The sequence below is a fragment of the Microcaecilia unicolor genome, chromosome 11 (genome assembly GCF_901765095.1).
Source record: "Microcaecilia unicolor chromosome 11, aMicUni1.1, whole genome shotgun sequence".
NCBI lineage: Eukaryota > Metazoa > Chordata > Amphibia > Gymnophiona > Siphonopidae > Microcaecilia > Microcaecilia unicolor.
In genome coordinates, this window is record NC_044041.1 from 16,137,222 (window position 1) to 16,281,400 (window position 144,179).

Genomic DNA, 144,179 nt, shown 5'->3' on the forward strand with positions numbered 1-144,179 from the left:
ATCAGTGGCACCCTGAGCCCAGACACGATGCCCTTGATTCCCAGGAAACAGTCCTGTCCTGCACATGTGCTGGGCACCCAAGTCGCAAACAGTGACGGATGCGTCTAGAATCTTCTTGCATTTTATCTGCATGCCATCCCCTTTGTGCATCGGTTGCTGTTTGCAACTAAGTTCTCCCAGGGCTGCCGTATTTAATGATGCCCTTTGAGTACTGTGCTTTAATCGGGCTAACTGTCTGGATACTGGGCTCGATATCACCACTATCTGGTACCAACTTCCTTATCTGGATATTTAGTGCTGGCCACTCTCTGAATGCAGGATTTATTTAATCACAGCGGCTGGTGTTTACAAAAAACGCTGACTGCCACAGCTCAATATGGACCTGTAAGTTTTTAAAAGCATACTAAGGAACCAAACGAGTATTAATTAGAGCACATCCTTAATTCGTAGAGATGGACTGAAAAGTGTGCTCCAAAGCCTCACACCCAGTCTGCTTGTTTAGCATCTGCTGGAGTTTAGTGGCTCATTCCAGGTTGGTTTCATTATGATAACAAGGTAATAAATAAAAATAACACAGAACAGAAAATAAGATGTTACCTTTTTTATTGGACTAACTTAATGCATCTTTTGATTAGCTTTTGAAGGCAGGTCAGAAAGACATTTGCTCATTTGCTTTTTCATACGGCTGTATGCGGTATCTTCCACCTAAAGTCCCAGACCAAATTAGGGCTGCCTAACGTGGAGCTACAAATCAGGATTTTGCAGCCTAACTTGTTAGGCAGAATTAGAGGGGAAGCAATGGTTGATTGGTGGAGTTGTGTCCAACAGCTGTTTGGTCTTATTGACGGTCTTTTATTTCAGTTTGGGGTCGGTAAGGAAGGAGGTTTTCCTGTCCTTCCCCCCACCCTCCCCACTTTTGTAATTATATATAATGGTTTGAGGGAAGAGGCTTGTTGGTTGGGGATTGTGAGCCCTTCAGATTTCCAGTCAAATAAGAGTTGGATTTGGAATACTGAACACGGATGGCCCGGGTTCTCTGACGTTACCTCTGGAGACCCATAAAAATCATCTAGTAAATTTATGTAGCTTTTGACCTGAACTACTTGGTGTCACCTTAAGTTCGGGACGGCTTAGAATGTTGATGTGAAATTCGTAAAAGACTAGGATGATACTATCTAGTCATGTGTTTAGTTACATATGTTATATTGGACCGGAAAAGGGCAAAATAATTGATTTAATTTGAAAGACATATTTTTATCTTTACTAATTACACTGATTAAACAAAAACTGAAAATCATCAACCCCCCTTCTCCACATATCTGAATTGGCCATGCCTAGTTACAGCTATTCTTCACTTTGAACATATAAGAACATAAGAATACAGGACAACCACTGGATAAGCTGTGGATCCAGGGGCAGAATGTCAAATGGGAGGGTACCAGCCATTCGTTATGGGAAGGGGTGGGGTTTGGAAAGGGGGAGGAGCTTTGGGGAGATTAACCCTGATTTTTCCCATTGATTAGAAACTTCAGAATTCCAAATTTCTGCCTGAACTACTGAAGAAATAATTGAGACAAAGACAGACATTGAGTAGGATTTCAGACTGTAATTTTATTTTACTGTATATGTTTCAATAATTTCTATTGATGAAACAGACCACAATACAAACAGCAGGCGATCCTTGAAGAAACAATATAACATTGTCCACAGTCTTCAACTTTTTACCCCTCCCACTAAACGATGCTATCTGTTAGTTCCAGAAACTACACAAGATTACCAGACACCTCTCTTCCGGATGTGAAACATGAAAAGAAAGAAAAGAAGTCAACTGATAATATACCAATGAGACTCTGATATCTACGATGAGCCCCCTAATAGTGCCTAGGCGAAGAATAACCAAATACTTTTCCCCCTACCCCCCCTCCCCTCTGAAATCTAGCCATCCCCCTACCCTTTACCCTACCTCCCCCCTCCCCTCTAGGAACTGAGGATCCCCTTAAAAGGGGGAGCTAACAACAGTATCACCCTTCGTTAAGAAGCAGACTACGGCCTCGGGGGTGTAAAAGCTGTATATACTGACCCCAGGTGGCAAGGAAGTTTTTCCTTCTCTTTGGCGAAGCCCGAGACTCCTTCGCCTCCAAGGTCGCCTGCAGATGTATCTGATTCCTCCAATGCCAATAAGCCGGAGGTTCCGGTAACGTCCAGCATTGCAAAATACATTTTCGAGCAATCAAACACATTTTGCGAAATAGTAGTGCTTCATTCTTATTTTGGCTCCTAAAGGCACCCGGTAAATCTAACAGTAATTGTTCCACTGTTCCCTCAATCTGTATATCCAACTCGGATTCCCAAAAGCGTCTAATACGACGCCAGAAAACTTTTATTTTGGGACAACTCCAAAACATGTGGGATAAATGACCTGGGGTCCCCCCACATTTCAAACATGATGGCTCCCTCAGCCCCCCCCCCCATGTGGAACAACTGGGAGGGTGGGATATATCCTCTGTATGTAACCCTATAAGCGCATTCCCTTAAACGAGCATCTGTAAGAAGAGTTGGTATGCGTGCAATTGAAATTGAAATATCCCAATGTGCCAGAGTGACCCCAACTCCTGTTCTCACTTGCATTTCAAATCCTTAAAGTCTTTATGGGGTTTCCACAGTCAGTGCCTTATATAATAATGAGACCGAGAACTCCCCCTCCCTCAAGGACTGAAAAAACTCTCTGAGTGCTATCCCCACCCAACAACTCAGTTGCTCTCGGGTTAATGTTGCAATGTAGTGAGAGACCTGCCCGTATGCAAACCTAGTTCCCCAAGAATCTCCCACCCGTCTCAGCAGGTCCCCAACAGAAATGGGATTCCCTCCTTCAGTCAGTAGGTGTTCTAGGCGGGTGATACCTTGGGCGGCCCATTGTACAAAAACTTTATTAGTAAGCCCTGGCTGAAAAGCAGAATTACACTGTAGGGTAAGGAGGTCCGTAAGAGGGGTCTCCTCCTAGGTTCCGCACCAACACTTTCCACAAGGCCCTCAACGGATTCGAAAGTGTACTCTTCCGTAGTTATTTTACTGTACAAAATGTTGAGTGGTGTAGAATGCGTAGAAGTGAATCGATTTTTCACTCTTTCAAAAAATACAAAGACCAGGGGACACTCGATGAAATTACATGGAAATACTTTTAAAACAAACAGCTCTGGATTGGCTGTCGGAGGATGTTGTAATTATTTTTAGTGTATCTGGGTTTAAAAATGGTTTGGGCAAGTTCCTGGAGGAAAAGTCCACAGTCTGTTATTGAGATGGACATAGGGGAAGCCACAGCTTGCCCTGGGATTGGTAGCATGGAATTTTGCAACTATTTGGGGTTCCAGAATCTTGTTACTCTTTAGGATTCTGGAATCTTGCTATTCTTTGAGATTCTACATGGAGTGTTGCTACTATTTGAGGTTCTACATGGAACGTTGCCACTATTTGGGTTTCTGCCAGGTACTTGTGACCTGGACTGGCCACTGCAGGATACTAGGCTAGATGGACCATTGGTCTGCTGCAGTATGGCTATTCTTATTTATTTATTTATTTATTTACGAGGCAATAGATGGTTACGTGACTTGCCCAAGATCACACGGAACAACAGTGGAATTTGAGCCAGGCACCTCTGGATGTCAAGACTGGTGCTCTACCCACTAGGCCACTCCTCCACTCCACTCCTTATGTACACTGTAGAATATAGTACCACATTACAGAATGAAAGAGACAACTGGAGGGGGCAACATACCAGGAAAAATTATATTGAAGCACCCTTCTTGCTTAACACTGACTCTGCCCTCCTGAAATGTAAATCTATCATTTATAGCAAGAGAAAATATTCTTTTGGGTTTATGAAACAGGCTTTTTGTGGAAAAAGCAGCAAAATGTCATCCTGTGATAATCACCGTTAGTGCTGATGTGGCTAGGAAGGCGTTTACCGTGGGCACAATAACAAGTTGATATCAGAGAAAGGTGATACTTGGTTTCTCCAAAAAGTGCCCTGGCAATGGAAAGCTAGTTGACGCTCAGCCCCCACGCAGGCGCAGGTTCATGTAGACGATGCCATTGGGGGCAATGTTGTACTCCCCCAGCTTGTGGCCATCCTCCAGCGGCTTGGATTCATAGCTGAGCCAGAACTGACGCAGTTGGATCCCTTCCTGGCGCTGGACCCGAGCTCTGAACTCAGTAACCTCTTCAGAGGGGTAAATGGTGTAAGTGGATGACCTCCCATTGTCTTTCCTCAGGACGATGTTGATGGGCTCTTCATTTTTCACCATCAGCAGGATGGTGTCTCCGGAAGAGAGGTTGTACTCCGACAGATGGCCAGAGTCTCTCAGTTCTTGGAATGCACCATTCTCATTCTTGATCCCCAGCTTCTGCTGGTAACTGGGCACCCCAGTCTTGTTTGCAATTTGAGACCTTAGTGTTGACATGGACATGGAGGGGCTGCCCACCAGCGTGTGAACCTCCCCCGTCAACAACTTCACATTCAGATTCAGCATCTGTGGGAAAAGGAAGACATGAAAGGGTTAAAATGTGCCCTAAACTTAAAAACAGAAAGACCTTCAGTGAATCATGAGCCCTTTCTGTTCTTCAGAGGAAATGGTCTATTGTGTATACCACCTTTCTGAGGTACAGCCAAAGCAGTTTACATATTATACACAAGTACTTTCTCTATCCTTAGTGGGTTCACAATCTAAAATCTCACGCGTATTCACTGTGGCAATCCCGAAAATCTGACTAGGCCATGGCCCCCGGGGACCATGGTTCCCACCCCTGACTTAGCAGATCCTCATAGGGTTGGGAGAGATGGCACCCCCTTCATTACAGCACAGCTTACCCCTGTCTAATTTGAAATTAGGTTTTATTTGATATATTATCCATAAACGCAACTTGAACTGAGCGGTTTACAGAAAAGGGTTTGCAAGTGATCATCAGTGCCTGTGCGTGATAATGCTAATCCCCTTTTTCCCACCTTTTTGTAGGCTCAATGTGGCTTACATGTTAACCATTCATGGTGTTAGCCGGTTCCGGTCTGAACAAATACAATTTATGAATGAATACAAGGTGATATTATGGTGGGTAAGATACATGTATGGTTGGTAATGTCCATTACGGTCTTTGGTTAAGTTGAGTCATAGGTTGTGTCGGTGTCCAGGTAATTTTATGTAGGGTCGGTGGGGTATGCTCTTCTGAACAGTACTACTGTCTTTAGTGCTTTTTGGAAATAGAGGCCACAAACATTTATACAATGCACTCCTCTATCCCATGCTTCGGAGCCTGTGTCACTTGATAATACTAAACCAAATTTCAAGGGCTGGCCTGATTAGCATATTATCCCAACCACCTTTTCCCTCTAAAGACCTGAGTTGTAATCCAGGCTCGGACCCTCAAGACAAAGAGGAAAACATGAAATCGGGTATAGGTTGAATGCAATGTGCAAACCAGGTTATCCAGTCTGATCTTTCGTTAAGGCTACATTTGTGGAGGTGGGTACAATCAGCCCCTGGAAGGAGGGAGAAGGCTGCTGCTACTGTAGCGACCTCTGCTGGCCAGTGAGGTATTGAGGATGTGCCCTTAAGCCCTTGGGATACTGAAGATCCCCCAACTTTGTACTGCCTTCTGGAGGATGGGCTCGGGGTAGCAGAGATTACTAAAGTAGGGGAGATTGAAATACGATCGCTCTCTCTCCTCTCCACACCCCCCCCCCCCCCCCCCCCCCCCCCCGTCATTTTGCATCAGGATAACCATTGGAGTCCTTTATGGAGGAGTAGCCTAGTGGTTACTGCAGTGGTCTTTGATCCTTGGAAACTGGGTTTGATACCCACTGCAGCTCCTTGTGACTCTGGGCAAGTCACTTAACCCTCCATTGCCCCTGGTACAAAATAAGTACCTGAATATATGTAAACCATTTTGAATGTAATTGCAAAAACCTCAGAAAGGCAGTATATCAAGTCCCTATTTGAGATTCTACATGGAACGTTGCTGTTGCTACTATCTGAGATTCTGGAATGTTGCTACTATTTGAGATACTACATGGCATGTTGCTATTATTTTAGATTCTTTTGAGATTCTAGTGGAATGTTGCTACTATTGAGATTCTGTTGCTACTATTTGAGATTCTGTATGGAATGTTGCTAGTATTGGAGATTCTGTTGGTTCTATTTGAGATTCTACATGGAATGTTAACATTGCTATTCCACTAGCAACATTCCATGTACGTGCAGGACGTCAGACTCACAGAAACAGAAGCCTGCGCGGCCACATTGCTGATCTGCAAGGGCAGGCTTCTACAGAGAATGTTGCTAGTGGAGGAGTAGCCTAGTGGTTAGTGCAATGGACTTTGATCCTGGGGAACTGAGTTCAATTCCCAATGCAGCTCCTTGTGACTCTGGGCAAGTCACTTAACCCTGGTACAAAATAAGTACCTGAATATATATAAACTGCTTTGAATGTAGTTGCAAAATACCACAGAAAGGCGGTATTTCCCTTTCCCTCTGCAAATGAATGAGAAAGAAATGCAGGATATATCATAACCTTTTTGCACAGTCTGTGTCAGTAGCCTGTGATAGTCTTTGTACTGAGGACAGAACTAACGTTTCTTCGGGTAACTCTAATGCACAGGTCTGAAATAAGCGTCTGTCTGTACAATAAACTGACCTGCAAACCGACCCAGGCTGGGATCTGCACTGTTTACCATGTGCTGTATGCAGACACCGCACCATCAGTTCAATAACGCATAAGCAGGTGCTCCAAACTCAATTCCATTTACTTCACAATTTATTATAAGTATAATTAAAAGTCATGTAGCCAGGACATCACCCGATTTTTAAATTAAACATAGAAAAAATCATATACAAATGCCAATTCGTTCTCTCTCTTTCCAAAGAGTCTAATTGTTATTAGTAACTTACCGTCATGACTCTGGACGCAGCTTCTGGACCAAAGGAGCCTGAGTTCTCTCTCTCTCTCTCTCTGTTGCAGTCGCTTTCTTATGTAGGATGCTGCTGGACTGAAGATGTCAGTCTGTTTTCTCTCTCTCTCTCCTCTCGCAGTCTCTCTGTTACATAGGATACACCAGGACTGAAGGACTCTCTCTCTCTCTCAGGATGCGATTTTTCAGAGCTCAGCAGGAGGAGGAGTTACGGGGGACTTTCTGCAGATCTGACAAGTTTCAGTTTCCATTCTCCTCCTCAGCTCCGGGTTTCCATTTCTTCTCTGTGATATCAGGACGTGGCTCTCGTTTGCAAACCGATGGAATGTTAATGACGACAGAAAAAGAAACGAAACAAAACAAAAGGAGAATGAAAATGAAACAGGAAACTCAAAATCCCTTTCATGTCCAAATCGTTTCCTTATACACCGGGAATCAATTTTCCAAGGCTTTTCCGTCTTTTATGTAAAGAAATGGATGGGGCTGCTGAGAATGGTGCGTTTAGATAATATGCCTTAAATTTATAGGGCTGAAGGCAGACCTGCCATTTTGGGTGGGCCCAGAGTTAACCTGGGTGGGCCATTCCCACCTCCACTCCTACCCCTGTATGTACATACAATATAATGGGTTTTTTTTAATGACCCATCTGCCTGTTTCTCTCTGAACCCCCTTTCCCAGTTCTACCTCAGAGCCGATGCCCATCGCAATTCCTATAGTCAACCTGCGATGGCCCTGCAGGCTTCTCTCTACCACGTCCCCACCAAAGAAACAAGAAGTGACATCACTGAGGGCAAGATGCCTGCAGGGCCAGCACAGGATGCCTATAGGAATTGCAGCTGGCAGTAGCTCTAAGGTAGACCAAGGGGGGGGGGGGGGGGGGGGGGTCCAGAGAGAGATGAGCAGATACCAGTCCATGAGTGGAGAAGAGGGAGAGAGCGTAGTGAGACGCTGCCACTGAAGAGTTTTGGGGGCCTTATGGGCTGCTGACTGGGTGGGCCTGAGGCAAGAATGGGTGGGCCTGTGCCTACCCAGGCCCACCCTTAGCTACACCACTGGCCTACAGTCCCAAGGGAGCCTGTTTTAAGAGGGAACCTAGCAGGGGCGGACTGAGAGTGGTCTGGGCCTCCGGGCACTGAGGGTAGTTTGGGCCCCCCACCCAGCCGATGCCCGACACCCCCTACTGCCGCAGACGCTCCCCCGCTGCCCCTGAAGGGCCCTGGTGGTCTAGTGATCTCTGTGGGGGGAGGGGGAAGTATGTTCTTTCCTGTGTGCTTCGCTGCCGCTATTCCCCAGCCCATCAGAGACAGTTTCGGGTTCATCAGGGTTCTAGGTGTTCAGAATGGGTTGATTTAGCATCCGGTGAACCTCAAGACTCAGAGTTATTAGCTATATTGTTCACTATTTATATGAGACCTATTTGTCAGGTCCTTCAATGTCTAGATGTTAAATTTAGGCTTTAAACCAAAGAGCAGATCAGTGAAGGACTGCGTCAGGGGCTAAAGTAATAAAACACACAAAGTGACAAATATGAGAGATAATGTAAAACCAATAATAATAAAATATATATAAAAAGTCTATAAAAACACTAGTATTACATAATGACTGAAAAACCATTAGATGTGGGTATGATTCTTATGCGATTATATATACACATTTATATCAGTGTATGTATTTTTAATATGTTGTTACACTGTTGTTATTATCAATGTTATTTTTCGTACCTATCTTTTATATATGTATAATCTATGCGGGATGCAAAGAACAAATCATAAAGAAACTTCAAACTGTTCAAAACACAGCAGCCAGGCTTATATTTGGAAAAACGAAATTCGAAAGTGCCAAACCCCTATGAGAAAAACTGCACTGTCTCCCAATCAAAGAACGTATTGCGTTCAAAATCTGCACCCTGGTTCATAATAATCATCTACGGAGAAGCCCCGGGATACATGACAGACCTCATAGACCTACCAACCAGAAACACATCAAGATCAACATGAACATACCTAAATGTCCATTACACAAGCTAGTTAAGGAGTTGCACTGGTTACCCATCCAGTGGAGAATCAAGTTTAAAATCTTGGTGCTAATTGTTAAGGCTTTAAGCAATGATGTAACCAGTTTCGCCGGCTAGTTCTTTGAAGCTCTATCAGCCTGCCCGTGCATTGCGTTCTCCAGAAAAACCTTTGCTTGCTATTCCTTTCTTTCATCCTATTAGACTGAGTACCGTTCGACTAGTCTTTTTATATTGACGGTGCAAGGTGGTGGATTTGTTGCCCTTTAATTTAGGAGGTATGACTTTACTTATTTTATTTATTTCTACATTTGTATCCCACATTTTCCCACCTCTTTGCAGGCTCAATGTGGCTTACATTATGCCGCAATGGCGATCGCCATTAATCGGAACGAGAGATACAGAATATTATTACATTTAAGGTACAGAGAATGAAGTAGAAATTAGAAATGAGTAGATATACAATACATTTCAGATATTCAGACTTCACTACTTTAGTTCTGTAAACATTCGAAGGCTTTCCTTTTTGCCCAAGCTTTTACGGTGGTTTAAACTGGGTGTTTAAGCTCCTTAATGTGTTAGTTGCCAGATTTGTTTTAGTCCAGACTCTTTTATTGCATGTGTGTATGTTTGTCTTCTTTTAAAATTATATTATGTATGTTTTGCTGTGGTCCACTGAGAGTTGTAGGATTGTGCAGAATAGACATGTTATAAATAAATAAATCTTCAATAGCGCATAATTTGCAGGTGGGGGGTCTCATGGGTAGAGCCCGGACAGAGCATAATCGGAGTGAACCTTTATGCACGTAACTTATAGACGGCAATAAGTTATGTGCATATCTCCCAAATCTAGGAGCGAGCATTTCCATCAGCTCTATGGTTGGCATGGTTTGCCCCCAGCACTGTGGAATTCCCTACCACAATCAATCAGGTTAGTACCCTCTTTTCCGTAAAGCTCTGAAAACTTACTTTTACCTGACAGCTTTTGAAGAGTAACCTTATGTGAATAGGAAGACCACACAGGCATGAAAAATGTTTTACACTATACAAGGAGACATAAATCATTAGAAATTGCGTATGACTGTTGTAATGATTGTCTATGTTATTATCTTCAGTATGGAACAGGGGCGTAGCCAGACTTCGGCGGGAGGGGGGTCCAGAGCCCGAGGTGAGGGGGCACATTTTAGCCCCCCCCCCGGCGCTGCCGACCTCCCCCGCCATTGCTGACACCCCCCGCCATTGCCAATCCCCCCCCCCGCCGCCGCCACCACCACCAATAACTTTGACTACCCCCCCCCCCGCCGCTGTTGAATATAATGAGGAAAAAAGAAAGTTCCTATGGTCAGTGGAATGCAAGCATTAAGGCACAAGAGATATGAGTCACAAACCTGTGAAAATAATAAGGGAGTCATAGAATCAACCTTGAGCAGCCTGGTGTGAAGCAGAGACAGTCTGTGCTGGGGCAGAAGGAATGCTGCAGACATTTGTAGATAAGAAATGTGAGAACAGGCTTCAAAGAAAAGGGTTGCTGACGTACAGGTATTGGGTGCAGCACGAATGTAAGTGTATTTAAACTGAGGAGAATATATGTATCTTAAGCAAAGCAAAGCAAAGCAAGCATATATCTCTGTATTACTGCTAAAAATATATTTTGTAAGTATACTTTGCTTCCAGTGTGATGTTCTCATGCTGCCTCTGTCCAAGGGAGGACAGTTGAAAAAATAAAAGTTTTTTGATTATTCTTCTTTATAATAGGTGTCAGTTTCTTTGTTTACACACATATAAGGTGTAAATAAACACCGCCGACCCTCTCAACCCCCCCTCCCGCCACCAACCTTCCCCCGCCGCCGCCGTCACCTACCTTTGCTGGTGGGGTTCCTAACCCCCGCCAGCCGAGGTCCTCATCTTCCCATGCAAGGCTTCGTTCTGACTGTTTCTGACGTCCTGCACGTACAACGTGCAGGACATCAGAAACAGTCAGAATGAAGCCTTGCGCGGGAAGACCTCGGCTGGCGGGGGCTGGGGTCCCCCGCCAACAAAGGTAGGCGAGGGCAGCTTGGTGGCGGGTCAAGAGGGTCATCGGCATGGGGGTCCAGGGCCAAATCTACGGGGGCCCAGGCCCCTGTGGCCCCACGTAGCTACGCCACTGGTATGGAAGTTCTGTCTGTGTTGACCTATCATATAATGGGTTTCCTAGCTGAAACTACATTGTATGTTATTGTACTTTTTGACGAGTAAACCGTTCTGGCTGCTATGCAATAAGTGACGGAATAGTAAACAAATAAATGATAAACAATAATTGCTCCTGTCTAAATACACAAGCGCCAATATACCCAGTTACATTAGTATTATATAACATAAGTAGGCTTCTACTTTTCAGTATAGAACAGGCTTCAGATAGTGCTTTCTAGAAGCCTAAATCGAGGTGCTCCTTTAGAGAAGGGCCCTTTTTCCTACCCAGACAATCCATAACAGTAATGTGAAAGAGCATTTTAGAAAGGACGCCCAACTCAGAATATGGACGTCCAAGGCTGTACATCACCTATGGACATGCATTTCTCAGCCTGTTCTAAACTCCATGAGAAACGGACGTCCAAGTGGTGGCTACACACGAAGATCCAGTTTACAACCTGAAGTGTCTAAACTATGAACAGGGCAAAACAAGGAACATGGACATCTTTGTGGCAGCAAAGGCTTTGCACCCAACCATAGTCCAGCAGGCTCTATAGTGTATCTTATAATGTGTGATACCCCTTCAGGACATAAATCTTACGGAGTAAAATGCCATCCTAAGCGATGAAAACAATTGTTATCCATCTGGGAACCATATTTCTTTTCCATGTTTGCTACTGCACGGAGCCAAGTTCTAAACTCTTGTCAAGATGATGTGAGAATACCTTCCTAGTTAGTCTACTGTGGGGCTTGGGGTTGGGGGTTCAATCTTTGAAGACTTGGAGTCATAAAAGTCAAGCCCTGGGTTGTTTTTGTGTTTGTTTATCTTTATGACTGCTTATGGATTCTGGGGGGGGGGGGGGAGCTTCTTTGGGGTTGGGGGGAAGGGGGATTCATGATTGTCTTTAATGCATACTGATACCCTGTTGTATGACTTTGTTACTTTTGCCATTTCTACAGTTCGGAAATTCACTAAACAGATTCTTTAATTAAAAAAACAAACAAACAAACAAAATATATATATATTGCCCATATTTTTCTTGCTCAGTTGATACTGTTTATATGGTGAAAGTGGAACAACTCCTTTTGTTTTCTCTGCTTAGAGGAAAAATGCCCAGAACTGATGCTGTTCCTAAATTTATTTTATTTGAACACATGAGTGGGGTGTATATATTTTATTTATTGTGATTATCACTTCTACAAAGAGATTCACCCAAGGCGGTGTACACAGGTATTTCTAAATATAAACAACTTGGATTTAGTATAGCAATAATCAGATAATCAAATGTAAAGCATAAAATACAATCAATGAGGTAAACTTGGACATAGACAAATTAATCTTAGCAATAGCAATCACACGCAGGGCCGTCCCAAGGGCTGAGCGGGCAGTGTGGCCACCCTGGGTGCAAAAATCACTCCCTGTCTGTTGTCTCCACTGCAGTGGCTGTGACACTGGGGGTGGGGGCAAAGGTACTAGTGGGCATTTCACACAGGGCATGATTCTGGCTCGGGATGCTCCTGATGGCATGATATAATATATGATATGATGATACATGTTAAAACTGCACAGTAGAATATTTGCATAGCAGAAATATGATATATGGCAACAGAATAGAAATGATTCACATAAGAAGTAGCATTCATATAACGCAACTATGATAATCACAATATCAATACAATAAAATAAAGCGTCTTCATAAGCAGCCGGAGGGGGGGGGGGGAGGGGGGACAGTGTAGGTCAGATTAGGGTTGCATTTTGATTTAAAAAGCTTTTAATAACATGATTAAAGAATTAATATATCCCTCCCTCCTGCCCCCAGGTCTAATATCTTTCCCTCTCTCTTCCCTCCCGTCCCTCTATTCCCAGGTCCATTTCCTCTCTCTCTCTCTCCAAAAATCTCTCCTCCTCTCTCCTTCACCCCCTCCCATTGTCTAGTACATCTCTCTCTTCCTCCCGCTCCCCTCCCAATGTCCGGTCCAGCATCTTTCTATTCACGCCCCTTCCCCCACCTAGGGTTCAGCCTTTATTCCCTCTCTCTCAACCCCCACTCCGGGTCTACCTTAAAGCTAGTCCTCTATTGCTCCCGGGTCATGGCAGTGATGCACATATGCTGCCTGTGGCCTGCTCCAAAGCTTTCCCTCTGATCGATCCTGCCCCCTCTGACGTCACTTTGAGTTTCCACATGAGGAGGACGGTTCAGAGAAAAAGCTTCGGAGCAGGCAGCATATGGGCATTGCTGCTGCTGTGGACCAGTGGCATAGCTATGGGGGGGGGCCACAGGGGCCTGGGCCCCACAAATTGACTCCAGGGCCCCTGGTTTGGCTGGTGGGGATCTCCAACCCACACCAGCTAAGGCATTTGTCCCGTGCTGGTGTTACATTGCGTGGCACCCTGTCCTGATTTTCAGCACCGTGCACGCTCATTTTAATGAGCATACACGGTGCTGAAAAACAGGACAGGGCGCCAGGCAATGTGAGACCAGCACGAGACAAACGCTTTATCTGGCGGGGGCTGGGGACCCCTGCCAGCCAAGGTACCTTCCAGGGGTGGTGGGGAGGCAAAAGTGGTGGTGGGAGGGCGGCAGTGGGGTGGTGGGCCAAAATGTCCCCCCATCTTGGGCTGTGGTCCCCCCTCCCGTCAAGGTCTGGCTACGCCCCTGTTGTGGACCAATAGAAGACTACCTTTAAGACAGACATGGACAAGAGTATATAGATAGTGATGTTCCTTAAGAAGACCTTAGAGGCCTCATAGGTGAGTAGAGGGCTAACTTATTCTTATACACTTTGTCCATTTGTCTAAGGGCTTCAAATTCTTAGATAAGAGTTTTAAATTTGGCCCTGTAGGGTACCAGCAGCCATTGCAGTTTTTGCAGAAATGTGCTATGACCACATCACACCCTATCACATATTAATATTTGATAACATCTCTGTCTGTCCTTGTCAATTAAGCTCTACTACGTTGGGAGATTGTTATAAATATTTAAAAAACTTTATTGAAAAAGAATTGTAGGAGTTATCCCTCAAATTCTATAAATGGTGCTGTAAATTGCGCACACAGATTTGGTCGCACGCTCAATTTATGCAGGCCATTTGAGTAACGAGCCAATTAATGGTAATAATCGGACAGTAACGATCAATTATTGGCACCAACTTGAATTTACTCGAGCATCTTGCTAGACGTTATTCTATGAAGATGCGGCATGTCAATTTTTTGGCGTGCAACTGAAAAGGGGGTGTGACCACGGGAGGGGCATAGGCGGGTCAGGGACGTTAAAGATGCGTGCAGTATTACAAAATTTGGGGGCTTCGCATCTAAATTTGGGCACAAGGATTTACATCAGGTTTCACTTGGCAATAAATCCTCACGCCCAAAACCGGGCGTAGAGCCCAGCACTAAGCACTATTTTGTAAATGATGCCCAACTCGGAGCGCCATCTAGAAAATAATGCTTAGCGCTCATTTTTTTCAGTGCCCAAAATTGGGCGCCATGTACTGTCCCATATGTACAGCAAGGGTGAAAAGCTAATGAATCCGGTGCCCTGAAAGACGGGACTATCACCCTTTAGGCTCTATCATTTCTGCCCTTCAATTGTTGTAGTAGGGAGGGAAGAGGAGGTGGGAAAGAAGACGATGAGAGATGAATGGGACTCTCACAGTATCGTACAATAGGATCCTTGGGTTTTTAGCTTGAGAATGGTCCCGGAGAAGATGCCATATTGTGCCAGTGTGTAGTGACTCATCAGTTCCTGGTCTTCGCGAAAGAGGCTCATGGTGTCAATGGAAATACCCATTTCCGACTGGATTCTCTCTTTGACCTGCTGGATTTTAGTGTTGGGTCTAACAAACACACTAAGCAGGACCTGGTCATCTTGAATGATCACAAGCTTAAGAGATGATGGCTGAAAAAGAAAGAGACCACAGGTGAGGGAATCTCCCAGTTGTCCATACTATCAGGGATCCCCTTCCTATAGTGCTTTCTAGGAGCCTAAATATAGGTGCACCTTTAGAGAAAAGTGTCCATTTTCCTTCCCAGACAATCTATAACATAGTAATGTGGAAGAACATTCACAGGCTGACAGCCATGGTAAGGTATCTGGTCAATAGGAACCATTTAAAGCTACCCACTTAAAAATTCCAGAGCATTACTACTACCAAAGTACATTTGTTTCTGTTGAACTGAAATTTGTAATCCTATAGGTCCAACTTAGTCACTGATAAGTAAAGGTTTGTAAGGAACATGGATTTGTGGTCTTAGATTCAGAAAATGTATTGGTCAGAGCTGACAAGGGGGCCAACCCACTCAGTGGGAGATTTATGGCCCACCCTGCCCATAGCTGCATCCCTGACCAGCAGCAAAAGAAGTAACCTCCCCATTCAGCGGCAGCAGGAAACGCCTTTATCAAACCTCATCTGCTGCTGCTGATCCCGTTTTATGAAGGCATTTTCTGTTGTTGCTGGACAGGGAGGTCACTCAGCAGGAGTGGGGGGGGGGGGGGGATGACCCTCAAAAGTGTGAGGCTCTCACTAAAAGCAGGAGACTTGGCAGGTCTGCAAGCTTGAAAATTTGTATTGTCTGCTAAACACATCTCTGAAACACGTTACAGCATTGGATCTGGCTCTGTTATTTTATTTATTGCGCTTGTATCCCACATTTTCCCACCTTTTTACAGGCTCAATGTGGCTTACAATGAACTGTTATGGCATTGCAATACCAGGGTAAAGAATACAATTGGTGTTACGAAGAAGTCAAAGAAGACAAGAGGATCTGGTCAAGCAGTTATAGAGAGATACATTGGAGAGGTGTTGTGTTATAGTTAAGGGTTCTCGTGGTAGGCCTTGTTAAAGAGATAGGTTGTCAGAGATTTGCGGAAGTTAATTAATTCTTTGATCATTTTCAAGTGAATGGGGAGTGCATTCCATAATTGCGTACTCATGTAGGAGAAGCTGGTCGCGTGTGCTAGTTTGTATTTCAATCCTTTACAGCTGGGGAAGTGTAGGTTAAGAAAGGTGCGGGACGATCTTTTAGCATTTCTGGGTGGTAGGTCCACGAGGTCCAGCATGTAAGTCGGGGCATCTCCGTAAATGATTTTATGAACAATCGTGCATATCTTGAACATGATGCGTTCTTTAAGTGGGAGCCAGTGTAGTTTCTTTCTTAAGGGTTTTGCACTTTCATATTTTGTTTTGCCAAATATAAGTCTGGCTGCGGTGTTTTGGGCTGTTTGAAGTTTCTTGATGGTTTGTTCTTTACATCCAGCGTAGAGTGCATTGCAATAGTCCAGGTGACTTAATACCATTGATTGTCCCAGGTTTCGAAAGATGGCCCTTGGGAAGAAAGGTTTTACTCTTTTGAGTTTCCACATGGAGTGGAACATTTTCTTAGTTCAATGGTAACTCCCAGAATTTTCAGACTGTTTGAGATGGGGAGGGAGAAGTTAGGGGTGGTTATGGAGGTGAAGTTATTTGTGTTGTGTTGTGAGGTGAGAATGAGACATTGTGTTTTTTCTGCGTTGAGTTTTAGTTGAAATGCATCCGCCCAGGAGTGCATGATTTGGAAGCTTTGATTGATTTCATTTGTGATTTCCTTTAGGTCTTGTTTGAACGGGATGTAAATCGTGACTTCATCTGCATATATGTATGAATTGAGATTTTGATTATCTAATAGTTTGGCTAGGGGTATCATCATTAGGTTAAAGAGGGTTGGTGAGAGGGGGGGATCCTTGGGGAACTCCGCATTCAGGTATCCATGGGGTTGATGTCTCTGCGTTAGTTGTTACTTGGTATGATCTTGTTGTCAGGAATCCTCTAAACCATTTAAGCACGTTACCTCCAACTCCAAAGTATTCCAGGCTGTGTAATAATATTCCATGGTGGACCATGTCGAAGGCACTGGACATGTCAAATTGGAGGAGAAGTATGTTATTGCCAGTTGCAATTGTTTGTTTAAATTTGTTCATTAAAGTTACTAGTACTGTTTCTGTGCTATAGTTCGATCGAAATCCTGATTGAGATTCGTGTAGAATTGAGTGTTTATTTAGGTGGTTATTGAGTTGTTTTGTCACTACGCCTTCCATAAGTTTGGTTATCAGTGGGATGGATGCTACTGGGTTGGTTAAGTCGTTTGTGCTTTTCTTTGCGTCCTTAGGTAGTGGAGTAAGTAGAATATTTCCTTTATCCTTTGGGAAGAGACCATTTTGTAACATGTAGTTTAGGTGTCTCGTGAGGTCTGTTATCAATTGTTGAGGGGCAGATCTTATAAGATTGCTAGGACAGATGTCTAATTTGCACTGTGACATGGCGTATCTTTTGAGTGATTGAGAGATGTTTTCAATCGATAGTGAGTCAAAGTTGCTCCATGATCGGTCTGCTGGATATTCCCCATGTATTCACTGGCTTCCGATCAGATACCGCATTCAATTCAAGCTTCTCCTTCTTACCTACAAATGCACTCAGTCTGCTGCCCCTCACTATCTTTCTACCCTCATCTCCCCTTACGTTCCCGCCCGTAACCTCCGTTCACAGGATAAATCCCTCCTCTCAGTACCCTTCTCCACCACAGCCAACTCCAGGCTCCGCTCATTCTGCCTCGCCTCACCCTATGCTTGGAACAACCTTCCTGAACCCTTACGCCAAGCCCCCTCCCTGCCCGTCTTCAAGTCTTTGCTTAAAGCCCACCTCTTCAATGCTGCGTTCGGCACCTAACCCTTACCGTTCAGTGAATCCAGACTGCCCCAATTTGACTGCCCCTATCGGACCGACCGTTCACTTGTCTATTAGATTGTAAGCTCTTTGAGCAGGGACTGTCTCTCTTTGTTAAATTGTACAGCGCTGCGTAACCCTGGTAGCGCTCTAGAAATGTTAAGTAGTAGTATTGGGTCTAGGCATTCAAGGTTTACATATTCAATAGTGCTGCTGGGTATCATAGTATGTAGTTTTATAATTTTCTCATTGAAGTAGCTCCAAGGCTCCAGTCCTCCCCCCCAGCTCCCAAGGCCCCCTTCCCTCCCTCCCAGTTCCAAGGCCCCCTGCTCTCCCTCACAACTGTAAGGGGCCCCATTTCCTCACAACTGTAAGGGCCCCCCTGCCCTCCCTCCCAGTTCCAAGGCTCCCTGCCCCCTCCCCCCCCCGTGCCTTCTTCCCAACCAGCTGGAAGGCCCCCTTCAGTCCAGCCCTCCCAGCTCCAAGGCCCCCCTCCTTCTGAGACCTCCCATGTCCCCTCCCCCCCCAAGGTAGCCGCTACCGCCCCCCCACCCCGGAGTCGCCCCGCCCCCCCTTCACCCGGCCCAGGCCCTCTCTTCGTTATTCAACTTACAGCAGTGCCAAAACAGCAGCAAGCAGCAGCTCCCATTGGCCTTCCTTCACTGCCTGTGCCTCGCCCTCGTGTGACGTCACGTCGGCGAGGGCGGGGCACAGGCAGGGAAGGAAGGCCGACGGGAGCTGAAGCTGAGCTGCTTGCTGCTGTTTCAGCGCTGCTGTAAGTTGAATAACGAAGAGAGGGCCCGGGCCGGGTGAAGGGGGGTGGTGGCGACTCTGGGGGTGGGGGGCGGTAGCAGCTACCTTGGGGGGGGAGCGGTAGCGAGGTCAGCGGTTCCCTCCCTCCCCTGCCGCACAGTTTCCCTCTCTGTCCACTTCTTTCCACCTTGGCAGTCTGCAGCAGGCATGTGCTGAAAACTGAACACGTGCAGGTGCCGGTATCATGGAGAGTAGTGTTTTCGTTACCATCAGGGAGAAGTCTTCCGCTACCGGAGCTTGGGATCCCCACCAGCTACTGCTAAATGGGTCTGAGCCCTAGTTGGGCGGGCCCCTGCCTACCCAGGCCCACCTGTGGCTACGCCACTGAGGCGGACGTGAATTTGCATATTTGCTATGGCTACTGATGAGTTTGATGAGCGCTTGCACCATCCCTTCTTGTGCATCACAGGCGGGGGGAGGGGGGCTCCCATAGTGGTAAAAGTTTCTTTGTTACAAATTGCTAGAACACGCCAATCATACACTCAGTGTGAAACCAGATCAAATTGTATGGTGTTACACCTATTGCAACCTATGTATGAAGAATTGTCAAACCATTACCCGTTTATACATTTTATGGATTTGATGCAAGTGACAATTATTGATAACCTGTTGTTTCCGCCCCATAAAGTAAATCTGGTCATCATCTATGATTTTATGGAGACCGGCTGTAAAAATGATGAGACTGAAAAAGCCTTTACCAAACATACACACCATAGAAATTTAAGTATTGTATACATCATCCAAAACATGTCACACCATCACCTTAAAATACAAAATATATGTGGTTGTTTAAGAATCCAAGAGATAAACAGCACATAGCTGTCCTTGCCAGACAAATGTATCTGGGCAAGACACGTTTCTTTCTTGAGGCCTTTGAAAATGTAACCAGAAAACCATACGGCTATCTCAACATGGATTTGAATGTGTTCATAGGAGCCAACTTTTCAAAATGATTGGGGGTGTTGACTTTTTTTTTTTTTTTTTTTTTAACAGGTGGTGCGTTCCCCCCCTCTCCCCCTCCATTCATATCCAGCAATTCTCCTCTCCTCCATTCATATCCAGCAAACCCTTCCAAAACATCATTATTTTGTCCTCTTGTTCCCCATAATTCAATATCAGTTCAGAAACTCCAACTCAGTTCTACAAACTCAACGTGGTTTAATGAAACAAAGACACTAGTCCAACCAGTCATTAGAATCCAACTCAGCCCAGTGCAACTCATCTGCTGCACTACTTGGGGTTTTTGTCTGGCTCACCAAGCTCCACTCAGTCAGTCACAGGATGAAAAGAAAGACATTCCAGCATACCTGGGCCGAGTCCCCTCCTCCATATGCTTCTGGACAGATTGTATGATCTGCTGATCAAACCACTGGGAAAACTCCGATCCCCAGTTGCATCCCTCCAGATCTGGCTACACCCAACGAAGTTAACATGACTCTCACTGACTAGGGTTCTCTCCTATGCCCAGATTCCCTGGGTGCACACACCTCCAGATGACCCTCCATTCACCCAGCGAGCCAGCAGCATAAGTTCCACAGTCTCTCTGCCCCCTATTGTGATCGGACCCTGATCTCGGGCTCCACCATTCTTTTGGAGGGCTGTCTAGTGGTTGGGCTCACTCCTCTCAGGTTTCTACCAACTGTTGCATCCCTCACACCAATTCCCCTTCAGTTTTACTGTTCTCTGGTCTTATTTAATGTGAGATTGACTCTTAGGTCAGACACACTACTCAGTCCCTATGAATATGCATTACGAGGTAAAGGAAGTGAAAATCTATTACAAAGAGATACATCTTTTCTTACCTGTTCTGATGAATATGAAGGCCGTAAACACTCCAAAGACATCAGTGTATGAGAACTGGAAAGCTGCAGACAGGAAAATAAGACCAGAGAACTGTTAAAACTATAAAAGATGGTAATTAAAACAAATTTTCTTAAGCTGAGGAGAGCACATTGGACCCTGAAAGAAAGGTTGCTTGCAAAGAACAAAGAAGAAGCCCCTTAAGGAGACCCATCTTGATGGGTGGAACAAGTCCTGGGAGATGGAAGGGTGAAATGTTCCAGAGAAAGAAAGAGGGCCAGTTTTTTACAGTTCAGAGTCATGCTTGGGAGAGCTATGGGAGCAAATATTTGAAGTGTAGTCCAGAGAGGGCCCTGAATCAAAACTCTGAGAAAACCCGACAACATATATTACTACTACTACTTAGCATTTCTATAGTGCTACTAGACGTACGTACCGCTGTACACTTGAACATGAAGAGACAGTCCCTGCTCGACAGAGCTTACAATCTAATTAGGACAGACAAACAGGACAAATAAGAGATAAGGACAAAGAGTAGCAAGATTCCGGAATCCCAAAGAGCAGCAAGATTCTGTGTGGAATCCCAAAGAGTAGCAAGATTCTGGAATCCCAAAGAGTAGCAAGATTCTGTGCAAAGTCCCAAAGAGTAGCAAGATTCCGGAACCCAAATAATAGAAAGATTCCGGAATCCCAAAGACTACTACTACTTATCATTCCTAAAGTGCTGCTAGACGTCCGCAGTGCTGTACACTTGAACATGAAGAGACAGTCCCTGCTCGACAGAGCTTACAATCTAATTAGGACAAACAGGACAAATAAGAGATAAGGGAATATTAAAGTGAGGATGATAAAATAAGGGTTCTGAACAAGTGAATAAGGGTTAGGAGTTAAAAGCAGCACCAAAAAGGTGGGGCTTTTAGCTTGGATTTGAAGACGGCCAAAGATGGAGCTTGACGTACCGGCTCAGGCAGGGCCGGTCTTAGGCCGAGGTGGCCGCACAGGGCCTCACGCTTAAGGGGGCCCTGCGCGGCACACCTCGTTAGCCTCCTTCGCTCCCGATTCCCAGCGCTATTTAAATTTACCTTACTACCAAGTTACCTCCATTGCAGGCAGCATCAGTGAAAACGCTGACGTCCCACCAGCCTTCTCTTCGCTCATTCGTTCGTTCTCGGAGTCCCGCCCCCAAGGAAATGAAGTCAGAAGAAGGCGGGGCACTGAGAACGAACGAGCAAGGGAAGGCTGGTGGGACGTCAGACAGCGTTTCACTGACACTGCCTGCAACGGAGGTAAAATTTAAATACTTGAAGATCTGAGTGGGAAAGCGTGGGGTACAAATGTAACTTTAAAAAAAGAGAAGAGGGGAACTTGGGGAAGGGAGAGAGAGTTGCTGGCGGTCTGGGAGGAGAGGGAGAGATGCCACACCAAGTGGGTGGGTGGGTGGGGGAGGCAAGATAAGGCATGGCATATTAAAAAGAATGGGTGAAGGCACTGGAGGGATGGGGAGGTTAAATGAGAGAGAATGGGTGAAGACACAGGGGGGCCACATAAGAGAGAGAATGGGTGAAGGCATGGGGTCACATGAGAGAATGGGTAAAGGCACAGAGGGCACATGAGAGAAAATTGGTGAAGGCATGGAGGGGGGCAGGTGGACATGGGAGCGGGAGGGAAGGGGAGAGAGGAGCATCGATGGACATGGATGGGAGGGCAGGGGAGAGAGGAGAATTGCTGGATATGGAATGGAGGGAAGGAAAGACAAAAGGAAGGAGATGCACATGGATGGAGGGGAAGGGAGAATGGTAGACAGGACACTGGAGGATGGTGGACATGGTGAGAGAAAAAATATCAAATGGAAAGAAGACACTGCATAAAACAGAAGACACTGGGACCAAAGCGAATAGAAAAACTAAATCATCAGACAACAAAGGTAGAAAAAAGTATTTTATTCAGAATTTATTAATTGGAATATGTCAGCTTTTGGAAATGTGCATCTGTGATATTTTGCATGTAAGTTGCAATTTTTCTGGTATTGCTGCATGCTGAGTCTGACTTCTTGAGTTAACTTTCCAGTTCAGTATTTTGCCTTCATATTTTTTGATTTCTAGTTCCTTGTGTCATGTGTTTTTCATGTGTGATCAAGGTGCAGTATTCTGCTACTGTGTACTATTTGCAGCCCTTTTTGTTTTGTTTTTTTTTCACGAGGTAGTGTATTGGTGTTTTAGAGCCTGGTGTAATTATAGCGCTGCCTTTCCTTGCATAAGGTTGTAGCTCGTCCTGTCCTTGGAATTAGTGCTGTTATGGTTTGGTAAGGTTATGAGTGTGTTTTTGCACAAGTTTGTGTATAGTGTTTTGCAGTGGAGAGATTGTGTGTCTGCACCTCTGACCCCCCCAGGGTTATGAGAATTGGAACTACTAATTGTAGTGGACTTGAATGAACTGAATAATTTCTGGGGAGCGGGGGTTTCATGATAGCATTGTGCTTATTATTTCAATCAGTTTTTCTGAACAAATTTAGCTTCATTTGTCTTTATTTGAAATTTCATAAATAAAAAATGTTCTAAAAATTTAATAATAGGGTGGAGCGGGGGCGGGGCCCCACCAAATTGGTCTGCACAGGGCCCCGCACTTGCTAAGACCGGCCATGGGCTCAGGAAGTCTATTCCAGGCATATGGTGCAGCAAGATAAAAGGAACAGAGTCTGGAGTTAGCGGTGGAGGAGAAGGGTGCAGTAAGAGATTTACCCAGTGAATGGAGTTCCCAGGGAGGAATGTAGGGAGAGATGAGACTGGAGAGGTACTGAGGAGCTGCAGAGTGAATGCACTTGTAAGTCAATAAGAGGAGTTTGAACTGTATGCGGAAACGGATAGGGAGCCAGTAAGTGACTTGAGGAGAGGGCTAATATATTCCACCAGTGTCGCTATGCTCATAAGTCGTGCATCAGAATTTTGAACAGATTGATGGCTAAGTGGGAGACCTGTGAGAAGCAAGTTGCAATAGTCTAAGCGAGAGGTGATAAGAGCGTGGACGAGGGTTCTGGTAGTGTGCTCAGAAAGGCGAATTTTGGTGATATTATAAAGAAAGAAACGACAGGTTTTAGCAGTCTGCTGAATATGTGCAGAGAAGGAGAGAGAGGAGTCTAAGATGACCCCAATATTACAAGCTGATGAGACAGGGAGGAATAGAGTGTTATCCACAGAAATAGAGAATGGGGAAGAGGACAGGTTGGTTTAGGGAGAAAGATAAGAAGCTCAGTCTTGGTCATGTTTAGTTTCAGATGGCAGTGAGACATCCAGGCAGCTGTGTAAATTTTAAGGGGCTTCGACATTAGCTTCAGAACTTAGTACAAGAAGAGTGCTGGGCAGACTTCTACGGCCTGTGCCCTGAGAAGGCAAGGACAAATCAAACTCTGGTACACATAAATTATCACATACCATGTAAGGTTAGTTTATCTTGTTGGGCAGACAGGTCTTTGACAGGTCTTTACTATGTTACTATGTAGTGTTATCTGGGGCCAGTCTGTGTTCAGCTCTCAGGGGCTGAGTCACCTCTCCCGACTCCTCCTCTCCATCTGAGCTCTCTTGCTTATTGTCCTCTGGGGGCTCTGGAGCCATTAACTTGGGCTTGCACTCACCACACAACCATGGGAGCAGCATGGGTTCTCCCTATGCTTCACAGCAGCCACATACAAACCTCCCCACAGCTTTTCGTCAGCTATGGTCACTTCCAATTTAGCTCCCATCGCGGATCACTAGCCATCTTGCCCATTCAACCCATGTGCTTCTCCTCCACCCTTCCAGAGTATACGAGTGACATCACCCACTCTCCCGTCCAATAACAGTTTGCTCCCAGAGACTGGGCTACGTGCTATTTCGAACACGCTCCCTCCTCCCTGGGAGGCACAGGGATTGCTGCTACACCGACTCAGCGAGATTTTCCTGCCTTTTACCTACTCACAGTTTTGGCGTCCTTTCTGCGTCTGTTAACGCGGGCGGGAATTCTGAATTTTTACTGGGCTGGTTCCAACAGTCTCTCTGGTACTGGTAATCAATTCGTAAATCCCAGGCCTAAGTGACAGACCCTCTGATATTTCTAATCCACAAAGGTAGCTCATTCGCTTGATGCCAGTCTCTGCCACAGTTAAAGTACTTTTCCAGCTCTTTCAAATGCCAGCATGCAACAAGGTATCATTTTTCACACCCTTTCCATTCCAGCGGTGGCTCATAATTTTATATAACACCCTCTGCCTGGGTACTTCTGGGTCTGGGGTCCGAGTGGGCTGGAGCCTCTGCAAAGGGCAAACTCCATCGGACCCTCACTCTCTCTCACTTGGTGCGCAATGCCTCCACCTGGAGAAAGAAGCGCCAGCAAGTGGAACCACCCTCCTCTCCTCCAGGAAACCCAAAGTTAAGGTCCAAATCTCTGTAGGAAACAGAGCCAGCGGTTAGACTTGGCTGTCTGCGGGGAAACAACTGTATACCTGTTAGTCCAAATGACCAGGCGGCAGCGTAAACTCAAACAGTTTATTCTTCAACTTCATCAGGAACATCCAACTGCATGAACTCTTCATCAGTGGAGGAGTGGCCTAGTGGTTAGGGTGGTGGACTTTGGTCCTGAGGAACTGAGTTCAATTCCTACTTCAGGCACAGGCAGCTCCTTGTGACTCTGGGCAAGTCACTTAACCCTCCATTGCCCCATGTAAGCCACTTTGAGCCTGCCACGAGTGGGAAAGCACAGGGTACAAATGTAACAAAAACAACATAGATACTATTGGAGATTCTACATGGAATGTTGCTATTCCACTAGCAACATTCCATGTAGAAGGCTGCGCAGGCTTCTGTTTCTGTGAGTCTGACGTCCTGCACGTACGTGCAGGACGTCAGACTCACAGAAGCAGAAGCCTGCGCGGTGATCTGCAAGGGCCGACTTGTACATGGAATGCTGCTAGTGGAATAGCAACATTCCACGTAGAATCTCAAATAGTAGCAACAGTGGAGGAGTGGCCTAGTGGTTAGGGTGGTGGACTTTGGTCCTGAGCAACTGAGTTTGATTCCCACTTCAGGCACAGGCAGCTCCCTGTGACTCTGGGCAAGTCACTTAACCCTCCATTGCCCCATGTAAGCCGCATTGAGCCTGCCATGAGTGGGAAAGCGCGGGGTACAAATGTAACAAAAACAACATAGATACTATTGGAGATTCTACATGGAATGTTGCTACTATTGGAGATTCTACATGGGATGTTGCTATTCCACTAGCAACATTCCATGTAGAAGGCTGTGCAGGCTTCTGTTTCTGTGAGTCTGACGTCCTGCACGTACGTGCAGGACGTCAGACTCACAGAAGCAGAAGCCTGCGCGGCCACGTTGGTGATCTTCAAGGGCCGACTTCTACATGGAATGTTGCTAGTGGAATAGCAACATTCCATGTAGAATCTCAAATAGTAGCAACAGTGGAGGAGTGGCCTAGTGGTTAGGGTGGTGGACTTTGGTCCTGAGGAACTGATTCCCGGCACAGGCAGCCCCTTGTGACTCTGGGCAAGTCACTTAACCCTCTATTGCCTGCCACATTGAGCCTGCCATGAATGGGAAAGCGCGGGGTACAAATGTAACAAAAATAAAATAAAATAAAATAGATACTATTGGAGATTTTGGAGATTCTACATGGAATGTTGCTATTCCGCTAGCAACATTCCATGTAGAAGGCTGCGCAGGCTTCTGTTTCTGCGAGTCTGACGTCCTGCACGTACGTGCAGGACGTCAGACTCACAGAAGCAGAAGCCTGCGCGGCCACGTTGGTGATCTTCAAGGGCCGACTTCTACATGGAATGTTGCTAGTGGAATAGCAACATTCCATGTAGAATCTCAAATAGTAGCAACAGTGGAGGAGTGGCCTAGTGGTTAGGGTGGTGGACTTTGGTCCTGAGGAACTGATTCCCGGCACAGGCAGCCCCTTGTGACTCTGGGCAAGTCACTTAACCCTCTATTGCCTGCCACATTGAGCCTGCCATGAATGGGAAAGCGCGGGGTACAAATGTAACAAAAATAAAATAAAATAGATACTATTGGAGATTCTACATGGGATGTTGCTATTCCACTAGCAACATTCCATGTAGAAGGCTGTGCAGGCTTCTGTTTCTGTGAGTCTGACGTCCTGCACGTACGTGCAGGACGTCAGACTCACAGAAGCAGATGCCTGCATGGCCACATTGGTGATGTGCAAGGGCCGACTTCAACATGGAATGTTGCTAGTGGAATAGCAACATTCCATGTAGAATCTCAAATAGTAGCAACAGTGGAGGAGTGGCCTAGTGGTCAGGGTGGTGGACTTTGGTCCTGGGGAACTGAGTTCAATTCCCACTTCAGGCACAGGCAGCTCCTTGTGACTCTGGGCAAGTCACTTAACCCTCCATTGCCCCATGTAAGCCGCATTGAGCCTGCCATGAGTGGGAAAGCGCAGGGTACAAACGTAACAAAAATAAAAATAGATAGTGCAGTATTTACATAAACCTTCCTCTGGTATTTCCCCAGCGGAACTCCTGTAGTCTCCTTCTTTAGGGTATCCCTTACAAGGTTCTCTCAAGCAGGGGCTACTTACACTTTGTACAGTCCCACTCTGAGCCTGTCCCCCAAAAGGCAGTGTTCCAAAGACTGCTCTCCCCTCTATATCAGGTTCATACCCCCGTGGCCTGACCTGTTCCCAGGATGATCCTCTCGCTGGCTCACCCTGACTATAGGATGGGCTCTCCAAGATCTGATCCCATGCTCCTGGGCTGGGTCTCCCCACTGCCCACCCAGAGCTCTCCTTCATAATTACTGTTCTAACAGCAACTCTCCTTAAATTTAACCAGTGGATTCACTTATTTGTTTAATGGGGTCCCCCTTCTTCTTGGGTCACTGGGCAGGAACCTGCAGGCAACCCAAGACCCACAGCAGCAAACTCAAAACTAAATCAAAAGAAAAGGCCCAGAAAAAAAAAAAAAAAACTGACCCCCTCCCCCTTTATAGGGCAACTTCACCTCCTCTGCACACTCTCTATCCATTTTATTTCCAAACCAGGGATCTCCCAGTCACACCCCCAATGACTCCTTACAGGGACTTGCTCTTAGTAATCCCAATTTAACAGGTGATTACAGTCCTTTATCAAAATCAGCCCCGACATTGTCACATACCGTAACCAGGAGAGTCTGTGTTGAAAATTTAGAGCAAAAGCCAAACTGGCATTCATCCAAAAGTTGAAATTCCTCCAGAAAATGCTGGAGTTGGTATAACACCAACGTTTCCAGGATTTTCGCTACAAAAAAGAAGAAATGAAATAGGCCTATAGTTCCCTTTCAGGTCTTACTATCGCTAGATAAATCCCATCAGCCAAAGATTTATTGACCATCTGAGTAATAAATGGAGAAAGTTCGTTCCTTAATAATTTAGGAGAATAAACATCCAACAAATTAGAAGAGCTATTCACTGAAGATAACACTTGAAGTTCTGAGTTCCAAATCATTTATAAATATGTTAAATAGCGCTAGTCCCAGTACAGATCCCTACGGCACTCCACTATTCACCCTCCTCCATTGAGTTAAATGGCCATTTAACCCTACCCTCTGTTTTCCGACCAATAACCAATTCCTAATCCACAGAAGGACATTGCCTCCTATCCCATGACTCAATTTTCTCAGGAATCTCTCATGAGGAACTTTGTCAAAAGCTTTCTGAAAATCTAGATACACTACATCAACCAGCTTACCTTTATCCAGATGTTTATTTACGTCTTCAAAGAAATGAAGCAAATTGGTGAGGCAAGACTTCCCTTGACTGAACCCATGCTGACTCTGTCCCATTAAACCATGTTTGTCCATGTGCGCCATAATTTTATTCTTTATAAAAGTTCCCACTATCTTGTCTGGCACGGAAGTCAGCCTTACTGGTCTGTAATTTCCTGGATCACCCCTGGAACCCCTTTTTAAAAAAAATCAGCGTACACTGGCCACCCTCCAACCTTCAGGTACTATCGATAATTTTAATCACAGGTTACAGATTACTAACAGTAGATCAGCAATTTCACATTTGAGTTCTTTCAGTACCCTTGGATGCATGCCATCCAGTCCATGTGATTTACTACTCTTTAGTCTGCCATTGTCGATTTGGCTCAGTATGTCTTCCAAGTTCACAGAGATTTTTCAGTTCCTCCTCATAATCACCCTTGAAAACCATTTTTGGTAGATCTTCCGTAAAGTCCGAAGTAAATAATTCATTCAGTCTCTCTGCTATGGTCTTGTCCTACCCGAGTGCCCCTTTTGCTCCTTTATGATCTAATGGTCCCACAGATTCCCTCGCAGGCTTTCTGCTTCTGATGTACAAGCAATAATTGGTAAAGTAACAGAAATGCATTTTCTTCTGTACTGTGCTAAATACAAAATTAGAAAAGGCGTGCACATTTCCAAAAAAGCAAACATCCGTGAGCAGCATGTCCCCTCTTCTTTCTATTCCCTTTTATCCATAGGCTGCATTTCTCCTTTTTCCTTTCCCCTTTCATTTATCTTATTTATTTATTGCATTTGTATCCCACATTTTCCCACCTTTTTGCAGGCACAATGTGGCTTACAATACATCAGAGAGTAAGCATTTGGTGTTAGAAGGATTTTGGGTTGCATGGTAATGGAATACATGATAGTAATAAAACAGAAGGCATTATTAGCATTTCTGGATATATGTGGGAGTTTCACATGTTTTGGTCTTTGTGGTATATCTTGTCGAAGAGATGGGTCTTTAGTAGTTTACGGAAGTTGGTCAGTTCATAGGTCGCTTTTAGGGATTTTACAGCATGTTCCCCTCAACGATCCTTTTACCAGCCCCCTTCCCTGCACACGCACTCAATCTACCTTTATACAGCCCCCTCCCTGCATCCACAGCCATGATCCATTTTCGTTTCAGCCCCCTCTCTGCACCCACATGACTATCCACCTTCGTTTTCCATGATTAATTTATCCTTGCAGTAGTGGGGCTTCCCTGCCCTACACCACCTGTTTTTTCAGCCCTCTCCCCGCACCCACACTCCATCCACTTTTTTTTTTTTAATGCAGCCCCCTCCCTGCATCCACAGCCATGATCCACCTTTGTTTCATCTCCCCTCCCTGCACGCACCTTGTTTTTTTACAGCCTCTCCTCCCTGTACCCACCTTTGTTTTCCATAATTACTTTATCCCCATGGCAATTGGGATAAAAAGCTACCTTGCCTTGCCCTATACCAAATAAGGCCAATTATAGTCAAGCAACAAAGCCCGTTTTGTGAAAAATGAAATGGGCCCTAGGAAGGCTCTCATCTAAGCGATTTCTCCTCTGCCCTGCCCTCCCCTCCGTGTCCCATGATTCTGCCCTCCCCTCCATGTCCAGCAATTTTCCTCTGCCCTCCCATCCATGTCCACCGATTCTTCTCTGCCCTGCCCTCCCCTCCATGTCCTGCAATTCTCCTCTCCCATCAATGTCCAGCGATTGTCCCCTCCCCTCCTCTCCCCTGCCCTCTTCTCCTTCCTGCCACCCTGCCTTTGAGCCATTCACATTACCTCAGGTCAAAGCGGCAGCAGGCTCGGCTCACGCCACCTTCAGCTTTCTCTTGCCTTCCCTCTCAGTGTCCTGCCCTCCTCTGACATCATTTCATCTTTTTGCGAGGGCGGGACACAGAGGGAAGGGAACGCCGGAGGCGAGCTGATGTCAGCTCATTTGCATGCTGTTACGTACCCAGCCAGCCATCCAGGGAGGCAGAGTGACCAATTATTATATAGAGATTATTGGCTGGTGAGCTCACTTTCATCTAATTACATCCAACTCAATGAGGAACTTTTTTTAATTTGTTTGACTGGTCTTTAGTGATTGGACTTTTCTATCTACTTTTATGCCATTCCTTTTCCCTTTGCAATCTGTAAGTGTTGACTTGGGAAGTTTATAATTTTTTCAAGTTTCTTCTAAGAAGAGTCAGTGACGGAATGACGTAAAAAAGCTTTTCCAAGGCACAAGGTAGTATATAAGTGCTACCTGTAGAGGACAGGAAATGAGTCCTACAACAAGCCATCTGTCGGGGACATTGTGGAACTGAGTTCCGAGGGGCGTCCTAAGGGCCCCATCTGTCAGGAGTGATCTAGGACTGATTTGTGAGGAGGACACTGAACACAACATTTGTTGGGAACATTGTAGGCCTATCTTGTGAGGAATCATCTGAAAGTTCAATTCATAGGGAGATGGCAAGAGACTTACTGCAGGGAATAGCACAACAGTGATATTTAAAGTACTATGTAGTGGTGTTGGCTGTAGGAGACAATGCAAAGTACTGAAATGTGAAGACATTATTCTGTCCTGAGACATACATGTGTATTGGACAGATAGTTTCCTGAAAGTAAGTGTCATATGTACAATATTTGCATGAAATGAGAAAAATCTTCTTGAAATGTGAAACTATTGTAACTTCTGAAAGGCTGTATCTCAAGTAAAAAAAAATGTTAAAATGTGATATTACTGGTGATAGAAAATAAGCACATTAAACTTCATTTCTCACTGTTTCACATCGAGTGAACATGCAACACTTTTGCTTTGAGGTGACAAGATGTCGGACACGAGGAAGTGAAGGATGTCAGGGAGTCTTTTACTAAAGCTTAGCTCTAGTTATCTGCAGCAGGGCCCATATGAGTAAAATGGGCCCTGTTGTAGATAACTCGAGCTAAGCTTTAGCTAAAGACCCCATCAGTTTTGAATTAGTGAACTTGAGAACATTTCATACCGGTACATCCCAAGCTCTCAGTGGATCTCCCCCTCTGTTCTTGCAGCAAGGCTGAGTTAAACAAAAAGCGGCTTCTTTTGCGACCAGATCCCAGCAAGTATCCAATCCCATGATTCCTGTCGGATCTGCTGGATCAAGGATGATGGGCCTGGAGAGAGAGATATTGGTGATCTATCTCGCCCTTGTTAAATAGGGACAGCTGCAGGGTGAAGATGGAAGGTAGTCTTCTCAAAGACTGGCAAACAAAAAATGGTTTCAGGAGTTAAAAATCCTACCCAGAATTTTGCCACTGTTGGGAGGGTAAATTTTATAAGCAATCTCAAGAGGTTAAGCAGCATTTTACACACGCAGGAGGTGCTTATAGAATTCCCCAGGACTATGCGTAAATATAAGTAGGTGCTCAGAAAAGAATGGGTTAAGCAGGAGTGCATCAGCACTAAGGGCCCGATTCTATAAATACCCTCTAAAATCTAGATGTGTCCGAAAGCACATAGTGTTATTCTATGTAATGTGCCTAAAGTTAGGTGCATTGTACAGAATAGTGCATAGGGCTAGCGAACGTGCCTACATTCAGGTGCGACCACTTACACCACTGAAAACCTGGTGTAAATATCCGCATCTAAATATAGGCACGTTCCCCCAAATTCTATAGCTTGCATAAATTTGAGCCACACTCCTCCCATGCCTGCACTCCCTTTACAGCTATGTGCATTAGCTTGCACATCTTTCTTTAGAATATGCCTAGAGAAATGCGCGTAAATTCCAATTATTGATAATTGGTCGTTATCGGCAAATCATGGCTAATTGGCTCATTACTCAATTGAGTAGCATGTATGAATTGGCCACATGCACAATTTAACATGCATTATTTGCGCCTTATATAGAATCCGGGGGTAAGAGGGTAATTCTATACAGAGCCGCTTGGCAATGAGAACATGTATAAATGCTGATAATCTAGCCATTTAATCAACTCTGGCCACTGGGATGGGCAGACTGATGGACTGTGCAGGCCTTTATCTTCCGACATTTACTATGTTACTATATGCGCATAAATGACCACTTTCCAGCTACGCAGTATTCTATAAAGAAAAGTAAGATGCTTTTTTAGTGGCTAAATCTAGGCACCCCCTTATGGAATTAAGACATGAATCCCAGATCTGTGTACATACTAGGTAATGAGCCATTAATCAATAATGGTCTACAAGAGAGGTGAGCAAGGACTTGTTACCCCGGCTTCTTCAGCTGCTCCTTCAGGAAGTTGCTCACCACCGGGTTCTGAAAGTTGTAGTACTTGGTCCAGTAGATGCAAAGGTCTCGAGGCCTGGAGAGCAGCTTCAGAAATGTACAGAATCCTTCCTCAGTCTTGAAGTCTCTGCTGTCCTTCTGCCAGACATGGATGGTGAGCAGCTCCAGAGCATACTTATGGGGAAGGGGTATCCCCGGGTATTTGCTCTTAACATACTAGTGAAAGAAAAATTAGATCATTGCATGATGTATAGGCGTCAGCAGAACCTGATGCTAATCTCATTATACCTGTATTTTTCTCTGCTGCCATCTTTTCCTCTGTGCCCATTTCTCTCCTTCACACCCTCCTTTATAGATTCTACTCTGTGCTCCATTATCTCTCCATAATTAAGGAGGTGACTTATCAATGTGGGCTGCTGTTTTTTTTTTTTTTTTACCAGAGGTGTCGTTTTATGTAGCAAGACCTAGTTACTAAGAACTGGGTCTGTAACCCATGCTGATAAACGTCTCCACCCCCCCCCCCCCTTAAAAGAAAAAAAAATAAATGTCTCTAGAAATTGAAATCACTGCTATGTATAATAAACGTGAGCCAAGTATAAGACAATCAAACCATTGTGATATCACTGATGAGGTCAGGAATTGGTGGAATAAAGCGTTATGACATCACAATATCAACTGGTTAACAGAGACTGAAACCATTGTGACATCACTGATGAGGCTGGCTCTTAGGCATTGGTGAAAAGAGGAGAGACATTATGACATCACAATATCACCTCTGAAACTCTTCACACTAAGGGGGAAGTTATCAATGTGGGTTGTTAAAATGGGTTATTTTACCACCAACTGATGCCATTTTAGCACAGGTCTGTTTTATACAATAAGACCTAATTACTAATAATTGGGGTTAACAGTAAAAGTACCCATCTTAACAGTAGCCCAATTGGATAACTTCCCCCCTAGATATCTTGTTCTTTCCTTCCACTTGTCTCTCTCCATGTCTCTTTTCTTTGCCTTCTGTTTTGTCCCAGCTTTTATGTATGGTGAGATCTAAGCCTACCTGCTTGTACCAGTGCTTCACTAAGCGAATCAAACTCTTCAGTTTTGTTGGGCTAATTTTGACAAAGTCCTTCTGAAGTTCAGTAAAACAAGGAGAGAATTCACTAGGACCAGCCCTGGCTTCAATCAGGGACACATAGACTTGAGGGTCTGGTATACTGCCACGACTAAAGTTACCTGCAAAAACACAGGGGATAGGAAGACATGAACAAGCGACGGGTCCCACATAGTTGCTTATTCCAAAAAAAAAAAAAAAAAAAAAAAAAAAAACTCAGCTGTGACGGATGCTCTGCAATTTGGAGAACCTATACCACCCTCCATAAAGGCACTGAAGGTTCTCTAGAAGGACATGTTGGGGACAAAGGCCTTTTATAATATACAGTCTGGCTTAAAATATACACCTTGTCCAGAGAGTGCATATTTTGCAGTTGGCATAGCAAAGAATACCATCTGGATGGAGCATGGGGGAAGGGGCTCACAAGTACACACATGATTGTAAGTTTCTATTGAACAAACAAAGATACATTTAATTCAACAAACACTCAAATTGTTCAGAATTTTACAATTTCATTCCCTTCAAATCCCCTCCCCATTCCCATAGTAATAAACTTAAACATTGTATTGAACATATAAAGAGAGATACAAACTATCAAACATACAACAGAATTGTTCAATATCTCACCACATACCAGACCCATATTCCTCCCTTCTCCTTTGTTTTCATCCATTGAATCTCTTTATTATTAATATTTATATAAAAGCTGCACCTTAAAGTTTATCAACGTATACTACTTATATATATTGTGAATCTGATAATCCGACATTTCTTCATTACCTAATCTTACTATAAGATACTTGAAATCGATATGCATACTTGTAATCTTTACACACAAACAGTTTCACTGGCTCTTGAGCAGGTGAACATGTCTGTTCCTGCGTTCAAGGCGAGATTTCTGCTACATACAGTATGTTATAAAGTTACATCTTCATAAAATGATACCTTTGGAGGCGCCTACCTGGCCTCTTAAGCTATGCAGCCCATTATAAAATAGCCCTCAATGCGTTTACAGCCCATGACCTTTCCCAGTTGTTGCTAGAGGTCTACCAATGTTCCAAAGGACACAATATATTAATATTACATCTCTCTTCATTCTCTATCATAAACCCCGGTTTGTAGCCAGGGCCGCCGCTGCCGCAGTCCAGCCCACCCGCGAATTGCTCCTGGAACTAACCTTTAAGCACCTCCCTCACCTTCGAAGCAAGCAGCGGCAGGCCACTTCTTCCTTCTGTGTCCCACCCTCGCCTGTCGTAACGTCCACGAGGGTGGGGCACGGAAGGAAGAAGAGGTCTGCCGCTGCTTGCTGCGAAGGTGAGGGAGGCGTTTAAAGGTTAGTTCAGAGGGCCCGGGGGTGGAGAGAGGGCCCGGCTGCGGGTGGAGGGGGGGCCCTGTCCTGTCCCAGCCCAGTCTCTCGGCGGCCCTGCATGTAGCATGAGCATAAGATGTTACGACAGTCACAATAAAGCTGCTTATTCACCTAAAGCAATGTTCTTCACGGCAAGGCCTGAGGACCAGTGGTGGACCCCATCAACCCCAAGTGTGCCCCCCCATTCTTCCCTCTATCTCCACCATCCAGCTCTGAGCCAGTATTGCCCAAACTCCGTCACTGTTTTCATAAGACAGAGCAGTGTGGAAGCCTGGGTCACTGAGCAGCTCAAACCTGCTCAGAGTCATGTGGTGTCAGAAGAAAACAGAACAGCTGTTCCTAGAGGTGGCATTGGGGTCTGTGGAGCAAATATAGGAGGCCTAAAAAATTGGGAGTGAGGGAGAGCCAGTTTGAAGGTGTTGAGAAACAGGGTGGTGAAGGCTGACTGGTGAGGATTGGATGAGATGGGATTGGGACGAGATGGGATTGGGACTAGCTGGGATGGAATAGGAGGAGAGTGTGCTGGAAAACAGGGATAGAAAATGTGTGGGAGGAAGATGGACTTGAAAAAGAAAAAAGAATGTGTAGGAGGGAGTGGGAAGATAACTTTAGCTACATAAATTACTCAGAATGCACCTGAGCAGCCAGGCTGACCATTTCAGAAAGGGAACCCTTCAGGATAGCTGTGTGGAGAATTTCCGCTTCCATTCCCCCTCCACCATCTAGTGTGCTGTCTGCTGTGACCAGCAATAATCTTGGCTCTCACATTGAAGTTTGTTTGCCAACATGACCCCTGCTAGAAAAATAGTGAAGACGACTGACCTATAGCATCGAATGCAGGAAGAACATCCACTTCAATAGGTGGGGACCCTTTTCTTGACTTGATAGTGAAAGTCAGAGACCGGGGCGTTATGAGGTTGCCCCAAGGGTCCCGTCTTTCCTTTGGCTCTGGAATGTCCATATCAAAGGCAATGCTTTGGCGACATTTCTTCAGCATCTGGTAGATTTTACTGATGACGGGTCCACGGATTTCACGCTGGTCCTGAAAAGATTTGAAGCACTGGAGGAAGATAACCAGATCTGCATCAGATGTGTCCTTCAAGAGAGTGCCCTTCCCCGTGGAGCCACCCTGTAACACACATGGAGAGATTTCATGGCGACAATGAACCCTGTCCAACTCATAGTGAACAGCACAGTGGCTAGAGGAGGGATCTTAGCAATTGTGAAGGAACCTGGGATTACAAAATGGCACAGAGAAAACAGGAAGAACTTTCTCTAGAACTAAATAAATAGTGTGTACAGGTGGGAATTTATTTTCTAGAATATAGAATTGGAAAGAGCTATTTTCATCATAATCTGAAGTTGGCTACATTTTAATGAGCCACCCCATTAACAGTAGTGTTGTACATCCTGAAACAGGGCTTTTCTCTGGGAGTGGTCCTTTCACCCGGTAAACTCAAAAAAGAAGAGGACCTCTGGAGGGAGGGGGAGGAAATCTCCTGGAGCCTAAAGTCCAGAGTAGGGTTTCTCAACCCAGGCCCTGGGACACACCAAGCCAGTCTGGTCTTCAAGATACCCACAATGATAATTCATGGGAGAGATTTGGATATAAGAGAGGCAATCATGGGTGTAGTTTGGGGGGGGGGGGTAAGGGGGGGCATTGCCCCCCCCCCAAACGCAGGGCCGGCACAACGCTGTGGCAGCTTTCGGTCCCTCCTTCCCACCCTCAGCTCCCCGACAGCCCTCCTCTCCATTCCTTTCTGCCCCCCACACGCGCTTAAACCTTTTATTTTCAGTTGCAGCGATGACAGTGAAGAAAAAAGCACAGCAAGCGGGCTCGCCTCCTGTCTTTCCCTTCCCTCACAGTGTCCCGCCTTCCTATGATGACATATTTCCTGTTTCCACAAGGGCAGGACACTGTCTGTGAGGGAAGAGAAAGGCTGGAGGCCAGCATTTGTAGGGAACATTGTAGGCCTATCTTGTGAGGGATCATCTGAAAGTTCAATTCATAGGGAGATGGCAAGAGACTTACTGCAGGGAATAGCACAACAGTGATATTTAAAGTACTATGTAGTGGTGTTGGCTGTAGGAGACAATGCAAAGTACTGAAATATGAAGACATTATTCTGTCCTGAGACATACATGTGTATTGGACAGATAGATTGTTTCCTGAAAGTAAGTGTCATATGTACAATATTTGCATGAAATGAGAAACAAATCTTCTTGAAATGTGAAACTATTGTAACTTCTGAAAGGCTGTATCTCAAGTAAAAAAAAAAGTGTTAAAATGTGATATTACTGGTGATAGAAAATAAGCACATTAAACTTCATTTCTCACTGTTTCACATCGAGTGAACATGCAACACTTTTGCTTTGAGGTGACAAGATGTCGGACACGAGGAAGTGAAGGATGTCAGGGAGTCTTTTACTAAAGCTTAGCTCTAGTTATCTGCAGCAGGGCCCATATGAGTAAAATAGGCCCTGCTGCAGTTAACTAGAGCTAAGCTTTAGTAAAAGTCTCCCTGGCATCCTTCACTTCCTCGTGTCCAACATCTTGTCACCACAAAGCAAAAGTGGTCTTTATCTGCCGTCATTTACTATGTTACTCTCGTGCGAACTGTATAGCAGTGGCCCATGCCCATTTTATGGAAGCAGAGGAGCAGCCTAATGGTTATAACGGTAAAAGGTGGCCTGTTGTGGTGTTGGTGTGTGGGATTGCAGTACACCAAGGCCACTTTAACAAAAAAAAAAAATATTTTACAAGGGGGCAGTAAATGGCTATGCTGGAGCCCTTACTGCCTTTTAATTTAGGAGGTGGTGAGGGCTCCAGCGATAACTCGGCAGTAATCTGGCAGCGTGCGACCCTATCAGATAGAGCTGCCAAGTTACCCATTCCAGGAGGGAGACATTTTGGCCGGTCCTGGTTTTAAACTTACATCCCAAAGCAGTGTAATATTTCTAGTCCAGGATTCTATCCATTGAAATCAGTGCTTCAGGTCCCATAGTGCACCAGGATGAAGATGGCAGAAATCCAGGCCCAACCAAAAAAAGTCTCCTTCCTGGAATGGGTAACTTAGCAGCTCTGCACCACGGATTCAGAACTGCCAAATTACCCATTCCAGGAGGGAGACATTTTGGCCGGTTCTGGTTTTAAATTTACATCCCAAAGCAGTGTAGTATTTGTAGTCCATGATTCTATCCATTGAGGTCAGAGCTGCAGGTCCCATAATAGTGAATATACATATACTAGGAAAAAATGCCCGTTTGAGCGGAATGAAACGGGCGCTAGCAAGGGGCCCCCTCCCTCCGTCCCTCAAAGCTACTTGCCTTGTTCGCCCTCCCTCCGTCCCTCGAAGCTTCTTGCCTTGTTCGCCCTCCCTCCGTCCCTCGAAGCTTCTTGCCTTGTTCGCTGTGGGCCGTTTCGGCCCTGGAGTGTCAATAGCTCCGCCCTCGACGTCATGACATTTTGATGCGTCATGACGTTTTGACGCGAGGGCGGTGCAGACACTCCAGGGCACACCGGAAATCTCGGGCGCCTCAACTTCCGTGGAGGCTTCAGAACGTTGGGGTTGCCTTTTATATATATAGATTCTCCATTGTTATTGTCTCCTGAAATCATCAATAATGGCTACCTTTCTTTGTTAATAATCTTTCTTTAAACACAAGCTGTATATAGTACTCACTCTGTAATCTCAAGTTGTTTGTAAGCCACATTGAACTCAAGAATGCTTGGGATAATGTGGGGTATAAATGCCAATAAATACATTAAAAAAAAAAAAAAATACACCAAAATGAGTTTGGCAGAAATCCAGGACTGGCCAAAATGCCTCCCTCCTGGAATGGGCAACTTGGCAGCTCTGCTATCAGATTACCACTGGGCACACCCCCACTGCTAGAAAAGAAAAAACAGTTTCCAAGCCAAGAAGCTGGAACTAGCAGCAGGGTCTATGTTTGTGCAGCGCTGCGTACGCCTTGTAGCGCTATAGAAATGCTAAATAGTAGTAGTAGTAGTTCAGTCCTGAGAGGGCATTCCAGTTCTGGCTTTGAGCTGTGGCATCTATGTACTTCTGAAATCTAGATATAAGGGCAAACCCAGACCCACATCAGGTGAAAATCCTGAGGAATTAGAAAGAGTTAAAACCTTTAGACACAAAAATTACTGAAATTATGGTTGTAACTAATGTAAGCTTGCAGAAACCACAAGACTGTGTCCAAATTTAATGTGGCACATTTTTAGGGATTAAAAACAAATGTTGCAGGTTGTGTTTGCAAGAAGTTGATGGACTACATCTCCCGTTTTAACTCTGCATTATCCGGTTAGCGAGCGCCAATCATAATGTGCTAACACTAACTGGATAACACCCACCCTCCACTCATGACATGCTACCTCAGAAAAATACATTTGAAAAATCAGAAACATGTGGATTAATGCGCACAATTAGGCAAAATACTGCAAAACGCCTTAACGCATTTCTGTGGTTACCTATTTGCGTCTGCTAACAGCGTATTAAGGGCTTAACACCCTTTAATAAAAGGGCCATTAAATTAGGAGGTTGCATGAAAATATTTTCAGATCATTTGGGGGGTTTTTGGTGGGGGGCAGTTTTCACTACTCTAAAAATGGAAGCGCTACAGAAGTACATGAAAGTACTACTACTACTACTACTATTTAGCATTTCTATAGCGATACAAAACGTACGCAGCGTTGCACAAACATAGAAGAAAGACAGTCCCTGCTCAATCTAGTAGACAATAAATAAAGCAAACAAATCAATTTATGTGTAGAGGAAAGAGGAGAGGAGGGTAGGTGGAGGCGAGTGGTGGTTACGAGTCAAAAGCAATGTTAAAGAGGTGGGCTTTCAGTCTAGATTTAAAGGTGGCCAAGGATGGGGCAAGACGTAGGGGCTCAGGAAGTTTATTCCAGGCATAGGGTGCAGCGAGACAGAAGGCGCGAAGTCTGGAGTTGGCAGTAGTGGAGAAGGGAACAGATAAGAAGGATTTATCCATGGAGCGGAGTGCACGGGAAGGGGTGTAGGGAAGGACGAGTGTGGAGAGATACTGGGGAGCAGCAGAGTGAGTACATTTATAGGTTAGTAGAAGAAGTTTGAACAGGATGCGAAAACGGATAGGGAGCCAGTGAAGCGACTTGAGGAGAGGGGTAGTATGAGTAAAGCGACCCTGGCGGAAGACGAGTGATGACAGATGTACCAAAAAACCTTCCTGTGTGCCATCAGACACCTATGTGACAGTTTGCCATTGCTAATATCTCACACCTGCCTTATTTGTTATAACAGGCAGAGTTAGGACTATACATTTTGTGTACCATTTCAACAAAGAAGTGATTCAAGATCTACATCCATCTCACCAAGGCACAATGCCACACTCTTCTCATGCCAGTACAAATGCCTTGGAGATCTATAAAGGATCTGAACACGTTATAAAGCACTGAAGGTATATAAAGCACCAATCTCAGTTCAAATTCTTCAGCTGCTACGCCTTGGGATCTTGGCCAAGTCACTTAACTCTCCACTGCCTCAGGTACAAGAATTAGCTTGCAAACCCTCTGGGGACAGGGAAATACCAACAATACCTGAACGTATTTCATCTTAAAATACTACTTAAAAAGGTGGAATGCGACATTGTAATCTTGTTCGTAGTATTTGCAATAACGATAATTTCCTGTTCAACTTCCTCTAATCCTTTCACTTTCAATTGAATCAAAACTTGTACCAGTTTCAGAAAATAATTCAGCTTTGCAGATTATATGTGCCAAGAAGCAGCGAGAGACACCGCTGCCTTAAGCTTAAAACACAATGCACCGTTTTACCAAAGGACCCACTTTCACCACTTTGATGACTCCCTCTTGTGTCTTCAGAATCTCGGCGATCCTATGGACTGCGTTCTTTAACTCTTTATTGAACGTGCTCGTTGACTGTAGATTGTTCATGATCCACTCGTCCAGTTTGTGGCCGGGAACGTCGTAAAGCTCCATCCTGAATCCTGGGTGAGAGTGATTTCTTGCTGCGTCTCACTGCTGCTGAGTTTTGTGGGACACACACCTTCAGAGCTCCCACCCACCCACAGTCTGACGCATGTGACGCAGTCCTTAAGGTGGATTTACTACTACTACTACTTAGCATTTCTATAGCGCTGCCAGGGTTACGCAGCGCTGTACAAGTTTCACAAGGGGAAGGACAGTCCCTGCTCTGGAGAGCTTACAATCCCCAAGCACAGCCGTGTTCTCCTAATGGAGATAAACAGTCAAAATAATCCCAGTACCTAAAAAAAAAGGGGGGGGGGCTTTTACTAAACGGGCTTAATGCATTTTAATCATAGGAGCCAGCTCTGTGGGTGCTTGAACACCCCCAATATTGAACACATTTCTTGACTGTGTCCAAGAAGAGAGCATTTCCACTGGGTTTAGCACCCCCAATAATTTTGAAAAGTTGGCGTCCATGATTTTAATGCAGCACTTTCCCCTGTGCTAAACCCAAATTTAATGTGGCACTTTTTTTTAGATTTGCAGGTTGGTTAGAGAAATTATACAGTCTGTGCCCTGAGAATGGCAAGGACTAATCAAACTCTGGTATAAAGTATCACATGCCATGTAAAATGAGTTTATCTTGTTGGGCAGACTGGATGGTCTTTATCTGCCATCATTTACTATGCTTAGAAATCAATGGGCTATGTCTCCCCTGTTAACTCTGCATTATCCAGTTGGTGAGCTCTAATCATAACGTGCTAACCGGATAACACGGGAATGCCCACCCTCCGTTCATGACACGCTACCTCTGAAAAATACATTTGAAAAATCAGAAACGTGGATTAATGCGCACAATTAGGCAAAATACTGCAAAACGCTTTAACGTATTTCTGTGGTTGCCTATTTGCGTGTGCTAACAGTGTGTTAAGGGCTTAACACCCTTTAATAAAAAGGGCCGTTAAATTAGGAGGGTGTACATAAGTATTGTCATACTGGGACTGACCAAAAGGTCCATCAAGCCCAGCATCCTGTTTCCAACAGTGGCCAATCCAGGTCACAAATACCTGGCAAGATCCCAAAAATGTACAAAACATTTTATACTGCTTATCCCAGAAATAGTGGATTTTCCCCAATTTAATAATTGTCTATGGACTTTTCCTTTAGGAAACCGTCCAAAACTTTTTAAAACTCTGCTAAGCTATCTGCCTTTAACACATACTCTGACAATGAATTCCAGAGTTTAATTGCACGTTGAGTGAAGAAACATTTTCTCCAATTCGCTTTAAATATACCACTTTGTAGCTTGATCGCATGCCCCCTAGTCCTAGTATTTTTGGAAAGGGTAAACAGACGCTTTACATCTACCCTTTCCACGCCACTCATTATTTTATAGACATCTATCATATCTCCCCTCAGCCGCCTTTTCTCCAAGCTGAAGAGCCCTAGCCGCTTCAGACTTTCCTCATAGGAACCAAGTCATTTGAATTTCCCACATATACCCTGAATGTAAATTAATACCTTCTGGGGTTTTTTTTTCTTACTATTATGTATTACATTACCATGTAACCCAAATCCTTCTGCAACACCAATTGTCTAATTTCCTCACATTTCCATTATCCAATATGTATTGTAAGCCACATGGAGCCTGCAAAGAGGTGGGAAAATGTGGGATACAAATGCAATAAATAAATAAATAAATACAATTCCATCCCCTTTATCATTTTCGGCACCCTTCTCTGCACCTTTTCTAATGCCACTATTTTGAGATTTTTTTGGGGGGGCAGTTTCCACTACACTGTAAAAATGGAAGAGGAGGTGTGAATGGAGCTACAGAAGTACATGAAAGTGATAATACAGATGTACTGAGAAACCTTCCTGTGTGCCATCAGACACTGTTTAATAAAAGGGCCCTTAAATTAGGAGGGTGCATTAAAATATTTTCAGATCATTTTGTGTGTGTGTGTGTGGGGTGGGGGGAGGGGAGGGGGTTGGCCAGTTTTCAGGGTTTTTGTTTCCCAGTTTGTTTCAGAAATGAATGCATGTAAAGTTCATTAATAGGTGAAACATTTTTAAAGCACGTGAAGAGGCATAATCGAACGGAAACGTCTATCTCCATGGGCGTTTATCTCCGAGAATGGGTCCGTGAAGGGGCGGACCAAACCGTATTTTCAAAAAACATGGATGTTTATCTTTTTTTTGAGCTGGGCGTTTTTGTTTTTCAGCGATAATGGAAACCGAAAGAGCCCAGCTCAAAAACGAATAACTCCAAGACATTTATTCATGGGAGGGGCCAGGATTCGTAGTGCACTGGTCCCCCTCACATGCCAGGACACCAACCGGGCACCCTAGGGGGCACTTTAAAAAAAAAAAAAAAAGGTAAAACAGCTCCCAGGTGCATAGCACCCTTCTCTTGGGTGTTGAGCCCCCCAAATCCCCCTCAAAACCCACTGCCCACAAGTCTACACCATTACTATAGCCCTAAGGGGTGAAGGGGGGCACCTACATGTGGGTACAGTGGGTTTGGGGGGCGGTTTGGAGGGCTCCCATTTACCAGCACAAGTGTAACAGGTGGGGGGGATGAGCCTGGGTCCACCTGCCTGAAGTCCACTGCACCCCCTAACAACTGCTCCAGGGACCTGCATACTGCTGCCAGGGAGGTGGGTATGACATTTGATGGTACATAAGTACATAAGTAGTGCCATACTGGGAAAGACCAAAGGTCCATCTAGCCCAGCATCCTGTCACCGACAGTGGCCAATCCAGGTCAAGGGCACCTGGCACGCTCCTCAAACGTAAAAATAAAAAGTTGTGAAACATCATTTTTTGTGGTGGGAGGGGATTAGTGACCACTGGGGGAGTCAGGGGAGGTCATCCCCGATTCCCTCTGGGGGTAATCTGGTCATTTAGGGCACTTTTTGGGGCCTTATTCGTGAAAAAACAGGGTCCAGGAAAAGTGCCCTAAATTCTAGCTACAAACGCATACTTTTTTTTCCATTATTGGCGAAAGGCGCTCATCTCTCCTCGGCCGATAACCACGCCCCAGTTCTGCCTTCACCACGCCTTCGACACCCCCCCCATCAACTTTGTCCGCATCCGCGATGGAGTGCAGTTGAAAACGTCCAAATTCGGCTTTCGATTATACCGCTTTATTCGTTTTTGTGAGATAAACATCTATCTCCCGATTTGGGTCACAATATAGGCGTTTTTCTATTTTGATTTTAAGCAGGATAATAACCTCTATAAACATTAGTTTAGAGGGGGGTGGGTTGGTTACACAATGGTCAATGGAGTTGCCAGACTGAGTTGAGTTCTGGGTAACAGATGTTTTAATATTGCTTCTCCCCCTTGCAAGATTCTTTGCTATACCAAAGAGGTGGTGCATGCAAATCTATGTCATGCATATTCATTGTGGATATCCTGAAAACCTGATTGGCTGGGTGTATCCTGAGGATTGGGTGGAGAAGCACTGGGGCAAGGCAAGGATTCCCCCTCCTATCTAATGCTGACTATGGCCTTTGATCAGCATCTTTGGAGATTCCTGTGTCACAGGGCTGTACAGGGAGTGGCCCTCCTTCGGGCAGTGATCTTTTGCCAAGCCTGGTGTCTCCCAGCCCACCGCCAGCAATCAGTGCTCGGATTTGGCTTTGTCACGGGGAGAGGAGGTGACACTCTGCACTGTGGTTGAGGGACAGTACAGCCAAGAACATTCCACAACAGAGAGAAAGCGAGGGCCAGCCAGTAATGGCATCACTGACAGGCCAATGATCAGAAGCAAAAGCAGGCGCTAGAAACTCTTAGTGCCATGCTACTGCCCCAGGATCAGAGTCCCCGAGCGAGTGAAACAACGTGCTCGTGGGCTCTGAATGAAACTAGCATGCAAATGCACGCAAAATAGGGCTCAGTGCAAGTAGCATGCAAATACATGCTAAACATATTCCTCCCCAATGATCAGTGAGCAGCATGCCAAACATTGGCACACTGTCCATGGCAAACCCTACGCCAGCTCGGAGCTAGCATTAGGGTTTGCAGACCGTTGGGGAGGAATGGTGAGCTCTGTCCAGCCTGCATTTGCATGCTAGCAGGCCACCCATTCTTGAGCCTGCCATGAGTGGGAAAGCGCGGGGTACAAATGTAACTAAAATAAATTCTCCCCAATGCAGCCCCCCTGCAGGAACAGGAACCCCGATCCCCTCACCTCAAGCCAGTGACACAGGGTCTCCAGTCCCCTTGACCCCAACACAAGTTTGGGAGGCCTGGAGATCCAGTGAGTCTCCTGCCCCCCTAACCCCCGGTACCCCCCCCCAAAAAAAGCCCTGGTGGCCCAGTAGGATGCAAATGAAGTCCCCCCCCCCAACCTGGTGGTCTAGTGGCCCTCTTCCCCACCCCCGTACTTTTGTTGAAGGAGGGAGGTAGACTCCCTCCCCTTCCAGCAGTGCTGTCTTGAAAATGGCAGCGCTCAGCCCTGCCCAGTGCATCCTGGCTTGAGGTAGTGGTTTGGTGGGGGCACTAGGCCACTAGGGCCATGCTGTTTGGGGTCTGGTGATCCCATAGACCTCCAGCCCCTGTGTTTGACAGGTCTGGGCTTTTGACCGCCCAGACCTGTCAAACAAGGACGGAGCTCAGGTACAATCCTCCCGCACTTTACCCGTTGATCAGAGATAATAACATGCATAAATTTGCATGCTATTATCTCTGATCATAGGGGCAGTAAAGCCCCGCGCTGTTTGGAACAGCGTGGGGCTTTCAATCATCTGGGCATGAGTGTTAATTAAGAAGAGTTACAGAGCTCCCATGAAGGTGAGGTGGGGCGAGGTGACCCAAATCATGCCTGCTTTGCTGACTGTCGCCCTTGGCAAGATCTACAGAGATAACTTTCGAGGAAATATGATCTGCGTCCGCAGCTCTGCACAAGCTCTGTTTACTTTTTGCTCAGTGAAATCTCAAGCTGTTGAGGCCGGGTCCTGTGCAATGGCTCAGAAGGTTGATACATGGGAACATGAGGTTTAAGACCATGAAAGAAGCTGCTTCAGTACTGGGGAAGACTGTTGTACACAGAAAGACAGAGAATATGGGAAATGCTGCTAGACATTTGAATATTAGAGTTTTGAATTTTCCACAAGTCTTGTCTATGTTGCCAAAAGATCTCTTTTATAGATATTTGAAGTAAGGTTTGAGATTTCCTGGAACCACTTTACCACTACTAAATAATATATCTTATGTATATATTATTTATATATTATGTATATATTATGCGTGGGATAAACATAAAGGAATTCTGCTCAGAAGGAATGGATCCTAAGGAGCTTAGACAAGATTGGGTGGCAAAGCCGGTGGCGGGAGACGGAGATGGTGCTGGGCAGACTTATACGGTCTGTGCCAGAGCCGATGGTGGGAGGCGGGGATAGTGCTGGGCAGACTTATACGGTCTGTGCCAGAGCCGGTGGTGGGAGGCGGGGATAGTGCTGGGCAGACTTATAAGGTCTGTGCCAGAACCGGTGGTGGGAGGCGGGGCTGGTGGTTGGGAGGCGGGGATAGTGCTGGGCAGACTTATATGGTCTGTGCCAGAACCGGTGGTGGGAGGCGGGGCTGGTGGTTGGGAGGCAGGGATAGTGCTGGGCAGACTTATATGGTCTGTACCCTGAAAAGGACAGGTACAAATCAAGGTAGGGTATACACAAAAAGTAGCACATATGAGTTTATCTTGTTGGGCAGACTGGATGGATCGCGCAGGTCTTTTTCTGCCGTCATCTACTATGTTACTATGTTACTATATATCTTATGTATGGACAGTTAAGCAGGAGAGAAGACCCTGCTCTGGCTTCTGATTCCACTTAGATGTCACTGGACTGTTAGATGCTTCTGGAGATTTTGCTACACTGGTGTTGTATTGTGCTGTTGTGCAGGATAAGAACTCTTTTATACGTTGATATTTTCAATATTAAAATGTTAAATCAGTTAGAGTCCTATTTACAAAGGTGGGCTACCGTTTTTAGTGCGTGCTAAAAATGCTAGTGCACCTTTGTAAACAGTGCCTTGAGTTCTAAACTGCATATTTATCCTGATGCATCAAAAAAATAAAATAAATAAAAAAATAAACAAGAAAGGAGGAAGCGATTTCTGTCTATGCGGCAGGAGGTCTTCTCCTTGGGTGCAAAATGTTTCCTGTGTTTTCCATGTAAATGTATGATACAGCTGAGAAAACCTCTGACTGACTGCATTAGGAACTGGTTGAGTGGAGGGTGACAGAGGGTAGTGGTAAATGCAGCTCATTGGGAGGAAAAGGATGTTACCAGTGGTGTGCTGCAAGGTTCGGTTCTTGGGTTCGTAGATAATGGGGGTTCCCCAGGGGTCTGTGCTGGGACCGCTACTTTTTAACATATTTATAAATGATCTAGAGATGGGAGTAACTAGTGAGGTAATTAAATTTGCTGTTGTTAAATCGCAAGAGGATTGTGAAAAATTACAAGAGGACCTTATGAGACCGGGAGACTGGGCGTCTAAATGGCAGACGACGTTTAATGTGAGCAAGTGCAAAGTGATGCATGTGGGAAAGAGGAACCCGAATTATAGTTACGTCATGCAAGGTTCCACGTTAGGAGTCACGGACCAAGAAAGGGATCTAGGTGTCGTCGTCGATGATATGTTGAAACCTTCTGGTCAGTGTGCTGCTGCGGCTAAGAAAGTAAATAGAATGTTAGGTATTATTAGGAAAGGAATGGAAAACAAAAATGAGGATGTTATAATGCCTTTGTATCGCTCCATGGTGCACCTCGAATATTGTGTGCAATTCTGGTCACCGCATCTCAAAAAAGATATAGTGGAATTAGAAAAGGTACAGAGAAGGGCGACAAAAATGATAAAGGGGATGGGATGACTTCCCTATAAGGAAAGGCTAAAGCGGCTAGGTCTCTTCAGCTTGGAGAAAAGGCGGCTGAGGGGAGATATGATAGAAGTCTATAAAATAATGAGTGGAGTGGTACAGGTAGACGTGAATCACTTGTTTACTCTTTCCAAAACTACTAGGACTAGGGGCCACACAATGAAGCTAGAAAGTAGTAAATTTAAAAAGAATCAGAGAAAATATTTCTTCACTCAACGTGTAATTAAACTCTGGAATTCATTGCCAGAGAATGTGGTAAAGGCAGTTAGCTTAGCGGGGTTTTAAAAAGGTTTGGATGGCTTCCTAAAGGAAAAGTCCATAGACCGTTATTAAATGGACTTGGGGAAAATCCACTGCTTATTTCTAGAATACTGTCGAAAATAAACTGGCACTTCTCCACTTGACTAATACTTACAAAACAAAAAAATAGTGGAGGATTCTACAGGAGTCAAACTATATACTCTTTTATAGGGTAAGTCTTATATAGTCACCAAGGCTAGTTTCACTTCACTCCCATGGTGAACCTGTGCCCGTGGACATGTTATAATCACAGACTATACCCCCAACCTACCTATGCTCATTGCTCATGTGCTCATATAAATTAATCTATCTTTGCTTATCATACTACATGCATAGGTGAGTCTATGTGTCACTTATCTCATGGGAACCTGTGCGATTGCAAGATTTATTTATTTATTTATTGCATTTGTATCCCACATTTTCCCACCTTTTTGCAGGTTCAGTGTGGCTTACAATATGAGTTGAATGTTGGAAATACAATTGTTACAGATAGTTATGGATTATATTATGCAGGGTTATGCAAAACAATTGAGGTGTCATTAAGGGATGTAATAATGGAACATAGGCATTGCAACTTTGGAAGGAAACAATGGGAGCTTAGGGGCGATAGAAAGGCATGAAGTCATATGGTATATAGCCTAAGCCAAATGGGTGACCAGCGACACTGTACCAAAAAGTTGGGAAGAACAGATGAGGCACATAGCCACCAAAACCAGAGAAGACAGTCTACCGACGCATCTAAGCACCATAATCAAATGCATCAAGAGATATTACACATGTAGCCACCACAGTTGGAGCTATAGACATGGCTGGCAAAACTAGAGACAACCAGGTGTCTGCAGTAGCTGGTGACAGAGGCAGCTGCAATAGCTGGCATCAAATAGGTGGCTGCGGTGGCTGGTGACAGAGGCAGCTGCAATAGCTGGCATCAAATAGGTGGCTGCGGTGGCTGGTGACAGAGGCAGCTGCAATAACTGGCGTCATACAGGCAGCTGCGGTGGCTGGTGACAGAGGCAACTGCAATAGCTGGCTTCATACAGGTGGCTGTGGTGGCTGGTGACAAAGGCAGCTACGGTAGCTGGAACCATACAGTAGCAGAGTGGTAGAGGTAGCTGTAGTAACTGGCATCATACAGGTGGCCACTGCATCTGAAGCCACAGGCTTGTATGCTGCAGCTGAAGCCATATCTAGAGATGCTGCATGTAATATGATAAATATAACAAGCACATGGATACTACACTCAGAGATTACTTAGAGGCATCACATCGACTAACCGGGTGTAATGGTTCCCTTTGACGAAGCACAAATTGCGAAACAGGCAGTCTGTCAGGGTTGACGAGCGCACTGGTTCCCATGAGATAAGTGACACATAGCTCACCTATGCATGTAGTATGATAAGCAAAGATAGATTAATTTATATGAGCACATGAGCATAGGTAGGTTGGGGGTATAGTCTGTGATTATAACATGTCCACGGGCAGAGGTTCACCATGGGAGTGAAGTGAAACTAGCCGTGGCATGGCGACTATATGAGACTTACCCTATAAATGAGTATATAGTTTGACTCCTGTAGAATCCTCCACTATTTTTTTGTTTTGTAAGTATTTCTAGAATAAGCAGCTTAAAATGTATTGTACTGTTTTGGGATCTTGCCAAGTACTTTTTCTGCTGTCATCTACTATGTTACTATGTTACTTGTGACCTGGATTGGCCACTGTTGGAAACAGGATGCTGGGCTTGATGGACCTTCGGTCTGTCCCAGTATGGCAATACATATGTACTTGGGATTCTGAATGGAATCTTGATACTCTTTGGGGTTCTACATGGAATGTTGCTACACTTTGAAATTCTGCATGGAATCTTGTTGTTCTTTAGAATTCTAGAATCTTGCTATTCTTTGGGTTTCTACATGGAATGTTGCTACTCTTTGGGTTTCTGCCAGGTACTTGTGACCTGGATTGGCCACTGTTGGAAACAGGATGCTGGGCTCGATGGACCTTTGGTCTGTCCCAGTATGGCATCACTTATGTACTTATGTAATGAGTTTATCTTGTTGGGCAGACTGGATGGACCGTACAGGTCTTTATCTGCCATCATCTGCTATGCTACTACATTCTAAACTGTGAAAGATTTACTCAGGCTTGGACTTCAGGAGGTAGAGGCTCACCATCTGGAATTTGTACCTTTGAGGCAGCCTGGACAGAGAAATCATATTAATTTGTTAATTCTGTTTAATTTTGGTTCAGTCCTGCAAGTGATAGAATGACATCTGGTTTTAATTACTCAAATGTCTAGCTTTTGCTAGACTAGAGGTTAGAAAGGTCAGAGAGAAATAAAACTTTCTTTGTCCCTTTTTGAGTGATGGATTGTTAAGGCTGGTTCATAGGTATTATTTACCACATCTGGATGCCATTCTAAGCAAGGCATACTGGACAATCTCGAGGGGATCAGCAAGCAAGCTGTTTTAAAAGATTAGGCTGAATGCTGTTTAGAGAGAAGGAAATAGGTGATAATTTAGGTTCTGTCTTATAAGGAATTCTGATTTCTGCTTATTTTAAAATATGTTTTATTCTGTTTAATTAATAGGTTCTATTTCTATGTAGAATATCTTTTCAATTCAGTGTTACATCTTTGTCTGACTTTCAAGTGAGATTTGTCTGCAGTTTAAGAGATCATCTGGTTTGAATTATCCACAGTCCTAGCTAGTTCTGTGTATGAAGCTAGAAGGTGAAAGAGGTCAGGAAAAGTCAAGTCTTCTCCTTGATTGATTATAGCTAAGTGTAGGACTGGTCTCCTGAAAGTAATAACAAACCATGTCTGTGTGCCATTAAGCAAGACTGGCCTCTTGGCCCCTTAATGAATGCCAGAGTCCGGTTAGTATGAAGTTAACTGGGAATCTGAGAATTTAATAATAATAAAATGCAGGAGATAGGTGCCACATTGTCTAGTTTGAGAGGCCCCAGGTCATAGGTCAGTTTAGGAAATATCTCAAACCTATGTAACTGATATTTTTGAGTAAATGTGTAGAGATAATTAGTTCAAGACAGGGTAATCAATCTATTCTTTACCATCTGGTGAGAAAGGGGGGCTAGAGGGGTTTAGGACCATATATAAAGGAGAGCAGAAGCAGCTTACATTAGAGAAGGAGCTGAGACGAGAAGGAACCAAGACAGGAGACACAAGACACAGAGAGCTGAAGAGAAGGAGAGAGCTAGCGCTGATGTCCTACTTTGTTTGCTGGCAAATAAAGAAGATTTCTCTCTCATTCTGGTGTGTGGTGTTTGACTCCTGAAGTACCACAGATTCTGCTAACAATAGTGGTAATTCCTGCAACACCTTGAGCAATAGAAGATTAAGTGGTTTACCGAGAATCAAAAGGAACTACAATGGGAACTGAACCCAGGTCGCCAGGTTCTCAGCCCACTGCACTAACCTATGCCAGTTAATAGAGGCAGTAAGTTCTCCTCTGTACAACACCATCCTTAGCTACAGTTCTTAAAGTAAAGCTGTTTCTTCCCCAGAAAAACATCTGGTGGTGAGAGGCTGAACTTTGTGTGACCTTCTCAAGCTGGACCTGGATTGAGCAGCACCTCTTCTCTCCTTCATCCTTTACTCCCAGCAGGTTGTGGTGCCTGACAGATTCCCCATCCCTGTATAGGCTGATTCCCACTCCTTTAGTCAAAGAAATTTTATTCAAATGAAAGTAGTTGCTGCAGCCTGGAGATTATTATTTATATTTTGTCCCCTTCCACAGAGGTGCAGTAGCCAGGGATCTGAACCAAAGACAGCTTCCCCACCCGGGCCTCACCCCTTTAAGGGATGCATCCTCCCATCCTGTCAGTCAAGGAGGAAGACACAGCCCCTGTTAGAATTCAGAACTGTATTTTCTGGTAGAACAGCTGCAGGTTCCAACACTGCTCAACAGGCAGAACTACTACTTATCATTTCTAAAGCGCTACCAGACGTACGCAGTGCTGTACACTTGAACATGAAGAGACAGTCCCTGCTCGACAGAGCTTACAATCTAATTAGGACAGACAAACAGGACAAATAAGGGATAAGGACAAAGAGTAGCAAGATTCCGGAATCCCAAAGAGTAGCAAGTTTCCGGAATACCAAAGAGCAGCAAGATTCCGGAATCCCAAAGACTACTACTACTTATCATTTCTATAGCTCTGCTAGACGTACGCAGCGCTTTACACTTGAACATGAAGAGACAGTCCCTGCTACACAGAGCTTACAATCTAATTAGGACAGACAAACAGGACAAATAAGAGATAAGGACAAAGAGTAGCAAGATTCCGGAATCCCAATGACTACTACTACTTATCATTTCTATAGCTCTGCTAGACGTACGCAGCGCTTTACACTTGAACATGAAGAGACAGTCCCTGCTCCACAGAGCTTACAATCTAATTAGGACAGACAAACAGGACAAATAAGGGATAAGGACAAAGAGTAGCAAGATTCCGGAATCCCAAAGAGTAGCAAGTTTCCGGAATACCAAAGAGCAGCAAGTTTCCGGAATACCAAAGAGCAGCAAGATTCCGGAATCCCAAAGACTACTACTACTTATCATTTCTATAGCTCTGCTAGACGTACGCAGCGCTTTACACTTGAACATGAAGAGACAGTCCCTGCTACACAGAGCTTACAATCTAATTAGGACAGACAAACAGGACAAATAAGAGATAAGGACAAAGAGTAGCAAGATTCCGGAATCCCAATGACTACTACTACTTATCATTTCTATAGCTCTGCTAGACGTACGCAGCACTATACACTTGAACATAAAGAGACAGTCCCTGCTCGAAAGAGCTTACAATCTAATTAGGACAGACAAACAGGACAAATAAGAGATAAGGACAAAGAGTAGCAAGATTCCGGAATCCCAATGACTACTACTACTTATCATTTCTATAGCTCTGCTAGACGTACGCAGCGCTTTACACTTGAACATGAAGAGACAGTCCCTGCTCCACAGAGCTTACAATCTAGTGATCTCTACATATATTTATAGCTGTCGAGAGGGAGGGTGGGGGGAAAATTCCCCGGGCCTGGCCCTCCAGGGGGGGCCCGGCGCAGGGGTCTCGCTCTCTCTCTCTCCTGCTCCTGACAGGACCTGGGTGATTGCGTCCCAACAGGAGCAGGAGAGAGAAAACTCCGGCACTGGGCCCCCCCTTGCATTGCCTGCCTAGCAGCTGATGGGCCCTCTGGCCGCACATGCTCAGTTTTGAGACTGAGCATGTGCGACCTGAGGAAAGCAACCGCAGGGGCAGGCAATGCTGGGCAGATAAAGGAGCTGCGCTGTGGGCGGGCGGTGGTAGTGATGGTGATGATGATTTGGGGGGGGGGGAGGGGAGCAGCGGCAATGACGATTCTGCCCTGGGCCCGGTGGAGGCAGCCCTGCCCTGGGCCCAGCTCAGTCTCTTGGCGGCCCTGATATATTCCTGTGCAAAGAAGAGAAAGGAAGGAGAGAGGAAGTGAGGCCTCAGGCAGTGATACTGGGCAGTGTATTTATTAATTCAATAAGATCGATACACATATTTTTTGTATAAATCAAGAAGTTACACAGTAATAATAATCATATGCAAAAAAAAAGGAATAACTGACCCAGATTCTAAAAACACAGAAAAATAAAACCAACCATCAAATACTTAAAGAAACTGGTTTGAAAAACATAGAGAGGAGTCCAAGGTTTTCAGTGGCATTCAAATGCGATGTTTCTGTCTATTCCACCTTAAGAGCTGGTGAGCTGTGCTCATGTTTATCCCAAAAAGAGAAAGATACCAAATAAGAAATAATTTGATTTCAGTTTCATTTACTGAACTCCAAGTCAATGAAACTAGTCAGGTGATTATATACAAAGAAAGAGCTAAGAGAAAATCCGCCCTTTCTTGAAGAATGGAAACTGAAACTACAGCATACTAATATTAACGGCACCCTGAAAACTGGAAAATATTTGGATTTGTGACTTGCAAACCTTAGACCTTGGTGGTTATGTAATAGTTTCTGAACGAGCTTCTTAAGATGTATGTGAAAAGTATTCTTTAAAACATATATGTTATTTTATTTATTTAACACATTTATACCCCAGGCTCAATGTGGCTTACACAATACCGTAGAGGCAGCCTCCGGTTCGGTAAAATACAAATACACAATATAGTATTAGGCATGTAAGAAACAGAAATAGAAGCAACAAAGAAATAAAGAGGGGGTGGTGCTAAAAGTCCAATACGGTTCATAGTTCTACTGTGTCGCAGGAAGTAGAAAGTTCATTTGGGTCAGGGGGATAAGCCTTCTTAAACAAGTTGGTTTTCAGTGACTTCCTGGTTGTGCATAGATTTCACGGTTCTGGGCAAAGCGTTTCACAGTTGTGTACTTATGTAAAAAAAAGCTGGATGCATAAATTGATTTGTATCTAATTCTATTGCAGTCTGGATAATGCAAATTTAAATAAGTACGGGATAGGTTGGTACTGTTTCTGGGTGGTAGTTTTATAAGGTCCAGCATGTATCCAGGAACATTACCATAAATAATCCTGTGGACAAGAGTACAAACCTTGAAGGCAATACGTTCCTTGGTGGGGAGCCAATGCAGTTTTTCACGAATGGGTTTAGCACTTTCAAATTATGTTATAAGGTCGGAGCCCTTTTACTAAGCCACGTAGGTGCCTATATATGTGTGCCAATTTGGAGTTACCACCCGGCTACCGGGTGGCCCATGCAGTAATTTCATTTTTTATGTGTGCCTGCTTTGTGCGCCAGAAAATATATTTTATTTTCTGGCGTGCAGCGAAAATTGGGCAGTAACTCTGACTTGACATGCGTAGGCGATTACTGCACGGTTAACACGAGAGACCTTACCACTAAGTCAATGGCTGGCGGTAAGGTCTCAGACCCAAAATGGATGCATGGTGTTTTTAGAAAGAAAGAAGGCCTCTGGTGTGGCTCGAACTGGATACTCAAGGGGGAATTAGCCTAACTAGAACCTGGAGATTCCCTAGTTACCTTTCAAAAGATCCGGCTTTCTTAAAATTCTTAAGCGGGAAATGGGACGAATACGTAGCACACAATAAAGAACACAAATTGAATCCCAAACTGTTCTGGTGTGTGGCAAAGGCTGTCCTGAGGGGGGACCTGATAGCGTACGTAGCAGTGCGATATAAAAAAATTGGAAATTAATCTTATTCATTTAACTCAACAACTACGGAGGGCCAGGCGCAGATACCTAGCTTCACCCACAGTAACTAACAGAGACACATATATACTGACGCAGGCAACCATTAACTCGCTGCTGCAGGAGCAAATGCAATGTAATTTGGTATACCACAAACATCGACTGGCGAGGTTTGGCAACAGGGCTGGAGGGATGATGGCAAGATTGGTTCGGAAACAGGGGGGGGGGGGGGGGGAACCGAACGATATCAGCCTTGAAGGATAAAACAGGAAGGGCTGTGAACAGCTTGGAAGCAATACAAGGGTTACTGTGAGAACACTTTCAGCAGTTATATGCACAGGGAGCGTCTGCGAGCAGCGAAAAGGTCAAAACTTTCTTATACACTGTGAAAATGCCGAGGCTAAGTGCAGAGGCAATAGAAAAAATAGGAGCCCCTATCCACCCCAAAGAGTTATTGTCCGCAATTAAAAATGTGTGTGTGTGTGTGGAGTTTTAATATATATATTATATATATTTATGTGTGCATTTTTGATACATTATGATGTGGGTACGATTTCGTTATGGTTCTCCTGATGATATATATTTAAGATCACTGAGATATATATATGTCTATATATTTTTACATTTCACTGTTAATTATATGTGTATATATTTTTAAGTATTTTAATATGGGTATGTTGTCTTGGTCATGGTTTTTCAGTCATTATGTAATACTATAGTTTTTATAGACTTTTTATATTTTTTTATTATTATTGATTTTACATTATCGCTCATATTTGTCACGGCCTGTGTCGGGCAACATTCTGGTATATGGTACTACTAATAACGTTTTTAATATCTTTCACTGATCTGCTGTTTTCTTTTCCACGTTGGAGCTGCGGATCGCTTGCCTTGTTGTTTTTTTAAATTTAGGCTTTATGCAGACGATATTCAGTTTTTCTTCCCTATGTCTGATACTGTCGAGAAAAGCTTTCAATTTGTAGCTACTTGTTTGCAGCCCATGAGGACTTGGATGGATGCTAATCGTTTTCAGCTGAATGTTTCTAAATCGCAGATTGTATTTTTATCTGGTAAGACTTCCCCTTCTTTGGTTCCCGAAACCTTTGTATTTGATTCTTTGAAAATTCCCATTGTGCGGAGCGTAATTTAGATTTGGGGTTTGGTTGGATTCTACTACTACTACTAATAGCATTTATATAGCGCTACCAGACGCACGCAGCGCTGAACATTTGACATAGAGAGACAGTCCCTGCTCAAAGAGCTTACAATCTAGGTAAAACAGACAGACAAGACATTACGGGCAAGGGAATTACAGGGTAAAGAGGAACAGGGAGGAGGACAAATGGGTAGTGGCTAGGAGCCAAAGGCAGCAGTGAAAAGGTGAGTTTTCAGCATAGATTTAAAAACAGGTAGAGATGGAGCTAGACGTATGGGTTCGGGAAGACGGTTCCACACATAAGGTGCCGCAAGATAAAAGGAACAAAGTCTGGAGTTAGTGGTGGAGGAGAACATAGGCGCCCCGTATAAGAGGCTTGGGGAGGCTAAGCCTCCCCAGCCCAGTTGTGACCTTCGCCGCCTGTCTCCCGCCCCCCCTCCGAAATTTAAAACTTGATACCTGCTCGGGGTTAAGGGAAGGCGGCATCGGCAGCGACACAGCACGTCAGCACCAGTGAAATGCGTGCTGGCTCGGTGCGCCTTCAGCTTCCCTTCATTCTGTCTCTCAAGCGCTTGAGGGCGGGACCAGCGCTTGAGAGACAGAACGAAGGGAAGCTGAAGGCGTGACGAGCCAGCACGCATTTCACTGGTGCTGATGTGCTGTGTCGCTGCCGACGCCGCCTTCCCTTAACGCCGAGCAGGTATCACGTTTTAAATTTCGGAGGGGTGGGAAGGAACTGGACCTGGTGCTCGGTGGGAGGGAGGGAAGGAGGAAGGCTTGATGCTGGGTGGGTGGGTGGGAGTGGGGGAGGGGTGCCTGCCTGCCTGCCTGCTGCTGGGTGGGAGGGGTGCCTGGTGCTAGGTGGGTGGGAGGAAGGGTTGCTTGATGCTGGGTGACAATTATGGGTTTAAGCTCCGCCCCACAACCCCGCCCCAACCCCACCCCCTTTAGCCTCCCCAAACAGTTGGGCCACCGACCGCCTATGGAGGAGAAGGGGGACGACAAGAGAGACTTGCTCAGAGAGTGGAGTTAACGGGGAGGAATGTAGGGAGAAATGAGAGAGGAGAGGTAATGAGGGTCATAGAGTGGATGCATTTAAAGGTCAGCAAGAGGAGTTTGAACTGTATACGGAAGCGGACAGGGAGACTCTGTTCAGAAAGTTATTTTCAAATGTTGTCTGATTAGGCGGCTGAAGCAGTTGCTGTCACCCACTAACTTTAGGTCTGTACTACAGTTGTGTGATCACTGCCTTGTTCGATTACTGTAAGACATTGTATCTTGGGTTACCTCTGGGTAAGATCCGTCCTTTACAAATTGCTCAAAATGCTGCTGCTCGTTTGCTCACAGATAACCTCTCGCTTAGCTCATATTATGCCAGTAGTTAAGGAGTTGCACTGGTTACCCATCCACTGGAGAATCAAGTTTAAAATCTTGGTGCTAATTTTTATGTTTAAATCATGTTTATTGTATGGCTCAAACACAACACATAACAGATTACAAAGTCTTCCTGCCACACATTCAAATTAACAATTCAACCTTTCCCCCCTCACTCTCATCTATCCCCCATTATCCCCCACCTCCATCCCCCCTCCCTCCTCCCCTCTCCGCCCCCCCCCCAATATATTCTACTTTGTTCTAAAACATAATCCGTGTGTGTGTGTGTGTGTGTGCGTACATGCTTAATTAAGAATCCTGCTTCTTGCTCTGGGTTGTAATGTGTCCCAAAATCTCTCCCGAGTCTTCTGCAGAACTTTCCCTTCTTTTGAGTCCAGAGTCGCCACTCCACATCTCTCCATCTTCAATAGCTCTACCATATGAACTCTCCACACTCCCAAGGCAGGGGCCTCCTTCTCTCTCCAATACAGCAAAATGGCTTGCTTCCCCACAAGGACTGCTTTCCTCAGAAACCAGAGAAACCCCGACTGGGCCGGCTTCACATACTGAAACTTCTCAAATAGCAGTAAAAGATGTCTACGCACCTTGCATCCCCATTGTCCATGTATTTCTGGCAGTATCTGAGCCCAGAAATTCTCTATGTGTTCACATGACCAAAACATATGTCCGAGTGTGGCCGGGTCTTTACCACATTTAAGACATGCCCCTGATTCCCCAAATCTTGATTTGTTCGCCCTAATCGGGGGGATGTAGAGGCGGAGCGCAATTTTATATTGGAGTTCCCAAAATTTAATAAAAGGGGAGTTTGTTTGGATAGTCCTTACAGTGGGGGAAATAAGTATTTGATCCCTTGCTGATTTTGTAAGTTTGCCCACTGACAAAGACATGAGCAGCCCATAATTGAAGGGTAGGTTATTGGTAACAGTGAGAGATAGCACATCACAAATTAAATCCGTAAAATCACATTGTGGAAAGTATATGAATTTATTTGCATTCTGCAGAGGGAAATAAGTATTTGATCCCTCTGGCAAACAAGACCTAATACTTGGTGGCAAAACCCTTGTTGGCAAGCACAGCGGTCAGACGTCTTCTGTAGTTGATGATGAGGTTTGCACACATGTCAGGAGGAATTTTGGTCCACTCCTCTTTGCAGATCATCTCTAAATCATTAAGAGTTCTGGGCTGTCGCTTGGCAACTCGCAGCTTCAGCTCCCTCCATAAGTTTTCAATGGGATTAAGGTCTGGTGACTGGCTAGGCCACTCCATGACCCTAATGTGCTTCTTCCTGAGCCACTCCTTTGTTGCCTTGGCTGTATGTTTTGGGTCATTGTCGTGCTGGAAGACCCAGCCACGACCCATTTTTAAGGCCCTGGCGGAGGGAAGGAGGTTGTCACTCAGAATTGTACGGTACATGGCCCCATCCATTCTCCCATTGATGCGGTGAAGTAGTCCTGTGCCCTTAGCAGAGAAACACCCCCAAAACATAACATTTCCACCTCCATGCTTGACAGTGGGGACGGTGTTCTTTGGGTCATAGGCAGCATTTCTCTTCCTCCAAACACGGCGAGTTGAGTTCATGCCAAAGAGCTCAATTTTTGTCTCATCTGACCACAGCACCTTCTCCCAATCACTCTCGGCATCATCCAGGTGTTCACTGGCAAACTTCAGACGGGCCGTCACATGTGCCTTCCGGAGCAGGGGGACCTTGCGGGCACTGCAGGATTGCAATCCGTTATGTCGTAATGTGTTACCAATGGTTTTCGTGGTGACAGTGGTCCCAGCTGCCTTGAGATCATTGACAAGTTCCCCCCTTGTAGTTGTAGGCTGATTTCTAACCTTCCTCATGATCAAGGATACCCCACGAGGTGAGATTTTGCGTGGAGCCCCAGATCTTTGTCGATTGACAGTCATTTTGTACTTCTTCCATTTTCTTACTATGGCACCAACAGTTGTCTCCTTCTCGCCCAGCGTCTTACTGATGGTTTTGTAGCCCATTCCAGCCTTGTGCAGGTGTATGATCTTGTCCCTGACATCCTTAGACAGCTCCTTGCTCTTGGCCATTTTGTAGAGGTTAGAGTCTGACTGATTCACTGAGTCTGTGGACAGGTGTCTTTCATACAGGTGACCATTGCCGACAGCTGTCTGTCATGCAGGTAACGAGTTGATTTGGAGCATCTACCTGGTCTGTAGGGGCCAGATCTCTTACTGGTTGGTGGGGGATCAAATACTTATTTCCCTCTGCAGAATGCAAATAAATTCATATACTTTCCACAATGTGATTTTCCGGATTTAATTTGTGATGTGCTATCTCTCACTGTTACCAATAACCTACCCTTCAATTATGGGCTGCTCATGTCTTTGTCAGTGGGCAAACTTACAAAATCAGCAAGGGATCAAATACTTATTTCCCCCACTGTACATATTTCCAAAATTGATCCTCCGACACCTCCACTCCCAGTTCTGCTGACCAAGCACTCACTTTCCTTGTGCAGTCCAGATTCTCTGTGGTATCTTGCAAAAATCTGTGCTGGAACCTTAATGGAATCATGTTCTGCGCGCCCAGCGTTAGGGCGGAACTGATGGTGGCTTGCACATCCTCACTTAGATTAACCCAACCTAAAGATATAACATAGTGTTGTATGGAAAGAAGTCCCATTGTGGCACCGCATATTTATTTATTTATTAATTTGTAGCATTTGTATCCCACATTTTCCCACCGATTTGCAGGCTCAATGTGGCTTACATTTGCCGTAATGGCGCTTGCCGGGTAACAGAATTACAGTTGGTATTGCGTTAAGGTGCTTACATACATGGTAACATACATGGAACATCTCTCTATATAAAACGCACCTCCAACGTTCTATTGAAGCCTCAAGTTTCCCAACGTTCTAAAAATGAAGTGGTGTAGATCGATGCTCCTCCATGAGTGTATGCCCTGCCTTCACGTCACAAAGTGATGACGTCGAGGGTGGAGCACTTACATTCAACGAATCACATCGCCCACCCAATCCATGACGTCAAACACATCGCAAACGCGAATGACCTGCAACAAAGGGAGGACTACCGTCGCCCCGCCCTCGCGTCACAACAGAGCACTGACACTTGGGAGGAAGCGAGGGAGCGAGCCAGCCTGAACTTGGGAGGAAGCGAGGGAGCGAGCCAGCCAGCCAGAACATGGGAGGGAAGGAGGCAGGCAGGCAGCCTGAACGTTGGAGGGAGGGAGGGAGCCAGCCAGCCTGAACATGGGAGGAAGGGAGGGAGCCAGCTTGAACGTGACAGAGGGAGGGAGGGCCACGACACTGAAAGGCGAAGGGAGGGGGGCCCACGACCCTGAAGCTAGGAGGGGGGAGGGGAGGAAAAAGGGGAGGGGAAGGAAGGGGGAGGGGCAAAAAGGGCGGGAGATGGAGGGGGGGGGGCCCCTGCCACACACTCTCATTCTTTCTCACACACACACTCTCACACAGACAGCCTCACTCTATGTCACACACACTCGCACATTCACCCTGTCTCTCTCTCTCACACAGTCACTCTCACACACACTCTTTCAAACATACACAATACTATGAAAACCTTGCTAGCGCCCGTTTCATTGGTCTCAGAAATGGGCCTTTTTTACTAGTAACATATAAGGAGCAGATCATGGTATATATATATATATATATATATATATATATATATATATATATATATATATATATACTGTATATGGTGGTAGTGCTTGATCATTATTAGCAGAGAGGTTAATCAGTCGTGTGAAAGGAGTTCGGTTTTGTATAGATCGTGTGTGGTGTTATTATTTAGTATTTAGGATGGGTGTTTATGGTATGCCTTCTTGAAAAGATCTGTTTTCAGTAGTCTTCGGAAGATGGTTAGGTCTTGCGTTGCTTTTATGGCCTTTGGTAGTGCGTTCCATAGCTGCGTGCAGATGTATGAGAAGCTGGTCGCATATGTGGATTTATATTTTAGCCCTTTACAGTTAGGATAGTGTAGATTGAGGAATGTGTGTGATGATCTTTTTGCGTTCCTAGTAGGCAAGTCTATAAGTTCTGACATATAGGTTGGGGCTTCCCCATAAATGATTTTGTGGACCAGGGTGCACACTTTGAACGCTATTCGTTCTTTTAATGGGAGCCAGTGTAGTTTTTCTCTTAGGGGTTTGGCACTTTTGTATTTCGCTTTCCCAAATATAAGTCTGGCTGCTGTGTTTTGAGTGGTTTGAAGCTGCTTAATGATTTGTTCTTTGCATCCGTCATAAATGGCGTTGCAGAAGTCTAGGTGACTTAGCACCATTGATTGTACTAGGCTGCGGAATACTTCCCTTGGGAAGAAAGGTTTGATTCTTTTAAGTTTCCACATTGAGTAGAACATTTTCTTTGTTGTATTTCTCGCATGGTATTCGAGTGTGAGATTTCGATCAATTGTGACTCCCTGAATTTTCAGGCTGTCTGAGACCGGATGGGTGTAGTCTGGGGTGTTTGTGGTATTGGGTTTGTTTGTGTTATATTGTGAGGACAGGATGAGACATTGTGTTTTTTCTGCGTTTAGCTTTAGTTGGAATGCGTCTGCCCATGAGTTCATTGTTTGGAGGCTTTGTGTGATTTCATTTGTGATTTCGGTTATCTCTTGTTTGAACGGGATGTAAATCGTGACATCGTCTGCATAGATGTACGGGTTGAGTCCTTGGTTGGATAGCGATTTGGCTAAAGGTGTCATCATTAAGTTAAAAAGTGTTGGTGAGAGCGGTGATCCTTGTGGTATTCCACATTCAGGTTTCCATGGTGTTGATGTTTTTGAGTTAGAAAAAATATTCCCTCTGCAAAGTTATGAATGGTTTGATTTTCCCTTCCTCGTCTACCAGCTGGTAAATATATTGCACACCCAGCCTGCGCCAGCGTGTTGGTGCTAATTTTTAAGGCTTTAAGCAATGATGTACCAGTTTCACCAGCTAGTTCTCTGAAGCTCTATCAGCCTGCTCGTGGATTGCGTTCTTCAGAAAAACCTTTGCTTGATACTCCTTTCTTTCATCCTATTAGACTGAGTACCATTCGACTAGTCTTTTTATATTGAAGGTGCAAGGCGGTGGAATTTGTTGCCCTTTAATTTAAGAGGTATGACTTCACTTCTTTAGTTCTGTAAACATTTGAAGGCTTTCCTTTTTGCCCAAGCTTTTACGGTGGTTTAAACTGGGTGTTTAAGCTCCTTAATGTGTTAGTTGCCAGATTTGTTTTAGTCCAGACTCTTTTATTGCATGTGTGTATGTTTGTCTTCTTTTAAAATTATATTATGTATGTTTTGCTGTGGTCCACTGAGAGTTGTAGGATTGTGCAGAATAGACATGTTATAAATAAATAAATAAATAAATCAATCTTCAATAGCGCATAATTTGCAGGTGGGGGGGGGGGGGGGGGGTCTCATGGGTAGAGCCTGGACAGAGCATAGGCGGAGTGAACCTTTATGCACGTAACTTATAGACGGCAATAATATCTCCCAAATCTAGGAGCGAGCATTTCCATCAGCTCTATGGTTGGCATGGTTTGCCCCCAGCACTGTGGAATTCCCTACCACAATCAATCAGGTTAGAACAATCGTACCCTCTTTTCCGTAAAGCTCTGAAAACTTACTTTTACCAGACAGCTTTTGAAGTATAACCTTATTTGAGAAGGAAGACTACACAGGCATGAAAAATGTTTTACACTATACAAGGAGACATAAATCATTAGAAATTGCGTATGACTGTTGTAATGATTGTCTATGTTATTATCTTCAGTATGGAACAGGGGCGTAGCCAGACTTCGGCGGGAGGGGGGTCCAGAGCCCGAGGTGAGGGGGCACATTTTAGCCCCCCCCGGCGCCGCCGACCTCCCCCGCCATTGCTGACACCCCCCGCCATTGCCAATCCCCCCCCCCGCCGCCGCCACCACCACCAATAACTTTGACTACCCCCCCCCCCCGCCGCTGTTGAATATAATGAGGAAAAAAGAAAGTTCCTATGGTCAGTGGAATGCAAGCATTAAGGCACAAGAGATATGAGTCACAAACCTGTGAAAATAATAAGGGAGTCATAGAATCAACCTTGAGCAGCCTGGTGTGAAGCAGAGACAGTCTGTGCTGGGGCAGAAGGAATGCTGCAGACATTTGTAGATAAGAAATGTGAGAACAGGCTTCAAAGAAAAGGGTTGCTGACGTACAGGTATTGGGTGCAGCACGAATGTAAGTGTATTTAAACTGAGGAGAATATATGTATCTTAAGCAAAGCAAAGCAAAGCAAGCATATATCTCTGTATTACTGCTAAAAATATATTTTGTAAGTATACTTTGCTTCCAGTGTGATGTTCTCATGCTGCCTCTGTCCAAGGGAGGACAGTTGAAAAAATAAAAGTTTTTTGATTATTCTTCTTTATAATAGGTGTCAGTTTCTTTGTTTACACACATATAAGGTGTAAATAAACACCGCCGACCCTCTCAACCCCCCCTCCCGCCACCAACCTTCCCCCGCCGCCGCCGTCACCTACCTTTGCTGGTGGGGTTCCTAACCCCCGCCAGCCGAGGTCCTCATCTTCCCATGCAAGGCTTCGTTCTGACTGTTTCTGACGTCCTGCACGTACAACGTGCAGGACATCAGAAACAGTCAGAATGAAGCCTTGCGCGGGAAGACCTCGGCTGGCGGGGGCTGGGGTCCCCCGCCAGCAAAGGTAGGCGAGGGCAGCTTGGTGGCGGGTCAAGAGGGTCATCGGCATGGGGGTCCAGGGCCAAATCTACGGGGGCCCAGGCCCCTGTGGCCCCACGTAGCTACGCCACTGGTATGGAAGTTCTGTCTGTGCTGACCTATCATATAATGGGTTTCCTAGCTGAAACTACATTGTATGTTATTGTACTTTTTGACGAGTAAACCGTTCTGGCTGCTATGCAATAAGTGACGGTATAGTAAACAAATAAATGATAAACAATAATTGCTCCTGTCTAAATACACAAGCGCCAATATACCCAGTTACATTAGTATTATATAACATAAGTAGGCTTCTACTTTTCAGTATAGAACAGGCTTCAGATAGTGCTTTCTAGAAGCCTAAATCGAGGTGCTCCTTTAGAGAAGGACCCTTTTTCCTACCCAGACAATCTATAACAGTAACGTGAAAGAGCATTTTAGAAAGGACGCCCAACTCAGAATATGGACATCCAAGGCTGTACATCACATATGGACGTGCATTTCTCAGCCTGTTCTAAAATCCATGAGAAACGGACGTCCAAGTGGTGGCTACATCCAGCTTGAAGATCCAGTTTACAACTTGATATGAACAGGGCAAAACAAGGAACGTGGACATCTTTGTGGCAGCAAAGGCTTTGCACCCAACCATAGTCCAGCAGGCTCTATAGTGTATCTTATAATGTGTGATACCCCTTCAGGACATAAATCTTACGGAGTGAAATGCCATCCTAAGCGATGAAAACAATTGTTATCCATCTGGGAACCATATTTCTTTTCCATGTTTGCTACTGCACGGAGCCAAGTTCTAAACTCTTGTCAAGATGATGTGAGAATACCTTCCTAGTTAGTCTACTGTGGGGCTTGGGGTTGGGGGTTCAATCTTTGAAGACTTGGAGTCATAAAAGTCAAGCCCTGGGTTGTTTTTGTGTTTGTCTATCTTTATGACTGCTTATGGATTCTGGGGGGGGGGGGGAGCTTCTTTGGGGTTGGGGGGAAGGGGGATTCATGATTGTCTTTAATGCATACTGATACCCTGTTGTATGACTTTGTTACTTTTGCCATTTCTACAGTTCGGAAATTCACTAAACAGATTCTTTAATTAAAAAAACAAACAAAATATATATATATTGCCCATATTTTTCTTGCTCAGTTGATACTGTTTATATGGTGAAAGTGGAACAACTCCTTTTGTTTTCTCTGCTTAGAGGAAAAATGCCCAGAACTGATGCTGTTCCTAAATTTATTTATTTGAACACATGAGTGGGGTGTATATATTTTATTTATTGTGATTATCACTTCTACAAAGAGATTCACCCAAGGCGGTGTACACAGGTATAGTTTGATATAAACAACTTAGATTTAGTATAGCAATAATCAGATAATCAAATGTAAAGCATAAAATACAATCAATGAGATAAACTTGGACATAGACAAATTAATCTTAGTAATAGCAATCACACGCAGGGCCGTCCCAAGGGCTGAGCGGGCAGTGTGGCCACCCTGGGTGCAAAAATCACTCCCTGTCTGTTGTCTCCACTGCAGTGGCTGTGACACTGGGGGTGGGGGCAAAGGTACTAGTGGACATTTCACACAGGAGGCGATTCCAGCTCGGGATGCTCCTGATGACATGATATAATATATGATATGATGATACATGTTAAAACTGCACAGTAGAATATTTGCATAGCAGAAATATGATATATGGCAACAGAATAGAAATGATTCACATAAGAAGTAGCATTCATATAACGCAACTATGATAATCACAATATCAATACAATAAAATAAAGCGTCTTCATAAGCAGCCCGGGGGGGGGGGGGGGGGGGGGGAGGGGGGACAGTGTAGGTCAGATTAGGGTTGCATTTTGATTTAAAAAGCTTTTAATAACATGATTAAAGAATTAATATATCCCTCCCTCCTGCCCCCAGGTCTAATATCTTTCCCTCTCTCTTCCCTCCCGTCCCTCTATTCCCAGGTCCATTTCCTCTCTCTCTCTCTCCAAAAATCTCTCCTCCTCTCTCCTTCACCCCCTCCCATTGTCTAGTACATCTCTCACTTCCTCCCGCTCCCCTCCCAATGTCCGGTCCAGCATCTTTCTATTCACGCCCCTTCCCCCACCTAGGGTTCAGCCTTTATTCCCTCTCTCTCAACCCCCACTCCCCAACTCCGGGTCTACCTTAAAGCTAGTCCTCTATTGCTCCCTGGTCATGGCAGTGATGCACATATGCTGCCTGTGGCCTGCTCCAAAGCTTTCCCTCTGATCGATCCTGCCCCCTCTGACGTCACTTTGAGTTTCCACATGAGGAGGACGGTTCAGAGAAAAAGCTTCGGAGCAGGCAGCATATGGGCATTGCTGCTGCTGTGGACCAGTGGCATAGCTATGGGGGGGGCCACAGGGGCCTGGGCCACACAAATTGACTCCAGGGCCCCTGGTTTGGCTGGTGGGGATCTCCAACCCACACCAGCTAAGGCATTTGTCCCGTGCTGGTGTTACATTGCGTGGCACCCTGTCCTGATTTTCAGCACCGTGCACGCTCATTTTAATGAGCATACACGGTGCTGAAAAACAGGACAGGGCGCCAGGCAATGTGAGACCAGCACGAGACAAACGCTTTATCTGGCGGGGGCTGGGGACCCCTGCCAGCCAACGTACCTTCCAGGGGTGGCGGGGAGGCAAAAGTGGTGGTGGGAGGGCGGCAGTGGGGTGGTGGACCAAAATGTCCCCCCATCTTGGGCTGTGGTCCCCCCTCCCATCAAGGTCTGGCTACGCCCCTGTTGTGGACCAATAGAAGACTACCTTTAAGACAGACATGGACAAGAGTATATAGATAGTGATGTTCCTTAAGAAGACCTTAGAGGCCTCATAGGTGAGTAGAGGGCTAACTTATTCTTATACACTTTGTCCATTTGTCTAAGGGCTTCAAATTCTTAGATAAGAGTTTTAAATTTGGCCCTGTAGGGTACCAGCAGCCATTGCAGTTTTTGCAGAAATGCGCTATGACCACATCACACCCTATCACATATTAATATTTGGTAACATCTCTGTCTGTCCTTTTCAATTAAGCTCTACTACGTTGGGAGATTGTTATAAATATTAAAAAAAACTTTATTGAAAAAGAATTGTAGGAGTTATCCCTCAAATTCTATAAATGGTGCTGTAAATTGCGCACACAGATTTGGTCGCACGCTCAATTTATGCAGGCCGTTTGAGTAACGAGCCAATTAATGGTAATAATCGGACAGTAACGATCAATTATTGGCACCAATTTGAATTTACTCGAGCATCTTGCTACATGTTATTCTATGAAGGTGCGGCATGTCAATGTTTTGGCGTGCAACTGAAAAGGGGGTGTGACCATGGGAGGGGCATAGGCGGGTCAGGGACGTTAAAGATGCGTGCAGTATTACAGAATTTGGGGGCTTCGCATCTAAATTTGGGCACAAGGATTTACATCAGGTTTCACTTGGCGATAAATCCTCACGCCCAAAACTGGGCGCAGAGGCAAGCACTATTCTGTAAATGGTGCCCAACTTGGAGCGCCATCTATAAAGTAATGCTTAGCGCTCAGTTTTTCCAGTGCCCAAAATTGGGCGCCACGTACTGAATCTAGTCCCATATCAGCAAGGATGAAAAGCTAATGAATCAGGTGCCCTGAAAGACGGGACTATCACCCTTTAGGCTCCATCATTTCTGCCCTTCAATTGTTGTAGTAGGGAGGGAAGACGATGAGAGATGAATGGGACTCTCACAGTAGCGTACAATAGGATCCTTGGGTTTTTAGCTTGAGCATGGTGCTGGAGAAGATGCCATATTGTACCAGTGTACACTGACTCAACAGTTCCTGGTCTCCGAGAAAGAGGCTCATGGTATCAATGGAAATACCCCTTTCCAACTGGATTCTCTCTTTGACCTGCTGGATTTTAGTGTTGGGGCTAACAGACACACTAAGCAGGAACTGGTTATCTTGAGTGATCACAAGCTCAACAGATGGTGGCTGAAAGAGAAAGAGATCACATGTAAGGGAATCTCCCAGTTGTCTTTTCATGGGCTTACTATCAGGGATCCCCTACCTTTCCCTATTGGCTGTGAGGGATTTATATTCACAGGCTGACAGCCATGATATGGTGTCTGGTCACTAGGAGCCATTTAAAGCTACCCACTTAAAAAACCCGGAGCATTACTCAAAGCAACATACCAAAGTACATTATTTTCTGTTGAACTGAAATTTGTACCTTAAAGTCACTAATAGGTAAATGTTTGTAAAGGAGAAGGGTGTATGGTTTTAGATTCAGGAAACTTATTAGCATGACCAGAGCTGCCGAGGAGGCCGACTCACTCAGTGGGAGATTTAGGGCCCACCCCACCAATAGCTCCTCCCAGTCCTGCTCATAGCTCCGCCCCTGGTACAGCTGATTAGTGGCCAATGGCAAAAGAAGTGGCCTCCCCTTCCAGAGGCAGCAGGAGATGACGTTTTATTAAGTCATTTCCTGCTGTTCCTGGATGGGAAGGCTGCTCAGCGGGAGATCCCAGCTCCCCGAGGATGACCCAGAAAAGCGGGAGACTTGGCAGATCTGCATGACAATAGGTACCGTCTGCTAAACACATCTCAGAAACATGTTACAGCATTGGATCTGGCTCTGTTCCTGTAGTCCGTCCATCCATGGTCACTCTGACTTTATCCACCTCTGTCACAAGGCTTAAAAATTAGAGTTCGAAATGCTAGGGCCAAAATGGCTCTTTTGGAAACTCAAATCAAAAGAATAAAGGTAAAAATACAATCCTTAGTAATATTAACTTCTTAATCTCTTTTACTTAAGCACTACTGTCTCTTCCTCTAGGAAGAGAAACAACCCCTACAACCATGCAAAAGCAAAACAGGAGCGAGAGTTGGGGAGGACCAATATATTTTTACATATCCTTATATATTTATACATTTGCATTGATAAAATTATAGATGAAGTTTATGTTTTAGGTGCTCATGTATATATACATATGTTTTAGACATTTTGGATGTATATATTTATATGTTGATTTGTTTGTTTCCTATCTGTGTTCCTAGATCTTGTGGCTCCTGTGTAGAGTCTGGCTACATCTGTGTTTGGTTACAATTATTTATTTCCTGGTGGAACTTATTGCGTTAAATTGTTTTTGCTTATCATTATATCTTCTCTTGTTTTTTGGAACCCATTGGTCCACCCCTACTCCCTCCTGTTTTCCCTCTTTATACAAACAACTATTATTAGATATCTACTCCTGCCCCCTCCCCCCAGCATTCTTAACTCTTCCAAAGGAGAATGTCTTGAACGCTCAAAGATAATAAAATAACAAATGAAATGAGGCTGAAAAGAAAACCAGGAACAGGTCTGGGCTCCCATCACACCCCATTCATCTTATCTTACCCCTCCCCTACTTTTCTTATAAACCCCCGTGCATGCCAGCAAAAGATACTTTTATTAATAAGACAGAAATATGGCAGGACCTACTAGGCATGAACGTTCCAGCACTAATGTCCCACAAGCAAAATATTTTAAAGGGTGTTAACTTAGTTGAATAAATGAACCAAAGAAGAAACCAATTTCCTGGAGTAATAAGACCAATGTAACAAGCTTGTCTTAAAGGGACTGAGCTGATCAGCACCATACCAAGAGCTGTGTAAGTGCTGGAGAGATGCAAAAACTGCCCTAAACTCACTATCTCCTCTTAGTGGGCAAGTCACACAGGGGACAAGTATACCTTGGTACAGTTCTGGAGCCGACATACTGTATGATTGTTCATCACAAACTATATGTCGGATGCAAACCTGTTGTACATTTTGGCCAGGGGCAGACTGACCATTTGGGCAACCGGGCAGTGCCCGAGGGCCCAGATGCTCTGCCCGGCATAGCGGTTGTAATCTAGTGGCCTCTGCGAGGGGGAACATATTTAGGCTTTGGTCAATAGCCGCTATTGAGCAGCACACCAAGGGAGGGATTGGGGGAGGTCTCTGCTTAATTCACCAGTGGTTTTTTTGTCCCCCTAAATACCAAACTGGCAAGGGAAATCAGTTAACGCCGCTGAAGATCAAACGCCAAGTGAAAAATGGAGCCAAAAGACCTGTCTCAGATGGTTTCTACAACAAAGTCTTTATTCAAATCAATTGGGTCGCTGATTTTATTGATTTGAATAAAGACTTTGTTGTGGACACCATCTGAGACGGGTCTATTGGCTCCATTTTTTCGCTTGGCAAGGGAAATCAGTCACCATGACAGCATCAGAAAAATACATGTTTACGTTTCTAATGTCGCAAAGGTAAAATAGTTATGTTCCAGCACATACCCGTTTATTTACTGGCTTTGAACCATTTGCTATTTTCTACGTTTATTTTGCTAAAATGTTTGTTTTATGTGCACGTAACCTGTGCGTAAACGTCCATTCCTCTTGTATTTTACAACAGGCTCTATGTTGGCAAACTCTGTTCTAAAATACTGATGAAAGTAGAGTCGCACAGACCTGCACATCTCGGTTCCTACTTCCATGACCTGCCTAAAATGGGGCGGTTTATGTCCTCTTTCAAAGCATCTCAAAAACGAAAAGAATGGAACAGACAAGTCTGAAGCGTACCTGGGACATGCAGACTTCAGCTGCTCTTGCAACCTCTGCCCAGCAATAACCTTCCCCAAAGTTTCCTGTTGGGTCTGCTGGGTCCATGATAATTGGCCTAAATATTTAGAAAGAATGAAGGCAAATCTTTGGTTATTCATAGCTAAAACTGATACTTGGTACTTTACAAGCGGACACTGGGATACACTTTACACAATCAGGCACAGAACAGATCTCTCAGACACAAAGGCAGTAACTCCGAAGGAACTATACCCTCCCCTCCCTCCAAAATTAAAAGTGTTACCCTTCCTTTAGAGAGTGAAAAAAACAAAGGTTGGTCTACAGACCTGCGTTTGCTTAACTGTGATTCCAGGAAGTCTATGTCATAATATTTTAGCCAGTAAACACAGAGTGTCCTGTAATTCAAGACCATCTCCAGCACTTTACGGAAAAGTTCAGCCGTGTTAAACTTTGTGTTCTCATCATCCTTCTTCCCATCCTCTTCCCAGGCACGAATGGTCAGGAGCTCCAGGGCATACTTTGGAGGCAGCTTTTTCACTTCAGGTTTGTCCTCAAAGTACTAGGAAAAGAGAAAAGAGGCCTGAGGAACCCATGAGAGAAGGAAACATCTGAAACATGCCATTACCGGATCCATAAACTGATCATGGTCAGCGTTAATTTACCTGATTCCGGGTTGTTTGGGACTGGGTCATCTGGTCCCAGGATTATACTGAGTGACTCACCCAGGGGTGCCCCCTGCCCTGCCTGCTCCGCCGCTGCCAATGAGAGGAGATGATGGGCTGGGAGCAAATGTTCTGCCTCACCACTTGCATATTCTACTACTACTACTTATCATTTCTATAGCGCTACTAGACGTACGCAGCGCTATACAGTTATGTTTAAACAAATGAGAGATCTGCATGAAACAAAATATGCCTGACCCCTAGTACTGAGCACCAACCCATTTTCAAAGTCATTCATTTGTTAAGGATATGCCATCCTTTGGAACAATATAAGAAACACCAATAGCTTTTTGGCTGGCCCTGGTTTTAATTTATATCCCTGTTTCTAACCTGAATTTTAGGAATCCAGGATTGGCCTAATAACTTCCTCTTCAAACTGGGTAACTTAGCAGTTTGCAATGGGGGGGGACGGGGGTTCTGTCTCTTCTGTGGCAGTGGCATGGGCTCTAGGCTGTAGCAGCTAGAGGAAGTGATATGTGCAGACCAGAAGTGATAAGTGATGCAATAGTGTGGACCAGAAAGAAGCCATATTGTTTCCTGGCTGAAGCTTTGAGGGGGACCATTACTGGCCACCATTCAGGTAGGGCCACTAACATGCCTCTTAGCCCACCCTCGTTCTGTTAGGAAGTGCAGGATGGAAAGCAAAACAAGCTGGGCTGCCATCAATTCCTACACAGTGGAGACTCCAGTAATGCGACCTTCCTGAGAGTGTTGAGGGTTTTATCAATATTTTTGTGGATTAGAGATGGAATTTTGACCATGATACCCTCCACACCCTCATTCTCTCTTTATTCATTACCAGACTAAATTACTGTAATATAGTCTATCTAGGTTGCAGCCTGGTACACCTAAAGAAATTGCATTCTGTACATTACCGATTTGTACCAGTATTTCACCAGACGAATCAGGCTCTTGACTTTAGTGGGTCGGCATTTGACAAAATCCCTCTGCAGTTCGGTGAAGCAAGTGGAAAACCCTCCTCCCTCAGGGCAGGTGCGTAAGAGGTTTGAATATACCCTGGGGTCAGGTCTGTAGTCCTTTGTGACCTGGCCTGTTAAAAGTACAATAAAAGCAAGTGAAGATGCAATCTGATTCAACTGAAAAGGCAAGAGGATGGAGAGAGACAAGGATTGAACTCTGTTAATATTTTTGAGTATTTTTGCCCAGGTTACACCCAGTGGCGTAGCCAGACAACAGATTTTGGGTGGGCCTAGGTAAGAAGTGGGTGGGCACCAAATGTCCCCCCACCCCCACCCCCACCCCGCTCTCCCACCACCACCAAAAAAATATCTCAGCTGGCAGGAAAATGCTTCTTTCCACCTCGGCAGTCTGCAGCAGGCATGCACTGAAAACTGAGCATGCGCAGGTGCCAGTATTGTGGAGAGCAGAATTTTGTTACTATCAGGGGAAAGTCTTCAGCTGGCAGAGCTTGGGATCTCCACCAGCTACCGCTAAACATGTGCTACTGTTGGGTGGGCCTGAGCCATAAGTGGATGGGCCCTGGCCCACCCAAGCCCACCTGTGGCTACACCACTGGTTACACCAGCTCCCTGAACAGTGATCCACTAGGAAGACATAAACTTTGTAAATGTAGGAAGGAGCAGTGCTTTTTTTGTGCCGGTACGCAACGGTACGGCGTACCGGCACCTTTTTTTTTTTGCTCCCCCCGCCCTGTGAGTCCATGTCCCGCACGCAGTGCCAGCCCCCATTTCCGGCCGCTGCTGCTTCTCCTGTTGAGCAGCAGCGGCCGCTACACAAAGAAAAAGATTTTTTAAAAAATTGAAACCTGGCTGAAACGCGGCACCCCGGCACTGTAGACAGCCATTAGGCATTGGCTGTTGCCCCGCAACCGCTCCTCCTCTTGCCTCTACGTCACTGCGCTCCTCCGGGGTCTTCCTCCAGGGGCAGTGACGTAGAGGCAAGAGGAGGAGCGGTTGCGGGGCAACAGCCAATGCCTAATGGCTGTCTACAGTGCCGGGGTGCCGCGTTTCAGCCAGGTTTCAATTTTTTTTTAATCTTCTTTTTCTTTGTGTAGCGGCCGCTGCTGCTCAACAACAGGAGAAGCAGCAGCGGCCGGAAATAGGGGCTGGTGCCGCGTGCGTCGCGTCTTCGCGCCGTTCGCGCCAAACTTGGCAGGGAGAGGGAAGGATTGGGGAGAGAGAGAAAGAGGGAAACCAACAGAGGGAAGGATTTGGGAGAGAGAAAACAACCGAGGGAAGGATTGGGGGAGAGAGAGAAAGAGGGAAACCAACAGAGGGAAGGATTGGGGGAGAGAGAGAAAGAGGGAAACCAACAGAGGGAAGGATTGGGGAGAGAGAGGGAAAACAACAGAGTGAAGGATTGGGGAGAGAGAGAAAGAGGGAAAACAACAGGGAAGGATTGGGGAGAGAGAGGGGGGGGGGGGGGGGAAAAAACAACAGAGGGAAGGATTGGGGGAGAGAGAGAAAGAGGGAAACCAACAGAGGGAAGGATTGGGGAGAGAGAGGGAAAACAACAGAGTGAAGGATTGGGGAGAGAGAGAAAGAGGGAAAACAACAGGGAAGGATTGGGGAGAGAGAGGGGGGGGGAAAAACAACAGAGGGAAGGATTGGGGAGAGAGAGAAAGAGGGAAACAACAGGGAAGGATTGGGGAGAGAGAGGGAAAAACAGATGGAAGGATTGGGGAGAGGGGAAAACAGATGGAAGGATGGGGATAGAGAGAGAGGGAAAACGGAAGGATTGGGGAGAGAGAGAAAGGGAAAACAACAGAGGGAAGGATTGGGGAGAGAGGGAAAAACAGATGGAAGGATTGGGGAAAGAGAGAGGGAAAACAGATGGAAGGATGGGGAGAGAGAGGGGGAAAACAGATGGAAGGATGGGGAGAGAGAGAGGGAAGATGCTGGATGGAAGAATGCAGAAAGAAATAGGGGAGACACTGGAAGGATGGGGAGAGAAAGCAGAGCTGCTGGATGGAAAAGGGGAATAGAGAAAGACTGGAGAATAAGAGGAAGGGGCATGGGGAGAACAAGGGTGAGGAAAAGATGAAAAGCCACAGGTAGATGAAGGACATTAAAGAATGGATAGTAAGAATGAATTAAATCTGGACAGAGAGAGAGCCTGAAAAATATTGAAGAAAGCAAAGAAAAAGGAGACAAAAATGACAAATGGCACAGAAGAGTTAAGCGAAAAGAAAAGAAAGCAGAATCACAGAATGGGACCAATATGGAAAGAAAAACAGTCACCAGACAACAAAGGTAGAAAAAAATCATTTTATTTTCATTTTAGTGTTTGTAATTATGTCCAATTTGAGAATTTACATTGGCTGTCTTATTTTGCACTGGGTATACTGGAGCTGTAAGAGCTTACAGAGATTATTTATAATGAAAAAAATCACGTTATTTTTTTCTCCTATAGTACTATAATATTTTCAATGATGTCTGTTTATATGCGCCATGGCTGGTATAGTGGGTGTGGTTAATGTGGGTGTGGCTATCATAGGGGTGGAGCCATATGTGGTGACCCCGCCCATAATGAGTACCGGCACCTTTTTTTCTACAAAAAAAGCACTGGGAAGGAGATATTACCCAGAGGATCATAGGCAGGCAGGACATCACACTCAACAACATCCTCATAATTATCAAGCTTCAGCTGGAAACTGAGCACCCGCGGCTTGGACCATTTTGAATTCTCAATGGTAACTGTAAAGCCTCTGCCCTTGTACGGTTCCAGCTTCTTGCGGATCTCATCAATAATCTCTCTCCGGTTATCCTCCTGGTCTCTGTAATCTGCGAAACAGCTGAGAAACACCACAAGGTCTGCATCAGATCTGCCTTTCAGGGTTGTGCCTTTGCCGGTGGACCCTCCCTAAAAGAAAAGATATAGATTACAATGTGATCAGAAAAGGGATAGAGGGGTGGGGTGGTGGCCTGAGGTTCCAGTATTAACATTACATTGCTCCATGCAGGAACGAGAGACAGAACCTAGTTCCTGCACCTGGCATGATGAGGTGGCTGCATTAACATGCCAACACCTCAAAATAATACGGGGGGGGGGGGGGGGGTGCCAAGCACACTACTAATGACCTCTTCCTGGACACCTTGAAAGAGCTTGCTCAATATTAGGAGTGCTCAGCACCACTGGCAGCCACAGAGCTGGTTCCTATGTAAATAGGAACCAGACGGTAACTAAACACAAAAGTCCCATGAGAGAAACAGGCAGTGGGAAAGGAAGGAAGGCTGGACAAACCTCAACATCAACAGAAAAAGTTGATTACTGCAGTATTTAATGCACAGTAACACGAAAGAAATACTCAAGAGTCTTGAGTATTTCTTTCATGTTATTGCGCATTGCCTTTTACATATGGCAGTAATAAACTTTTTCTGTTGATCTTGGGGTTTGTCCAGCCTTCCTTCGTTTCCCACTTTTTGGTTGTTTCCTATGTAAATAGACCATTAGGGTGATGCTTGCTGGTCATTTATAAGCTCATTAGAAGTATCTCCACTTCAAATGAGGCTTCCTCCTGCCTTCTTGGATACTGCTATTTCTTTGGTACCTGTTACAACCAAAACGAAGTTTTTCCCTTTTAAGCCCAGCTTCTCCCTCCCTTTTTCCCCCACCAAATACCAATCTGCAGGTATCTTCTGCTGAAAAATAGGCCTTTGCCCCTGGCACAAAATAAGTACCTGAATATATGTAAACCGCTTTGAATTTAGTTGCAAAAACCTCAGAAAGGCGGTATATGAAGTCCCATTTCCCTTTCCCTCCCTATTTGAGATTCTACATGGAATGTTGAGATTCTGTTGCTACTATTGGAGATTCTACATGGAATGCTGCTACTATTGAGATTCTGTTGCTACTATTTGAGATTCTACATGGAATATTGCTACTATTAGAGATTCTACATGGAATGTTGCTATTATTTGAGATTCTACATGGAATGTTGCTAGTGGAGGAGTAGTCTAGTGGTTAGTGTAGCAGACTTTGATCCTGGGGAACTGGGTTTGATTCCCACTGCAGCTCCTTGTGACTCTAGGCAAGTCACTTAACCCTCCATTGCCCCTGGTACAAATAAGTACCTGAATATATGTAAACCACTTTGAGTGTAGTTGCAAAAACCTCAGAAAGGCAGTATATCAAGTCTACTACTATTAAACATTTCTATAGCGCTACTAGACTTACGCAGCGCTGTACAAATTAACATGAAAAGACAGTCCCTGCTCAACAGAGCTTACAATCTAAATTGGACAGACGAACAGACAGCTAGGGGTGGGGAAATTGCAGTGGTAGGGGTGATAAGTGAGAGTGTTGAGTAAGAGAGTCATGGTTAGGAGTCGAAAGCAGTAGCAAAGAGGTGGGCTTTAAGCCTAGACTTGAAGACAGCCAGAGACTGAGCCTGACGTACTGGCTCAGGGAGTCTATTCCAGGCATAGGGAGCAGTGAGATAGAAGGAACGGAGCCGGGAGTTAGCAGTGGGGGAGAAGGGGGACGACAGGAGACATTTACCCAGCGAAAGGAGTTCACGGGGAGGAGTGTAGGGAGAGATAAGAGCGGAAAGGTACTGAGGAGCTGCGGAGTGGATACACTTGTAGGTCAAAAGGAGAAGTTTGAACTGTATGTGGAAGCGGATAGGGAGCCTGTGAAGCGACTTGAGGAGAGGGATAAAGTGAGTATAGTGACTGGCGGAATATAAGACGCGCAGCAGAGTTTTGGACAGATTGAAGAGGAGATAGATGGCTGAGTGGGAGACCAGCGAGAAGCAAATTGCAGTAGTCTAGGCGAGAGGTGATAAGGGTGTGGGTAAGGGTTTTGGTAGCATCCTCGGAGAGGAAAGGGCGAAGTTTGTTAATATTATAGAGAAAGAAACGACAGGTTTTGGCAATCTGCTGAATATGAGCAGAGAAGGAGAGAGCAGAGTCAAAGATGACTCCAAGGTTGCGCGCAGACGGGACAGGGAGGATGAGAGTGTTATCTACCGAAATAGAGAACGGGGGGGGGGGGGGGGGGGGAGGAGAGGCAGGTTTAGGGGGAAAGAGGAGAAGCTCAGTTTTGGTCATGTTTAGTTTCAGGTGGTGGCGAGACATCCAGGCAGCGATGCCAGACAGGCAGGCCGATACTTTGGTCTGGATTTCAGCTGAGATATCCGGTGCGGAGAGGTAGATCTGGGTATCATCAGCGTAAAGGTGGTATTGAAAGCCATGGGATGAGATCAGAGCACCAAGGAAAGAGGTATAGATGGAGAAGAGGAGAGGTCCTAGGACAGATCCTTGGGGTACACCGACTGTTAGCGGGATAGATGTGGAGGAGGAACCACCAGAGTCCCATTTCCCTTTCCCTTGATATCCATCCATTGTGTAATTCATAAACTCTGCAGGTCCTTGGAGCACCACTGGGCAGGAAGTACATGTGATCCCAGCAGCCGCTGCACGCACCATGCCCAGAACCTCTGGGAAAATATTTTCAGCTGTTTTTCTTGTTGTTTTCCCTGACAGTTTGCTTCTGCTGCATTGGTTTCTAATTGCTGTCCCATCTAGAGCTCCAGCTCCAGGAGGCATCATCCCTAGCTAAGTACATTCAGGGCCATCCCTAGGGTAAGACAAATTAGGGTGACCATCCTTGGCCCAGTGCTTGGGGAGGAGGGGAACTTGCTCAGGTATCCTCTGGTGTGGTTTTCTTCCCAGCAGGAATAGATTACATACATTCAGACCTAAATTTAGAAATTTTTCTTAAGGGCTCAACAGGGAGTGAGTTTGACCCTTGAGAACATATCTTCTAGGAAACTTATAGGGCCTTTTACTAAGACATGGTAGCATTTTTGGTGCACGCTAAAAATAAGCGTGAACACTAGAGATGTCCATATATTCCTATGGGCACCTCTAGCATTTAGTGCATACTCAGCGTGCGCTAAAAACGCTACCGTGGCTTAGTACAAGACGCCCTTAGAGCTCTAGGTCCTAATTTAAGAAATTCTCTCTTGACCACCCGAATAGTAGGGCATAGAACTGGAGACACATTACTAGGATCCAGCACCACTGGTCACCTATTTCTATAGAGTCCAATTCAAAATTCTCACACTAACTCTTAAAAGCCTCTCTGGTTCTACCCCCCGCACACCTATCCTCTCTTGTCACCCCACACTGTTCCGTTTGCCCCATGCGCTGTGCCTATGAGTTCTGTCTATGTGTATCTTCAGTGTTCCACTCTCATTTCGAATTACAGGTCAATCAGGTTTTTTCTTTCCTGTGTCACCCCTTCTCTCTGGAATTCACTTCCCTCTGTAAGGAGGGTTGTTTTCAGAGCTTTTTTTGAGGGGGTACTTGGGGGTACTGAGTACTGGCACCTTTTCCATTGTCTGCTAAAATTGACCCATGGTCCCCAAGTTTTTTAATGAAAGAGCTCAGGCCCTACACACCAAATCTGCCTTGTCATAGATTCTGGGACTGGTTGCAGGGGGCCTGGCTAATGTGGGATGAGTCCCCACACCTGAAGGGTGGCCTGGCATTTGAGTACCGACCCTTTTTCCGCTAGAAAAAATGCACTGGTCATTCTTAAGCCCCTAAACACTAAGCAGTGATTCTCCTTTCCCTCCCATGGAGCAGCGACAGCGGTCTCTGTGGCTCGAGTATTGATCTTGTTGCTTTTTCCCCGCCCTTTTCCTTTTTTTTTTCTTATATTTGATGGTGTTTCTTCCCCTTTCTGAATTTCGACTGTAAATTGCTTGGAACTTTCCTTCATCTACTACTACTACTACTTAACATTTCTAGAGCGCTACTAGGGTTACGCAGCGCTGTACAATTTAACAAAGAGAGACAGTCCCTGCTCAAAGAGCTTACAATCTAATAGACAAGTGAACGGTCGGTCCGATAGGGGCAGTCAAATTGGGGCAGTCTGGATTCACTGAACGGTAAGGGTTAGGTGCCGAACGCAGCATTGAAAAGGTGGCCTATTATGCTGAAATCTTCTGCCTAGTGCACGACAGTGGCCAGAAAAGCAAACAGGATGCTACGAATTATTAGGAAAGGGATGGTAAATAAAGACCAAGAATACTATAATGTCTCTGTATCGCTCCATGGTGCAACCTCACCTTGAGTACTGCGTTCAGTTCTGGTCGTTGTATCTCAAAAAAGATATATAGCAGAACTAGAAAAGGTTCAAAAAAGAGCAGCCAAAATGATAAAGGGGATGGAACTCCTCTCATGTGAGGAAAGGTTAACGAGGTTAGGGCTCTCATACTGACGTAAACAAAAATTCTTTAAAATTTAGGGGTGTCTGCTAGAGACATTGACACAGAAAGGCAGAAGCCTTATACTAAATACTTTATGATTTGGATATTAAACGTATTTTTTTTTACCAGGGACAACCATACAGGGGGGTATATATATATATATATATATGGAAACATGCACACACACAAAAATGAATATTGTTTTGAAGTAGGGAGGGTGGGAGGTGGAGTGGGGGGGGGGGAAGGAATTGTAAAAACAAAATAAACAAGTGAACGCTTATTGCTATGGAATACCACTAATAAATGGTTGTATTATGCACTATGTGTCATGTGAGACATGTTAGCCGTTAAATACTTTGTATGGCTGAATTTGTTAATAAAAACCTTTTATAAATTAAAAAAAGAGGTTAGGGCTCTTCAGTTTGGAAAAGAGACGGCTAAGAGGAGATAAAATCCTGAGTGGAGAAGAGTGAGTAGAAGTGAATTGATTTTTTTACTCTCAACAAGTACAAAGACTAGGGGACACTCAAGGAAGTTACATGGAAATACTTTTAAAACAAATAGGAGAAAATATTTTTTCACTCAACGAATAGTTAAGCTCTGGAACTCTTTGCCGGAAGATGTAGTAGTAGCAGCAGTTAGTGTATCTGTGTTTAAAAAAAGGTTTGGACAAGTTCCTGGAGGAAAAGTTCATACTCTGCTATTGAGACAGATATGGGGAAGCCAGCACTTGCCCTGGGATTGGTAGCTGGGAATGTTGCTACTATTTGGGTTTCTGTCAGGTACTGGATTGGTCACTGTTGGAAACAGGATACTGGGCTAGATGGACCATTGGTCTGACCCAGTATTATGTACTGTAAACAATAAACACAATAGGATAGGCATGAAACAGAACAGTCCAAAATCTTAAAAAAAAAATTATTGGTAAAAGCCTTCAAAACTGCAAAAGCAAAGTTCTAAAGTCCCTTCTCACTGTCTCAACTGAAGTTTCCAAAACAGCAGTGACCCATTCATATTATCAGAGACTCTCATGGTTATTATAGGAGATCTCTGGTAAGGAGATAAGAGAGATACCAAAAACATGAACCAAATAATCTCAAAACCTTTCTATAGGAAAAATCCTCCTATTATAAGGAATTTTAGTGGTATTCAAGCATATTTTTGTAAGGTTAAATTGCCTTTAATTTACTCTGTAAGAACCTCGACTTACGGCTATGATCTTGCAACTCAGTTGTCCTTTCGAGTCAAATAACATAGTAACATAGTAGATGACGGCAGAAAAAGACCTGCACGGTCCATCCAGTCTGCCCAACAAGATAACTCATATTTGCTGCTTTTTGTCTATACCCTACTTTGATTTGTACCTGTGCTCTTCAGGGCACAGACCGTATAAGTCTGCCCAGCACTATGAGTAATGCCAATATTTAAGTCCAAAGCAGACCTTCTCTACCCAGTCTTTCACTTACCTTAACCACCTTTAGCACCTTGACTTTAGATCCCTTGACTTGAACTTCCTTAAAGCAGTTTTCTTTTAGGAATGTACAGACAGAGTCAACAGCAGTTGCCATCTGACTCAGAAAACGCTCATTTGGTTGGAGTTTCTCAGAAATGAATATATCCAAGTCTTTTGCTTTAGCTTTGCAAAGATCCATGTTGGCTTTTGAGCAAGCAGCACAGGCATGGTGAAACATTGCTGCCTGTGTCTTTGAATCTAGAGACAGTTGTCAGTGGGGGGAGGATCAGCCCAGGCAGGGGGACACTGATGGTGCTGAAAAACTTGCCTGTGTCTTAGAGCTGTCACCTTCTTCTCATTTCCAATGCCCCAGCCCAGTTGCTTCAGTTTCGTTTTCCCAGTTGTGACACTGCTACAGTTTATCTCGCTCCACCACCTGTATATCCTCAACCCTGCACCAAGCCTCATCTAAGACAAAAGTGGGTCTGTGTATTACTGCCTTCTAAATGTCACTCTCATTGCTTTCTCTGCACTAAGCATCACGTATATTCCACTGCATATTCAAAGAATCCTGAAAATTAAATGATCAGAGGTGACTTAGAGGGGCATAATTGAACGAAAACGTCTATCTCCATGGGCGTTTATCTCCGAGAAAGGGTCCGTGAAGGGGCGGACCGAACCGTATTTTCGAAAAAAATAGACATCCATGTTTTGTTCGACAATTTGTGAGCTGGGCGTTTTTGTTTTTCAGCGATAATGGAAAATGAAAGCGCCCAGCTCAAAAACGAATAAATCCAAGGCATTTGTTCATGGGAGGGGCCAGGATTCGTAGTGCACTGTCCCCCCTCACATGCCAGGACATCAACCGGGCACCCTAGGGGGCACTTTTACAAAAACAAAAAAAAAGGTAAAAGAGCTCCCAGGTGCATAGCACCCTTCCCTTGTGTGTTGAGCCCCCCAAATCCCCCTCAAAACCCACTGCCCACAAGTCTACACCATTACTATAGCCCTAAGGGGTGAGGGGGGCACCTACATGTGGGTACAGTGGGTTTGGGGGGTTGGACGACTAATAAGCATTAAGCAGCACAATTGTAACAGGTAGGGGAGGGATGGGCCTGGGTCCACCTGCCTGAAGTCCACTGCACCCCCTAATAACTGCTCCAGGGACCTGCATACTGCTGCCAGGGAGGTGGGTATGACATTTGAGGGTGAAAATAAAAAGTTGTGAAACATCATGTTTTGTGGTGGGAGGGGGTTAGTGACCACTGGGGGAGTCAGGGGAGGTCATCCCCGATTCCTTCTGGGGGTAATCTGGTCATTTAGGGCACTTTTTGGGGCCTTATTCGTGAAAAAACAGGGTCCAGGAAAAGTGCCTTAAATTCTAGCTACAAACGCATACTTTTTTCCCATTATCGGCGAAAGGCGCTCATCTCTCCTCGGCCGATAACCACGCCCCAGTTCCGCCTTCGCCACGCCTCCGACACGCCCCCGTCAACTTTGTACGCTTCCGCGATGGAGTGCAGTTGAAAACGTCCAAAATCGGCTTTCCATGATACCGATTTATTCGTTTTTGTGAGATAAACGTCTATCTCCCGATTTGGGTCGAAATCTAGGCGTTTTTCTCTTTCAATTATAAGGTGGTTAGTACTGTATATTGACATTACAATGACACCAATTGGTGACGTCCACTGCAGTGCACACTCCCATTCATTCCATGTTTGCCTACTTAAATTCTTGAAGCCTACAGTAGAGTCTCTTCCACTAAATGTCCATTGTGCAGCAGACCCATCACCCCACGGAGACAGCCCGGTCTCTCTGATCTTTTGTGAGTTTGCTTTTGCAGTTTTGAAGGCTTTTTTACCAATAGAACATCTCTAGTCTTCTGTTTCTACAATGCTACTAAATTACACCATCAGCTTGCTCTCAGCACCTACAAAGACCTGGCCACACCTTCATAGGAAGAGAAAGCAATGAGAGTGACATTTAGAAGGCAGTAATACACAGACCCACTTTTGTCTTAGATGAGGCTTGGTGCAGGGTTGAGGATATACAGGTGGTGGAGCGAGATAAACTGTAGCAGTGTCACAACTGGGAAAACGAAACTGAAGCAACTGGGCTGGGGCATTGGAAATGAGAAGAAGGTGACAGCTCTAAGACACAGGCAAGTTTTTCAGCACCATCAGTGTCCCCCTGCCTGGGCTGATCCTCCCCCCACTGACAACTGTCTCTAGATTCAAAGACACAGGCAGCAATGTTTCACCATGCCTGTGCTGCTTGCTCAAAAGCCAACATGGATCTTTGCAAAGCTAAAGCAAAAGACTTGGATATATTCATTTCTGAGAAACTCCAACCAAATGAGCGTTTTCTGAGTCAGATGGCAACTGCTGTTGACTCTGTCTGTACATTCCTAAAAGAAAACTGCTTTAAGGAAGTTCAAGTCAAGGGATCTAAAGTCAAGGTGCTAAAGGTGGTTAAGGTAAGTGAAAGACTGGGTAGAGAAGGTCTGCTTTGGACTTAAATATTGGCATTACTCATAGTGCTGGGCAGACTTATACGGTCTGTGCCCTGAAGAGCACAGGTACAAATCAAAGTAGGGTATAGACAAAAAGCAGCAAATATGAGTTATCTTGTTGGGCAGACTGGATGGACCGTGCAGGTCTTTTTCTGCCGTCATCTACTATGTTACTATGTTATTTGACTCGAAAGGACAACTGAGTTGCAAGATCATAGCCGTAAGTCGAGGTTCTTACAGAGTAAATTAAAGGCAATTTAACCTTACAAAAATATGCTTGAATACCATTAAAATTCCTTATAATAGGAGGATTTTTCCTATAGAAAGGTTTTGAGATTATTTGGTTCATGTTTTTGGTATCTCTCTTATCTCCTTACCAGAGATCTCCTATAATAACCATGAGAGTCTCTGATAATATGAATGGGTCACTGCTGTTTTGGAAACTTCAGTTGAGACAGTGAGAAGGGACTTTAGAACTTTGCTTTTGCAGTTTTGAAGGCTTTTACCAATAATTTTTTTTTTAAGATTTTGGACTGTTCTGTTTCATGCCTATCCTATTGTGTTTATTGTTTACAGTACATAATACTGGGTCAGACCAATGGTCCATCTAGCCCAGTATCCTGTTTCCAACAGTGACCAATCCAGTACCTGACAGAAACCCAAATACTACTACTACTACTATTTAACATTTCTAAAGCGCTACTAGGGTTACGCAGCGCTGTACAATTTAAACATAGAAGGACAGTCCCTGCTCAAAGAGCTTACAATCTAAAAGACAAGAGAACAATCTAGAGACAAGTGAACAATCTAGAGGACGAGTGAACAGTTAATCTGATAGGGTGGATAGATTGGGGCATTTAGGCGCCGAAGGCAGCATTGAAGAGGTGAGTTTTAAGCAGAGATTTGAAGATGGGTAGGGAGGGGTCATGGCGTATGGGTAAAGGAAGATTGTTCCAGGCATAGGGTGAGGCAAGGCAGAATGAGCGGAGCCTGGAGTTGGCAGTGGTGGAGAAGGGTACTGAGAGAAGGGCTTTGTCCTGTGAGCGGAGGTTACGGGCGGGAACATAGTAGCAACATTCCCAGCTACCAATCCCAGGGCAAGTGCTGGCTTCCACATATCTGATCTTCCGGCAAAGAGTTCCAGAGCTTAACTATTCGTTGAGTGAAAAAATATTTTCTCCTATTTGTTTTAAAAGTATTTCCATGTAACTTCCTTGAGTGTCCCCTAGTCTTTGTACTTGTTGAGAGTAAAAAAATCAATTCACTTCTACTCACTCTTCACCACTCAGGATTTTATCTCCTCTTAGCCGTCTCTTTTCCAAACTGAAGAGCCCTAACCTCTTTTTTTATGTTTCAATTTGTTTATTAAATTTTTAACATTTTAACAAGAATATACTTGTTATTGAAATACAGCCATAATACAATTTATGCAGAAATAATAACATTCCTTAAAGAAAACATCTTACAGAAGTAAAACCTACTTCAAAAAATAGTCTAATTTCTTAATTAATTATGATAATTATTGCTTCCTTAGACCTCATTATTGGAGGAGACGAAAAGAGTTATGGGGAAAATATAACAATAAGTACATAAGTACATAAGTAGTGCCATACTGGGAAAGACCAAAGGTCCATCTAGCCCAGCATCCTGTCACCGACAGTGGCCAATCCAGGTCAAGGGCACCTGGCACGCTCCCCAAACGTAAAAACATTCCAGACAAGTTATACCTAAAAATGCGGAATTTTTCCAAGTCCATTTAATAGCGGTCTATGGACTTGTCCTTTAGGAATCTATCTAACCCCTTTTTAAACTCCGTCAAGCTAACCGCCCGTACCACGTTCTCCGGCAACGAATTCCAGAGTTTAATTACACAAAAATAATAAGGTGGCGTAATATTCCCTTGTAATATTACAATTGTTTAGAATCTAGAAAAGATTTAAGGGCTTCAGGTGAAAAAAATGTATATTTAACCTGACCCAGTCTCACAAGGCACTTGCACGGATAGGCCAGGAAAAACATCCCTCCTATCTGAACAGTTCTTGATTTTAATGCCAAAAAGGCTTTCCTTCTCTGCTGAGTTGATTTTGTAACATCAGGAAAAATCTGTACTTTAATACCCCCAAAACAGGTTTTTAAATTCTTAAAGTACTGTTTCATTATGTTGTTTAAGTCCTGTTCAAATATTAAAGACACTATCAATGTAGACCTTTCTGTTGTCTCATCAAGTGTTTGTTCAAGTATAGCTGAAATATTTCCAAGATCTATGTTCATAAGTTGAGCTTCTTGATTTTTCCCAGTCTCTCCTTTAGGAGTAGGAATATAATATAACTTATTAACAGGCGGCATAGCTTCCAGAGGCATTTTCAACACCTCATTCAAATAACTCTTAAATAAATCTAGAGGAGTAATCCCTAGGAGTTTGGGAAAATTCAATAAACGTAGATTTAATCTTCTATTAAAGTTTTCAACTTGTTCCACTCGTCTCCGAAGTTCAACATTATCTTTCACCACATTTGTTTTAAATTCTTGTAAAGAATCTACATTCTTTTGTATAACAGTCATTTTTTCAGCTGTTTCTTCTTTTATCAGGTCTACCTTTGCATTTAACTCACCAAATCTCTTATTAAAGTTACTGACTTCACCCGATGTTTGTTGTAAAGTCATATCCATTCTGTTCAGCTTTACCCAAATCATTTCAAGATTTACCTCCTGCGTTCTCCTAGAGGTTCCTACGGCCTCTGCTCCCAGCGTCTTCTGTGGAGCTTCCCAACCCTCACCGTGGATCTCACCCGATACACTTCCGGTAGGGCGTTGATCCACATCGGTACTCGCCATCGATGCTGGGCAGGGAGGTTTACTAATAGATGGTGGAGAGAGAGATACATCCTCTCCCAGCGGGACCTCCACTTCCCCAAGGAGCCCCGCTATGGGATCCACATCTCTGCTTGTTTGGGAAATCGGGCTGAAAAAACGCTCTAGTCCCGTCCGAGTCGATGAAGGAGTCGAGGTAGGTGGGGGAACTATCCTCGTCAACCCCTTCCTTTTAGTATGGGGCATATTGTCCGCAAGAGTTTTCTCTCGGGCTGGTTCTCAGAGCGACTTTTCGGTGCTGCCTGTTACGCCGCCATCTTGAATCGTCTCTCCCCCCTAACCTCTTTTTTTAATTTATAAAAGGTTTTTATTAACAAATACAGCCATACAAAGTATTTAACGGGTAATATGTCTCACATGATACATAGTGCATAATACAACCATTTATTAGTGGTATTCCATAGCAATAAGCGTTCACTTGTTTATTTTGTTTTTACAATTCTTTCCCCCCCCTCCCGGTTCCCCTACCCTCCCCCCCCACTCCACCTCCCACCCTCCCTACCTCAAAACAATATTCATTTTTGTGTGTGTGCATGTTTCCATATTTATATATATACTGTATATATACCCCCCTGTATGGTTGTCCCTGGTAAAAAAAAACCGTTTAATATCCAAATCATAAAGTATTTAGTATAAGGCTTCTGCCTTTCTGTGTCACTGTCTCTAGCAGACACCCCCAAATTTTTAAGAATTTTTGTTTACGTCGGTATGAGAGCCCTAACCTCTTTAACCTTTCCTCACATGAGAGGAGTTCCAGCCCCTTTATCATTTTGGCTGCTCTTCTTTGAACCTTTTCTGATTCCGCTGTATCTTTTTTGAGATACAACGACCAGAACTGAACGCAATACTCAAGGTGAGGTTGCACCATGGAGCGATACAGAGTCATTATAGTATTCTTGGTCTTTATTTACCATCCCTTTCCTAATAATTCGTAGCATCCTGTTTGCTTTTCTGGCCACTGTCGTGCACTGGGCAGAAGATTTCAGCATAATATGCCACCTCTTCAATGCTGCGTTCGGCACCTAACCCTTACCGTTCAGTGAATCCAGACTGCCCCAATTTGACTGCCCCTATCGGACCGACCGTTCACTTGTCTATTAGATTGTAAGCTCTTTGAGCAGGGACTGTCTCTCTTTGTTAAATTGTACAGCGCTGCGTAACCCTAGTAGCGCTCTAGAAATGTTAAGTAGTAGTAGTAGTAGTAGTAGATGAAGGAAAGTTCCAAGCAATTTACAGTCGAAATTCAGAAAGGGGAAGAAACACCATCAAATATAAGAAAAAAAAAAAGGAAAAGGGCGGGGAAAAAGCAACAAGATCAATACTCGAGCCACAGAGACCGCTGTCGCTGCTCCATGGGAGGGAAAGGAGAATCACTGCTTAGTGTTTAGGGGCTTAAGAATGACCAGTGCATTTTTTCTAGCGGAAAAAAGGGTCGGTACTCAAATGCCAGGCCACCCTTCAGGTGTGGGGACTCATCCCACATTAGCCAGGCCCCCTGCAACCAGTCCCAGAATCTATGACAAGGCAGATTTGGTGTGTAGGGCCTGAGGTCTTTCATTAAAAAACTTGGGGACCATGGGTCAATTTTAGCAGACAATGGAAAAGGTGCCAGTACTCAGTACCCCCAAGTACCCCCTCAAAAAAAGCTCTGAAAACAACCCTCCTTACAGAGGGAAGTGAATTCCAGAGAGAAGGGGTGACACAGGAAAGAAAAAACCTGAGTGACCTGTAATTCGAAATGAGAGCGGAACACTGAAGATACACATAGACAGAACTCATAGGCACAGCGCATGAGGCAAACGGAACAGTGTGGGGTGACAAGAGAGGATAGGTGTGCGGGGGGTAGAACCAAAGAGGCTTTTAAGAGTTAGTGTGAGAATTTTGAATTGGACTCTATAGAAATAGGTGACCAGTGTTGCTGGATCCTAGTAATGTGTCTCCAGTTCTATGCCCTACTATTCGGGTGGTCAAGAGAGAATTTCTTAAATTAGGACCTAGAGCTCTAAGGGCGTCTTGTACTAAGCCACGGTAGCGTTTTTAGCGCACGCTGAGTATGCACTAAATGCTAGAGGTGCCCATAGGAATATATGGACATCTCTAGTGTTCACGCTTATTTTTAGCGTGCACCAAAAACGCTACCGCGTCTTAGTAAAAGGCTCTATAAGTTTCCTAGAAGATATGTTCTCAAGGGTCAAACTCACTCCCTGTTGAGCCCTTAAGAAAAATGTGGTCTTTGTGTATTGCTTTGGAAGCACATCTACTATAATAAAACTCACCCTCAACGTTCTGAGGACACTGACGTCAGTGAAGCCAAGCCCTGACTTCCTTCAAAAAGGTTCGAAGGTTCGTGGTGGTGAAGCCACCAAAATCGCTCCGTGCCCCGCCCTCGAGGGCGGAGCAATGGCAGAACAACGAAAGGGGTTGGCAGGGAGGGAGGGAGGCGGAGAGGAAATCGCTCCGGGCCCCGCCCTCGCGTCAAACGTAATGACGTTGGGGGCGGAGCAATGGCAGAACAACGAAGGGGTTGGCCAGGGAGGGAGGGGGGTGGCGATGAAAACCTTGCTCGTGACCGTTTCATTTGCTCTGAAACGGGCCTCTTTTACTAGTATTATTATAATGTCACGCCAATAGAATTATCCATAGTCCCACTTCTCCTGCTTCTCCTCACATGCTGCCTCAGTCTCTGCTGTAGCCTTATCCCCTCCCATCCTGTCAGGACAAGCCAGGAGGGAGTGAAGCTGGAGCAGAGTCACTGGGCAGAAATCAGCTGATGTTCACCTTCCTTCAGCCCCCCTGCTTAAAGGGGAAGGGCAGGAATAGTAAAGAGCTGTACCCAGGTATGTGGATCAGGTGACACCTTCAAACTTTGGTGCAGGAGGCAACAACTATTTCTAAATTTAGGTCTGAATGTATGTAATCTATTCCTGCTGGGAAGAGGATACCTGAGCAAGTTCCCCTCCTCCCCAAGCACTGGGCCAAGGATGGTCACCCTAATTTGTCTTACCCTAGGGATGGCCCTGAATGTACTTAGCTACGGACGAAGCCTCCTGGAGCTGTAGCTCTAGATGGGACAGCAATTAGAAGCCAATGCAGCAGAAGCAAACTGTCAGGGAAAACAACAAGAAAAACAGCTGAAAATATTTTCCCAGAGGTTCTGGGCATGGTGTGTGCAGCTGCTGCTGGGATCACATGTACTTCCTACCCAGTGGTGCTCCAAGGACCTGCAGAGTTTATGAATTACACAATGGATGGATATCAAGGGAAAGGGAAATGGGACTTGATATACGGCCTTTCTGAGGTTTTGCAACTACATTCAAAGTGGTTTACATATATTCAGGTACTTATTTTGTACCAGGGGCAATGGATTGTTAAGTGACTTGCCCAGAGTCACAAGGAGCTGCAGTGGGAATCAAACTCAGTTCCCCAGGATCAAAGTCTGCTACACTAACCACTAGGCTACTCCTCCACTAGCAACATTCCATGTAGAATCTCAAATAATAGCAACATTCCATGTAGAATCTCTAATAGTAGCAACCATAGACGCCCGGTATAAGAGGCTTGGGGAGGCCAAGCCTCCCCAGCCAGAAGTTTCCCTCCCCCGCGTGACTCTCACTTGTCTTCAGGCTGGGTGGCTGGCATCGAGTTCGAGTCCTCCTGCTGATCGGCGCCATCAACTCTGCGCACGCGGGGGGTGGGACCTATGGGCAGTGGCGTACCGAGGGGGAGAGGTCCGCCCCGAGTGTATCTCGTTAGGGGGTGATGATGCCATCCATTGACGTCTTCTCCCTCCCCCAACTGGTGCGGTCCTGCATGGTGTGTCCCAGCATCTCCCCCCCCCCCCGACTAGTGCGACATCGCTCTCCCCCCTCCTCACTCGCCCCACTCTACTAGTTTTTAAATTTCGAAGCCTCCAGCAGCATCAGCAATGAATTTGTTGCCTTCAGCCAGCCCCGGAAGCATTCTCTGTTCAGCGTCCCGCCTACGCGGGAAGTTGTATAGAGGAGGCTTCCGGGGCAGGCAGAAGACAGCAAATTCATTGCTGAGATGCTGCTGGCGAACCTGGAAGCTTGGAGGCATCATGCAGGAGCGGAGTGGGCATGGAGTGAGGAGGGGGAGTGCAATACCGCACTAATTGGTGGGGGGGGGAGGGAGAGCGATTCTTTCCAGCCAGACCAAATGGAAAGGGGGGTGGAGAGATGTGGATGGAGAGATACGGGCCCTGGGGTGGGCGTGCAAGAAAGAGGGAGAAAGAAGGGTGAGGAACATCATGGGAAGGGGACAAAGGGCAGATGCTGAACTTGGGGGTAACAGGGATGGGAGCACAGAGAGCAAATGCTGAATATGGGTGGAATAGGGACAGGAACACAGAGGGGTCAGGGGAGGTTATGGATAGGAGAGATAGTGAGTTAGAGGGAATGACAGTGGACATGGAGAGAAAAAAGTCAAATAGGAGGTAAGCAGAAGATGGATATGGATGGGGAACAGAGAGAGGAGAAATAAAGATGGAGAGGGAGGGGAGATACTGGAATGCATATGTAAAAAGAAAAGAGGAAGACACAGGCAGAAGGGAAAGAAAGGGCAGGGCAGTGGATGGAAGGGGCAGAGAAAGCAGACAGACGCTGGATGAGAGAGAAAGAGAGCAGATGCTGGATGGAAGGGAGAGAGTGAAGAGAAGATGAGGAAAGCAGAAACCAGAGACAACAAAGGTAGAAAAAATGATGTATTTATTTGCTTTAGTAGTATTGTAGCTGTGGTGATAAATAGAAATGAAAATAAGGTGATCTTTTTGTTGGACTAATTTTAATACAGTTTTGACCAACTTTCAGAGACCAAAACCTCCATCCTTAGGTCAGGACAGGACCGTAACAGCAGTACTGATCTAAGGAAGGAGGTTTTGGCCTCTGAATGCTAATTGAAAAAGTATTAGTCCAATAAAATGGTATTATCTTATTTTCTTTGTTTTGTTTTATTTCTGTTTTTTTAATTTGTAAAGTGGTGATTGGTATTTGTCAGTTTTTTCAAATTTACGTCTGCTATCTTTATATTTTGCACAGTACTAGGGATATGCATCACTGTTTCTGTGGCGTTGCATTGTACGTGGAATCTGGCCTCTTGGGGGTTCAGTTTAATTTTTGTCTAGATATTTCTATTTTAGTTTGTGGTTACTTATTCTATACTTGGTGAGGATGTATCTGTGTTCTATGTGTTTTTGATGACTTATACTGTGCCAAAATTGAAATTTGAAAACTCTTTATCTCTATCTGGTTGTTAATAAAAGGAGCTCATTGTGAATACCATCCACCCTAAAATGATGTTTTGTGGCTCTACATGAGAATTGTGATGTGATCCCTTGTTTCATATTGTTGATGGTCCTCATTTTCCATATGGGTGGTATATTGGTGTATTAGGGTCTGCCCAGTGTAATATTTATAGTACAGTAAGGTTCTGAGTGTGTTTTTGCACAAAGTTGTGCATAGTTTTGCAGTTGAGCAATTGTGGTTAGTATATGATTTGAGCAACCACTTTATACTTTGACATATGATACATATCTAATATCTAAATTTAATAACATGCTATTAATTGTGACTTTTTTATTTATTTTTTTCTGTGTTATCAGACAATTATGGATTTAAGCTCCACCCCTGGCCCCACCCATAACCCCGCCCCCTTTAGCCTCCCCAAACAGTTGGGCCACCGACCGCCTATGGTAGCAACATTCCATGTAGAATCTCCAATAGTAGCAACAGAATCTCAACATTCAATTTAGAATCTCAAATAGGGAAATGGGACTTGATATACCGCCTTTCTTAGGTTTTTGCAACTAAATTCAAAGTGGTTTACATATATTCAGGTACTTATTTTGTGCCAGGGGCAAAGGCCTATGTTTCAGCAGAAGATACCTGCAGATTGGTATTTGGTGGGGGGAAAAAGGGAGGGAGAAGCAGGGCTTGAAAGGGAAAACCCGTTTTGGTTGTAACAGGTACCAAAGAAATAGCAGTATCCAAGAAGGCAGGAGGAAGCCTCATTTGAAGTGGAGCTACTTCTAATGAGCTTATAAATGACCAGCAAGCATCACCCTAATGGTCTATTTACATAGGAAACAACCAAAAAGTGGGAAAGGAAGGAAGGCTGGACAAACCCCAAGATCAACAGAAAACGTTTATTACTGCCATATGTAAAAGGCAATGCACAATAACATGAAAGAAATACTCAAGGCTCTTGAGTATTTCTTTCGTGTTACTGTGCATTACATACTGCAGTAATCAACTTTTTCTGTTGATGTTGAGGTTTGTCCAGCCTTCCTTCCTTTCCCACTGCCTGTTTCTCTCATGGGACTTTTGTGTTCAGTTACCGTCTGGTTCCTATATACATAGGAACCAGCTCTGTGGCTGCCAGTGGTGCTGAGCACCCCTAATATTGAGCAAGCTCTTTCAATGTATCCAGGAATAGGTCATTAGTAGTGTGCTTGACCCCCCCCCCCCCCCCGATTCTTTTGAGATGTCCGCATGTTAATGCAGCCACCTCTTCATGCCAGGTGCAGGAACTAGGTTCTGTCTCTCGTTCCTGCATGGAGCAATGTAATGTTAATACTGGAACCTCAGGCCACCACCCCACCCCTCTATCCCTTTTCTGATCACATTGTAATCTATATCTTTTCTTTTAGGGAGGGTCCACCGGCAAAGGCACAACCCTGAAAGGCAGATCTGATGCAGACCTTGTGGTGTTTCTCAGCTGTTTCGCAGATTACAGAGACCAGGAGGATAACCGGAGAGAGATTATTGATGAGATCCGCAAGAAGCTGGAACCGTACAAGGGCAGAGGCTTTACAGTTACCATTGAGAAATCAAAATGGCCCAACCCGCGGGTGCTCAGTTTCCAGCTGAAGCTTGATAATTATGAGGATGTTGTTGAGTGTGATGTCCTGCCTGCCTATGATCCTCTGGGTAATATCTCCTTCCTACATTTACAAAGTTTATGTCTTCCTAGTGGATCACTGTTCAGGGAGCTGGTGTAACCAGTGGCGTAGCTACAGGTGGGCCTGGGTGGGCCAGGGCCCATCCACTTATGGCTCAGGCCCACCCAACAGTAGCACATGTTTAGCGGTAGCTGGTGGAGATCCCAAGCTCTGCCAGCTGAAGACTTTCCCCTGATAGTAACAAAAATTCTGCTCTCCACAATACTGGCACCTGCGCATGCTCAGTTTTCAGTGCATGCCTGCTGTAGACTGCCGAGGTGGAAAGAAGCATTTTCATGCCAGCTGAGATATTTTTTTGGTGGTGGTGGGAGGGCGGGGTGGGGGGGGGGCATTTGGTGCCCACCCACTTCTTACCTAGGCCCACCCAAAATCTGTTGTCTGGCTACGCCACTGGGTGTAACCTGGGCAAAAATACTCAAAAATATTAACAGAGTTCAATCCTTGTCTCTCTCCATCCTCTTGCCTTTTCAGTTGAATCAGGTTGCATCTTCACTTGCTTTTATTGTACTTTTAACAGGCCAGGTCACAAAGGACTACAGACCTGACCCCAGGGTATATTCAAACCTCTTACGCACCTGCCCTGAGGGAGGAGGGTTTTCCACTTGCTTCACCGAACTGCAGAGGGATTTTGTCAAATGCCGACCCACTAAAGTCAAGAGCCTGATTCGTCTGGTGAAATACTGGTACAAATCGGTAATGTACAGAATGCAATTTCTTTAGGTGTACCAGGCTGCAACCTAGATAGACTATATTACAGTAATTTAGTCTGGTAATGAATAAAGAGAGAATGAGGGTGTGGAGGGTATCATGGTCAAAATTCCATCTCTAATCCACAAAAATATTGATAAAACCCTCAACACTCTCAGGAAGGTCGCATTACTGGAGTCTCCACTGTGTAAGAATTGATGGCAGCCCAGCTTGTTTTGCTTTCCATCCTGCACTTCCTAACAGAACGAGGGTGGGCTAAGAGGCATGTTAGTGGCCCTACCTGAATGGTGGCCAGTAATGGTCCCCCTCAAAGCTTCAGCCAGGAAACAATATGGCTTCTTTCTGGTCCACACTATTGCATCACTTATCACTTCTGGTCTGCACATATCAGTTCCTCTAGCTGCTACAGCCTAGAGCCCATGCCACTGCCACAGAAGAGACAGAACCCCCGTCCCCCCCCGTTGCAAACTGCTAAGTTACCCAGTTTGAAGAGGAAGTTATTAGGCCAATCCTGGATTCCTAAAATTCAGGTTAGAAACAGGGATATAAATTAAAACCAGGGCCAGCCAAAAAGCTATTGGTGTTTCTTATATTGTTCCAAAGGATGGCATATCCTTAACAAATGAATGACTTTGAAAATGGGTTGGTGCTCAGTACTAGGGGTCAGGCATATTTTGTTTCATGCAGATCTCTCATTTGTTTAAACATAACTGTACAGCGCTGCGTACGTCTAGTAGCGCTATAGAAATGATAAGTAGTAGTAGTAGAATATGCAAGTGGTGAGGCACAAGAGTTGCTCCCAGCCCATCATCTCCTGTCATTGGCAGCGGCGGAGCAGGCAGGGCAGGGGGCACCCCTGGGTGAGTCGCTCAGTATAATCCTGGGACCAGATGACCCAGTCCCAAACAACCCGGAATCAGATGAATTAACGCTGACCATGATCAGTTTATGGATCCGGTAATGGCATATTTCAGATGTTTCCTTCTCTCATGGGTTCCTCAGGCCTCTTTTCTCTTTTCCTAGTACTTTGAGGACAAACCTGAAGTGAAAAAGCTGCCTCCAAAGTATGCCCTGGAGCTCCTGACCATTCGTGCCTGGGAAGAGGATGGGAAGAAGGATGATGAGAACACAAAGTTTAACACGGCTGAACTTTTCCGTAAAGTGCTGGAGATGGTCTTGAATTACAGGACACTCTGTGTTTACTGGCTGAAATATTATGACATAGACTTCCTGGAATCACAGTTAAGCAAACGCAGGTCTGTAGACCAACCTTTGTTTTTTTCACTCTCTAAGGGAAGGGTAACACTTTTATTTTGGTGTGAGGGGAGGGTATAGTTCCTTCGGAGTTACTGCCTTTGTGTCTGAGAGATCTGATCTGTGCCTGATTGTGTAAAGTGTATCCCAGTGTCCGCTTGTAAAGTACCAAGTATCAGTTTTAGCTATGAATAACCAAAGATTTGCCTTCATTCTTTCTAAATATTTAGGCCAATTATCATGGACCCAGCAGATCCAACAGGAAACTTTGGGGAAGGTTATTGCTGGGCAGAGGTTGCAAGAGCAGCTGAAGTCTGCATGTCCCAGGTACGCTTCAGACTTGTCTGTTCCATTCTTTTCGTTTTTGAGATGCTTTGAAAGAGGACATAAACCGCCCCATTTTAGGCAGGTCATGGAAGTAGGAACCGAGATGTGCAGGTCTGTGCGACTCAACTTTCATCAGTATTTTAGAACAGAGTTTGCCAACATAGAGCCTGTTGTAAAATACAAGAGGAATGGACGTTTACGCACAGGTTACGTGCACATAAAACAAACATTTTAGCAAAATAAACGTAGAAAATAGCAAATGGTTCAAAGCCAGTAAATAAACGGGTATGTGCTGGAACATAACTATTTTACCTTTGCGACATTAGAAACGTAAACATTATCCTGATGCTGTCATGGTGACTGATTCCCCTTGCCAAGCGAAAAAAATGGAGCCAATAGACCCGTCTCAGATGGTTTCCACAACAAAGTCTTTATTCAAATCAATAAAATCAGTGACCCAATTGATTTGAATATAGTCTTTGTTGTAGAAACCATCTGAGACAGGTCTTTTGGCTCCATTTTTCGCTTGGCGTTTGATCTTCAGCGTAGCGGTTACCTTCTGTTGGCGTTAACTGATTTCCCTTGCCAGTTTGGTATTTAGGGGGACAAAAAAAACCACTGGTGAATTAAGCGGAGACCTCCCCCAATCCCTCCCTTGGTGTGCTGCTCAATAGCGGCTATTGACCAAAGCCTAAATATGTTTCATACCAGGGGTAGCTCCTGACATCGATCTTTTAGGATATCAACATTTAGAACCATTCTGAAGTGGAGAATAAAGGTCTGCAAACTTGCCTTGACCTTGTCCCAAACCACACCCAGCCCACACCTCCTTGCCATTTGCACACATTTGGGTTTGATACATGTATATCCTGGCTTTGTAAATTGGAGATTTAGACATTTATGCAAGATAAACATTTAAGTTTTGGTTTAAAAATGTATTAAACCAAATAGGGCTTGCAAAATGAGGGCCAAAACCAGGGGTGGACTGAGGGTGGTCTGGGTCCCCCACCCGGCTGCTGCCCAGCATCTCCCCTGCCGCCGCAGACGCCCCTGCTGCCCCAGTCCTACCTGAGGGGTCTTGGTGGCCTCTGCGAGGGGCATGTTCTTTCCTGCCTGCTCTGTTGCCAATAATTCCCCTGGGACCTGCTGGTGCCACCGTGTTTTCAAAATGGCAGCTGAGACTTCTCGCGGTACTCTCACTGGTCTCGACAGTCTCACAAGACTTCTGCAGGGAGTCTGTGCTGCAGCAGCACAGCGGGCCAGGCAGGAAACATGTTCCCCCTCGCAGAGGCCACTAGATTACAACCGGTGTGCCGGGCAGAGCATCTGGGCCCTCGGGCACTGCCCGGTTGCCCAAATGGTCAGTCTGCCCCTGGCCAAAATGTACAACAGGTTTGCATCCGACATATAGTTTGTGATGAACAATCATATGTCGGCTCCAGAACTGTACCAAGGTGTACTTGTCCCCTGTGTGACTTGCCCACTCAGAGGAGATAGTGAGTTTAGGGCAGTTTTTGCATCTCTCCAGCACTTACACAGCTCTAGGTATGGTGCTGATCAGCTCAGTCCCTTTAAGACAAGCTTGTTACATTGGTCTTATTACTCCAGGAAATTGGTTTCTTCTTTGGTTCATTTATTCAACTAAGTTAACACCCTTTAAAATATTTTGCTTGTGGGACATTAGTGCTGGAACGTTCATGCCTAGTAGGTCCTGCCATATTTCTGTCTTATTAATAAAAGTATCTTTTGCTGGCATGCACGGGGGTTTATAAGAAAAGTAGGGGAGGGGTAAGATAAGATGAATGGGGTGTGATGGGAGCCCAGACCTGTTCCTGGTTTTCTTTTCAGCCTCATTTCCTTTGTTATTTTATTATCTTGGAGCGTTCAAGACATTCTCCTTTGGAAGAGTTAAGAATGCTGGGGGGAGGGGGCAGGAGTAGATATCTAATAATAATTGTTTGTATAAAGAGGGAAAACAGGAGGGAGTAGGGGTGGACCAATGGGTTCCAAAAAACAAGAGAAGATATAATGATATGCAAAAACAATTTAACGCAATAAGTTCCACCAGGAAATAAATAATTGTAACCAAACACAGATGTAGCCAGACTCTACCTCAGAAGCCACAAGATCTAGGAACACAGATAGGAAACAAACAAATCAACATATAAATATATACATCTAAATGTCTAAAATATATGTATATATACATGAGCGCCTAAAACATAAACTTAATCTAAGGATTGATAATCTAAGTTTTGCTTTTGCATGGTTGTAGAGATTGTTTCTCTTCCTAGAGGAAGAGACAGTAGTGCTTAAGTAAAAGAGATTAAGAAGTTAATATTACTAAGGATTGTATTTTTACCTTTATTCTTTTGATTTGAGTTTCCAAAAGAGCCATTTTGGCCCTAGCATTTTGAACTCTAATTTTTAAGCCTTGAAACAGAGGTGGATAAAGTCAGAGGGACCATGGATGGACGGACTACAGGAACAGAGCCAGATCCAATGCTGTAACATGTTTCTGAGATGTGTTTAGCAGACGGTACCTATTGTCATGCAGATCTGCCAAGTCTCCCGCTTTTGTGGGTCATCCTGGGGGAGCCGGGATCTCCCGCTGAGCAGCCTTCCCATCCAGGAACAGCAGGAAATGACTTAATAAAACGTCATCTCCTGCTGCCTCTGGAAGGGGAGGCCACTTCTTTTGCCATTGGCCACAAATCAGCTGTACCAGGGGCGGAGCTATGAGCAGGACTGGGAGGAGCTATTGGTGGGGTGGGCCCTAAATCTCCCACTGAGTGAGTCGGCCTCCTCGGCAGCTCTGGTCATGCTAATAAGTTTCCTGAATCTAAAACCATACACCCTTCTCCTTTACAAACATTTACCTATTAGTGACTTTAAGGTACAAATTTCAGTTCAACAGAAAATAATGTACTTTGGTATGTTGCTTTGAGTAATGCTCTGGGTTTTTTTTAAAGTGGGTAGCTTTAAATGGCTCCTAGTGACCAGACACCAAATCATGGCTGTCAGCCTGTGAATATAAATCCCTCACAGCCAATAGGGAAAGGTAGGGGATCCCTGATAGTAAGCCCATGAAAAGACAACTGGGAGATTCCCTTACATGTGATCTCTTTCTCTTTCAGCCACCATCTGTTGAGCTTGTGATCACTCAAGATAACCAGTTCCTGCTTAGTGTGTCTGTTAGCCCCTACACTAAAATCCAGCAGGTCAAAGAGAGAATCCAGTTGGAAAGGGGTATTTCCATTGATACCATGAGCCTCTTTCTCGGAGACCAGGAACTGTTGAGTCAGTGTACACTGGTACAATATGGCATCTTCTCCAGCACCATGCTCAAGCTAAAAACCCAAGGATCCTATTGTACGCTACTGTGAGAGTCCCATTCATCTCTCATCGTCTTCCCTCCCTACTACAACAATTGAAGGGCAGAAATGATAGAGCCTAAAGGCACCTGTTTCATTAGCAATTCATCCTTGCTGTTCATATGGGACTAGATTTAGTACGTGGCGCCCAAATTTGAGCACCAAAAAAATAAGTGCTAAGCGTTATTCTATAGACGGCGCTCCGAGTTGGACACCGTTTATAAAACAGCGTTGGGATCCACGCCCAATTTTGGGCCTAAATTAGGCGTGAATCCACCGAATTCTATAATACTGCGCATATCTTTAGTGAACACCCCTGACCCACCATGGCCACACCCCTTTTCAGTTGCTGGCCAAAAACTCGCAAGATGCGCAAGTAAATTCAAGTTGGTGCCAAATTTGTGAGCGGAACTTTATAGAATTTGAGGGATAAATCCTCCAGTTCTTTTTCAATAAAGTTTTTAATATTTCATAATTAACAATTGTCCAACATACTATAATTGAAAAGGATAGACACAGATGTTACTGAATATTAATATCTGATAGGGTATGATGTGGTCATACAGCATTTCTGCAGTGACTGCTAGTACCCTACAGGACCAAATCTAAGAATTTCAAGCTCTCAGGCAAATGGGCCAAGTACCTAAAGAATAAGTTAGCCCTCTACACACCTTTGAAGCCTCTAAGGCCCTCTTAAAGAGCATTGCCATCTATACCGTTGTCCAAGTCTTCTTAAAGGTAGTCTTCTACTGGTCCACAGCAGCAGCAGCGATGCACATACGCTACTTGCGACCTGCTCCGAAGCTTTCTCTCTGACCCATCCTGCTCATGTGGAAACAATGACGACAGAGGGGGGCAGGATGGTTCAGAGGAAAAGCTTTGGAGCTGGCTGCAGGCAGCGTATGTGCATCACTGCCATGACCAGGGACCAACATAGCTTTAAGGTAGACCCAGAATGGGGGGGGGGGGGAAGATTGAGGGAGGGGTAAAGGCTGAACCCTGGGTGGGGGAAGGGAATGGATAGAAAGACCCTGGACTGAGAGGGGAGAGAGATTTGCTGGACAGTGGGAGGGAGGGAGGGAGGGGGAGTGATGTTTGAACCCAGAGGGGAGGGAGAGAGAGATACTGGACAATGAGAGGGAGGGAGAAAGAGAGAGAATGGACCTGGGAGTAGAGGGGAGGGTGGCAGAGATGCTGGACAAAGGGAGGAAGGGAAGAGAGAGGGAAAGATGTTAGACTTGGGGGAAGGAAGGAGGGATATAATGGATCTTTAATCATGTGATTACAAATATTTTTCAATCAAAATGCAACCCTAATGTGACCTACACTGTCCCCCTCCCCCTCCCCCACCTCCAGGCTGCTTATGTTTATCATAGCTATGTTATATGAATGCTACTTCTTATGGTATATCATTTCTATTCTATTGCCATTTATCATATTTCTGCTATGCAAATGTTCTACTGTGCAGTTTTAACGTATCATTATATCATATACTATATCATGCCATCAGGAGCATCCCGAGCCGGAATCACGCCCTGTGTGAAATGCCCACTAGTACCTTTGCCCCCACCCCCAGTGTCACAGCCACTGCAGTGGAGACAACAGACAGGGAGTGATTTTTGCACCCAGGGTGGCCACACTGCCCGCTCAGCCCTTGGGACGGCCCTGCGTGTGATTGCTATTACTAAGATTAATTTGTCTGTGTCCAAGTTTACCTCGTTGATTGTATTTTATGCTTTACATTTGATTATCTGATCATTGCTATACTAAATCTAAGTTGTTTATATCTAACTATACCTGTGTACACCACCTTGGGTGAATCTCTTCGTAGAAGTGATAATCACAAATAAATAAAATATATACACCCCACTCATGTGTTCAAATAAATAAATTTAATAACAGCATCAGTTCTGGGCATTTTTCTTCTAAGCAGAGAAAACAAAAGGAGTTGTTCCACTTCCACCATATAAACAGTATCAACTGAGCAAGAAAAATATGGGCAATGTGTATATATATATTTTTTTTCAATTAAAGAATCTGTTTAGTGAATTTCCGAACTGTAGAAATGGCAAAAGTAAAAGTCATACGACAGGGTATCAGTACGCATTAAAGACAATCATGAATCCCTCTTCCCCCCAACCCCAAAGAAGCTCTCTCTCCCCCGCCGCCCCCAGAATCCGTACCCAGTCATAAAGATAAACACAAAAACAACCCAGGGCTTGACTCTTATGACCCCAAGTCTTCAAAGACTGATCCCCTCCCAACCCCAAGCCCCGCAGTACACTAACTAGGAAGGTATTCTCACATCATCTTGACAAGAGTTTAGAACTTGGCTCCGAGCAGTACCAACATGGAAAAGAAATATGGTTCCCAGATGGATAACAATTGTTTTCATCACTTAGGATGGCATTTCACTCTGTAAGATTTATGTCCTGAAGGGGTATCACAAATTATAAGATAACATTATAGAGCCTGCTGGACTATGGTTGGGTGCAAAGCCTTTGCTGCCACAAAGATGTCCACGTTCCTTGTTTTGCCCTGTTCATAGTTTAGACATTTCAAGTTGTAACCTGGATCTTCGTGTTGGATGTAGCCACCACTTGGACGTCCGTTTCTCATGGATTTTAGAACAGGCTGAGAAATGCACGTCCATATGTGATGTACAGCCTTGGATGTCCATATTATGAGTTGGGCGTCCTTTCTAAAATGCTCTTTCACGTTACTGTTATAGATTGTCTGGGTAGGAAAAAGGGCCCTTCTCTAAAGGAGCACCTCGATTTAGGCTTCTAGAAAGCACTATCTGGAGCCTGTTCTATACTGAAAAGTAGAAGCCTACTTATGTTATATAATATTATTAATATTATTATTATTTGTTACATTTGTATCCCACATTTACCCACCTTTTGCAGGCTCAATGTGGCTTACATATAACTATTAACGGCGTTAGCCGATTACGGTCTGAACAAATACATGGTATGAATGAATACAAAGTGATATTGTGGTATAATGAGGTATGGTAGGAACAGTTGGGGGAACTTATAGAGGAAAAGGGGGAAGAAGAGTCAGGTAATGTTCGTTACGGTCTTTGGTTGCATTGTGTCGCAGGTGAACAGGCATTTTTATGTTGGGTCGGTGGGGTATGCTCTTCTGAACAGGTCTGTCTTTAGTGCTTTCCGAAAATTTAGGTGGTCCAGCGTAGTTTTTACTGCTTTTGGCAATGCGTTCCATAGTTGTGCGCTTACATAGGAAAAGCTGGCTGCGTAGGTGGATTTGTATTTGAGTCCTTTGCTGCTTGGGTAGAGGAGGTTTAGGTATGATCGTGCAGATTTTGTGGTGTTCCTGGTTGGCAGGTTGATGAGGTCTGTCATGTATCCTGGTGCCTCGCCGTCATAGGCGGTCGGTGGCCCAACTGTTTGGGGAGGCTAAAGGGGGCGGGGTTAGGGGTGGAGCCAGGGGCGGAGCTTATAGCAACAATTAACAGAAAAAAAATAAGTAAAAATAAAAGTCACAATTAATACCTTTTATTAAATTTAGATATTAGATATGTATCATATGTCAAAGAATAAAGTGGTTGCTCAAAGCATATACTAATCACAATCCCTCAACTGTAAAACACTATGCACAAATTTGTGCAAAAACACACTCAGAACCTTACTGTATCATAACACTAGGCAGACCCTAATACACCAATATACCACCCACATGGAAAATGCTGACAATATGAAACAAGGGATCATAATACCACAATTCTCATGTAGAGCCACAAAACACCCTTTTAGGGTGGATAGTGTTCACAATGAGCTCCTTTTATTAACGACTATATGTAGATCCTTCAAGAGGTAGTGTGTCATGATTTAGGCTCTAAAACCCTTTCCGATGTATTGGTGCCACCTCAGTAAAGCCAATGCACAATCTCTCCACTGCAAAACACTATACACAAACTTGTGCAAAAACACACTCATAACCTTAGCAAACCATAACAACACTAATTCCAAGGACAGGACGAGCTACAACCTTATGCGTGGAAAGGCAGCACTGTAATTACTCTGGGCTCTAAAACACCAGTACACAACCAAGTGAAACAAAAAAAAAACAAACCAAAAAGGGCTGTAAATACTACACACTAGTAGAATACTGCACCTTGATTACACATGAAAAACACATGACACATGACACAACAGATATGAAGGCAAAATACTGAACTGGAAAGTTACCTCAAGAAGTCAGACTCAGCATGCAGCAATACTAGAAAAATTGAAACTTACATGCAAAATATCACAGATGCACATTTCCAAAAGCTGACATATTCCAGTTAATAAATTCTGAATAAAATACTTTTTTCTACCTTTGTTGTCTGATCATTTAGTTTTTCTATTCGCTTTGGTCCCAGTGTCTTCTGTTTTATGCAGTGTCTTCTTTCCATTTGATATTTTTTCTCTCACCATGTCCACCATCCTCCTGTGTCCTTATGTGTTCTGTCTACCATCTGTAGCCCTGTCCCTATCCTTTCTCCAGTTTCAGCATCTGCCCTCAAAGTGTTCCAATCCAGCCCTTAAATTCAGCAATTTTCCCTCCATCCATATCCAGCATTTCTCCCCTCCCTATGTGCATGTACTTCCTGTCTTTTCTCCCCTCCATCCATGTCCAGCATTTCTCCTCTCTCCCTTCCACTCCATCCGTGTACATCTCCTTCCTTTGTCTTTCCTTCCCTCCATCCTTATCCAACATTTCTCCTGTCTTCCCTGCCCTCCACTACATCCATGTCCAGATTTCTCCTCTCTTCCCTCCCCACCGTCCATCCATGTCCCTCTTTCTCTTCTACCCTTCCATCCAGTGTCATCCCTCTTTCTTTCTCTCTCCATCCTTCTACCCATTACCCTCTCCCAATCCTTTTGTCTATTGTCTCCCTCTCCTTCCATCCATTGTCTCCCTCTATCTCCCCTTCCTTCTAAACAGTTCTATCTCTCGACCCTTTTCCATTCAGCATGTCCTCTCTATCCCCATCCTTCCAGTGTCTTTCCTCTTTTACTCCCTACCCTTAAGTCCAGTGTCTTCCCTCTTTTTGCCCCCTCCTTCCAGCATTTTCCCTCTTTCTCCCTCCTTTCATTCAGCATTTCTCCATCTGACAGCTAGGGTCTCCCCCAGTAGCTTCTCTCTCTCTCTCTCCTGCCCATGTCCCTTCTTTCTCTCCCCATCTTTCCACTAATCTCTCTCTCTGTACCCCTCTTCCATCCAGCATTTTCTCTCTGGCTCTCCCCTGCTCTTTTCCATGTCCCCTTTTTCTCTCCCCCATCTCTCTCTGGCTCTCCCCTGCTCTTTTGCATGTCCCTGACTCTCCCCTGCACTTTTCCACTTTCTCTTTCTCTCTCCTCCAGCGTCTTCATGCATCTCTCCTCTCCTTCATGCATCCCACCTTTCTCTTGCCTCCCCTTCTTGCTTCCATCACTCTCACTCCTTTCTCCACCCCCTCCTTTTTCCTATTCCCATGCCCTGCCATTGCTTTCCTTCCTCCCTCTTCCCTTTAGATGTGGCATCTCACATCCTCCTCTCTCCACCCCCCTTTTCCTTTGGTCTGGCAGCTGGCTGGCTGGCATCACTTCCCACCCCCACCCACCAACCGGACTAGTGCGGTATCGCTCTCCCCCTCCGCTCCTGTACGTCGTCTTTCAACTTCGAGGCTTCCTTCCGGCAGCAGCAGCAATGATGTAAGCGCTGCTTTCAGCCTGCCCCGGAAGCCTTCTCTGGACAGCGTCCCTCCTACGCGGGAAGCTGTACAGAGAGTGCTTCCGGGGCAGGCTGAAAGCAGTGCTTACATCATTGCTGATGCTGCTGCTGCTACCGGAAGGAAGCCTCAAAGTTGAAAGACGACGTACAGGAGCGGAGGGGGAGAAGCGACACCGCACCAGACGGGGGGGGGGGGGGGGGGGGGCAAAGATCGGAAGCCTCGAAGATGAAAGCCGACGTGACAGGAGCGGCAGTGGAGAAGCGATACCGCACTAGACGGGGATCGCACGGTCCGCCCACCGCCCCGCCCTTGCTGCACTTCTGGCTGGGGACATCAAAGCATATCATTGATATTCTAACAGGATGGGTGTGGATAGGTGAGGGGTGGGGTGATCAACAGAGAAATACAGCTTTATGGTTTATAATGGGCTAGGAACTTATATACACTGTCAGCTAGCACATTTGCTTATTTCCGATCTGAGGAAGAAGAGCAACCTTCGAAAGCTAATCAAGAAATGTATTAAGTTATGTCCAATAAAAAAGGTATCATCTTATTTTCTTTTCCATGTTTTATTTTGTTTGATTTCTATTGATAACCTTAAGAGTGGACTAACACGGCTACCACACTCCTCTAGCATAGATTTGAAAACAGGTAGAGATGGAGCTAGACGTACAGGCTCAGGAAGTCCATTCCAGGCATAAGGTGCCGCAAGGGAAAAGGAACGAAGTCTGGAGTTAGCGGCGGAGGAGAAGGGGGACGACAAGAGAGATTTGTCCAGTGAGCGGAGTTCACGGGGAGGAATGTAGGGAGAGATGAGAGTGGAGAGGTAGTGGGGGGAGGGGGGTGCAGAGTGGATGCATTTAAAGGTCAGTAAGAGAACTCTGAACTGTATGCGGAAGCGGACAGGGAGCCAGTAAAGTGAGGTTGAAAAGGATCGGTGATAGTAGTGATCCTTGCTGTACTCCGCAGCCTGGTTTCCACGGTGACGTTATGTTTGTTTTTGATAATCCTAATGTAACTGGGTATATTGGAGCTTGTGTATTTAGGCAGGAGCAATTATTGTTTATCATTTATTTGTTTACTATTCCGTCACTTATTGCATAGCACCCAGAACGGTTTACACGTCAAAAAGTACAATAACATACAATGTAGTTTCAGCTAGGAAACCCATTATATGATAGGTCAACACAGACAGAACTTCCATACCAGTGGCGTAGCTACGTGGGGCCACAGGGGCCTGGGCCCCCGTAGATTTGGCCCTGGTCCCCCATGCTGATGACCCTCTTGACCCGCCACCAAGCCGCCGTCGCCTACCTTTGCTTGCGGGGGACCCCAGCCCCCGCCAGCCGAGGTCTTCTTCTTCCCGCGCAAGGCTTCATTCTGACTGTTGTACGTGCAGGACGTCAGAAACAGTCAGAACGAAGCCTTGCATGGGAAGACGAGGACCTCGGCTGGCGGGGGCTGGGGTCCCCCGCCAGCAAAGGAAGGCGATGGCGGTGGCGGGGGAAGGTTGGTGGCGGGAGGGGGGTTGAGAGGGTCGTCGGCGGGGGGGGGGGGGGTCAAAGTTATTGGTGGTGGTGGCGGTGGCAGGGGGGATTGGCAATGGCGGGGAGTGTCGGCAATGGCGGGGGAGGTCGGCGGCGCTGGGCGGGGCTAAAATGTGCCCCCTCACCTCGGGCTCTGGACCCCCCTCCCGCCGAAGTCTGGCTACGCCCCTGTTCCATACTGAAGATAATAACATAGACAATCATTACAACAGTCATACGCAATTTCTAATGATTTATGTCTCCTTGTACAGTGTGAAACATTTTTCATGCCTGTGTGGTCTTCCTACTCAAATAAGGTTATTCTTCAAAAGCTGTCAGGTAAAAGTAAGTTTTCAGAGCTTTACGGAAAAGAGGGTACGATTGTTCTAACCTGATTGATTGTGGTAGGGAATTCCACAGTGCTGGGGGCAAACCATACCAACCATAGAGCTGATGGAAATGCTCGCTCCTAGATTTGGGAGATATTATTGCCGTCTATAAGTTACGTGCATAAAGGTTCACTCCGCCTATGCTCTGTCCAGGCTCTACCCATGAGACCCCCCCCCCCCCCACCTGCAAATTATGCGCTATTGCAGATTTATTTATTTATTTATAACATGTCTATTCTGCACAATCCTACAACTCTCAGTGGACCACAGCAAAACATACATAATATAATTTTAAAAGAAGACAAACATACACACATGCAATAAAAGAGTCTGGACTAAAACAAATCTGGCAACTAACACATTAAGGAGCTTAAACACCCAGTTTAAACCACCGTAAAAGCTTGGGCAAAAAGGAAAGCCTTCAAATGTTTACAGAACTAAAGAAGTGAAGTCATACCTCTTAAATTAAAGGGCAACAAATTCCACCGCCTTGCACCTTCAATATAAAAAGACTAGTTGAATGGTACTCAGTCTAATAGGATGAAAGAAAGGAGTATCAAGCAAAGGTTTTTCTGAAGAACGCAACACACGAGCAGGCTGATAGAGCTTCAAAGCACTAGCTGGCAAAACTGGTACATCACTGCTTAAAGCCTTAAAAATTAGCACCAAGATTTTATGTTTAAACGGTTTTTATTGATATTGCAATAATATAAACGTTGACATACAAGGCTCTGCATATAACATTCTTCAAACCTCAATCTAACTATACAACCATTTGACAATGAACATGTATCATTTTGAATTTATTATTACAGCATTTTTATTTATTTACTCCCATCAGGATGTAGTTATCCTACCCCCGCCCTCCCCAAAACCCCTCCTCTACCCCCTCCCTCCCCCCCCCCCCCCCAGACCTGGTAGTACCAAGATTTTAAACTTGATTCTCCAGTGGATGGGTAACCAGTGCAACTCCTTAACTACTGGCATAATATGAGCTAAGCGAGAGGTTATCTGTGAGCAAACGAGCAGCAGCATTTTGAGCAATTTGTAAAGGACGGATCTTACCCAGAGGTAACCCAAGATACAATGCGTTACAGTAATCGAACAAGGCAGTGATCACACAACTGTAGTACAGACCTAAAGTTAGTGGGTGACAGCAACTGCTTCAGCCGCCTAATCGGATACCATTTGAAAATAACTTTCTGAACAGAGTTGAAAATGACAAATCAGAATCCAACCAAACCCCAAATTTAAATTAAGCTCCGCACAATGGGAATGTTCAAAGAATCGAATACAAAGGTTTCAGGAACCGAAGAAGGGGAAGTCTTACCAGACAAAAATAAAATCTGCGATTTAGAACCATTCAGCTGAAAACGATTAGCATCCATCCAAGCCCTCATGGGCTGCAAACAAGTAGCTACAAATTGAAAGCTTTTCTCGACAGTATCAGACATAGGGAAGAAAAACTGAATATCGCCTGCATAAAGCCTAAATTTAAAAAAACAACAAGGCAAGCGATCCACAGCTCCAACGTGGAAAAGAAAACAGCAGATCAGTGAAAGATATTAAAAACTTTATTAGTAGTACCATATACCAGAATGTTGCCCGACACAGGCCGTGTTTCGCCCAGAAGGGCTGCGTCAGGGGCTAAAGTAATAAAACACACAAAGTGACAAATATGAGAGATAATGTAAAAACAATAATAATAAAAACATTTATAAAAAGTCTTGTAATCAGGTACCCTTCTTGTGCAGCCAATGATAGAACAATCTCCTCCAGCCACAGGCTCCCGGTACAATGAAGAAATAAATGTCCACCAGTAACTTCTATCTTAAGGACTTTTATTCCATGCAGGTTTCTAATACACAGTTCCAACAGCAGCATTCACCTTCAATCTTAAGCACATATAAGCCTCCTGAAAGTGTGTGGCAAATAGTCCCCTTTAAGCAGTAGGCTATCAGCACATACCAGGATTCAATACAGGCTCACAGTCAGCTCCAGTCTGGGTTCTTTATCCAGTGCACAATAAACAGTAGTTCAATTCCCAAGACAAACAGTGCTTTCAGTTCATCATCACAGTTCAGTCACCAAGCAGCAGTTTCTACCTTCTATCCTCTTTACCTTCAGGAGAGTTCAATACTTTAGGGACGCCTTCTACCCAAGGAATTTCAGCCTGCTTCAGTACTTTAGGGACCTCCCTGCCCAAGGGTTTTCAGCCTGCAACTGCTTCTCTCCTTCTGCTTCTCTCTCCTGAATTGAACTGCTGAGACTCCTTCCCACCTGCCTAATCAATCCCTGGCTTCAGCTACCACAACCAATCATTCTCCTTCCATTAGCTTCCCCACACCCATACTAGCTTAGACTAATGAGACCAATGATGAGCTCCAGCACACAGGGTTTCCTAACTCTCTTTCCGCCTAGTGGCAGCCACTCTACACCACCTGCCAGCTTATACCCATGTCTTCCCCGATTGCAGCTAGGAGTCCAGTCTGGGTTCTTCATCTCACCCTCTGGCTCCTTGCCTGCAATGCCTTCTGGGACTTGTATTTCTGACTGAAACTGCCTTAACCCAACTATCCTGGATGTGACTTATCACAGTCTATAAAAACGTATAGACTCATAGGTGTGCTGCTACTGGGTGGGCCTGTAGTACTAGACCACCAGGGCACATTAAGGTAGATGAGGGAAAGGCCCACCCACCAGCCAGCCTGCCCGCATTCCCAGAAACCTAGACAAATGGGCAAGCTGGTAAAAACCGGCCAGACTCCAAATGCTCCCCTAAAAAAGAGCCTCTGTACCATTGATATAACTGTCATCAATACTATCACCAGTGCTTTTCAACCTCGCACTTATTAATTTAATTATTTGGAGGAAAAGACCTCAAAAGTCCCAGCTTAACAGCAAGTATGGGGGGGGGGGGTTGTTTACTACTACTACTACTACTATTTAGCATTTCTATAGCGCTACAAGGCATACGCAGCGCTGCACAAACATAGAAGAAAGACAGTCCCTGTTCAAAGAGCTTACAATCTAATAGACAAAAAATAAATAAAGTAAGCAAATCAAATCAATTAATGTGAATGGGAAGGAAGAGAGGAGGGTAGGTGGAGGCGAGTGGCTACAAGTGGTTACGAGTCAAAAGCAATGTTAAAGAGGTGGGCTTTCAGTCTAGATTTAAAGGTGGCCAAGGATGGGGCAAGACGTAGGGGCTCAGGAAGTTTATTCCAGGCGTAGGGTGCAGCGAGACAGAAGGCGCGAAGTCTGGAGTTGGCAGTAGTGGAGAAGGGAACAGATAAGAAGGATTTAACCATGGAGCGGAGTGCACGGGAAGGGGTGTAGGGAAGGACGAGTGTGGAGAGATACTGGGGAGCAGCAGAGTGAGTACATTTATAGGTTAGTAGAAGAAGTTTGAACAGGATGCGAAAACGGATAGGGAGCCAGTGAAGGGTCTTGAGGAGAGGGGTAGTATGAGTAAAGCGACCCTGGCGGAAGATGAGACGGGCAGCGGAGTTTTGAACTGACTGGAGAGGGGAGAGGTGACTAAGTGGGAGGCCAGGAAGAAGCAGATTGCAGTAGTCTAAACGAGAGGTGACAAGGGTGTGGATGAGGGTTTTGGTAGAGTGCTCGGAAAGAAAGGGGCGGATTTTACGGATGCTGTAAAGAAAGAAACGACAGGTCTTGGCAATCTGCTGGATATGAGCAGAGAAGGAGAGAGAAGAGTCAAAGATGACCCCAAGGTTTCGAGCTGAGGAGACAGGGAGAATGAGAGAGCCATCAACAGAAATAGAAAAGCTTAGCTCGAGTTATCTGTAGCAGGGCCCATAGGAATAGAATGGGCCCTGCTGCAGATAACTTGAGCTAGGCTTTAGTAAACAGGGGGGATAAAGTCTTTAATGTCAGCTCTAAATGGACTCCGTTATCATCATTGGTCATAAACCCCCCCCCCCCCCAATTTTGTTACAATTATTGTGTAGTGTTATTTTGTTTTATGTATATATTGTACATTGAGTCTCATTCCCAAAATCTCTTACCACTTAGCTCTAATTAATAAGTGCAAAGTTGAAAGGCACTGGCGATAACATTGATGACAGTTATATCAAAAGTAAAGAGGTTCTATTAATACACGAGACATTTGAAAAAAAATGTTTCAGCTTGTTGATATGTTATAAACATTGGTTTTGCTAAAATTAAGTCTGAATATAGTTTTGAACCCCTAAAAAAAGAGGACATGTCCAGGGGAATCCGGACATGTGGTAACCCCTAGGATGGGCAGCAGGATACAGGAAAAATACACACAGAGTTTGCAGTGGTGTAGCCAGACATAGTATTTTGGGTGGGACTGAGCCCCAACTGGGTGGGCACACAATCCCCTCCTCCCCACCATGCTTTCTGCCTTTGCTCCTGCACCAGACACTAAAAATATAAGATAAATACCTCAGCTGCCAGGAATCCTTAAGCCCCACCAGCTGAATTACCAAAATCCATAAAAACAACACACGACATCATGACCTTCCATAAACTATTGAAAATGTATTTATTTAAGAAAGCACACAATAACAACTCCTCATAAATTCAAATTAACAAAACACAATTATACAACATGTATTCTCTATATCTCAACTGTTTTGCTAATTATCTTGATTTCCAGTCTAATGATCCTAATTGTTCAAGCTATTTTTTGTCATGATTGAAGTTTAACCCATTACCTTTAGCTCTTATCATAGGACGAACTTTCCTCTTGTAACCTAACCTAATCTGTCGCTTTGCCCCAACTATGTATTTCTCCTATCCGGAACTGGTAATCACCACTTGCGGAATTATGTAAGACACATTGAGCCTGCAAATAGGTGGGAAAATGTGGGATGCAAATGTTATAAATAAATAAATAAATTCTCCAGCAGATAGAACAAGTGATTTCCCTACTTGCTACAGCTAGCCTCTCCCCTTCTGTAGTTGCTCGGCTTTCGCGAATTCACCACCCTTTCTGTGAAGAAGTATTTCCTCAAGTTACTTCTGAGTCTATCCCGTTACACCCTCATCCTATGCCCCCTCATTCCAGAGCTTCCTTACAATTGAAAGAAACTCACCTCCTGTGTAATTGTTTCGCACAGGTATTTAAATTCTCCATCATATCTCCCTTCTCCTGTCTTTCTTCCAAAGTATACATATTAAGATCTTTAAGGCTGTCCCCATATGCTTTATGATAAAGACCACTGTCCATTTTAGTAGCCGCCCTCTGGGCCGACTCCATCCTGTTTATATCTTTTTGAAGGTGTGGTATCCACAAAATTCTTAGGGCCCCTTTCACTAAGCCACGTAGGTGCCTATCAGGCTTATTTTCAAAAGTGACTGCCGGGCATCTTCCGACATAAATCGGGAGATGGCCGGTGATCTCTCAAAAGCGGCGAAATCGGTATAATCGAAAGCTGCTTTTTTGACACCATCACTGCTTTCCCGTCACCGAGCCGGCGAAAGTTCAAGGGGGCGTGTCAGCGGCGTAGCAAAGGCGGGACATGGGCGGGCATGGGCGTAGCTACCAGATGGCCGGCTTTCGCGGATAATGGGAAAAAAAGCGGAATTAATCAGTATTTCACCGGGTTTACTTGGTCTTTTTATTTTCATGACCAAGCCTGAAAAAGGTGCCCCAACTCACCAGATGACCACCGGAGGGAATGGGGGATCACCTCCTCGTACTCCCCCAGTGGCCACCAACCCCCTCCCACACTAAAAAATAAAAACCTTTTTTGCCAGCCTGTATGCCAGCCTCAAATGTTATACCCAGCTCCCTGACAGCAGTATGCAAGTCCCTGGAGCAGTTTGTAATGGGTGCATTGCACTTCAGGCAGGCAGACACAGGTCCATCCCCCCCCCCCCCCCACCTGTTACACTTGTGGTGCTAAGTGTTGAGCCCTCCAAACCCCTCCAAAACCCACTCTACCCACATGTAAGTGCCCCCCTTCACCCATAAGGGCTATGGTAATGGTGTAGAGTTGTGGGGAGTGGGTTTGGGGGGGGAGTTGGGGGGGGATTTGGGGGGGCTCAACACCCAAGGTAAGGGAGCTATGCACCTGGGAGGTATTTGTATATATTTTTAAAATTTTTAGAAGTGCCCCTTGGGTGCCCGGTTGCTGTCCTGGCATGTCAGGGGGACCAGTGCACTACAAATGCTGGCTCCTCCCACGACCAAATGCCTTGGATTTCGCCGGGTTTGAGATGGCCGGCATTTTTGCCATTATTGCTGAAAAACAAATCCGGCCATCTCAAACCCGGCGAACTCTGCCATTTGGCCGGGCTAAACCGTATTATTGAAAAAAAAAAAGATGGCTGGCCATCTTTTTCGATAATACGGTTCCGGCCAGCTGTTGCACCGCCGCCAAAATAGATCGCTGGCAATCTATTTTGCTGGCGACATTCGATTATGCCCCTCTTTATGTACTAGATTCCATACCCAAACACAGCAAAATTTCGGTCAAGGGCTATACAGATTTCGGCATGGTGCTTGATTTTTGCATGTATCCTGGCCTAAAAATGTGAAAGCTGGGAGCAAGGCCAGAATTTCTTGTTTCTTCACCATCTCACCAACAGTTTGGCGAGTCCTTCCCTCTCTAGCCATATTGAATTAGCAAAGATGGACATCAGAGATACTTGGAAAGGTTCTGAACCCATGATAAGGCAGGTACAGGCCTGAATGTTGTCTTCTTCACTTCATACAGCAGGTGGCAGCAGAGTGCTACTATCTGGTCCGTAATGTGCTACAATTGCTATTCTCAAATCTGACAGTAAAAGCAGAGATAAAGTAGACCTAAGAAAGTCAATTTGGGGGATTCAAAGATATGATGAACAGTTAACACAAGTCAAACAGGTCACATGGGTAAAGGAGTTTCCTGTCACAACCTAAAAATGACCTACGAACTAGCGAACTTCTGCAAACTACTGAAGACCCATCTCTTCAGCAAGGCTTACCACAAAGATCAACCAATGTGAATATACATAAATCTCCACACGTAGTTAGAAATGTCTTATAATATCTGCTTGCCATACTACTATCATGTCTTATCATTATCATGTTACCAAAAATTTTCTGTAACACTAAATGCCTATTTTTCTATTATATTTCCACTATCCATGATGTATTGTAAGCCACATTGAGCCTGCAAAGAGGTGAGAAAATGTGGGATACAAATGCAATAAATAAATACAGTTTTAAAAGGAAAAGAGACATATGAGAAGCATTAAGATACTCATTTCTTTTACTGCTACTAGATCATTAGCGCCCAACATACAGCAGCCAGGCTGATATTCAGCAAAACACGCTTCGAAAGTGCCAAACCCCTCCGAGAAAAGTTGCATTGGCTCCCAATCAAAGAACGGATCATCTTCAAAATCTGCACCTTAGTCCACAAAATCATGTACGGCGTAGTCCCAGAATACATGACAGACCTTATAGACTTACCAATAAGAAACAAAGTCAGATCATCAAGATCCTACCTAAACCTGCACAACCCAAATTGCAAAGGACTGAAATACAAAACAACTTACGCATCTGGCTTCTCCTACATAAGCGCAAAACTATGGAATGGCCTCCCAAAAGCTGTGAAAACAATCCACGACCACTTGAACTTCAGGAACTCACTAAAAACCGACCTCTTCAAAAAGGCCTACCCCAAGGACCCCATGTAACCCTCTTCACCTACCAACACAGCATGACTATGATCGCACAGGACAACACGCAATCTTCATCCATTCCGACCCTCCACTTATACCTCAAACGATCACTATACAACTTTGTATTTGTTATCCACCGACTGCACAAACGCCTTTGACGGTCCTATGTAAGCCACATTGAGCCTGCAAATAGGTGGGAAAATGTGGGGTACAAATGCAACAAATAAATACATAAAAAAATGTATGCAGTGCTGTACACATCACATGCAGGTATTTTCTCTGTCCCTAGTGGGCTCGCATTCTATGTTACTTGTACCTGGGGCAAGAGAGGGTTAAATGACTTGTGCAGGATCACAAGGAGCTGCAGTGGGAATCGAAACCAATTCCTGAAGCTCTCAGTCCACTGCATTAACCATTAGACTGCTCCTCTACTCAATAAGGGCCAGATGCAAGATGGATGAGGTATCACTAGATATTTAAAATATTCTGGGTTCTTCTCCTCTACCTCCCTCCACATGGCATAATCCTCCTCTCCCCCAACCCCTGACATGATCCTTTCCAATACTACCCCACTCTACCTGGTATGCACCTGTCCTCCTGAAAAATCCTTTATCCTTCTCAAACCTCCTGTGCCTACTTCAGCTCTAGCACTTCCCAGCTTGTCCCAGGAAGGGAGGAGGGAAATGTACATGGGTAAGAGAGGGAGGAAGGACAGGAGGAGAGGGCTTGTTTTATAGGAAATAGTAGCTCTACCCCCAGCTCTTCTCTGTACATTTGAGCCTCAGCTCCTACTACTACTACTACTACTATTTAGCATTTCTATAGCGCTACAAGGCGTACGCAGCGCTGCACAAACATAGAAGAAAGACAGTCCCTGCTCAAAGAGCTATGTAATAAAAGTGAGCCAAGTATAGGACAATCAAGCCATTGTGACATCACTGATGAGGTTGGCTCTTATTGGTGGACTGAGGCATTATGACATCACAATATTAGCTCTGGTTACAAGAGACTATTACTACTACTATTTATCACTTCTATAGCGCTACAAGGCGTACGCAGCGCTGCACAAACATAGAAGAAAGACAGTCCCTGCTCAAAGAGCTTACAATCTAATAGACAAAAAATAAATAAAGTAAGCAAATCAAATCAATTAATGTGCATGGGAAGGAAGAGAGGAGGGTAGGTGGAGGCGAGTGGTTACAAGTGGTTACGAGTCAAAAGCAATGTTAAAGAGGTGGGCTTTCAGTCTAGATTTAAAGGTGGCCAAGGATGGGGCAAGACGTAGGGGCTCAGGAAGTTTATTCCAGGCGTAGGGTGCAGCGAGACAGAAGGCGCGAAGTCTGGAGTTGGCAGTAGTGGAGAAGGGAACAGATAAGAAGGATTTATCCATGGAGCGGAGTGCACGGGAAGGGGTGTAGGGAAGGACGAGTGTGGAGAGATACTGGGGAGCACCAGAGTGAATACATTTATAGGTTAGTAGAAGAAGTTTGAACAGGATGCGAAAACGGATAGGGAGCCAGTGAAGGGTCTTGAGGAGAGGGGTAGTATGAGTAAAGCGACCCTGGCGGAAGACGAGACGGGCAGCAGAGTTTTGAACCTGTCCTCCTGTTCTCTGCACTTGTGCCTGGGAGGGGGAAGAACATTGGCAGTAGTTTTTCTTTCTTTTGCAGGTTCCAGCTCAGCTCTTCCGCTCCTGCTGCAAACATGACAGGAGGGGATGGTGTGGATTAGAGAACCAAGCAGCTGTTCTCTAGTCTTTGTACTCCAGTCTCCAACTCCTTCCCTCCTGTTCCCTACAAGCTTCCTGGGAGGTGAGCAAGGAGCACAAGTCCAAAGCCTAAGTGAGATTTGAGCACTCCGCAGGCTAATAGATTTAGGATATGAGCCCCAAGTATCCATGCTTTGGCCAACTGGCCTGCCTCAGCAGTCTTTATATTTAATGCTCGGCAAGATTGGCAATAAGAAGTTGCCTTCTCAATGCTCAGAAAATATCATTGTTATTTGTGGTTCTCTAAACCAGACCATCCCCCCCCTTCCTGTCAAGCTTGCAGCAGGAGAGGAATATAAAGACTCCTGAGGTAGACCAGTTGGCCGAAACATGGCTGTGTCCAGTCTTTTTGAGTTCCATAATTGATCTGGATTTGACGTGTCTTTTGAAGTATACAATAAATTTGGACTTTTTAAACACCATCTAAAGACTGGCGTGGAGAGGAGTGGCCTAGTGGTTAGAGCACCAATCTTGCAATCCAGAGGTGGCCAGTTCAAATCCCACTGCTGCTTAACTCTCCATTGTCTCAGGTACAAACTTAGATTGTGAGCCCTCCTGGGACAGAGAAATATCCAGAGTACCTGAATGTAACTCACCTTGAGATTCTACATGGAATGTTGCTACTATAGGAGATTCTACATGGAATGTTGGTACTATTTGAGATTCTTTTGCTACTATTTGAGATTCTAGACAGAATGTTGCTGGTGGAGGAGTGGCCTAGTGGTTAGAGTACCAGTCTTGCAATCCAGAGGTGGCTGGTTCAAATCCTACTGCTGCTCCTTGTGATCTCGGGCAAGTCACTTAACCCTCCATTGCCTCAGATACAATCTTAGATTGTGAGCCCTCTGGGACAGAGAAATATCCAGAGTACCTGAATGTAGCTCACCTTGCGCTACTACTGAAAAAGGTGTGAGCAAAATCTAAATAAATAAATAAATAAAGATTCTAGAATTCTAAAGAATAACAAGATTCCATGCAGAATTTCACCATGTAGAACCCCAAAGGGCAACAAGATTCTTCGGGGTGCAGGAGTGGCCTAGTGGTTAAAGCACCAGTCTTGCAATCCAGAGGTGGCTGGTTCAAGCCCCACCACTGCTCCTTGTGATCTTGGGCAAAGTTACTTAACGCTCCATTGCCTCAGGTACAAACTTAGATTGTGAGCCCTCCTGGGACAGAGAAATATCCAGAGTACCTGAATGTAACTCACCTTGAACTACTACTGAAAAAGGTGTGAGCAAAATCTAAATAAATAAATAGCAAGATTCTAGAATCCTAAAGAGAGTAGCAACATTCCATGTAGAACCCCAAGTGGAGGAGTGTCTTATAATCCAGAGGTGACCAGTTCAAATCCCACTGCTGCTCCTCTTGGGCAAGTCACTTAACTCTCCATTGTCTCAGGTACAAACTTAGATTGTGAGTCCTCCTGGGACAGAGAAATATCCAGAGTACCTGAATGTAACTCACCTTGAGCTACTACTGAAAAAGTTGTGAGCAAAATGGAAATGAAAAAAAATATATCCTTGTGTCATCTTCGCTGTGTTCTTTGTGATTTTGAGTCTGCAAAGACTGGTGTTTACATTGTAGTGTGAAACCTGCCAACATTTGAAATGTCTCAGAGGGAACATGGAGAAAGAGACAGCTGCCAAGGGCCCATTAATGTGTGAAACACTCTAATGCAGACAGGTTTTCTCTTAAAGGGGATCAATAAAAATTTAAAAAAATTAAAAATAAGATGATACCTTTTTATTGGACATAACTTAATACATTTGTTGATTAGCTTTCGAAGGTTGCCCTTCTTCCTCAGATCGGAAATAAGCAAATGTGGTGGCAGATACCTTCGAAAGCTAATCAAGAAATGTATTAAGTTATGTCCAATAAAAAAGGTATCATCTTATTTTCTTTTCCATGTTTTATTTTTAAAAATTTTTATTGATAACCTTTAAGAGTGGACTAACACGGCTACCACACCTCTCTCTTAAAGTGGAAAAACTGGAAATGTGAGGAAGGTAAGATTACGTTACAAAGGCAGCTATAAAATGTCTCTTGTCTTCCTTCACTCAGTCCTTAAATCCATGCAGGATGAGGGGATTAAATTCACTTTCTGCATTGCTCTGCTGAATTCCTTATGATTCACATGGTTTTAAATCTCCTTCCCTTCCTATTACAGTAGCTGTATTGTCAAAAGCTTGTCTTAGCTAATCCCTAGTGCAAACAAATCATTTATTTGCTTTTTAATCTAAGTTTTGAGTAGATATTTTAAGTGATTCCTTATTTATCCATTTCCACATTCTTGAATATGTCAGACCATGCTGGGCAGATCCTCGTTGGAATCCTGTAATAACTTAGAGCCATAACACTGAGCTCACAAAAGTGGCTTTTATTTAGAACTCACAGCTCTAACACTGGTACTCACCAGTCTGACCCCAACATGGTTGGCAAGAACTTCCAGGGTCAAAGTATCAACTTGCTATAATCACCAAAGGAACACGGTACTAAGGTTGGTTAAGGGTCATCAATTAGTCTATATGAGCTTAAAAGAACACCCAGTAATTAATAGTCAGTACCATGGGGGGGGGGGGGGGGGGTGAGGGGGGAATCTTTGAGAGGGAAATTTAAGACATGCCACAGCTCTGCCCAGCTCAACCCAGCCATAGTCCCAGTTCCGCCCACCCACTCCAGCTCCTGCCACCAATCCGCCAGACCTCAGCCGCAGCACCAACAAATCACATCCCCCTCTGACAGCAGGAGATGTCTTAATAAAACCTCATCTCCTCTTGCTATGGCACCAGTCTTGCAATAAGAGCTGTGCGATTTTGCAGTTCTTATCGTGAGACTGGCTCCACCAGGGCCACAGAGAGTCTGAGCCGGGCACGGGGCAGGGCCGTGGCCCCCACAGGATTATCACCGCTGCCGCCCCCCCCCCTAGGATTCCCACTGCAACTGAGATCCCAAGGCCCCGCCAGCAGAAGTCGTCTTCCTCCAGAGCTGCTCTTCACTCCGCCGCAATTGCTGGCCCTACCCCTGCGGCTGCTTTTTCTCTTACATTACGCATGCTGCGTTACAAAACCGAGCATACGCAGCCTGAGGGGAAAAGCAACCGCTTGGCAGGCAATGCGGCAGATTGAAGAGCAGCACTGGAGGAAGACTTCTTCTGTTGGCGGGGCCTGGGGGAACCTCCGCCAGCCAAACCAGAGAGGCCCTGGCCAGAAATCGTGCTGTGTCTTTCCTCCTGCACCCCCTACACTGGCATCAGCATTTCTCCCTCGCTTTCTCTCTCCTGCTACACCTGCCCCCACCCACTGCCAGCATCTCTCCCTCTCCATCACCCCATGATATGACATCTCTCTCTCTCTCTCCCTCTCTCTATTGGTCAAGAGTTCAGTCTCTCCTCCCTCAACCTTCTGGTCCAGCATCTTTCCTCCTTTCTTTTCCCTCACTCCACCCCTTGCAGGACCAGCATCTCCCCTTCCCCTATGTTGGACTGGCCTCTCTCTCTCTCTCTACTCCTTCCTCTCTCCCCCCCCCCCCCCCCATGCAGGTCTGGCATCTCTTTTCTCCTGGCAGCCTTCCTAAGGCAGCAGCAGTGGTGACTGGCTAGGAAGGCAGCGCTGTAAACAACCCCACCAGGCCCTTTCCTCTGCTGCATCTGCCTCCTTTGATGTCACTTCCTGTAGGCAGACATGGCAGAGGAAAGGCCCTGGTGAAGCCTGTTTACAAAGCTGCTTCTGCCAGACATCTGCTACAGCTTTGGGAGGGCTGGTGGGGGGGGGGGGGGGGGGGGGGGGAGATGACAAACCCACATGGAGGGAGAGGGAGGAGGAAGGAGAGTGGTATTGGACATCTGGGCAGGCCAGAATTGAGTTAGACAATGGGGCCAAAGAGCAAAGGGCAGCTCCTGGTTTAGCGAGAGTGTGGGAGATGACCCATGAAAGCGGGAGTCTCCTGCTGTATGCAGGAGACTTGGCAGGTCTGTACCATGGGCCTTGAATTTGATATATCATCAATTTGTCACGGTCATTGATTTGATATACCACTTTTCTGTGGCACAACCAAAGACGTTTATACCTATTATACGCAATTACTTTCTCTGCCCCTAGTAGGCTCACAGTCTAAGCTTTGTACCTGGGACTGGAGGGTTAAGTGACTTGCCAGGATCACAAGGTGCTGCTGTAGTGGGACTTGAATCCAAGTCCCAGGAGTCTCAGTGCACAGCATTAATCATTTGGCTACTCATCCACCATACAAGACTCCACTGTGGCTAAAATATTACCGTGGATTCATCCTATACAGACTGTTCACCCTTCTTGGTGATCTTTGGAGTATGGGCACCTTGTGTCCGTGAGGAGCTCCTTCCTCACTTCCCTCATGATGGTTTCTGAACCAATTTTTATTTATTTATTCCCAGAAATTGATATGCCTCATGGGGTCTGCAGCGGCTACTGTGCAGTTTACAATACTAAACCAAAATCATCAGGGGTGGAGACAAAAGGAAGGGAGACAGAAACCACAGGTTAGTCCTTAGTCCATAGGCTTCGGAGAACAGACGGGTTTTCAGCAATGACTTGAATTTTGTGTAGGACGATTCTAAACAGATGTGGAAGGGAAGTGCATTCCAGAGGGAATGACCAAAGAAGCTGAAGGAAGTTTCCCCGAGACATAGTCATGAGGAAGGCAGGGAAAGAGGGCACCAACAAGAGATTAGCAGCAGAAGAAAGAAAGGGTGCATGTAGGAGAACAGGGAATCAGTGCAGAGTGAGGGTGTGCAGGGGCGGAGGGGGAGATGTGATTTGAAAACAAGGCATTTAAACTTCACCTGAGCTGAGATGGGAAGCCAATGTTCCCGGCGAAGGAGCGGGGTAACATGATCAAAGCGATGGAAAAGTAGAGAAATTTGACTGCAGTCAACTAGATGTTGGAGGCATTTGATGGAGCAGAGGGGAAGACCAGCGTAAAGAGAGTTGTAGTAATGAAGATGAGAGATGACAATGGAGAGGAGAATGGTCTGAATTACAGAGCGGTCAAGGAGAGGACACAAATACAATGAAGAGCAAAGAATGCAGAATGAATAACTGTATCAATTTGAGGCTTAAAGGTGAACTTGGAGTCAATGATAATGCTTAGAATTTTGACTGTATTGGAAAAGGGGAAGAGACGGCTGTCAATGGAGGGAAAAGGGGGAAGAGGAGAGGACACAAAGCACAAATACAATGAAGAGCAAAGAATGCAGAATGCATAACTGAATCAGTTGAGGCTTAAAGGTGAACTTGGAGTCAATGATAATGCTTAGAATTTTGACAGTATCAGAAAAGGGGAAGAGGCGGCTGTCAATGGAGGGAAAAGGGGGAAGAGGTGTACTGTACCAGGATTAGGAAAGACAACTGCCTCATATCTAGAGATGTTGAGGAAGAGGCAATTGTTCTTAAACCAAGATGGGTTACCATATGGCTCCAGAAAAAGGAGGACGGATTGAGCCAGCCGGAGTTTACTTCCATTGCTTTCCATTGAAAGCAATGGAAGTAAAACCCGGTTGGCTCAATCCGTCCTCCTTTTTCTGGAGCCATATGGTAACCCTAAAAGAGACATGAAGGAGACAGTTAAAGCGGAAAAAGAGGTAGAAGAGTTAGTAACTCTACAGAGGATTTGGATGTTGTCAGCGTTTCAAAAAAATGAATGCAACCTTGCTCCTGGATAAGCATGAGAAGGGGTGAGAGAAGGACATTGAAAAGAATGGGAGCCAGGATGAACCTCTGGGGATCCCCTAATTTGATAGGGTAGGTGTAAGAAAGAGAATTGCCCTGAAACAGTTGAAAGGTGTGATCTGAGAGATAGGTGGTAAACCAGGATAGCACTGTGCTGCGAATACCCAGGGAACAGAGACGAGAAAGAAGAAGAGAGTGATCAACCATATCGAAGGCAGAGGAGAGGTCAAGAGAAACAACAATGACTGAATGATGCTGGTCAAGTGCTGAACGAATAATGTCATAAAGGGCCAAGAGAAGAGTTTCAGTGCTACGATGTCAGCAGAATCTACTACTACTTAACATTTCTAGAGCGCTACTAGGGTTACACAGCGCTGTACAGTTTAACAAAGGACAGTCCCTGCTCAAAGGAGCTTACAATCTAAAGGACGAAATGTCAAGTTGGGGCAGTCAAGATTTCCTGAATAGAGGTATAGTGGTTAGGTGCCGAAGGTGACATTGAAGAGGTGGGCTTTGAGCAATGATTTGAAGATGGGCAGGGAGGGGGCCTGGCGTATGGGCTCAGGGAGTTTATTCCAAGCATGAGGTGAGGCGAGACAGAAAGGGCAGAGCCTGGATTTGGCGGTGGTGGAGAAGGGTACTGAAAGGAGGGAATCCTGATTTAAAAGGATGTAGGACTTTCAAGGAAGTCTTCTAGTTGAGAAATAACTATTTTTTTCAAGAATCTTTGAGAAGGGAAGGTTAGAACTAGGACAGAAACTGGAGGGTAAGGATGGATAGCAGAGCGGTTTCTTCAGCATGGGTCAAATAAGGGCGTATTTCCACAGTGGGAGATAGAGACCAAGGGTAAATAAGACTGGAATGCAGAAGAGGAAGGAGAAGTGGTTAGAGGGAAGGAAAAAGATGGTTGACAAGATGAATGGACCAGGGGTCAAGGGGAGAGGAGGAAGGGTTTAGAGACTGCACAGCTTGAAGCACAGTGGAGCTAAAAGGCAAGTTGAAGGCGGACCAGGTGGCTGAAAGGGGAGAGAGAAGATGTTGGGGGAGGGAAAGGGGAAGATAGGGCAGCACCATGGGCTGTGGGAAGGGGAACAAGAGACTGTCGGAGGGCGTCAACTTTAGCAGACCCAGAATCAACGATGGCATCATGCATTGGGGGGAACAGTGTGGGCTGGGGCCATTTTTTCAAGGATATGATAAGCGGCCTGCGGAAACTTTATGACAGATTTAATTTGTTTGGTGAGGAACTCATGTTTCACATTCCAAAGTGCTTAGCGGAATTCATAAAAGTGTTCAAGATAATACTGAAGAGCAGCAGGAGTGCACAGTCTCCACCACTTTCAGCACAACGAAGGTAACGCTGCAGGAGTGGGGGGGGGGGGGGGGGGGGGGGGTTGGAGTGAAGCAGGGACAATAGGTGTGATGAGTATGAGAAGGGGGAAGACATGGGGCATATTCATCAATCAGGAGGCAGAGGAAAGAATGCAGAGAGTTGACCTGGGAGACAAAGGACAAAGAAGAAGAGAGTGGTGGTAAGGAAGCTATAGACGAAGCTAAGAGGTCAATAGCTTGATCAATGAGGGCAGAAAAGAGGTGGGATAAAGTAGTTGGGGAGAATGTGGGAAGAGGAGGTCATGGAACATGAAAAGATGTAAGTGACAAGGGTGAGAGGGAGAGTTGAGGGGACGTGAAGATCAAATCAAAGGGTGTTACCGGCAGAATAGGTGGGGAAAATGACATGTTGGGTGAGGCCAACAGCGGTCATAAATGAGAAGAAGGACGTGGCAGAGTCAAAGGGAGGCAGATTAAAGTCCCATAGAAGGAAAAGAGGAGAGAACAAAGTATAACATTTGGAGGTGAAAGCTATAAGTTCATCCATGGAAAGCATGAAGGGGAGGGGGGATGATAAAGGAGAGACACGAAGGAGAAGGGCATCGGAAATAGAGAGAGATTTAAAAGGTCAAGCTGAAACACATAAAGAAGAAATGTAAAGACAAAGCTACGTCACCTCCGCGGCAGGCTGGACATGGCACATGGAAAGAGAGAGAGAATGCCAGGGGGACAGGCATCTGCAAGAGGCAGTGTTGCCAGGAAGTAGCCATGTTTCCATAATGCAGAGCACATCCAAGGCTTGTGGGGAAAAGAGATCTGAAATAAGCGGGTCCTTATTTATTTATTAGGATTTATTTACCGCCTTTTTGAAGGAATTCACTCAAGGCGGTGAACAGTAAGAATAGATCAAACATGAACAATAGACAATTTCAGCAGCAAAAATACTCAAATAACAATACAAAGTATGGCATATAGTATACTACTTACAATGTCAACACAATACGAAATAGAATATTTTAATTGATAATGAAGGGTAAAGAAAAGGATGTAACATATAGATAGGTAAGAGAGTAAGAAGGGTTAGAAAGTAAGGTGACTGATTTAAAGAAAGTTGCACATGAGGTCAGAGAGATGGTTAACCATTAAATATTATCTCAGCTAGGGTAGGAGTGGATAAACCGTGTCACTCCTTGTGTGTGTGAGTGAGACTAATGAGTTAGTGACTTCTTCCATTAAAGGCCTGGTTGAAGAGCCAAGCTTTCACCTGCTTCCTGTGTTAAGCAGAGCCTTTTAGGCAGTGCATTCCAGAGCGTGGGGGCTACTCTGGAGAAGGCTCGCTTGCAGGTATCACATCGTGTAATGTCTTTTGGAGAGGGTGTGGTTGGTGATAGTCCTTGAGAGGACCTTAGTGTCTTTGGCAGTGTGGCGGGAACGGGTGATAATAAGGCAGATATGGAGGGGGTGTACGGAGTGAGTTGGAGTAGAAGAGATGGGTGGAGATTGAGCAGCGGGGAGAATAGGAACCAGAGAATGGGGACAGGGATGGGGACAAGTCTTGTTAGGAAGTTGTGGGCGAAGAAAATCCAAGATAGGACCATCGAATGCAACGGACACATTGAAGGCATTCCTAGGGAGAGCAGGCACTGGGGTTGGCAGCTAGCTCCAGATTTCCCGAGTGTGGGCTCAGACATGAAGCGTGAGAAGGCTGCTGGGGTTGTGATTCATGGAAAACAATAGCTGGTTTAGGTCCAGGTCCGGCAGAGCCTTAGAGGAAATGAGCCTGCTTGAAGCTGCTTCCACCTTTAACCTGCTCATGGTGGACCCCATTCTCCGACTGATCATATATTTATCCGTCCAGACAATCTCCAAAGTCAGCTCTCAGCCAGAGAGTGCAGTTCTGTCAAATAGAGGGGGTGGGGGACAGAGAGAGCAGAGGGATTGGATTCTGAAATCTCTTCTTGTATGTAGCTGGTGTGTTACGCATCTGCAGCAAAACAGTTGCACAGTCAACAGATTTTCCAAGAGCACTATTTATATTACACTGTCTCCACCAGAGAAAGATGCAATAGAGCTACAGACAGACACATAAGCAGAAACAGACCTAGACAGAGATAGGAACAGCAGATGAGGTCTGGCTCAACGATTAGATAGGGCTAGCGCAGGGCTGAAGCAAGCTATGAGTGGGTGGTGCAGGCCACACAAGGTGCAAGGGAAGCAGGGGCACGAAAATCATGCCCCTTCCATTGGCTTCCCCTGCAAAGTGGGCGAGCGGGAGCACATCATCAGCATTTGGGGTGTGTTGCACAGGGCGTGCACCGAGCTTGCTAAGCTTCTGGGGCTAGGCAGTCACCTAGGGCAGCAGCTTAGGGGGGGGGAGGGGGAGGAGACACCAAAGATCAACTACAGTCAAGGCAAAACAGATCCTGACAAGCTCACAAAGAAACAGCAAGAGATATTTCTAGCAGCTGGGAGGGTGGGCGCTGTTCAAGCAGCCCATCTGTTCTGGGATGGGTAGTGTTGGAGTGATCTGGATTGTTGAGAAGACCTTGGGGAGGAGAGGGTGAAGGAGCCTTAATTCGAGTGTTGCACCCAGTGTTAGACATGCTGGGACCTAGGGTAGAAATTTTTGAGGGGGCTGCATTGCAATCCACACAGCAGGCTGTATCTCCTTCATCTTCAGGCAGGCCTGTGGCATGGAGACCCGGAGCAACTGTCCTGCTTTTACATAAGTACATAAGTATTGCCATACTGGGAAAGACCAAAGGTCCATCAAACCCAGCATCCTGTTTCCAACAGTGGCCAATCCAGGTCACAAATACCTGGCAAGTCCCCAAAAAGTACAAAACATTTTATACTGCTTATCCCAGAAATAGTGGATTTTCCCCTAGTCCATTTAATAATGGTCTATGGACTTATCCTTTAGGAAGCCGTCCAAACCTTTTTAAAACTCCGCTAATCTAACCGCCTTTACCACATTCTCTGGCAATGAATTCCAGAGTTTAATTACACGTTGAGTGAAGAAAGTTTTTCTCCGATTCGTTTTAAATTTACTACATTGTAGCTTCATCGCATGCCCCCTAGTCCTAGTATTTTTGGAAAGCGTGAACAGACGCTTCACGTCTACCCGTTCAACTCCACTCATTATTTTATAGACCTCTATCATATCTCCCATCAGCTGCCTTTTCTCCAAGCTGAAGAGCCCTAGCCGCTTTAGCCTTTCTACTACTACTACTACTATTTAACATTTCTAAAGCGTTACTAGGGTTACGCAGCGCTGTACAATTTAACATAGAAGGACAGTCCCTGCTCAGAGAGCTTACAATCTAAAGGACAAATGTACAGTCAGTCAAGTAGGGGTCGTCAAATTGGGGCAGTCTAGATTTCCTGAAAGGTATAAAGGTTAGGTGCCAAAAGCCACATTGAAGAAGTGGGCTTTGAGCAAGGATTTGAAGATGGGTAGGGAGGGGGCTTGGCGTAAGGGCTCAGGAAGTTTATTCCAAGCATAGGGTGAGGCGAGGCAGAATGGGCGGAGCCTGGAGTTGGCGGTGGTGGAGAAGGGTACTGAGAGGAGGGATTTGTCCTGTGAGCGGAGGTTTCGGGTGGGAACGTAAGGGGAAATGAGGGTAGAGAGGTAGTGAGGGGCTGCAGATTGAGTGCATTTGTAGGTAAGAAGGAGAAGCTTGAACTGTATGCGGTATCTGATCGGAAGCCAGTGAAGTGACTTGAGGAGAGGGGTGATATGAGTATATCGGTTCAGGCGGAATAGGGAAGTCCTCATAGGGAAGTCGTCCCGTCCTCTTTATCATTTTTGTCGCCCTTCTCTGCACCTTTTCTAATTCCACTATATCTTTTTTGAGATGCGACGACCAGAATTGAACACAATATTCGAGGTGCGGTCGCAGCATGGAGTGATACAAAGGCATTATAACATCCTCATTTTTGTTTTCCATTCCTTTCCTAATAATACCTAACATTCTATTTGCTTTCTTAGCCGCAGCAGCACACTGAGCAGAAGGTTTCAACGTATCATCAACGACGACACCTAGATCCCTTTCTTGGTCCGTGACTCCTAACATGAGCCCTGGATGGTTGGACTCCTAACAAGTGGAACTTGGAGTCTCTGTCGTTCTTTAATGTTACCGACTGTCCAGATTCACGGTCACTGAACAGGCATTCTGGAGGGACCACAGTTGTATAAATGGCAGTTCTAAATCTATCTAGGGCAGTGGTTAGGATAACATAAGTCAAGTAGGAGGAAATATAAAATAGACCAGTGGTTCCCAAACCTGGTCCTGGAGGCACCCCAGCCAATCAGGTTTTCAGGATATCCACAATGAATATTCATGAGAGAGATTTGCATGTACTGCCTCCACTGCATACAAATCTATCTTATGAATATTCATTGTGGGTTTCCTGAAAACCTGACTGGCTGGGGTGCCTCCAGGACCTGGTTTGGGAACCACTGAAATAGAGGGATGTGGCTGTAATTGGGTGTGAATCCAGAAGTTGACACCCTGCTCTCCAGTGGAGATATTGCCTAATCCTGAGCTCCAGCCCCGGCTTGAAACATCCAGCACTGTGGACAAGTCAAATTTGTCCCCACTAGAGGGACAGCAGTAATATCAGAGGAAGCACCTAGAAACACCTGTTGCTGTTGTTTAAAAAAATCAAAAAAATCAAACTGAATGCGTCTGGTTGGACGAGACAGATCATCAGCGTTGTTGGTAATCCATCCAGATTGTCTGAATATCTTTAATTCACGTATATTGGTGAAGATACACTTGGACCCCTGAGGCAGGCGCTTGTGCGCCGAAACACAGCCCGTGTCGGGTCTTTTCCACAATAAAGGACGGCAATTATCTCTTTACTACTACTACTACTACTTAACATTTCTAGAGCGCTACTAGGGTTACGCAGCGCTTTACAAATTAACAAGGAAAGGACGGTCCCTGCTCAAAGGAGCTTACAATCTAAAGAACGAAATGTCAAGTTGGGGCAGTCTAGATTTCCTGAGTAGAGGTGTTGTGATTAGGTGCCGAAGGCGACATTGAAGAGGTGGGCTTTGAGCAATGATTTGAAGATGGGAAGGGAGGGGACCTGGCATATGGGCTCAGGGAGTTTCTTCCAAGCATGGGGTGAGGCGAGGCAGAAAGGGTGGAGCCTGGAGTTGGCGGTGGTGGAGAAGGGTACTGAAAGGAGGGATTTGTCTTGAGAGCGGAGGTTACGGGTAGGAACTTAGGGGGAGATGAGGGTAGAGAGGAAGGGAGGGGCTGCAGATCGAGTGCATTTGTAGGTTAGTAGGAGAAGCTTGAACTGTATGCGGTATCTGATCGGAAGCCAGTGAAGTGACTTGAGGAGAGGGGTGATATGAGTATATCGGTCCAGGCGGAAGATAAGACGTGCAGCCGAGTTCTGCAGTAATATCAGAGGAAGCACCTAGAAACACCTGTTGCTGTTGTTTAAAAAATCAAAAAAAATCAAACTGAATGCGTCTGGTTGGACGAGACAGATGATCAGCGTTGTTGGTAATCCATCCAGATTGTCTGAATATCTTTAATTCACATATATTGGTGAAGATACACTTGGACCCCTGAGGCAGGCGCTTGTGCGCCGAAACACGGCCCGTGTCGGGTCTTTTCCACAATAAAGGACGGCAATTATCTCTTTCTTGAAGGCCCAGTGTTGCTTTTGTTTTTCTGTTGTATATTCGTGTGCTGTATTACCCTCTCTTTTGTTAACTGCTGATTAATGCCAGAAACGCCACGCACAGTAGGAAATGCAAAAATTATTTGCCATAGCTGTGTGGGTGTGTGCCAAATCTGAAGTTACCACCGGGGCGCAATAGCCTGGGGGTAGTCTCATTTTGACGCACACCGCATGTGCATAGAGCGTACCACACCTTTGCAAGAGGGGCCCCTAAATGAGGTAAACTTGAAAACAGCAAATTGAAAGTTAATTGGACTGCCATGAAATAGGATAAAAAAATACCCATTTAACAGCACTGAAATTCAAACAACAGAGATATAATACAATGTAGGCATCATAGTAATTATAAAATTACCAGCTGATTTTGCTGTTATTGAGCAATCAATAGGTAGGCTAAATATTTATTAAATAAAATGAAATCATGTTCATTGATTTTACAGTTTTAAAATGCAAAGAAACAAGTTTTGGAAGGTGGTACAGATCACGAATGGAACAGACGCAACGCTCTTAAAAGGCAAACAAACCCGGAAATATTCTCATAATCCTAATTAGGAGCATAGCAGCATCGTGAAAAATTGTGCAAGGATGACCTCGGTGATTCCAGTTAATAAGATAAAAATATCAACTTGGTTCCAGTGATGCAATATGTAAGCTTTCCTCATAGCTAAAACCTTTAATAATGCTTCTATTAAATCTGTTTGACTGTTTTGGGATCTTGCCAGGTACTTGTGACCTGGATTGGCCACTGTTGGAAACAGGATACTGGGCTTAACGGACATGATCAAATCTTGCTTTGTTAAATATCAGCCTAGTAGCAGCAGGGCCGCCGAGAGACTGGGCCGGGCCCAGGACAAGGCCGCCCCCGTCCCCACTGCCACCCCCAGGTTGTCGCCGCCCCCCCCCCGAGGGGGGCCCGGCGCTACAGTCCCACCCACCTCCGCCACCGAGCCAGGCCCCTTCCACCCAAACGCCTGCCAGCAGAAGTGCTGTCTTCTGATTCCGGTGTGCGCGGCCCACACAGACGCGCTCCTCTCAGCTGATCTTTGCTGCACTTGCAGGACGTCAGACGCACAGAAGCCCTGCAGACCACAGCGAAGATCAGCTGAGAGGAGCGCGTCTGTGTGGGCTGCGCACGCCGGAGTCAGAAGACAGCACTTCTGCTGGCAGGGGTTCGGGTGGAAGGGGCCTGGTGGCGGTGGCGGGTGGGACTGCGGCGCCGGGCCCCTCTTGGAGGCCCAGGCCCCGGGAATTTTGTCCCCCCCTGTCCCCCCCTCTCGGCGGCCCTGAGTAGCAGTGTTTTGGATCAAACAAAGTTTCCTCTTAAGCTTTGTTGAAACACCAGAATACAGAGAATCACAGTAATCCACCTGAGATAGGATGGTAGATTGAACTAATATTCGAACATGCAGTGGTGTAGCCACAGGTGGGCCTGGGTGGGCCAGGGCCCACCCACTTAGGGCTCAGGCCCACCCAACAGTAGCACATGTTTAGTGATAGCTGGTGGAGATCCCAAGTTCCGCCACCTGAAGACTTCCTCCTAATGGTAACGAAAACGCTACTCTCCACAATACCGGCACCTGCACATACTCAGTTTTCAGCAAATGGAAAGAAGCATTTTCCTGCCAGCTGAGATATTTTTTTTTGCTGGGGGGGGGGGGGGGGGGGGGGGGGGGAGAACATTTGGTGCCCACCCACTTCTTATCTAGGCCCACCCAAAATCTGTTGTCTGGCTACGCCCCTGCTAACATGTTGTTGAAAAACGAATTAAACAATTGTTTCAATTTATAGAAAGATCTTTTGACAATAGCATTCAGCTGAGGATTCATACTTAAAGAGGAATCTAATAGCACTCTCAGGATATTCAGAGACGCTCTTTGGTTCTTTTTGAATAGTATCTCTGAGTGTCTGTCCTCAGGTCGCTTCACTGGCTCCCTATCCGTTTTCGCATCCTGTTCAAACTTCTTCTACTAACCTATAAATGTACTCACTGTGCTGCTCCCCAGTATCTCTCCACACTCGTCCTTCCCTACACCCCTTCCCGTGCACTCCGCTCCATGGATAAATCCTTCTTATCTGTTCCCTTCTCCACTACTGCCAACTCCAGACTTCGCGCCTTCTGTCTCGCTGCACCCTACGCCTGGAATAAACTTCCTGAGCCCCTACGTCTTGCCCCATCCTTGGCCACCTTTAAATCTAGACTGAAAGCCCACCTCTTTAACATTGCTTTTGACTTGTAACCACTTGTAACCTCTCGCTTCTACCTACCCTTCTCTCCTCCTTCCTGTACACATTAATTGATTTGATTTGCTTACTTTATTTCTTGTCTATTAGATTGTAAGCTCTTTGAGCAGGGACTTTCTTTCTTCTATGTTTGTGCAGCGCTGCGTATGCCTTGTAGCGCTATAGAAATGCTAAGTAGTAGTAGTAGTAGTCTGTATATATTTTTGATACTGTTTCACAGTAGTTCTATTATTAGATTTCAATTTACTGTTTCCAAGTTTACCTCATTTATTGCGTTTATGTTTATTCTTGGTAATTTTACTATTGTTATGCTGTTAACAAAATTGTAAGTTTGATGTAAAACTGTACCTGCTGTACATTGTACATCACCTTGGATGGATCTCTTCATAAAGGCGGTTAATAAATCCCAATAAATAAATATATAAATAAATATCTCAGACAGCAGCACTTATCCGAACAAGAGCTGCTGATATCTGGAAAAAGTGCTTCTGAATATTGACCCTGCAGGTTCTTAAATTATACCTTCCAAGAAAGATATTGGGGCCAATACTTAGATTGCAGGAGGCAGCTGAGCCCAGGTATTCAATTCAGGGTCTTTTCCGGTGAATGGCACTGAATATCCGGTCTATTTTTGGCCGGTTTAAACATAACCAGTCAAGCTGATATTCAGCACTGGCCACTTATGTTTTAAATTGGCCAAAGATGTTCCAGGGTGTCATGCAGTCAAATATGGCCGCCAAACTGACACTGAAAATCGGCAGATAGCCAGTTACATCAGGCAATATTATTATTATTATTATTACTAACATTTGTATAGCGCTACCAGACGCACGCAGCGCTGAACACCTGACACAAAGAGACAGTCCCTGCTCAAAAGAGCTATCCGCTAACCAGTGATATTCAACAGGAGACAGCTGGCCATCTCCCACTGAATATTGCCGGATACCCAGCTAAGCAGGGACGGTCAAACCCAGTAAGTGGGGTAAGCACCGCAGGGGGCCACCTGCCTTCAAGGGCGCCGCTGCGGCGCTGCGCCACCATACCACGCCGCCCTTGGGGGTTTAAAATCTTTAATTTACCTCCGTCCCAGCGGCTGCGTCATTTGAAAGCTCTGCCCGTCTCTCGCCTTCCCTCCCTTCGTGAGTTCGTTCCGCAGAGTCCCGCCTTCTGATGTCATTTCCTCGAGGGCGGGACTCTGAGGGAACAAACTCACGAAGGGAGGAAAGGCTAGAGACGGGCAGGGCTTTGAAATGACGCGGCCGCTGGGACGGAGGTAAATTAAAAAAGACTTAAACCACGTAGGGTGGCAAGAAGTAAAAGGGGGATGTTGGGGGGAGAAGAGGGCGGGCAGGTGGCCATAAATGGGAGGGGGATGGGGTGAAGGAGAATCGCTGGACAGGGGCAGGGTGGGAGAAGAGAGAAAGGAGATGCTTGAGGGGGGGGGCGTCAACTCATAGTCTGCAGGGGGGCACCAGAGACCCTAGGACTGGCCCTGCGGCTAAGTACCATTTAAACGGCCAGATGTCATTCCTGGCCGGTTAAATGGTTTTGAAATATCAGAAGGATTGTTCCTGGAAGTAGAAATTTGATATACTGCATTTTTGTGTTTTGTAAAACAGAGCCAGTGTTGCAAAATAGAGCTGGTCATTCTTTTCAACCTAATGATGACCCCACTAGCCAAGTCCTTATCCAACCAAGGCCTTAATCCTTTCATCTATGCAGACGATGTTACAAAATATATTCCTTACAAACATGATCTGACGGAAATCACCAACGAAATCAAGCTCAGCTTGAATATCATGAACTGATGGGCAAATGCATTTCAGCTAAAACTCAACACAGAAAAAAACACCTTGTCTCATACTCTCATCCCAATACAACACGAACAAACCCACAAATATAAACACCCCAGACCACATCCTCCCTATCTCATACAGCCTGAAAATTCTTGGTGTTACAATCGACCGGAACCTCACGCTAGAGAACCAAGTGAAATCTACAACAAAGAAGGGGGAGGAAGTGACATCACAAAACGGCATGGATGCCTGCTAGCTGAGCTCCGTATAACCCGCGGAGATTAACAGGTTAAAAAGCCTGTTTAACATGGCGAAATCACTGCTTACCGAGAGCGGAGGTGTGCGCAATACAGCGGGAGCAAAAGTCGGATGCAGGCGAAGGTGGAGAGAGTGGATTTCTCCCGCTTTGCATACACATTGCTAGCGTGAGGAGAAACAAAATGGCGACTGCACCACCTAATCGCCCAGAACGAGCGGTAGCGGCGGCGGCCCTCACAGAACCAGCATCCCCAACGGAGACGAGCACCAGCGCAGACCAAGGGGAACCCGAGGAAGAGATGGGCCCGGAGTGGCAGAAATGGCTACAAGAGATATGGGCAGATTTGAAAGTGATGCGCAGCGAGCTGGTGACTATAGGAGCAGACCTTAAAGGTGAAATCAGAGAGCTTGGATCTCGATTGGAAGAGGCGGAGAACCGGTTGGACGCTCAGTCAGAAACAATTGATGCTTTGCACCAGCAAACCACGGAGAGCCTGCTAGCCCACCAACAGGTCCTTGATAAGCTAGAAGACCTGGAGAACCGCAGCCGCAGATGTAATTTACGCTTCCGGGGACTACCAGAATCCCCTGCTTGCGCAGACTGCGAGGACACAATACAAAAGCTAGTGAGTGAACTACTGGCAGCTGGAGGTACTGTGATAGAACCCGCGTCAATCCACTTCGAGAGAGCCCATCGGGCATTCAGTTCCCCATGAGCCAATCTGCCCAAGGATATAATAGTATGCTTCAGGGACTTCAAGGTGAAGGAGCAAGTGGCGAAAGCGCCGTGACAGACCCCAAATTTTAAATGGGAAACATACGCAATTGAAGTGTATCAGGACTTAGCCGCTACCACGTTAAAGCGCAGAGCGGAACTCAAGCCAGTCACTAGACGACTTCAAGAATTGGGGATCCGTTATAAGTGGAGACACCCATTTGCATTAGTCTTTTATAAAGAGGGGAAAATGCAGCAAATTAGAAAACTCTCAGAGGCGAAAGAAGTCCTACCAGAGGATGACGAGACAGAGACACCGAATCTGGCAGCAACGGCAAAACGAGGTCCATCGCGGGTGATACCACCAAAGTGGCAACGAGCAGGCAATGGCCAGAGACGCCTGAAGCGCCAACAGTCGGCAACCAAAGTGACCTGAACGGGAACCAACCCAAGGAGAGACAGTGTAGTTGATGGACCAGTTGAAGGCCAGGAGATACCTATACAGCCGTTCAGTGGCAATGACAAAGAGACGATGGACCCTAAGAAGTGATTGGGTGATGTATTTCATTCTGTTGATAATATGCACGCACCAGTTATGTTGTTAAGTTGTCACACAGTTCTATAGAGAGGTTGGAATTGAAAAGAAACAGGGCTTTGATTAAATATACAAGAGCATCCGCGGGGACATGGAATGATCAGCTCCTAGGATGCCCTTAGTGATGCACGGGGGCAGCTTTCAAATTTGGGGGGGGGAGTGAGGGAGAAGAGAGGGGGACAAGGGGGAAGGGAATGGGAGGAGACCTATCAGAAAGCTATGGGGAGGATTAACCTGAGGCAGCGAATGGAGGAGAGGCAGAGAAGCAAACTAGCTCAGACTCTAGAAGGCAATAGAGAGGCCTATTAAGATAATACATGTCAGTCATTAATTTATTACTGCTCAATGCCAGAGGCCTGAACATTCCGAGAAAGCGACAACTCCTGTTTAGAGAAATGCTCCATCTGCGAGCAGATGTGGTCCTGGTGCAGGAAACCCATTTATTACCCAGATCCGAATATCTATGTTACCATAAGAAATATCCTAACATATACTTTGCGTCTAATGGCGATAACATGAAGCGCAAGGGGGTACTGATGGCATTTGCGGGTGATAAGCCCTGAGACATTCTCAAAGTGGTTAGAGATGGGGGGGAGGGGGGGGAAGATATCTCCTGGTGGTTTTTTCATTGCTGGGACGTGTTTACACTGTAATAAACGTATATTCCTTAACAATGTGCGTAAATGCTAGGAACATCCCCGTTCCGCCCATGACCCTCCCATTTCAGTGCCCCTTTTTTTAGTAAAATTTAGGGGCAGATCCCGCACCTAAATTTACACGTCAGTTCTAATGAATTCTAATTAGTGCCAATAATTGCTTGTTAAAAAGCCAATTATTGGCGTTAATTAGCTCATTATTCAATTACATTGCACATGAAAGCTGGGCGTGTGCCCAAATTTGCGGGCGCAATTTTTGGCGAATTTTATAGGATTAATTATGTACTGGAGGGTTGTTTCTAGTCCTAAAATTCAAGGTTAACCAGGTCAGAGTCTAGTTTTCAGCTTATTCCCTCAAAATGCTATCTTAAATGTAGGCATGGATCACACCCTTTTTTAATGGCCTGAAATTGCTCCCTGCTTTCTCAGGAATAGAATTAGTGCTCCCTTAGAGAATTCTGGATCAAGTTTCTGTAGCAACTCTGTAAAGGGGGAAAGGGAATGGGACTTGATATACCGCCTTTCTGAGGATTTTGCAATTACATTCAAAGCGGTTTACATATATTCAGGTACTTGTTTTGTACCAGGGGCAATGGAGGGTTAAGTGACTTGCCCAGAGTCACAAGGAGCTGCAGTGGGAATCAAACCCAGTTCCCCAGGATCAAAGTCAACTGCACTAACCACTAGGCTACTCCTCCACTAGCAACATTCCATGTAGAATCTCCAATAGTAGCAACAGAACCTCAACATTCCATGTAGAATCTTCAAATAGTAGCAACATTCCAGAATCTCAAATAGCAGCAACAGCAACATTCCATGTAGAATGTCAAATAGGGAAAGGGAAATGGGACTTAATATACCACCTTTCTGAGGTTTTTGCAACTACTTTCAAAGCGGTTTACATATATTCAGGTACTTATTTTGTATCAGGGGCAATGGAGGGTTAAGTGACTTACCCAGAGTCACAAGGAGCTGCACTGGGAATGGAACTCAGTTCCCCAGGATCAAAGTCTGCTACACTAACCACTAGGCTACTCCTCCACTAAAGAAATTAGGAAATCAGTTTTCCTTTTTATCTCTGTTTATTTCCTTCTGTCTGCTGATGTTTGTGTTTGGAATGTGCATTAGTAACTTTCCAGTTTATTCTTGGAATTTCCCCCCATTCATTTGCGGATTTATTATAAATCAGCTAAGTGTGATGTGTACTTACACAAATCGTAATGGAAATGTGCCAGGGCTGTCTTCAAAAGAAGAGGTTTGCTTATTGTGGTTCTATTATACTCCCTCGGGTGTTTGAATGTCTCTATCATATTCCCCCCCTCCCCCCCCATCTCTAATTTTGGCATTAGCGTGTTGCAAGAATTTCCCATGGGAATGTCTTTTCCTGTTTGAAAACTAGGTAAGAAATACCATCCAGTAATACGGGAATATAGGTAGAGCTAACCCTATAATCAAATCATTTTGTGCTCACTGAAAAAGTCGAGGGTGCATGTGGGTGATCCATAATGCCTGTCATTCTTTTGCTGCACATTTTACTTTAATTGGAGTTTGGAGATTAATTTTGCATGAGGCTTATAAGCACACATTTCTGCTCTTGGCAGTATAGGATCGGAAGTTCTTCCGCTAATAATTACTATTATGTGCCATGTACAGGGCAGTTTTCCAAGCCTTTTACCTAGTGAATTGGCCTATCTGAGATCCGCCCACCCTCGAAGGGCCTGAAAGCCTGTGTGAGCTCACAGTGTGTGTTCTTTTAGCCACATTAGGACGAGGCATTTCTGGAGCTCTGTTTCGTATACATGGAAAATGGCAATTATCTTGACCCAGAGGTTTCCTCCTACTGGGATCTGGCGCTATGAGACTTTATTCAAAACTAGTAAAAAAGGCCTGTTTCGGTATGAAATGAAACGGGCGCTAGCAAGGTTATCCCTCCCTCCCTCGCTCTCTTCCTCTGTCCCCTCCAAGTCCCACGGCCCCCTTTCTTCCCTTCCGATTTCCAGGCTCTTCCCTCCCTCCCTCCCTCTCTCTCTCTCTCTCTCTCTCCCCTTCCCTCTGTCCCTCCCCCGAGTTCCAGTCACCCCTCCTCTCTGTGTCACAGACACGTCCTTGCAATGCCGCCACCTGCGGCCCTCCCCTCCCCGACACTGGCCCCGCCCATCCCCCTACGTGCACGTTGCCCCCCTCCAAAATCGCCAACCCCCCCTCTGCTACCCTCCCCTCCCCCCCTCTTACCGGGGTCCCAGCGGCAGCAGTGAAGAGCCTTGCGAGTCTGCTGCCTTCACTCTCAGCTCTGACTCTGGTCCCGCCCTCATTTCCTGTTTCCGCAAGGGCGGGACCAGAGTCAGAGCTGAGAGCGAAGAGAAGGGACCCCGGTAAGAGGGGGGGAGGGGAGGGTAGCAGAGGGGGGTTGGCGATTTTGGAGGGGGGGCGACGTGCACGTAGGGACGTCTCTGCTCGCTCCCGCTGTTCTTCAACGCGCGTCTCTCACTGGGATCATAACCCCCTGCTGACGTCAGGCAAGCAGGGTTCTACTGCTGGCCACTGACGTCAGCAGGTGGTTACGATCCCAGTGAGACACTTTAGAACGTTCACATAGCAAATTATTATATTAGATTAGATGAAACTTTCTTTCACCTGTTTATATAAATCCTCTCCGTTTTCTTAGTCCAGGTATTGACTGCCCTTGGTTGGGGGGGGGGGGGGGGTCATGCACCAGCAAACTTCTAGAAGCCTGCAATCATGGATCCTCAATCCAGCCACTAGGTGTCACTATTACACAATGACTACGGCTTCTCCTTCCCCTCCCCCCCTTGACGTTGAGAACAAAAGAACAGAGCCAGGAATGGAACTCAGGTCTCAACTAAGTCCCTTCTACTAGACAAGCTCCAAAATGGCATTTCCCCTCTGTTCCTCCCTCTGCAGAAAAAGGAGATGCAGAGTCCACAAGTATTTTTGCGGCTGGGTTCATAAGAAGATAAGAAAAGCCATACTGGGTCAGGCCAGTGGTCCATCTAGCCTAGTATTCTGTTTCCCAACAGTGGCCTATCCAGGTCACAAGTACCTGGCAGAAACCCAAATAGTAGCAACATTCCCAGCTACCAATACCAGGGCAAGCAGTGGCTTCCCCATGTCTATCTCAATAGCAGACTATGGACTTTTCCTCCATAAACTTGTCCAAAAGTTTTTAAAACCCAGATACGCTAACCACTGTTACCACATCCTCCGGCAATGAGTTCAACAGCTTAATTATTCGTTCACTGAAAAAATATTTCCTCCTATTTATTTTAAAAGTATTTCCATGTAATTTCATTGAGTGTCCCCTAGTCTTTGTACTTTTTGAAAGAGTAAAAAAAACAATTCTCTTCTACTCGTTCTACACCAATCTAGATTTTGTAGACGGTAGACCTCAATCATATCTCCCCTAAGCTGTCTCTTATTCAAGCTGAAGAGCCCTAACTTCTTATGGGAGGATTTCCATCTCCTTCATCATTTTGGTCACTCTTCATTGAATCTTTTCTAATTCCGCTATATCTTTTTGAGATACAGCGACCAGAATGGAACGCAGTACTCAAGGTGAAGTCACACCATGGAGTGATACAGAGGCATTATAATATTCTTGAACGTATTTTCTATCCCTTTCCTAATAACTCCTAGCATCCTGTTTACTTTTTTTGGCTGCCACCGCACACTGGGCAGAAGATTTCAGTGTATGTTTTACAATGACACCTAGATCTTTTTCTTGAGCACTGACTCCCAAGGTGGACCTTAGCATCACATAACTATAATTCTGATTATTCTTCCCAATTTTTATGAATGCCCATCTTCTATAACTACCCTAACAACTCTCCTCCTTCTTCCCTTCCTTAATCGCTACACATTACTAACTATATCTGTTATCCTGATATGATACTGTTAACAAATCTATGTAAGCCACATTGAGCCTGCAAATAGGTGGGGGGAATGTGGGATACAAATGCAATTAATAAATAAATAAACATGCACCACTTTCCATTTGTCCATATTAAACTTCATCTGCCATTTGAATGCCCAGTCTTCCAATTTCCTAAGGTCTTCCGGTAATTTTTCAAAGTCCGCAATCCGCATGTGTTTTAACAACTTTGAATAGTTTTGTGTCATCTGCAAATTTAATCACCTCACTTGTTATTCCGATTTCCGGATCATTTATAAATATAGCACATTTATAAATAGCACTAGTCCCAGCACAGATCCCTGTGGCACTCCGCTGTTCACTCTCCTCCGTTGAGAAAAATGGCCATTTAACCCTATCTTCTGTTTTCTGTCTGATAACCAATTCCTAATCCACAACAGAACATTGCCTCATATCCCATGACTCTTTAATTTTCTCAGGAGTCTCTCATGAGGAAGTTTGTCAATAGCGTTTTGAAAATCTAGATACATTACATCAACCAGCTCACTTTTATCGACATGTTTATTCATGCCTTCAAAGAAATGAAGCAAATTGGTGAGGCAAGACTTCCTTTGGATGAATCCATGCTGTCTCTGTCCCATTAAATCATGTTATTCTATGTGTTTCCTAATTTTTTTTATAGTAGTTTGCAATATTTTGCCCAACACTGACATCAGGCTTACCAGTCTGTAATTTCCTGAATCATCCCCGGAACCCTTTTTAAAAATTGGTGTTACATTGGCCACCCTCCAATCTTCATGTACTACGGAAGATTTTAATGACAGGTTACAGATTACTAACAGCAGATCAGCAATTTCATGTTTGAGTTCTTTCAGTACCCTAAGGTGCATGCCATCCGGTCTAGGTGATTTCAACGCTTCAGAGTTTTTGCCGAGAGCTGACTTGGTGGCTAAGGATCAGTCATGTACATAAGTACATAAGTAATGCCACACTGGGAAAAGACCAAGGGTCCATCGAGCCCAGCATCCTGTCCACGATAGTGGCCAATCCAGGCCAAGGGCACCTGGCAAGCTTCCCAAACGTACAAACATTCTATACATGTTATTCCTGGAATTGTGGATTTTTCCCAAGCCCATTTAGTAGTGATTTATGGACTTGTCCTTTAGGAAACCGTCTAACCCCTTTTTAAACTCTGCTAAGCTAACCGCCTTCACCACGTTCTCTGGCAACGAATTCCAGAAATTATGCATTGGGTGAAGAAACATTTTCTCCGATTTGTTTTAAATTTACTACACTGTAGTTTCATCGCATGCCCCCTAGTCCTAGTATTTTTGGAAAGCATGAACAGACGCTTCACATCCACCTGTTCCATTGCACTCATTATTTTATATACCTCTATCATGTCTCCCCTCAGCCGTCTCTTCCCCAAGCTGAAAAGCCCTAGCCTCCTTAATCTTTCTTCATAGGGAAGTCGTCTCATCCCCGCTATCATTTTAGTCGCCCTTCGCTGCACCTTTTCCAATTCTACTATATCTTTCTTGAGATGCGGTGACCAGAATTGAACACAATACTCAAGGTGTGGTCGCACCAAGGAGCAATACAACGGCATTATAACATCCTCACACCTGTTTTCCATACCTTTCCTAATAATACCCAACATTCTATTCGCTTTCCGAGCCGCAACAGCACACTGAGCAGAAGGTTTCAGTGTATTATCAACGACGACAACCAGATCCCTTTCTTGGTCCGTAACTCCTAACGTGGAACCTTGCATGACGTAGCTATAATTCGGGTTCTTTTTTCCCACATGCATCACCTTGCACTTGCTCACATTAAAAGTCATCTGCCATGTAGCTGCCCAGTCTCCCAGTCTCGTAAGGTCCTTCTGTAATTTTTCACAATGCTGTCGCGATTTAACAACTTTGAATAACTTTGTGTCATCTGCAAATTTAATTACCTCGCTAGTTACTCCCATCTCTAAATCATTTATAAATATGTTAAAAAGCAGCGGTCCTAGCACAGACCCCTGAGGAACCCCACTAACTACCCTTCTCCATTGTGAATACTGCCCATTTAACCCCACTCTCTGTTTCCTATCCTTCAACCAGTTTTTAATCCACAATAGGACATTTCCTCCTATCCCATGACCCTCCAATTTCCTCTGTAGCCTTTCATGAGGTACCTTGTCAAACGCCTTTTGAAAATCCAGATACACAATATCAACCTCCCCTTTGTCCACATGTTTGTTTACTCCTTCAAAGAATTGAAGTAAATTGGTCAGGCAAGATTTCCCCACACAAAAGCCATGCTGACTTGGTCTCAGTAATCCATGTCCTTGGATGTGCTCTGTAATTTTGTTTTTGATAATAGCCTCTACCATTTTCCCCGGCACCGATGTCAGACTCACCGGTCTATAATTTCCCGGATCTCCCCTGGAACCTTTTTTAAAAATGTGCGTTACATTGACCACCCTCCAATCTTCCGGTACCACACTCGATTTTAAGGATAAATTGCATATCACTAACAGTAGCTCCGCAAGCTCATTTTTCAGTTCTGTCAGTACTCTAGGATGAATACCATCCGGTCCAGGTGATTTGCTACTCTTCAGTTTGCTGAACTGCCCCATTACGTCCTCCAGGTTTACCGTGAAGTAAGTTTCTCCGACTCGTCCGCTTGAAATACCATTTCCGACACCGGTATCCCACCCAAATCTTCCTTGGTGAAGACCGAAGCAAAGAATTCATTTAATCTGTCTGCTATTTCTTTATCTTCCTTGATCGCCCCTTTTACCCCTCGATCATCCAGCGGCCCAACCGATTATTTTGCCGGCTTCCTGCTTTTAATATACCGAAAAAAATTTTTGCTATGTTTTTTTGCCTCTAATGTGCACTGCATATGCAGAAGTCCTGAGTGTAATTTCTCAGTCAGCTGCTCTGCCTCCAGCATTCCATTCCCCCTCACTGTCCCACCCTCGCGTCAAGACGTAATGACGTCAGCAAGCGGAACAGAGGGAATGGAACGCTGGAGGCTGGCTGACGTCAGGAGATGTTACTAATGGAACGGAAGCCAGCGCCAGCCAGCCAGAGAACGTTCAGGTACAAATCAAAGGGAGGAGAGAATTGCGGGACATCAAGGGGAGGGAGGGAGGGAGGAAGGGAAGGGGAGGGGAGGGCAGGGCAGAGGAGAATTGATGGACATGGATGGGATGGGAGGACAGTAGAGGAGAGAATCGTGGGACATGGATGGGAGGGCAGGGAAGAGGAGAATCGCTGGACATGGAGGGGAGGGGAGGGCAGAATCGCTGGACATGGAGGGGCAGGCAGGGGAGAGAGAAAAAAAAAGCTTACATGACAGCCTTCCTAGGGCCCGTTTCATTGTTGAGGAAACAGGCATGGTTCCACTAGTATTTTATATTTTTACACATATTGTGTTTTATCATCTGCATTGTTTTGAATATTGTAAAGCTCCCAGCCACAGAGGAGAGGGATAGGGCCCCTCACAGCCTGTGTCCTGCCCTGCTCGATCTCTGCACTTTTACAGTCTAGAAGTTTTCTTTTTACCCTTCTCATTCTGGGGTTTGGACTTTCACAGGGTCCTTTGCAATCCACCGGACCACAGGGAGAGCTATATTGTAATCCACAGTCAGGGCTCTGTCGCTCAACCTCTTCGCTTTTACAGTCTGGAGGCAGTAGCATAGCAAGGGCGGGGCGGTGGAGGCTGTCCACCCCGGGTGCACGCTGCTGGAGGGGTGCGGAGAGCAGCCGCGCGCCTGCTGGCTTCACTGGTTCCCTGCTGCCTCTGCCCCGGAACAGGTTACTTCCTGTTCCGGGGCAGAGGGAGCCAGCGGAGCCGACAGCCATGTGGCTGCTCTCTGCAGCTAAGAATGCACTCGGGTGGGGGGGGGTTGATGCGCCGGGGGGGGGTGTCATCGCGCCGGGGGGGGGGTGTCATGCTGCACCCTGGGGGGGGGGGGGGACAGATGCCGCTGCACCCGGGGGGGGGGGGGGTGCGCAGCAGCAATCCGTCCCGGGTGGCAGCCGACCTAGGAACGCCACTGTCTGGAGGTTTCCCTCTTAGCTGCTCCCTGCTTGGGACTAAGACTCCTAGGTGGGTGTGGCCCCTCAGTGCGTCCCGGATTCCACCACCACTTCCCCCACTCAGCTCCAAACTCCCTTTGAAGCAATCCCTCCCTCTCTCCCTTTCCCTTTCCTACGGAAGGGAAGGAGAGTCAGTGTGCGCTCCCTTCTCTCCCCCATTTCGCTCAGGTTCCTTCAACTTTCCTGATTAGGGAGAGAGTCAGTGTTGCAGTACAAACCCCAATTTAAACAGTTCACTTTTATCACAGCACAAAACCCAATTTAAACAGTTCATTTTTCCGCTTCAACCTTCCCCCCCCCCCCCGTCCCGTCCACCTATTACCAGGCCAGGGGAATGTAAGGGTCCCACCCTTTCACTGTCAGCACCAACTCCTGACAACCTCACACTTGACCTAGGTTGAAACATTCGTTCCTTAATCCCACCTCTGATGTAGCCACCTTTTGTCTCCCTGCATCAAGCCAGAGAACCAGCTGCCATCTGCCCTCTTAACACTCTACCTTTAGCTTTGGCAAGAGCTGAGATATCCATGGGTTCCTCTTCCAGGTTCTCCTCTCTCTCTTTCTTCCCACCGTCCCCTGATTGCCAAT

General features: G+C 45.3%; 3 protein-coding genes across 3 annotated transcripts; 1 reads left to right on the forward strand and 2 right to left on the reverse strand.

Annotated features, from left to right (window-relative positions):
• Positions 1–3,545: 3,545 nt before the first annotated feature.
• Positions 3,546–7,118, reverse strand: ISG15 (ISG15 ubiquitin like modifier). Its single transcript, XM_030217773.1, has 2 exons — positions 6,939–7,118; positions 3,546–4,526 (listed from the first exon to the last, which is right to left on the reverse strand). Exons 1-2 carry the CDS (start codon positions 6,942–6,944, stop codon positions 4,050–4,052), a joined length of 483 nt encoding a protein of 160 aa, XP_030073633.1. The 5' UTR covers positions 6,945–7,118; the 3' UTR covers positions 3,546–4,049.
• Positions 7,119–13,626: 6,508 nt separating this feature from the next.
• LOC115479913 (2'-5'-oligoadenylate synthase 3-like) lies at positions 13,627–81,932 on the reverse strand. Its single transcript, XM_030218238.1, has 13 exons — positions 81,526–81,932; positions 75,423–75,702; positions 72,735–72,910; positions 71,464–71,696; positions 71,138–71,234; positions 68,297–68,531; positions 40,776–40,963; positions 35,759–36,065; positions 33,514–33,689; positions 32,440–32,672; positions 31,212–31,359; positions 20,456–20,518; positions 13,627–15,040 (listed from the first exon to the last, which is right to left on the reverse strand). Exons 1-13 carry the CDS (start codon positions 81,748–81,750, stop codon positions 14,792–14,794), a joined length of 2,610 nt encoding a protein of 869 aa, XP_030074098.1. The 5' UTR covers positions 81,751–81,932; the 3' UTR covers positions 13,627–14,791.
• A 1,649-nt stretch (positions 81,933–83,581) lies between these two features.
• On the forward strand, positions 83,582–100,493 carry LOC115480862 (2'-5'-oligoadenylate synthase 1-like). Its single transcript, XM_030219820.1, has 6 exons — positions 83,582–83,988; positions 93,560–93,839; positions 94,389–94,564; positions 95,603–95,835; positions 96,064–96,160; positions 99,298–100,493. Exons 1-6 carry the CDS (start codon positions 83,764–83,766, stop codon positions 99,544–99,546), a joined length of 1,260 nt encoding a protein of 419 aa, XP_030075680.1. The 5' UTR covers positions 83,582–83,763; the 3' UTR covers positions 99,547–100,493.
• Positions 100,494–144,179: the final 43,686 nt, after the last annotated feature.

What these genes read in the sequence shown, in the direction of transcription:
- LOC115479913 (XM_030218238.1), bottom strand. Translation starts at nt 81,750, where the DNA reads ATGTTTCACCATGCCTGTGCTGCTTGCTCAAAAGCCAACATGGATCTT. An exon ending in CTGAAGTCTGCATGTCCCAG is followed by an intron (nt 68,532 to 71,137) that starts GTACGCTTCAGA and finishes TTTCTCTTTCAG; the next exon opens with CCACCATCTGTTGAGCTTGT. An exon ending in GAGCAGCTGAAGAAGCCGGG is followed by an intron (nt 31,360 to 32,439) that starts GTAACAAGTCCT and finishes CTCTCTCTCCAG; the next exon opens with GCCCATCATCCTTGATCCAG.
- LOC115480862 (XM_030219820.1), top strand. Translation starts at nt 83,764, where the DNA reads ATGTTTCACCATGCCTGTGCTGCTTGCTCAAAAGCCAACATGGATCTT. An exon ending in AGGTGCTAAAGGTGGTTAAG is followed by an intron (nt 83,989 to 93,559) that starts GTAAGTGAAAGA and finishes CTTTTCTTTTAG; the next exon opens with GGAGGGTCCACCGGCAAAGG. An exon ending in GCCTGCCTATGATCCTCTGG is followed by an intron (nt 93,840 to 94,388) that starts GTAATATCTCCT and finishes TACTTTTAACAG; the next exon opens with GCCAGGTCACAAAGGACTAC.